Genomic DNA, 144,179 nt, shown 5'->3' on the forward strand with positions numbered 1-144,179 from the left:
TACAAAAACAAACCATGAAGCTCAAAGGCTATGTGCCCGAAACAAAGTCAACTTCCCACAATGACAGGTGGAAAAAGGGCTACCTAAGTATGGTTCCCAATCAGAGACAACGATAGACAGCTGTCCCTGATTGAGAACCATACCCGGCCAAAACATAGAAATAGAAAATCATAGAAAAACAAAACATAGAATGCCCACCCCAACTCACGCCCTGACCAAACCAAAAATAGAGACATAAAAAGGATCTCTAAGATCAGGGCGTGACAATGAGTCTCCAGCTTCAGTGATTTTTGCAGTTCGTTCCAGTCATTGGCAGCAGAGAACTGGAAGGAAAGGTGGCCAAAGGAAGAATTGGCTTTGGGGGTGACCAGTGAGATATACCTGCTGGAGCGCGTGCTATGGGTGGGTGCTGCTATGGTGACCAGTGAGCTGAGATAAGGCGGGGCTTTACATAGCAGAGCCAGTGGGTTTGGCGACGAGTATGAAGCTAGGGCCAGCCAATTAGAGCGTACAGGTCGCAGTGGTGGGTAGTATATGGGGCTTTGGTGACAAAACGGATGGCACTGTGATAGACTGCATCCAATTTGCTGAGTAGAGTGTTGGAGGCTATTTTGTAAATGACATCGGCGAAGTCAAGGATCGGTAGGATGGTCAGTTTTACGAGGGTATGTTTGGCAGCATGAGTGAAGGATGCTTTGTTGCGAAATAGGAAGCCAATTCTAGATTTCATTTTGGATTGAAGATGCTTAATGCGAGTCTAGAAGGAGAGTTTACAGTCTAACCAGATACCTAGGTATTTGTAGATGTCCACATATTCTAAGTCAGAACCGTCCAGAGTAGTGATGCTGGACGGGCAGGTGCGGGCAGCGATCGGTTGAGGAGCATGCATTTAGTTTTACTTGCATTAAAGAGCAGTTGGAGGCCACGGAAGGAGAGTTGTATGGCATTGAAGCTCGTCTGGAGGTTAGTTAACACAGTGTCCAAAGAAGGGCCAGAGGTATACAGAATGTTGTCGTCTGCGTAGAGGTGGGTCAGAGAATCACCAGCAGCAAGAGCGACATCATTGATGTATACAGAGAAGAGAGTCGGCCCGAGAATTGAACCCTGTGGCACTCCCATAGAGACTGCCAGAGGTCCGTACAACAGGCCCTACGATTTGATACACTGAACTCTATCAGAGAAGAAGTTGGTGAACCAACCGAGGCAATCATTTGAGAAACCAAGGCTGTTGAGTCTGCCGATAAGAATGTGGTGATTGACAGAGTTGAAAGCCTTGGCCAGGTCGATGAATACGGCTGCACAGTAATGTCTCTTATCGATGGCGGTTATGATATCGTTTAGGACCTTAATGCTGGGTGTTGAACATCACTTTATTGATAGGTGATTACAGCATCACACTAAATAATTACACTAAATAGAGCAACTCGCCCACGCTTCCCCCATTTCTCCTTCACCCAAATCCAGACAGCTGATGTTCTGAAAGAGCTGCAAAATCAGCCGGGCTAGACAATCTGGACCCTCTCTTTCTAACATTATCTGCCGAAATTGTTGCAACCCCTATTACTAGCCTGTTCAACCTCTCTTTCGTATCGTCTGAGATTCCCAAAGATTGGAAAGCTGCAGCGGTCATCCCCCTCTTCAAAGGGGGAGACACTCTAGACCCAAACTGCTACAGACCTATATCTATTCTACCCTGCCTTTCTAAGGTCTTTGAAAGCCAAGTTAACAAAACAGATCACAGACTATTTCGAATCCCACCGTACCTTCTCCGCTATGTAATCTGGATTCAGAGCTGGTCATGGGTGCATCCCAGCCACACTTAACTTCTTATGGCTGCAGGGGCAGTATTGAGTAGCTTGGATGAAAGGTGCACAGAGGTGCCCAGAGTAAACGGCCTACTCCTCAGTCATAGTTGCTAATATTTGCATATTATTATTATTAGTATTGGATAGAAAACACTGAAGTTTCTAAAACGGTTTGAATTATGTCTGTGAGTATAACAGAACTCATATGGCAGGAAAAAAACTGAGAAGTTCCACTTCCTGTTTGAATTTTTTCTGAGGGTGGCAGATTTTCAACAAAGCTCTCATTGAAATTACAGCGAGATAGGGATGAGTTTTCCTACGATGAGTTTTCCTACTTCCTACGGCTTCCACTAGATGTCAACAGTCAATAGAACTTTGTCTGATGACTCTAATGTGAAGGGGGGCCGAAGGAGACAGGAATTAGTCACCACTGCCACGAGCTGACCATGCTTTGACCACACGTGAGAGGCAGCTCCGTTCCATCTCTCAACTGAAGTCAATGTAATTCTCCGGTTGGAACGTTATTCAAGACGTATGTTAACAACATTCTAAAGATTGATTCAGTACATCGTTTGACATGTTTCTACTGACTGTTACTGAACTTTTGGACATTTCGTCACGTTATAGTGGACGCGCTTTGTGACTTTGGAATTGTTTACCAAACGCGCTAACCAAAGTAGCTAATTGGACATAAATAACGGACATTATCGAACAAATCAAGCATTTATTGTGGACCTGGGATTCCTAGAACTGCGTTCTGATGAAGTTCATCAAAGGTAAGGAAACATTTATCATGTATTTTCTGGTTTCTGTTGACTCCAAAATGGCGGCTAATTTTATTATATTTCTGAGCGCCGTCTCAGATTATTGCATGGGTTGCTTTTTCCGTAAAGTTTTTTTTAAATCTGACACAGCGGTTGCATTAAGGAGAGGTATATCTATAATTCCATGTGTATAACTTGTATTATCATCTCCATTTATGATGAGTATTTCTGTTGAAACGATGTGGCTATGCAAAATCACTTGATGTTTTTGGAACTAGTGAATGTAACGCGCCAATGTAAACTCAGATTTTTTATATAAATATGAACTTTTAAAAACTATTGGAACTATTTCCCTGTTTGACTGCTAGGTTTTATAGGTATTATGACACCTCCACTGTGGGGCTCTATTAATTTTGAGTTGCATGTAATACATATATCTAACAGCAGAGGGAAACAGAACACTTTCAATATTTGCCCAGACATTGGCCATGTTTGAGAGGATCAAAACCGCAATGTATCATGGGTAAATTGTGACTGACGTACAAATAATAATGAGTCTTTATTTATAATGCAAGGTGATTGGTAGGCAGTCATCTGGAGTTGATTTAATGCTCTCGAACACGGCCATTAAGTTCAAGTTTATTCACACAGACTTTCTCGAGGTGTTCTCTTTTTATCAAGTTGCGGAGACCATAGGGCAGTCTGAGGGTCTTGGAGAGTTCTTTCCCCTGGTCCTTCACACCTGTTAGTTACCACATCACTAGCCAGCTACCACCCAGTTATATATGCTGGTTTAGGCTGTCAATGCCCTGTCTAGTGTCTATCTATTTTTATTTGTTAAAGGTATTTCTTGCTGTCCTTTGGAAGCTTAAAGACAAGGTCCTTATGCTTCCAAAACCGTACCGCAAGCGAGGCGTTTTAATGTTCAGACCTGAGCGTTAACAATATACCCCTACAGAACAATATCCCCTACAGAAGACGCCTTCATCCAATGACCTACGCCTTGAAAACACCTACAGCGTTTTTGCGCAAAATGAAACGCAGCATCATCTGGATATGTGTGCAACAAAAGTTCAACTTTCACCTAACGCCTCGATCACACCGACATAGTTTTTCATTTTGGTACACCAGAAGTACATTCATTTCCAATGGAACGCTGCATTTGCCGTGCAGCATTGGGGTGCAGAGGCAGTTTCAGTGCGTTCTATGTGGTGCATATGCTGGATTTATCGAATTTATGCATCAAATTGTATGCATAGACAGCTTGACATAAATAGTAGCAGAAGGTGAATGTTGAACTGTTGTTGCACACATATGCTGCATACCATTTTTGCTTAATGATGCTGTAGGTGTGATCAAGGCATCTGCTACCATTTCAGTCAAGCCATCTATGCATACAATTTGATAAATCCAATGTATGCACCACGCAGAATGCAGAGCAACTGCCTCTGCAAAACAATGCTGCAAGGCAAATGCAGCGTTCCATCGGAAATGAATGTACTTCTGGTGTGCCAAAACACAACGGCGCTGTCGGTGTATTCGAGGCTTTATGTGTAATGTAATGTAAGACCTTGATCACACCTGTTATTGCGCAAAATAGTAGGCAGCATCATCTGGATATGTGTGCAACAAATGTTCAACATTCACCTTCTGCTAGTATTTCTGTCAAGCCATCTACACATACAGTTTGACGCATACGTTCGATAAATACAACGTATGTACCACAGAACGCCCTGCAACTGCCTCTGGCAATGCAGCAAGGCAAACGCAGCGTTTCATTGGAAAATAATGTAATTCTGGGGTACCAAAATGCCCTCCCTGTCGGTGTGATCGAAGCGTAACGAGAGTCATGATCAAAGGCTAGCTTGCAGGCAGGTCTTGATTTGAAAAAAAAAATGTACATTTTAGAATTGCCCAGAATATAAAATGAATTGTTATGGATAGAATGCAGAGAGTCCTTATCAATTGTGTCTAAAAACGGATTATATTTATATTTTATGTGGTGGGGTCACCCCCATGACATTGAAAATACATTTGATAGAATTGCATTAATTGCATTAGAGTTCAATTAAGGATATTGGTGGTAAATTAAGTTCATTTTGAAATTGGTACTATAATTGGATTGCCGTAACTGATCACATGAGGGTATGGGGAATGTCCACATTTGCACATATCTGTCATAGTTTTTGTTTTTTATCTTTAATAAATGTTAATTGTTGTAGTTTTGATGATATCACGCACATTTCTCAAAAGTCAGCTAGCTCATGGTGAGTCGATTTCTCTGCTCTTGTTCCAGGACTCTCAAACATTCCACACGCAACAGGGGTGGGGAGGGACTCAGCAACAACGAGCAAAGTGCTGGAACAGTGCGGTCTCTGGAACAACTGGTCCCCATAAAGGTTAGAAATATGGGTTTCGTGGCCCTTGAAACGAAAACAAGAGCCAATTTTCCCCGAAACTGGCAGTGGACGAAGACTGGTTTCATTTAATGGTGTAATACGTGAGTTATTTGGAGTTTAACATGTGGGAGATGGTGGGTTTATCGAGATCCTCGTTGTCCAATAGAACAAGATGGCAGCATTGCAGGCAAACCGAGCATGGTGTGGGTACTTGTTAGCATGTTCAGAGAAGCCCTGGATTCTGTCATTTACCATTGTTTATAAAGGTATGTGCGCTACAATAATATCAAGCCCAACTTATATTTTTATGCATTTCGTCGGTAGCTAGATATCTAGCAAATAGTTAGTTTCACGTTAGCTAGCTTGTTAGCAAATATGTCAAGCTCGCTAACGTTAGCCACTAACGATAGCAAAAAGTTTGTTCGTCAGCCTGGGTTGACTTTTTGATTCGTCCTTTAACTACATTTCGTCAATATTTTTTTTGGTGGGGTTTAGCTAATTATTGACATCTCCATTCTCCTACCCATACTGTACATAGTTTAGTTAGCGAGCTAATCTTTAATTCAGATACCAATCTTGGCTGTTTAGCTAACGTTAGCTAGCTAATGTTACAACTTTAACTTACTAGCTACAACTTGAATTTACAAGCTAACGTTACATTCACCAGCCAGATAGCAGCTTATAATAACCATATTTTATAACTCGGTCATATAGCTAGATAAAATATTCGTTGTATAATGTACATACTAGTGGATTTCTGCCTTGATACTACTAGTTTAGTTACTTCCTTGAAGCCACGTAACAGTTAGTCAGGTGTTTTATCAATCACCCATACCCCTCAGTCTACTCTGCACCTCACGCATTTGTTGATGATTTACACGTGGCCTCTTATGGCAGGCAGCCTTCTAATCCAGAAATGGTGAGGAGGAGTGTAATTCAATACTGGGCTAGGGTCTCCTACCATTGCTGGGGTGTGGTGTAGGGACAGCAGCCATTGCAGCTGGCTCTGTTTTGGTACTTAGTGTGGTAGCTACTAAGTGTCTGACAAGCATATGAAAATAATGATAAAGAAAGGGTACCCCGGAGTGTGAACATTTTTTAATGGGGGTTTTGTTTTGCAAGGTTCCTTTCGGTAGGACGACATGCTTTAGTTAAATGTGTTATACAACTTAGCCATGTTTTATATTTTGTTTTCAATATTACTTCAATTAGGAACTGAAGTAATGTAGATAATTTTGATACAGAAGACACCCATTAGCCTGTCTGAACTTGGCATATTTGTACCCTAAGGTGTAACTAGTTAGCCTGGCTGATGTGACTCACAGCGAGGGAGTTGTAAGTGCAGTATTTGCACAGAAGTGTGCTCCTGAATGTGCTCATTTATGTTTGGTTCTCTCAATGTTTTTTTTATTCTTTCCTTGGTGTTGAGACCTCCAGTCATTTGGATTTGAAAATACAGTTATATTTGGCGGCACTCTGGGGCTTTGTGGTTTTCCATGTGGGTGTTTGAGTGGGAAAGACACAGGATAAACAATCAGTAAAAAAACATCCCCTTCATTATTGGTGCATCGTGCCTACTTCAAAATAGCCTTTCCATACATGCCAGGAGGACTTTGAGTTAGGTGTTAGTAACTCTAGTTGTAACTAGTGCCATGTCAGCGTAAAACCTTCCCATACTTTGAAGCAAACACTAACTATAATCAGCAGAACAGCTAAACCTGTCATATTTCCCAACTTTGCTGGTACTCCAACAGAGACCATAGAGGCAAGCTTACATTTTAAACGGTTTATGCTTATCTTTTGACATGCAAGCAGATTGTCTGTCTCTGTTTGCCTGTGGTCTATAGTGTCACGGTTTGCTGGTTGAATAAAGCTGCTCTTATCTACTGTAGTTACCTTTATGCTTTTTCTGCTTTTCCTGCCTGAGTGACAGGCAGCATAGCTCGCCCACAGAGTTATGCGATCCCCCTCATTACGTTTAGTTTAGAGTTTTTTGCTGAATGCCCTAGTATAGCTTGCTATTGAACAAATAGCATGCCTGCCGTTCCCCCAATTTCTATCTGATCTAACTGAAATGTTTAAGTGCATCCTCCCTAACATGCTTTGTTATCCTTCTCAATACAACTTCCACCAATCACCCACATAACAACAACGTGGCTGGCTAAATTGCATTTGAAGTAGTTCAAGTAAACTAATCATTCCCTTTTCTCTCTTACAGGTATGACCTCACACGTTTTGGTCTACCCACCACATGTTTATCAAACCCAAACAAGTGCCTTTTGCAGTGTGAAGAAACCCACAGTTGAGCTCAATCGCTGTGCTTTTCATAGGAGGACCCTGCAGATCTATATAATTGGAGTAAACCTTGGCATTGCAAAGCCTACCAATATCCTCCTTTCAATTAAGACGAAAGTGTCTTGTAGACCCCAGAGTGGGCAGGACTTTGCAGGCAGCTACATCCCTGAAAGAAGTACACAGGGAGTTGCTCCAAAAAACGACCCAGGCCCCCCACCCCCCCTCAAGGCAAGGGTCCAGAGAAGCTGAGGCTGCAGGGGGACAGCAGTGTATGTACAGTCAGCCTGGGTTTCGGGGACTGTGGCCAGAGAAGCAGCAGTGAACAAGGTGAAGGAGAGAGCACAGTGGAGGTTTGAACTAATTGGACAGCTTCCTGCGATGTGGGCTGAACTGTAAGGGTGAGTGGAGAACAGTGGGAAAGCCATGCAGATAGTGGAGGACATTTCCATGATACCTGCCATGTTGCAAACTAATGTAGGGAACAAGAACACCATGGGGGGAGTGCCCCCCAAACAGAATGTTGGTGGGACTGGGGCTCGTAATGCGGCAGGGGATGGGGACTACCAGTTGGTGCAGCATGAGGTCTTGTGCTCCATGAAGAACACTTATGAGGTGCTGGAGTTCCTAGGTCGTGGCACCTTCGGACAGGTGGTGAAGTGTTGGAAGCGAGGCACAGGGGAGGTTGTGGCTATCAAGATCTTAAAGAACCACCCATCGTATGCAAGGCAGGGTCAGATTGAGGTGGGCATCCTTGCCCGTCTGAGTGGGGAGAACGCTGATGAGCACAACCTGGTGCGGGCATTCGAGTGCTTCCAGCACCGCAGCCACACTTGCCTGGTGTTTGAAATGCTGGAGCAAAACCTCTATGACTTTCTCAAGCAGAACAAGTTCAGCCCGCTGCCATTGAAGGTGATCAGACCGGTCTTACAGCAGGTGGCCACTGCGCTGAAGAAGCTCAAGAACTTGGGCCTGATCCACGCTGACCTGAAGCCGGAGAACATTATGCTGGTGGACCCGGTGCGACAGCCTTACCGGGTGAAAGTGATCGACTTTGGCTCGGCCAGCCACGTGTCCAAAGCCGTGTGCTCCACGTACCTGCAGTCACGCTACTACAGGTAGGTCGGGCCTGCCCCTTAACTAATAGGGTCTTGTTCATGCCTTTATCTTCCTAGAAACACATTTTAAAAGTTAACAGAAATCAGGACAACCCCAGTAGGGCTACTAAGTAAGCACTAACCAGTTTGAGATACAGGGGCAGCATTTCACAAGGGTTAGCATCTTTTCCAGAGCTTCAAGGTATTTAGGCTATTATGTTATGTAATGTGAACAAATGGCCCTGTAATAATCTACAGGTTTTTGAGGGAGCTTGACAGCATGCAAACACTTCCACTGCACTGCCTCTGTTAACCATCAGTCACACCCAAATGAGCCTGGATTACGTAACCTGCTGAAGGAACAGAAATTATTACATGCACAAGAATGCCTTATGTCTTGTATGTTTCTGGATGAGACAAATGGAACATTCTCAGGAAGTATAAGCCTTTTGGTCACTACCCTATGTATACACAGGCATAAGCTTCCACTTGAACAATTATGTGAAATGTTTAACCAGTGTTGCATAACATACAGTCGTGAGTGACCCGCTTCCGTGTTATGGTGTCGAGCTTCTCAAAAACTATCCTGGTCTGAGGTGCTTACAAGACCAGTTTCCTCTCAAGCAGGGCTCTACGCTGACCTTTTTTACAAGGAGCACGGGTGTGCCTAAGTTGAAAAGTGTAGGTGCACAAAGAAATTTTCACTTCCTACGGCTTCCACTAGATGTCAACAGTCTGTAGAACTTTGTCTGATGACTCTACTGTTAAGGGGGGCTGGATGAGAGGATAATTAGTCAGGTCTGCCATGAGGTGACCATTCTTTGACCATGCGCGTTCACATGAGGGGGAGCTCCGTTCCATCGCTCATCTGAAGTCAATGTAATTCTCCGGTTGGAACATTATTCAACATTTATGTTAAAAACATTCTAAAGATTGATTCAATACATCGTTTGACATGTTTCTACGGACTGTTATGGAACTTTTGGACATTTCGTCAGGTTTTAGTGAACGCGCTTCCCCGACGTTGGATTTATATACCAAACACGCGACAAAAATAGCTATTTGGACATAAATGATGGACATTACCGAAAAAACCCGAACATTTCTTGTGGGAGTCCTGGGAGTGCATTCCGACGAAGATCAGCAAAGGTAAGTGAAGATTTATAATGATTTTTATGAGTTTTGTTGACTGCACAATTTGGGCGGGTAACTGTATGGCTTGCTTTTGTGGCTGAATGCTTTTTTCAGATTATTGAATATTGTGTTTTGCCGTAAAGCTTTTTGAAGTCTGACAGCGGTTGCATTAAGAACAAGTGTATCTTTAATTCTATGTAAAACATTTATGATGAGTATTTCTGTTATTTGACGTGGCTCTCTGCAATTTCTCTGGATATTTTGGAGGCATTTCTGAAAATGGCGGCAATGTAAACTGAGGTTTTTGGATATAAATATGAACTTAATCGAACAAGACATATATGTATTGTGTAATATGAAGTCCTATGAGTATCATCTGATGAAGATCATCAAAGGTTAGTGATTAATTTTATCTCTATTTGTGCTATTTGTGACTCCTGTCTTTGGCTGGAAAAATGGCAGAATTTTTCTTTGAGTTGGTGGTGACCTAACATAATCGTTTGTGGTGCTTTCGCTGAAAAGCCTATTTGAAATCGGACACTTTTTGGGGATTAACAACAAGATTACCTTTAAAATGGTATACGACACATGTATGTTTGAGGAATTTTAATTGAGATTTCTGTTTGAATTTGGCGCCCTGCACTTTCACTGGCTGTTGTCATATCGATCCCGTTACCGCGATTGCAGCCATAAAAAGTTAATCCCATTGAGAACCTGTGGTCATTCCTCAAGAGACGGATGGACAAACAAAAACCCACAAATTCTGATAAACTCCAAGCATTGATTATGCAAGAATGGGCTGCCATCAGTCAGGATGTGGCCCAGAAGTTAATTGACAGCATGCCAGGGCAGATTGCAGAGGTCTTGAAAAAGCAGGGGCAACACTGCAAATATTGACTCTTTGCATCAACTTCATGTAATTGTCAATTAAAGCCTTTGACACTTATGAAATGCTTGTAATTATACTTCAGTATTCCATAGTAACATCTGACAACAATATCTAAAAACACTGAAACAGCAAACTCTGAAAATTTGTGTCATTCTCAAAACTTTTGGCCACATACTTCTCCTTTTTCATGATGCCATCTATTTTGTGAAGTGCACCAATCCCTCCTGCAGCAAAGCACCCCCACAACATGATGCTGCCACCCCCGTGCTTCACGGATGGGATGGTGTTCTTCGGCTTGCAAGCCTCCCCCTATATCCTCCAAACATAATGATGGTCATTATGGCCAAACAGTTCTATTTTTGTTTCATCAGACCAGAGGACATTTTACAAAAAGTATGACCTTTGTCCCCACGTGCAGTTGCAAACCGTAGTCTGCCTTTTTTATGGGGGTTTTGGAGAAGTGGCTTCTTCCTTGCTGAACGGCCTTTCAGGTTATGTCGATATAGGACTCGTTTTACTGTGGATATAGTTACTTTTGTACCCGTTTCCTCCAGCATCTTCACAAGGTCCTTTGCTGTTCTGGGATTGATTTGCACTTTTCGCACCAAAGTATGTTTATCTCTAGGAGACAGAACACGTCTCCTTCTTGAGCGGTATGACGGCTGCATGGTCCCATGGTGTTTATACTTGCGTACGACTGTCTGTACAGATGAACGTGATATCTTCAGGCGTTTGGAAATTGACTTGTGGAGGTCAACAAAAAATTTTCTGAGGTCTTGGCAGATTTCTTTTGATTTTCCCATGATGTCAAGCAAAGAGGCACTGAGTTTGAAGGTAGGCCTTGAAATAATTCCACAGGTACACCTCCAATTGACTCAAATTATGTCAATTAGCCTATCAGAAGCTTCTAAAGCCATGACATAATTTTCTGGAATTTCCCAAGCTGTTTAAAGGCACAGTCAACTTAGTGTATGTAAACTTCTGACCCACTAGAATTGTGATACAGTGAAATAATCTGTCTGTAAACAATTGTTGGGAAAATTACTTGTCATGCACAAAGTAGATGTCCTGACTGACTTGACAAAACTATAGTTTGTTAAAAAGAAATTTGTGGACTGCTTGAAAAACGAGTTTTAATGACTCCAACCTAAGTGTATGTAAACTTCCGACTTAAACTGTATATCCATGACATTCGTGATTTCCTTAAGGTCTGGGGAGTTTCCTGGCCATGGACCCAAAATATTGATGTTTTGTTCCCCGAGCCACTTAGTTATCACTTTTGCCTTATGACAAGGTGCTCCATCATGCTGGAGAAGGCATTGTTCGTCACCAAACTGTTCCTGAATGGTTGGGGGAAGTTGCTCTCGGAGGATGTGTTGGTACCATTCTTTATTCATGGTTGTGTTCTTAGGCATAATTGAGTGAGCCCACTCCCTTGGCTGAGAAGCAACCCCCACACATGAATGGTCTCAGGATGCTTTACTGTTGGCATGACACAGGACTGATGGTAGCGCTCATCTTGTCTTCTCCGTACAAGCTTTTTTCCGGATGCCCCAAACAATTGGAAAGGGGATTCATCAGAGAAAATGACTTTACCCCAGTCCTCAGCAGTCCAATCCCTGTACTTTTTGCAGAATATCAGTCTGTCCCTGATGTTTTTCCTGGGGAGAAGTGGCTTCTTTGCTGCCCTTCTTGACACCAAGCCATCCTCCAAAAGTCTTCGCCTCACTGTGCGTGCAGATGCACTCACACCTGCCTGCTGCCATTCCTGAGCAAGCTCTGTACTGGTGGTGCCCCGATCCCGCAGCTGAATCAACTTTAGGAGTTGGTCCTGGCGCTTGGTGGACTTTCTTTGGCGCCCTAAAGCCTTCTTTACAACAATTGAACCGCTCTCCTTGAAGTTCTTGATGATCCGATAAATGGTTGATTTAGGTGCAATCTTACTGGCAGCAATATCCTGTGAAGCCCTTTTTGTGCAAAGCAACTATGACGGCACGTGTTTCCTTGCAGGTAACCATGATTGACACAGGAAGAACAATGATTCCAAGCACCACCCTCCTTTTTATAGCTTCCAGTCTGTTATTCAAACTCAATCAGCATGACAGACTGATCTCCAGCCTTGTCCTCGTCAACACTCACACCTGTGTTAACGAGAGAATCACTGACATGATATGATGTCAGCTGATCCTTTTGTGGCAGGGCTGAAATGCAGTGTAAATGTTTTTTGGGGATTCAGTTAATTTGCATGGCAAAGAGGGACTTTGCATTTAATTGCAATTCATCTGATCACTTTTCATAACATTCTGGAGTATATGCAAATTGCATCATACAAACTGAGGCAGCAGACTTTGTGAAAATTAATATTTGTGTTATTCTCAACTTTTGGCCACGACTGTATATATTGAAGCAACATCTCAAGACATCAGTCAGGAAGTTAAAGCTTGGTCGCAAATGGGTCTTCCAAATGGACAATGGTCACAAGCATACTTTCAAGTTGTGGCAAAATGGCTTAAGGATAACAAAGTCAAGGTATTGAAGTGGCCATCACAAAACCCTGACCTCAAGCCTCTGCTCACAAACTTTGTGAGCAGAACTGAAAAAGCACGCGTGAGCAAGGAGGCCTACAAACCTGACTCAGTTACACTAGCTCCGTCAGGAGGAATGGGCCAAAATTCACCCATCTTGTTGTGGGAAGCTTGTGGAAGGCTACCTGAAATGTTTGACCCAAGTTAAACAATTTAAAGGCAATGCTACCAAATACTGATTGAGTGTATGTAAACTTCTGACCCACTGGGAATGTGATGAAATAAATAAAAGCTGAAATAAGTCATTCTCTCTACTATTATTCTGACATTTCACATTCTTAAAATAAAGTGGTGATCCTAACTGACCTAAAACAGGGAATTTTTACTCAGATTAAATGTCAGGAATTGTGAAACTGGGTTTAAATGGATTTGGCTAACACGGAACCCAAACCGGCTGCGCGCGTGCACAAATTTATTTTGTCCCACTACACCAAACCCGATCACGACACGCAGGTTAAAATATCAAAACAAACTGTGAACCAATTATATTAATTTGGACAGGTTGAAAAAGCATTAAACTTTTATTGCAGTTTAGCTAGTTAGCTTGTACTTGCTAGCTAGCTTGCTGTTGCTAGTTAATTTGTCCTGGGATATAAACGTTAGGTTATTGTACCTGAAATGTACAAGGTCCTCTACTCCGACAATTAATCCACACACACATCGGTCAACCGAATCGTTTCTAGTCATCTCTCCTCCTTCCAGGCTTTTTCTTCTTTGAACTTATATGGTGATTGGCATCTAAACTTTCATAGTATTTCTACACCGACCGGCAACACAGTTCGTCATTCAATCACCCACGTGGGTATAACCAATGAGGAGATGGCACGTGCGTACCTGCTTCTATAAACCAATGAAGAGATGGGAGAGGCAGAACTTGCAGTGCGATATACGTCAGAAATAGGAATGACTTCAATTTTAGCTCTTGGCAACGCAGATGCTCGTTGACGCGCAATAATTGAATAACACAGATTCCTAAATGTATTTTTCAACGCTCGCGCACGCGATGCTGAGCGGTGTGGTCAGCCTATAAGGTATATGTAAACTTCTGACTTCAACTGTATTGGAACTAGTGGAGGCTTAAATATCCTGACCTAGTGAGATATACATGGCAGAGGCTCAATCAAGCTTGTCGTCTTGACTACTTTTAAGTCATTCTCGCTGGCACCAAAAGTTGCCGCTGAAAAGCATCCCCACAGCATGTTGCTGCCACCACCATGCTTCACCGTAGGGAAGGTGCCAAACTTCCCCCAGATGTGACGCTTGGCATTCAGGCCAAAGAGTTCAATCTTAATTCATTAGACCAGAGAATCTTGTTTCTCATGGTCAGTCCTTTAGGTTCCTTTTGGCAAACTCCAAGCGGGCTGTCATGCCTTTTTACTGAGGAGTGGCTTCTGTCTGGCCACTACCATAAAGGCCTGATTGGTGGAGTGTTGCAGAGATGGTTGTCCTTCTGGAAGGTTTTCTCCATCTCCACAGAGGAACTCTGGAGCTCTGTCAGAGTAAACACCGGGTTCTTGGTCACCTCCCTGACCAAGGCCTTTCTCCTCTGATTGCTCAGTTTGTCCCGGCGGCCAGCTCTATGAAGAGTCTTGGTAGTTCCGAACTTCTTCCATTTAAGCATGATGGAGGCCACTGTGTTCGTGGGGACTTTCAATGTTGCAGGGGTACTTTCCCCAGATCTGTGTCTCGACACAATCCTGTCTCGGAGCTCTACGGGCAATTCCTTCGACATCATGGCTTGGTTTTTGCTCTGACAAGCACTGTCAACTGTGGGACCTTATGTAGACAGGTGGTTGCCTTTCCAAACCATGTCCAATCAATTGATTTTACCACAGGTGGACCCCAATCAAGTTGTAGAAACATCTCAAGGATGATCAATGGAAACAAGATGCATCTGAGCTCAATTTTCGAGTCTCCCAGCAAAGGGTCTGAATAATTATGTAAATAAGGTATTTCACCACCATATATTATTGAAAAAACCTGAGCAAACTCCATGGAATATGGGGAAAAAAAGCACCAAATAAATTTCTATTTTCAACATAATGCTACCAAAAATAATTTACTGAAACTTGTTACAAATTTTACCTGTGACTGACTATGATTTGTCTCCATCTCCACTAACCGAAGTTAATTGTAAGAATTTTAATTGTACAGAAACTGATGTGAATGCCAAATTACAGATGAAGAACGTCTTGCAATTATAGACTTTATGTCCGGGAAAACTCCCGGGACTGGATGGCATACCAGTTGAGGTATACTGAACTGTTTTTGATGTATTCAGAGGACCGTAATTAGCACGTTGTAACCACTCCTATAAAAATGGTAGATTATCAGATAATCAACAAGGTCGGATTTCATGATTACTGAAACAGGACCCAAGTGGTAAATTTAAAGATCTAGTCCATTAAAAAAAATTGGAGGCCCCTTACACTTCGGTGTTGTGATGCAAGAATTATAGAAAAAAGTATAGAATTAAATGGGTGTATTGTCTGATACTTTTCATCCTAATCAGACAGGTTTTTTTTTACATGGACGATACATTGGAGATAAGACAAGTAGTATAAACAATAGAACACTGTGAAAGGTGTCATTGTACGCTGTTTTCTTTTAAATCCACAAAATGGATCCCTCCACAGCCTCATAGAGGATCTAGAAAAATGTTCTTACCTCTTTGGGTTATAACCAAATTATAATTACAACCCGGGTGGCGCAGTGGTCTAGGGCACTGCATCGCAGTGCTAGCTGCGCCACCAGAGTCTCTGGGTTCGCGCCCAGGCTCTGTCGCAGCCGACCGCAACCGGGAGATCCGTGGGGCGACGCACAATTGGCATAGCGTCGTCCGGGTTAGGGAGGGTTTGGCCGGTAGGGAGGGTTTGGCCGGTAGGGATATCCTTGTCTCAGTATGTAAAAATGTAATAAAATGTATGCACTCTACTGTAAGTCGCTCTGGATAAGAGCGTCTGCTAAATGACTAAAATGTAAAATGTAAATGTAAAATAATAAGTACTATGTTACGTATTGACCTTGCCTACTGGGGCGGCAGGTAGCCTAATGGATTGAATGCCAGAGCTGACGAGGTAAAAATCTGTCATTCTGCCCCTGAGCAAGGCAGTTATCTCACTGTTCCCCGGGCGCGGAAGTCGTGGAAGTCAATTAAGGCAGCCCCCCGCACCTATGATTCGGAGGGGTTGGGTTAAATGCGGAAGACACATTTCAGTTGAAGACCTTCAATTGTACAACTGACTAGGTATCCCCTTTCCTTTTTTACACCTAGCAACTTGTTTTTTAAAATTCTTTGGCCAAAAAATATTCAATTTGATTTGGAATGGCAAGCCAGATCAAATTAAACCGGCCTGTTTATATAATGAATATGAATTGAGGGCAGAAGTGAATGTTGACCTGTTTAAAGGTCTTGCTCACATCAGCTACCGAGAGCAGACATGTTTCAAGCAGACCAACATAGTCCCTGTGCCCAAGGAAGCGAAGGTAACCTGCCTAAATGATTACCGCCCCATGGCACTCATGTCGGTAGAAAGGCTGGTCATGGCTCACATCAACAGCATCCTCCCGGACACCCTAGACCCACTCCAATTTGCATACCCCCCAACAGATCCACAGATGACACAATCTCAGTCGCACTCCACACCGCCCTTTCCTCACCTGGACAAAAGGAACACCTATATGAGAATGCTATTCACTGACTACAGCTCAGCGTTCAACACCATAGTGCCCACGAAGCTCATCACTATGCCAAGAACCCTGGGACCAAACACCTCCCTCTGCAACTGGATTCTGACGTGCCACCCCCAGCTGTTAAGGGTAGGCAACAACGCATCTGCCACGCTGATCCTCAACACTGGGGCCCCTCAGGAGTATGTACTTAGTCCCCTCCTGTATTCCCTGTTCACCCACGACTGTGTGGCCAACCACGACTCCAACACCACCATTTTAAGTTTGCTGACGACACAACAGTGGTAGGCCTGATCACCGACAATGATGAGACAGCCTATAGGGAGCAGGTCAAAGACCTGGCAGTGTGGTGCCAGAACAACAACCTCTCCCTCAATGTGAGCAAGACAAAGGAGCTGATCGTGGACTACAGGAATAGGTGGGCCGAACAGGCCCCAATTCTCATCGATTGGGTTGTAGTGGAGCAGGTTGAGAGCTTCAAGTTCCTTGGCATCCACATCAACAACGAACTATCATGGTCCAAACACACCAAGACGGTCGTGAACAGGGTGCGACAAAACATTTTCCCCCTCAGGAGACTGAAAAGATTTGGCATGGTCCCCCAGATCCTCAAAAGTTTCTACAGCTGCACCATCGAGAGCATCCTGACCGGTTGCATCACCGCCTGGTATGGCAACTGCTCTGTATCTGACCGTAAGACGGTACAGAGGGTACTGCGAACGGCCCAGTACATCACTGGGGCCAAGCTTCCTGCCATCCAGGACCTATATATTAGGCGGTGTCCGAGGAAAGCCCATAATACTCCAGTCACCCAAGCTATTGACTGTTTTCTCTGCTACCACACCGCAAGCGGTACCGGAGTGTCTATGACCAAAAGGCTCCTCAACAGCTTCTACCCCCAAGCCATTAGACTGCTAAAAATGGCCACCGGACAATTTACATTGACCCCCCCCCCTCCTCTTGTACACTTGTACACTGCTGCTTCTCACTGTTTGCTTGTTACCTATGCATAGTCACTTCGCCCCCACCTACATGTACAGATTATCTCAAATAGCCTGTACCCCCGCACACTGACTCGTTACCAGTACCCCCTGTATATAGCCTCGTTATTCTTATTGTGTTACTTTTTATTTTAGCCTACTTGGTAAATATTTTCTTCTTGAACTGCATCGTTGGTTAAGGGCTAAGGGCTTGTAAGTAAGCATTTCGCTGTAAAGTCTACACTTGTTTTATTTGGCGCATGTGGCAAACTTTGATTTGGTTTTAGGTTTAACTTCAAGAAAATTATTAAGAAATGTAGCCAGTTACATTCTTTCTATGACAATCATTACAAATATGATGGCCATGCATAATTTTTGCAATAAAGACGTTGCAATTTTATTGTAAGAAATAGAAAATGCAAGTTTAATGGTTTTAAATGCAGGTTTATATGGTCTGTGTTTTGGAAATGCAGATTTTTTTTCAACTCTAAAGTGACCCTTGTAAGAGGGAGAGGTTGAAACGGATGGTGTTTCTTGAGGGATTTTACCTCTTTCATGGTGCTTCTCATTGGTGACTAAAGCTTAGCTTTTATCTACTAGGCCTAAATGTAGTCAAACTGCTTTGTGAATCCAGTCAAGTGTGCAACCCATGACTATTACTGTTGGATTAGATCAGAAATGTGTTCAAATTATACTGCTGCCTGTGACATGTATTTTAGGCCTTATTGTTTTATAGGAACATGTGAAGTGACTTTTCTGAAGAACCATACTTTGCCTAAAAGCTCTCATTTAGTTTTTTCAAAGTCACTACCCTGACTTTTGTCTCTACTCTCAATTGTTCCTGCTGTGTACAGGCTGCTTCACTTCGACTGCCGTAAAGCTTACCTATATTCCTGGCATGTTTCTAAACCCATGGTAACCCCGGTTCTGACATCAATGATGTTAATCCAAGGACTGCAGGAAAACCCTGGTTTTAAGAGCTTGGCTGGCTGGGCTGATGGGACAGTGGATGAGCAGTGCTCTCTCAGCTGGAACAGAAAACAATATTCAAATTTTTGCGTCAAAGGCTTACCCATGCTGAACGTGTTTTTAGTATGGCTTAGAGCACGTCTCAACCAATCACAATGCTTGTTTTGACCAACCCGTTGTAGAATTTCTCCCTTTTAAATGTGGTCAATACCATAAACACACTGTTATTGATTGCTCTCAGTTTGTTAGATTGACCAAGTTTGAGATCCTAGTGAAGAGCAGCCTTTATTCATAGTCATGCTCGTATGCTGGGTTGTCATGACAAAGCACACTTTGGTAGGGTATTTACACAGTAATGCCCTTACGAAGAGGACCTGTGTTTTCCTTTCTCTAAAATTTTAAAGCTAGATTTATATTGCAAAGTTTGAACGACTGTTCCAGTATCCATCCGACTCACGGTCACACTGCTCCTAACTCTAATTCACATATGAGACGATACCTGTTAGATGTTAACTAGGTCACAGGTTTGCACTCTCCTTTATTTTCCTTTCTTCAACTATGGTTTGAGGTGCATTACAGTTTGGATGAAGGAGTGTGTAAGAGATGAAGCATGGTCCACTGCTGCTAGAAATAGCCCTCTGGTGTTGGACAGTGTTGTCTGACTCCCGTAGATGGTGAGCTGCTGGCAGGGGCATCAGTCAAACATGCCAGAAGTTTATCCCTGTGAGGTCACTGTCTTCTGGCTGATTTCAGATCAGTTTCTAGATTAAAAGATATGTTCTGAATGTTCCAGGCCACCCTTTTTTTGTGTGGGTGTTTTCGTTCTCTTAGAAGTAGAATAATTTGCCTGTCACCTGACCTCTGAGGAATTTAGTCACTGGGTGTGTTTTCACTGCCCTGCTTTTCAGGTTTGGATGTTCTTTGGGCATGTGTGCTCTTGATCAGTTCCCACATGTAGTGAAAGTTCTTATGAGAAAATAAAATGTAACCTTGTTGAGATGGGAGAAAACGGAAACAATTGCATAAAAATATGGATTCCTTTTCTAATTTAGGTCTAATCATGAACACTGGTAACACGTACATATTTTCAAACTATATATTTTGAAATATATGCCACCCTTATGGTTTTACTAATGCAACAACAACAACAAAAGGCCTGATCCTATATAGATACAACACAACTGGGAAGTTTTACTTTCTTTGTTTAAAGACAAGTCACCAGGACGTCAGCTAGAAAATAATTTAATTTAGGAAATCTGTTCCTGTGTTTTCCCTCTAATTGTTCTTGATCGTGTCTCAGTGTAATCAAGGTATAAAATTATTCTATTTGAAAATCTATTTTTGGGCTTAGTTGTGGTCAATTTGCAGTGTACAAATGTATTATAATTATCTTCCAACCATCTACTGTTGTTGCCTACCCTTGCAGTAGGAACATTAGGATATCTGTAAATATGACATTATAAAAGTACTCCAGTAATGCAGGGTTTGCTAGTCAGTTAACCATTCTCTTGTGGGATTTAAGTTTTGTATTGTGTGGTTAGGATTTGGGTTAGGTGTAGTGTTTTTAGCGTACATCTCCTTTTGGATGTAGCGGTGGTTTCCTGTGTTCCGCATGAGGTGCTTATTCCTATAATGGAGCACTGTACTCTTTGAATAATTCAGCCAGCAGCTCAGGTGTGTGTGTGTGTTGATTAGGTTTCCTGGACAAGAGGAGAGGTCTGGAGTTACACAGCCCAAAAGTTTCCCTCCTTGCAAGGATCTAAAGCAGCAGGCTATAACAGGCATCGTAGTGTACGTTCTCTGTTAAATTCAGGCCAGTAGGTTTTCTTTGTCTTTTTTCATTTTTTTGGGTAGAGCATGGCACTTGTAACTCCGGGGCAGTGGGTTTGATTGCTGGGACCACCCATAAAATAAGCACGCATGACTAAGGCTGTGTCTACACTTGACAGTTCATGCAGCTTTTGTATTCTGAACACGTCATGCATCTACAGTATTCAGACCCCCCTCTTCAGACCCCACTTTTTCCACATTTTGTTACTTTACAGCCTTGTTCTACAACTGATTAAGTGTCCCCCCCCTATCTAAATACAATACCTCATAATGACAAAGCAAAATCAGGTTTCATAGAAATTGTTTTTAATTTATATATATATATATAAATTAAAACCATTTATATGAAACCTGATATATATAAAATATCACATTTACATAAGTATTCAAACCCTTTACTCGGTACTTTGTTGAAGCACCTTTGGCTGTGATTACAGCCTTGAGTCTTCTTGGGTTTGACGCTACAAGCTTGGCACACCTGTATTTTGGGAGTTTCTCCCATTCTTCTCTGCAGATCCTCTCAAGCTCTGTCAGGTTGGATGGGGAGCGTCGCTGCACAGCATTTTTCAGCTCTCCAGAGATGTTCAAGTCCGGGCTCTGGCTGGGCCACTCAAAGACTTGTCCTGAAGCCACTTCTGCGTTGTCTTGGCTGTGTGCTTAGGGTCGTTGTCATGTTGGAAGGTGAACCTTCGCTCCAGTCTGAGGTCCTGAGCGCAGGTTTTCATCAAGGATCTCTCTACTTTGCTCTGTTCATCTTTCCCTCGATCCTGATTAGTCTCCCAGTCACTGCTGCTGAAAAAACATCCCCACAGCATGATGCTGCCACCACTATGCTTCACCGTAGGGATGGTGCTAGGATTCCTCCAGACGTGACTTTTGGCATTCATGCCAAAGAATTCAATCATGGTTTCATCAGGACAGAGAATTGTGTTTCTCATATTCTGAGTCATTTGGGCTATTAGGTGCCTTTTGGCAAACTCCAAGCTGGCTGTCATGTGCCTCTTACTGAGGAGAGATTTGTATCTGGCCACTCTACCATAAAGGCCTGATTGGTGGAGTACTGCAGAGATGGGAGAACCTTCCAGAAGGACAACCATCTCCACAGCAGAACTCTGGAGCTCTGTCAGTGACCATTGGGTTCTTCGATTGCTCAGTTTGGCCGGGCGACCAAGGCCCTTCTCCCCCGATTTCTCAGTTTGGCCAGCTCGAGGAAGAGTCTTGGTGGTTCCAAACTTCTTCCATTAAAGAATGATGGAGGCCACTGTGTTCTTGGGGAGCTTCAATGCTGCATAAATGTTTTGGTATCCTTCCCCAGATCTGTGCCTCGACACTATCCTGTCTCTGAGCTCTACGGACAATTTCTTCTACCTCATGGCTTGGTTTTTGCTTTGACATGCACTGTCAACTGTGGTAACTTTTATATAGAATGGTATATGCCTTTTCAAATCATGTCCAATCAATTGAATTTACCGCAGGTGGACTCCGATAAAGTTGTAGAAACTTCTCAAGGATGATCAATGGAAAAAATATGCATCCTAGCTCAATTTCAAGTCTCATAGCAAAGGTTCTGAATACTTAGGTAAATAAGGTATTTCTGTATTTTTTTTTATACATTTGCCAAAATGTCAAAATCTGTTCGCTTTGTCATTATTTTAGAATAAGGCTAACAAAATGTGGAAAAGTCAAGGGGTCTGAATACTTTTGGAATGCATTGTACATTCAAATGTTTACCGTGTCCTGTTTCCCTTTTCTTGTGCTATATTCAAATGCCTGTATGCATTTTGCAAATGGTGGAACAGGCTAAATCTGATGTCAGTAGCCAACTACTGTAGCTAACTAGCCAGCTAATCTCTGTATCTATCCAGCAAGCTAGCTAGCAAAGCTAAATGGATTGCAAACTGGCTAGCATTTATGAAGCCAGCAAACATGTTCCTAACCTGCTAGCATTCATTATTATACTATTTTTGAGCGCAAGGTTATTTTTTGGATGGTAGATTTGTGGTCCAGCCCACAGGGCTGTCAAATGCACGGTTTGCTGTGTCCATGATGTTATTTTACACCTGTTGTCGTTAGCAGTGCACTAAGCCCTGGCCCACTGAGGTTAGTGAGCAGGATATGAGCTGTGTACTTTTGGAGTGTTACGTCATGGTAATGAATAAGACATGCCCATTTAAGTAAGGCTGGCACAATTACCGTATAATCATGTAATGTGATTATGGATGAAGGACAGTCATGAAAATAAAATAACCGTTCTTATTTAATAATTCCTGTTTTTTTGTGTATGGAACGAACCGCTGACTGAAGACGGGGCGGCTGGGCATTTGTGTGGTTAACTTATGGCTGAAGGGGCAGTATTGAGTAGCTTGGATGAATAAGTTGCCCAAAGTAAACGGCCTGCTCCTCAGTCATAGTTGCTAAAATTTGCATATTATTATTATTAGTAGTATTGGATAGAAAACACTAAAGTTTCTAAAACTGTTTGAATTATGTCTGTGAGATTAACAGAACTCATATTGGCAGGCAAAATCCTGAGTTGAAATCCAAACAGGAAGTCAGAAATCTGAGCTTGTATGTATTCACCAGAGTCCCCAATGATGTTGCACTGCCTAGGGGTTCCACTAGATGTCAACCATCAATAGAAATTATGAGACTTCTATGATGTTGTGGGAGAGAATGATAGCAGAATCAGTCAGGTGTCCAAGCAGCCATTTTCTGATCATGCTTTTTCCTCATGGAAGTCACTTACGTTCCATTGCTCACGAAGACAAGAAAGAATACTCCGGATGGAACTTTATTGAAGCTATATGTTAAAAACATCCTAATGATTGATTCTGTACTTAGTTTGAAATGTTTCTTCCACCGGTAATATCCCTTTTTGAAGTTTTTGTCTGATATAACGCTGACCAGAATTAGCATTTGGATATGTAAACCAGACGCGCTAACAAAAGAAGGTATTTGGACATAAATAACAGATTTTTTCGAACAAAACAAACATTTATTGTGGACCTGGGATTCCTGGTGTGCTTTCTGATGTAGATCATCAAAGGTAAGGGAATATTTATCATATATTTTCTTGTTTATGTTGACGCCATCTTTGCGGCTGTGGTGTTTTACTTTTGAGCGCCGTCTCAGATTATAGCGTGGGTTTCTTTTTCTGTAAATTTTTTTTTGTAATCTGACACAGCGGTTGCATTAAGGAGAGTTATATCTATAATTCCATGTGTATAATTTGTATTATCTATATTTATGAGTATTTCTGTTGAAACGATGTGGCTATGCAAAGTCACTTGATGTTTTTGCCACTAGTGAATCTAGTCGCCTCAATGTAAACTCAATTTTTTTGACATAAATATGAATTTAATCAAACAAAACATGCATGTATTGTGTAACATGAAGTCCTATGAGTGTCATCTGATGAAGATCATCAAAGGTTAGTGATTAATTTTATCTCTATTCTGGTTTTTGTGAAGCTATCTTTAGCTGGAAAAAATGGCTGTGATTATTGTGGTTTTGTGGTGACCTAACATAATCGTTTGTAGTGCTTTCGCTGAAAAGCCTATTTGAAATCAGACACTTTGGTGGGATTAACAACAAGATTACCTTTAAAATTATATAAAACACATGAATGTCTGAGGAATTTTAATTATGATATTTCTGTTTTTTGAATTTGGCGCCCTGCACTTCGACTGGCTGTTGTCATATCGATCCCGTTAACGGGACTTCAGCCATAAGAAGTTTTAAGACCGTTTCCGTGGTTACATGGCCTCTTTACAACATGATGAAACTTTGTTGCTCCTTTTTGAAACAACAAGGTGTCGTAGCAAACTAGTCATGTTGCCTAGGCAACACCCCCCTCCCTGCAGCAGCACAAAGGAGTGGAGAAGAGAAAATATGGGTTTACCTTTTTTTCTCTTCATGTATGTTATAATGCAGCCATTTGTCTGAACAAAAACGGTCATCCATAATTCCATTACGGCACAGCCCTGCCATTAAGCTAATGCTGTGTATCATGTACTTATGCACTCATTCCTGATGGTGAACCACTTTTAATCTGCCGCTCCACTGCTAAGGCCTCCTGGAGGACTACCACAAGGGGCATCACTGCTCAATCTCTCTTTTTTGTAGTTTGATATGACAAAAATATCTTTGTCATCTTAGTGAAAAGGTAAACTGATGAATTTTGGCCAACGTCTACGATTGGCTTTGTATCGGCTCCTAGATCATATCTTGATAATGCTGTATCTGAAATAAAATGCACCTCACACCATATTGTGAAATACAATTTATTCCTTTTATTTCCATGACTTTGGAGTTGTGTAACAGTTAGGCTAGCACCACTGACAGCAAATTACAGACTATTAGAACAAAGCTGAAACGCCAAGAAAAATGATATTTACAGGGGAGTGCATAACGAGCCACTCACATTTGCAAGTGCAGAGAGATGAAGCCCAGGTCTCTTATACCTGAATGGATCGTGTGTGCTTTCCACATAACCAGCTTCTTGTGCCTGCTCAGAAAACCTTGCTGTTGCCTCTGGAGGATTCCTCCCAAATGATGGAATACTTCTGTCCTGTCTAGCTGTTTGTGGATATCTAGTTTAGACCTTGGAGAATCGTATGTGCCTTTTTCATTGATAAGACACAGATTTCTTACATCATGCTTGTTGGTCTAGTGCTGATAGCTGTGAGAGAGGCCTATTGGTGAAGTTTTTCTAATCTAGGCCTAATGCTATTCTTGAACTGGAAAGCTAGGCTAAATTCTATTGGCTATGAAACTAGTCAACAATGTTTTCTTGCTTTGAGCCAGATGGTAAAATGTTGATAGTGCAGTCCTCAATTCTGCATTGTTAACCAGGAGGCACTGGTGTCTTATTGCCAAGTATCCTATAGGGTACTAGGGATATGGGTTCTGTACCATTTTGTAGTATTTTTAAAGCCATAAGCTTTCTAGAAAAACACATTCGGGGCATTCTTCTTTGGGTACATAGATGCCTTGTGAAATGCTTGCATGCAGGCCTAGACATAATCAGTGTGGGTGCAATGCAAGCTGCTAGACAAAATGATAGGCCTGACATTCACCAGTGATATTTGCCTTTGCCACAGTAAAACTGAAATCCCTCACCATTATGCAACAGCACTGTTTTTCTTTCTCCTCCTCCCTCTGGTTCACAAAGCTCATTTTAATTTCTGCAGCTCATGTTCTCTCATGGCAGACTTGATTGGCCTTAACTTCTTATGGCTGCATCCCGCTAACGGGATCGATATGACAACAGCCAGTGAAAGTGCAGGGCGCCAAATTCAAACAACAGTAATCTCATAATTAAAATTCCTCAAACATGCATGTCTTATAGCATTTTAAAGGTAATCTTGTTGTTAATCCCACCAAAGTGTCCGATTTCAAATAGGCTTTTCAGCGAAAGCACTACAAACAATTATGTTAGGTCACCACCAAACCACAATAAGCACAGTCATTTTCCCAGCGAAATATAGCAGTCACATAAAGCAGAAATAGAGAAAATTAATCACTAACCTTTGATGATCTTCATCAGATGACACTCATAGGACTTCATATTACACAATACATGCATGTTTTGTTTGATAAAGTTCATATTTATATAAAAAAAATCTGAGTTTACATTGGCGCGTTACATTCACTAGTTCCAAAAACATCAAGTGATTTTGCATAGCCACATCGTTTCAACAGAAATACTCATCATAAATGGAGATGATAATACAAGTTATACACATGGAATTATAGATATACCTCTCCTTAATGCAACCGCTGTGTCAGATTTCAAAAAAAGTTACGGAATAAGCAAACCATACAATAATCTGAGACGGCGCTCAGAATAATAGCCAAATTAGCTGCCATGTTGGAGTCAACAGAAACCAGAAAATACATGATAAATGTCTCCTTTGATGAACTTCATCAGAATGCAGTCCTAGGAATCCCAGGTCCACAATAAATGCTTGATTTGTTCGATAATGTCCGTTATTTATGTCCAATTAGCTACTTTGGTTAGCGCGTTTGGTAAACAATTCCAAAGTCACAAAGCACGTCCACTATAACGTGACGAAATGTCCAAAAGTTCCGTAACAGTCAGTAGAAACATGTCAAACGATGTACTGAATCAATCTTTAGAATGTTGTTAACATACGTCTTGAATAACGTTCCAACCGGAGAATTACATTGACTTCAGTTGAGAGATGGAACGGAGCTGCCTCTCACGTGAACGCGCGTGTTCAATGCGTTGTCACCTCATGGCAGTGATTACTCATTCCTGTCTCCTTCGGCCCCCCTTCACATTAGAGTCATCAGACAAAGTTCTATTGGCGGTTGACATCTAGTGGAACTCCGTAGGAAGTGAAAACTCATCCATATCTCGCTGTAATTTCATTGGGAGCTTGGTTGAAAATCTAGCAGCCTCAGAAAAAATCCAAACAGGAAGTGGAACTTCTCATGTTTTTGCCTGCCATATGAGTTCTGTTATACGCACAGGCATAATTCAAACAGTTTTAGAAACTTCAGAGTGTTTTCTTTCCAATACTACTAATAATATGCATATATTAGCAACTATGACTGAGGAGCAGGCCGTTTACTCTGGGCACCTCTGTGCACCTTTCATCCAAGCTACTCAATACTGCCCCTGCAGCCATAAGAAGTTAACATTTGTTTTAGGTTGGACCTCATTCCATAGATCCAGGAATTTGAATGCTGCATCCTTAAAATCTGTACATTCTGTACTTGTACTTTGTTTGCAGTTTGATGGCCATTTTGTTTTACTTCAGCTCCAGTAAATTTTGAAATGTTCAGGGTATATTCTTTTCCCCACTTTCCCATGTGCCTACTAAACAGGTCATTTGATTTCTATGCAAACTGCACTTTTCATCACCAAGGTTTTGGTTCGTATCTAATCCACGGCCTGCATACATATTTCATCTGATCTAATGTCAACAGATCTCAGAATTGTGGAATAACTAGCTGCTTCCGATGACCTAATCATGGGTTCAGCCTCCTTTGACCAGAGGCCAGTCTGTCTAGCCAAGGCCTGGTAAATTACTTGAGTCTTGGTGTAATGAAATGCCTAGAGGGAATGAGAGCAGTTGATTTTTGCATGGCGTTGATGATCAAACCGTGAAGACCAAACAGAAGATTTACACCAAAGGGTGTAGTAGAAACCATCCATGTAGCCACCAATTAGTTACCCTAGTAGTGTATCTCATCTTGGTGTAGAGCTCTCTATGCGTTTGTTCTACTTTGCATTTAGCTGTTCATGTGATTTTGGCCCAGTAAGCATGTTGGCTGTCATGGTACTGTTGCTGGTATTATTTATTGCTTTACCTGTCAATATCAGGGTCTGTGGTGTTTGTTCTCATGCTCAAGATTGCACATGTTTCTGTGATAAACCGTGCGTATTGCCTACATTCATATCCCTTGGATTCATTCCTTTTCGGTACCTATGCCGCTTAGAAAAGCTGCTGTCCTCTGATGACCCAGGCTATGTTTTGAAAACCAAGCTGATCTTTTTTTGTGCTGGTAGCCTTTTATGTCTGCTACAGATCCTAGTCGATGTTGCTTTGTGGCTTCCTGTAATGCTGGAAACATGATATGCTATTGCCTGCATTAAAGGGATACTTTGGGATTTTAGCATGCTAGCAGATACCCATAGACTTCAAGTCATTGCGCTAACGCTAGTTATCCATGGCTCGCGAAACTACCTCTAACTTCCTTCATACTGGACACAGAGACCTAGCAATGATAACCACATGTTCATCTAACACTGGGAAGTAGATAAAGGGCCTCATTGCCAAAATCCTGAAGTTTCCTTTTTAAACCCTGGAAATTGTTAGTACTCTACCCTCCTGTTTGATGTTTGAGCTGGGGTTTAGTTTTACAGGTGTGAAGTGGGTTTGCATGCTTAGTTGTTCAGGGTCAATCAGACCAGTGGCACACTCACCACCTGATTTTATATTTACTCTACCACATTGTTTTAATGCATTGCCTAACTCCCTTTTAGATCAAGATTGAAGTTTCTATGGCTGTCTGATCCCACAGTAGAGAGAAGGCTGTGTGGTCAGATCAACCAGGGCTGCTGTTTGATCAGCGAAACATGCCCTTGGCGGTATACATCATTAAAGTAGAAATGGTCAGGAACACGATGGTCTGTGGCTGCTTGATTAGGACTGTTTTTTTAATTGGCACATTAAATCAGGTCTTGTGATCATGGTTGGGCTGATGCCCTAATGAAGTCTGAATGTCCTGTGTTGACAGACAGCAGATGGGGTCAATGGAGTGCTATTCTACAGTCTGAATGCTGCCTTAGGGCTGATCCTCAGGCTGGAATGCGTCTTCCATGCCTTACCGCTCACGCTCGCAACGAGATGTCACGTGACTTGAGTTTTAGGCCGCAGCCCTATAAAAGCTCCGACACACCAGTAGGATTGTCAAACGTTTGCCTGCCAACAGTAGATAGCACCTCTGAACAGTGTTGGCAGTCAATCTCTTGTGTTCATCCTTGTTTGTTTGGCATATCTGTGCGCTTTGCTTATGGTCTAGATTCCAAGTTATCTGTGCTAATGTTGCTATTTTAGAAAGCCCTTGTTGATACTAGCCAAGAAACAATTTAATTCACACTTCATAATCCCATACTGCCAGCCTATAGCCAAATGTTTAGCTAGCTAATGTTAGCATATTCGCTATCTACCACAATATAGAATCGCTAAGGACACTGCATTAACTCAGCAGATAACACTCCTGTTTCAGGGAAACTAGAGAATTCATTGTGATTTTTAAATATGCCAATACTAGCTACAGTGATTTGCTAGCTTGGAGGAACTATTTAGTGTTGTGTGCATTGTCTGTACACTTGGCTAGCTACCCATCCCACAGGCTACATTGCATATGTAGTGTGACTGGCTCATCTGTGGATGTATGTAGAAAATGTCCTCTTTTTTCCCCCCTCCTTTATTTTGGCTCCCTCACGTGAGGGTTCGTGCTTTCTGTTTGGCAAAAAGTAAAGTTGTTGGCCACTGACGAGCATTACAATGCTACAAGTAGAATCGTTAGGTTTGTCGCTACTGGGTTGGCACTCAGCAGGTACCATTTTTTGTTCTAGCAAGAGAAGGAATGGCCTCCCGCTATAAGTATCTAACGGCAGTTAGGTTCTCGGTGTGTTTCATGCTCAAGACCGATTTATGTTAGGATGTGACGGGGAGCCAGTGTCACGTGCAATGACAGTTCCTTTCTCATCCCCTCCAGCTTGACGACCAAGGCTGTGTATTTATCTTCAACCTGCAGACCAATACAAGTCAGACACAGGAAAAAATAAATCAAGGCATTTCCTCGTTGCGTGATTAGAAATAGAAACCCATTTCCTTCTGTTCTGTTGATTTTAGCCCTGACTTTCTAATGGAACCGCGTTGCTCTTAGGTTATGTTTGTGGGTCTGCCCTTCATTTGAATGGGTGGTCACAGCCCGACTCCCAGGCCCCAGACCAGCAGTTCATTATAATTAGGGCTGGGAATTGCCAGGGACCTCGTGATACGATACGTTGGTGCCGTTGCAAGATGTTTTGCGATTCTCACGATTCTATATGTATTGCGATTAGGGCTGGGTCGTATACCGGTATTGATGCACGGATTGGTTTGGATTTTTACTTTACCTTCTAAAATGGTATTTGATTGTTTAGTTTGTTAAATGTGATATGCCGTGTGTAACTATACAAATGGACGTTTTCTCTCACGTGTGTGTGTGTGTGTGATGCTTTCCACATAGACCTAGTCCCACCCCCTGTCACTCAAGGAGCGCATTTGTTGCTTGACCACAAGACACTTTCATTAAGTGTGCATGGTCAATGCAGCACATGCAACAATCGTTTCCACTTTGATCTTAATATAAATCCACTAGCGTTCTATAATTACAGTATTAGTTTGTGTTTCTTACATCTGCAAACAGCTAGTTTGTATTTTCTTAGCAAGTTAAGATAAATCGCTTGTTAGCTGGCCAGCTAATAAAAGTACTGAGTCAGAGCAAACGTAGGTAGCTAATACAGCCTGATACCAGTGCTGATGGAGGCTTAAATCAGCATGTTGTTTGTGCAACAGTATCTTCTAAATCAAAGAGGAAGAGGGGAAGCATGAATATATTGGCTACGTGAATAAAGATTTAATGTAGCCAAAGATTATAGGGTCCACTAGGAAACACTGAACATCACTTTGGTTCCTACCCTGTCACAATAACTCATCCATGGCATTTTCATTCGTTGTCATATCAAACACTATATTCAAAGTGTCCACTGTTATTTATATTCTAACTATAGAATTATAAACAACATTCTATTTCCATGATTCCAAAAGTTCACCCAAGTGTTTTGATCTAAATCTCAATTGCAACATTTGGTTAAAATGAAGGCCTACTATTTTTGCCCATATCATGGCAGTGTGGAAATTATCTCAAATTGAGTGCAAGAAATGCAGCAATTGATGGAAATGCAGGAAATTATTTTTGGTTGGAAACTCATTGAAATAATTTAGAATGTATGTGTTGCCACCTTAGGATCACTCACTACTCATAAAGCAAATGTAGGACTTTTATTATTCAAAAACATAAAATATTTTGGCCATATCGCCCAGCCCTATATGCGATTTCTATTTTATTTATTTTTATATGTGCCAAACATTGCTTGCTATATATGTCTGCTGCAGAGTGACATGAGCGAGCATGAGAAAACAAGTTTTGGTCAGTCTGGGAAATAAAAGTGCTGAAAACATGTTTGCTCGCTATTTAAACAGATGGAGAACAAGCTCCAGGAAGAAAAATACTAATGTTCTGGCGCCGGTAGAGCCGATTTAGCTCTAGCTTACACTATAGTAGCAAAAAAAATCAATACTGAGTCAAATATTGATATAATATCATACAAAAGTAATATTGCAAAATGTAACTTGCATATTTCCCCATCACTAGCGTCTTTATCCTGTAGCTTCTCCAGTAGGAGAGTGGTTATCTGCTGGTGCACAGGCACTTCTCAGTGTTTCTTTAATGACCCAATCAGGCATGGAGGATATTTAATGACTGTTGAGTGAAAGTAAATGATGCCCCCTTCTGTGGCTTGAAAAGCTTCTAGCTAGCCATCTTCCCTCCCTGTTTATTCTAATTTTAAATTCCGATTGGCTGCTATTCCAAGCTCTCCGTTGACATCGTGTTATGTTAGCTATGTCAGGTTGGTCTGTTTTTACCTAGTTAATGCAGCTCTCATGTGAATGGTCCAGTGTATTTTAATTCTGGAAATGGTTGCCCCCCTCGAGGCTTCACAAAGTGCTGTGCTCCATCAAATATAGTGTGTGTTGTACAGGCAGCTTCTGGAAAGGCAGGCCATGGTTGCAGCCTTTATCACACTGCCAGAGTTGAGTTATGGGTGGTAGGCTGTCCCCACTGGGAGTGAGCCACACGCACATACATACACACACACGTACGTATACGCACACACAGGTTCATCCACACACACATACACACTCCAGCCCCAACCCATGAAGAATGCACTAGCTTAGAGGAGATATGATCATGCCATTTTTCAAAATACCCAACTTTTTTAATTTAAAAAAATTGGGAGCAATGAACTAGTCTGTTTCTGGGTACTGGTGCGTTTGTATGGGGGAATTTCGGTTACTGGTGCGTTTTGTATGGGGGAATTTTGGTCTTTCTGTGAATTTGGAGGGCAGTGAATATAGTCCCCTGTTCTGCTGCAAGAGTTAAGATATGCAATCGGGTGATATTTGCTTCAAAGAGCGCTTCTGTTCTTTGTTTTGTTGCTTAGTTAATGGGCTAACCCGGGTTATAATCCATTACCCCTGTTAAGGCATCTCAATGGATGGTTGTTGTAGTACATTTAAGCATTCTCCAGTTCCCAAGGTTTTCCAAAGAACACATGGCAGTGATGATCAGCTGTGGAGATCACTAGCTAGTCAACCCATGAGTATTGTTTGAGAACCATGGCAGGAGAGCAGCATGCTGTGGGGATGGGAGGGCCAATGTCACTCAGATTGTCAGCACAGCTGGGTGCAGGTGAAGACAGAGGTTGAGAGACTCCCTCACAGCTCCCCCCTCATCTCCATTCCCCTGACACGTGTTTATTTCAGTAGATGGTTAGTTAGGACTATGGTTAGATATATTCTGCTCCTGGGCCTGTGGAAGACACTTGTTTCCCCCAGAACAGCTGCATTTTTCAGTGTTCTCCTGGCCCACAGGGAGGCTGACCCTCAGGCCTGGTTGACCTGGTGGTCAGATACATGAGTGTCACAGTAGCAAAGATTTTTAAAATAACTAACCCAAGATGGACCACAGCCTGTCTTTTCCAATGGGAGCACATTTAATGGATGGGCAGAACAAGCAAGGAGGTTGGCAGAGCCAAGCACAAGGTAGCGAGATCCTATTGACACGTTCTAGCATATATTTATGTTAGGGAACGCCTACTCTGTGAAGTGCGCGTGTGCAATAACTCAATTCGCCCTTGCACTCCTAAACAACTGCATTTTTCTTTTTTACTTTGGCAAATGGTAGTCTATTTAGTCCACTCTGATCGTAACAGATTGTAGTTTTGCGAATGGAACTGTATTGAGATCAAATGTTTAATCGATGAGAGAATTTGCCGAATGTCGCCTGAAATCCATCGCGCTCAGTCTTCTCCTACTGCCGGCCACTAGGCTTCATCACATCACCATATTTGGTGGTGAGTGGAAATGCCAACTAGATGCTTCAGATTTATACAGCCGGTGAAACACCTGGCTCAATGGTTCTATCTGTGACAGTACCCTAGGAAGCATGTTCTCTGGAGACTGACTGGGGCTACCCACCATTAGCACATTAACTTCCTGCTCAAACCTGGACGAATCTAATTACTCGCATGATATCTAGGCAATATTAGTTAATGCTGTTGTTATTTAGGTGTTGGCGTAATAGGTTAGGCTATATCTCTAACAGAACATTTTGTAATATGACCTAATAGACTCGTCTGAACTTGGCAGTAAGCACACTATGTACAGGAGTAATTTTCCCTCCACCCTTCCCCTTTTTACAGAACATTAAAAGAATGGAGAAGTCTGTCTCTTCTCTGGATAACACTGACTTAATTTCCACATTAAGACAAACACTGAAATTAAGTTGATATTGAGTTTGTCAGTTTCCTCTCCTTTCCTTTATGTAACTAACTTCCTGCTCTAACAGGAAGTTGTTAATTGTTGCTTCCGGTTTCAGCCCATGGTCGAAAAACATGAACTGTACTTATGTTCCTTTTAGACAGTCCTCTTTAACAGGCGTTGCTGCAAAACCTCAGCTATCGGGAAGTATGTGTTATCTCTTCACACAATGGTGCCTGAGGAGGCTAACTTTGAGCAGCAGTCCCCCTGTGGGTGTACATGATCTCCTCAGCTGTTGCCAGTGTGGTCCATGGCTGGATATAGAGTACACATCTGCCTCTGTGTTGTCTTTTACTCAGGCTGTGAGCTGGGTGTGTTCTCATTTTGCACTTCTCTAGTCATTATTTTGTCATGCCTTCCCTTGCTGAATTTGTTTTCAGCATTTATCCGCAGACAGAGATTTCCTGTCAGCAGGTGGTCATTTGGCTGGGAGGTGAAACGTGTTAAACCGAGTGACGACAGTGTCACTCTATAATGGTTTCATTAGGGTGTTGTGTCTGACCATCGCTAGGCAACGGATGTTTCCTCTCTGTTGTCAAGGCTGCCACGTTGCATAGCCTTTTTTAAAACTGGTAACTGATTGGCCATTCTTTTAAAAGGAAGTGGAACGCAGTAATGCCCGCAAAATTGCTTAATGGCCGTCAAAGTCCACAAGTGTCACTCTTCAGCTTGATGTAACCAGTGTGTTCTCAATCCCAATATTTGAAGAAGTAATTCACATACTGCATTCTGTTTGTGTGACGTCCTACATGAGGCCCCACAATAAATCATGTTAGATAATATCTTGAGTTTCCTGCCCTCTGATTTAAAACAAATCTAATGCCTGGTGTGTGTTCTTGTCTCAGAATGGTTGTTGAAACTGCTCCCCGCTAACCTCTGTCCTGTTTGTCTTCCCTGTATTACAGGGCTCCAGAGATCATCCTGGGCCTGCCGTTCTGTGAGGCCATCGACATGTGGTCCCTGGGCTGTGTCATCGCTGAGCTCTTCCTGGGCTGGCCCCTCTACCCAGGAGCACTGGAGTATGACCAGGTAAATAAAAGTACCTGCTTAACTTTTTAGGGCTGCAATCCAGTTAACGGGATCGATATGACAACAGCCAGTGAACGTGCAGGGCGCCATTTTCAAAACATCAAAAATCTCATAATTAAAATTCCTCAAACATACATGTATCTCATACCATTTAAAAGCTATTCTTGTTGTTAATCCCACCACAGTGTCCGATTTCAAATATGCTTTACAGCAAAAGCACCACAAACGATTATCTTAGGTCACCACATATAGCCACAGAAAAACACAGCCATTTTTTTCCCCCCAGTGAAAGAGAGGAGTTTCAAAAAGCACAAATAGAGATAAAATTAATCACTAGCCTTTGATTTTCATCAGATGACACTAATAGGACTTCATGTTACACAATACATGTATGTTTTGTTTGATAAAGTTCATATTTATCAAAATATGCGTTTACATTGGCGCGTTACATTCACTAGTTCCAAAAACATCCAGTGATTTTCCATAGCCACATCATTCAACAGAAATACTCATCATAAATGTAGATGATAATACAAGTTATACACATGGAATTATAGATATACCTCTCCTTAATGCAAACACTGTGTCTGATTTCAAAAAAACTTTACGGAATAAGCCAGCCATGCAATAATCTGAGACAGCGCTCAGACAAATTAGTCACAATTAGCCGCCATGTTGACGTCAACATAAACAAGAAATTACATGATAAATATTCCCTTACCTTTGATGATCTACATCAGAAAGCACTCCAGGAATCCCAGGTCCACAATAAATGTTTGTTTTGTTCGATAATGTACGTTATTTATGTCCTAATACCTTCTTTTGTTAGCGCGTTTGGTATACATATCCAAACGCTCATTCTGGTCAGCGTTACATCGGACAAAAACTTCAAAAAGGGATATTACCGGTCGAAGAAACATTTCAAACTAAGTACAGAATCAATCATTAGGTTGTTTTTAATATGTAGCTTCAATAAAGTTCCAACCGGAGTATTCCTTCTTGTCTTCATGAGCAATGGAACGCAAGTGGGTACCATGAGGAATAAGCGTGATCAGAAAATGGCTGACTGCCAGACACCTGAAAGATTCTGCTATCATTCTCTCACAACATCATAGAAGTCTCATTGTAATTCTATTGATGGTTGACATCTAGTGGAACCCCTAGGCAGTGCAACATCATTAATATCTCAAGGGGATTTCATTGGGGACTCTGGTGAATACATACAAAGCTCAGATTTCTCACTTCCTGTTTTGATTTCTCCTCAGGATTTTGCTTGCCATATGAGTTCTGTTATACTCACAGACATCATTCAAACAGGTTTAGAAACTTTAGAGTGTTTTCTATCCAATACTAATAATAATATGCATATATTAGCAACTGAGACTGAGGAGCAGGCCGTTTACTTTGGGCAACTTATTCATCCAAGCTACTCAGTACTGCCCCCCAGCCATAAGAAGTTAATGCAACCGCTGTGTCAGATTTCAAAAAAGCTTTATGGAAAAAGCAAACCATGCAATAAGCTGAGGTTGGCACAGAGCCCAATCAAGACACAAATATATCCGCCATATTGTGCGGATATATTCAACAGAAGTCAGAAATAACATTATAAATATTCACTTGCCTTTTGATGATCTTCATCAGAATGCACTCACAGGAATCCCAGTTTCACAATAAATGTTTGATTTGTTCGGTAATGTCCATTTATGTCCAAATAGCTACTTTTGTTAGCGCGTTAGGTAAACAATTCCAAAGTCATGAAGCACGTTCACTTAAAGCAGACAATGTCGAAAAGTTCCGTAAAAGTCAGTAGAAACATGTCAAACGATGTACTGAATCAATCTTTAGGATGTTTTTAACATAAATGTTCAATAATGTTCCAACCGGATAATTCCTTTGTCTTCCGAAGTGCGATGGAACAGAGCTTGCTCTCACATGAACGTGCATGGTCAGCGCATGTTCAGGTCATGGTAGACCTTACTCAATCCCCTCTTTCGGCCCCCCTTCACTGTAGAAGCATCAGACAAGGTTCTAAAGACTGTTGACATCTAGTGGACGCCTTAGGAAGTGCAAAATGACCCATATCCCACTGTGTATTCGATAGGCGATGAGTTGAAAACCTACAAACCTCAGATTTCCCACTTCCTGGTTGGATTTTTTTCTCAGGTTTTTGCCTGCCATATGAGTTCTGTTATACTCACAGACATAATCCAAACAGTTTTAGAAACTTCAGAGTTTTCTATCCAATACTAATAATAATATGCATATATTAGCAACTGGGACTGAGGAGCAGGCAGTTTACTCTGGGCACCTTTTCATCCAAGCTACTCAATACTGCCCCTGCAGCCATAAGAAGTTATAACCTCTAAAAGTTTGGGGAGGAGAGCGGTACTAAGCTAACATAAATCATAAGGAATACGGTTTTGAAGTGCCTGTCCTATATCTAGGAGATATAAGAACACTCAGGAAATATTTGTGTTTTTAAAAACGCATTTAACCCCTTATTTTTGTTACCACACAACTACCTCCATACTTCCATTATTTTGCATGGGTTACCTTACGTGACACTTGTGTGGGGTTATATAGCAAGACGGAGAACAACATAGTGCTCGTGAGAGTCTCCCCTTTCCATAGTGGTCTCAACAGTTTTCAGGCCAAACCGTTCGGACGCTACAGACGTTTTTGTGTGAAGACCGGTTTTCGGGATGTCTCCTGGTCTGAGGAACACAGCTGTATCTCTGTCACCTTTCACCGCAGATGTGGAAGGGCAACATAGATGGATGCGGTGGCTTGAGATACAGCAGCTTATGCAAAAAAACTATCTTAAATTGACTGATTTTGAGGATTTAAAAAAATGTATTATGTTACTTAGATTGATGTACATGTTTGTCAATAGATATAAGGATTATATGCTCAGACACACTGTTAGGATTGACAAATGTTTGCCTGCTGAGAGTACTTAGCATCTCTGAACAGAGTTTCGGCAGTCAATTAGTTTGAGTTTACACAGCACCAACCTTGAAGCTGTCAGCCTTGTTCAAATACTCCAGACCACGTGGCAGTAGCATTGCCACTTTGGGATTTAACCCCTCTACTTCCCTAGAGTCCAGTGAGCTCATGGATATCAGTATGATAGAAGTTGGAGGTAGTTTTGTGAGCCAATGCTAGCTAGCATTTTTGCAATGACTTGTAGTCTCTTGTATCTACTAGCATGCCAGCAGTTACCATATACTTCTAGTCATTGTGCTAACGCTAGTTAGCAACTTCATTAAAACTGCACACAGAGACATAAAAATGGTATCCATAAATTAATCTGACTCCGGGGAAGTCGAAAATCCTGAAGTATCCTTTTAAGCTTAGTTTGGCAATGCATGTCCCTGTGTGTGTTGCTTTGCCAATGCTCGCTAACTAGCTAATAGGGATGTGCATCTTTCCCTTTCAAGAAGATTTGATATCTAGATAGATGGGATACAATACAGGAACGATACGTTTTAGTTTGACACTATCACCCATTTGTCATTTTTGCAGATTAAGTGTTTAGGATAGTTATGTATCATTATTGTTTACAAATGAGCAATGACCTAGCCAATGCATATACAGCACAACTTTGGATTTCACCCCCCATCTCAAAATCGAATGGTTTTTACGGAGTGATCTTCTCTTTTCCACTTGCTTCGGACATGCAGTGCTCCTAACAAAAGTGATTGCTGTCCTCGTTATGAAATTATCAACTTTACCCTGTATATCTAAAATTACCATATAAACTTGTTTAAAGCAAAACTATAAAATCAATTGTATAGCCAGATGAGTCGTCTCCGTTAGCTTACTTTTATTCCGGTAAAACACCATTTTCAACAGCACATAGATGACCATAACCTAGCAAATTACATAGGTTTTATAGTTGAGTGACAACCTAATATCACACAAGCCATTTTAGCGTTTGAATGCTGATGGTGCGCAAGATTATAAATATTCCGCCTATCTCGCATTGGTCAGTGGGTGAAGCTGGGCACAGTGCGCAGTTTGACTAAGCAACTGATATTGCCTGGGGTCGTTCGGCGTGTCAAATTACTTTTAGATCAATGACTGTCAACACCATTACAAAGGAAGCATCAGTTGTCACAACGTTCAAAATCGATTTTCTGACCGCATGTTACATTTGGACCGGTTTGGGGTCATACACACAAAAAGCTTATTTCTCAACAACAACAAAAAACACATTTTGTTTACATCCCTGTTTGTAAGAATTTTTCCAAGATAATCCATCCGCCTGACAGGTGTGGCATGTCATGAAGCAGATTGAACAGCATGGTCATTACACAGGTGCACCTTGTGCTGGGGACAATAAAAGGCCACTCTAAAATGTGCAGTTTTGTCACACAATGCCACAGACGTGTCAAGTTTTGAGGGAGTGTGCAATTGGCATGCTGACTGCAGGAATGTCCAACAGGGCTGTTGCCAGATAATTATGTTTATTTCTTTACCATAGTCTGCCTCCAATGTTGTTTTAGAGAATTTGGCAGTACATCCAACCGGCCTCACAACCGCAGACCACATGTAACCACGTCAGCCCAGGACCTCCACATCCGGCTTCACCTGCGGGATCACCTGAGGAGTATTTCTGCCTGTAATAAAGCCCTTTTTGTGGGGAAAAACAAATTCCGATTGGCTGGGTCTGGCTCCTCAGTGGGTGCGCCTGGCTCCCAAGTGGATGGGCCTATGCCCTCCCAGGCCCATCCAGTCATGTGAAATCCAAAGATTTAGGGCCTAATGAATTCATTTCAATTGAATGATTTCTAAACTGTAACTCAGTAAAATCTTTTAAATTGTTGCATTTATATTTTTGTTCAGTATAGTATACCTTTTATACGATTTATGGACAAACTACAGCAACATGTAGTTTTATTCACATCATTTAGGTTTTTCTAAAGTAAAATGGTTTAAAATGACCAGAGAATTTAATTGGGACGTATTTTGGGTAATGAATATTTGGGGTGAAAGTGTACAAAATTTAGGCAAATGTATTTAAAATAAGACACTGTGCCATCAACTAGGCATCTTAGTCTTCTGAATGATAGTTGATTGTTGCAGATGCCTCATGGTTTTCTAACTCAATTTGTTACTGCCATGGTTAAAACTGGTTTCATGAGAATCACCTGCCAGCCCATAGCCACATTAGCTAAACGGTTATCATCTAATTCACTAGCTAGCACAACATGGCTGGCTAGCTAGCCACAGACACTGCACTAACTCTCAGCAGCTAACACAGGCAGCTGATTCATTGAAACAAATTACGTGTTTTAATTATAATTTCAATACTAGCTACAGTGGCCAGCTGGCTAGCTTGGAAGAAGTGTTGTGTGCAGTTAGCTAGCTACCGTCCCATAGTGTAGCCTATATGACTGTCTCATTTAGTAAGCTGCAAGGGGGTCGACGTCATCGGGAAAAGTATTGTTTTTTTTGTTGTTCTTGTTGGCTGGCCTTTCAGCACCCCACTCGTGCTCTTTAGAGAGATGTCTTTACCGACGGGAAAACTGATTCCACATGTACAAACGCTAGCAAATGTCAGTCAGGTGCTATCGCCGACGGTCCCCAAAACAGACCACTCAGCAAGCGAACGAATGTCAAATGAATGCCAGATGATGGACAGATCAACATTCGGTGCGGTGTGTGTGTGTGTGGTCTATCATCTCCAAAGCTATCAGACTGTCAAGGGAAGAGAACATCACTAGCAGAACTGACAGCTCAGTGAAGACAGACCGATCAGTGGAGTAGGATAACAGTCCCTGATGCCTGTGTGCTGGTGTATTTTGATTCTGAATGCGAGGATGGTTAAGGCATCCACTTTTTGTTTGATTTTAAAGCCTATTAATATTAAAATGTCTAATGTAGACATTATTGGAAAAGGAAATTGTCTGGGCCATGTCCCCCGGCTTAAAGGACAGACCATGGGAATGCTCTGTGTGCTGTGGCGTTTGTCATTTTTGTGTCTAGTGGTCATTTGGACAGCGACCAAGCAATAGTGCTTTGCTGATCAGAAGCCCCCTGACCGCTGCACCATGCCAGCAACCCCCCGCACCACCAGCAGGTTCTCACATCATTGCTCTCACTGCGTTTATGCAGGGTTGTGGTAACCTGATTGAGTCTCTATAATATCCAAATCATCAAGCCATTAACAAAGCCAGTGAAACTCACTGGTCTACTGTCTGTTGTCAAGCGCTGGAACAGCGGCTTTGCACAGTGAGAAAAAGAGCCCTGTCTCATGGCCTAACTCATGCCTAGTCTTGTAGTTGTAGCCGCTCTAAGGCACAGTGCTTTGACTGGGAGAGGGTAGCTATGAAGTACCCTTTGTGAGAAAAAAGCCTTACTGGCTTTACGGTCAGGGACAGATGCTAACATGTAGCTATATATGTCATGCTGTCGGTGTCACTGCTCCCATGGCAGATCAAGTGTCAAAACATAAAAGTCAGGTCTATTGCTGTTAAAAAAATTATTTGAGTAATGATCTCATGGGCAGCAATGAAATTGTTGTTTGAATAAGAAATAATTAAATCACCAAGTTACCAGATAAGCAACATGTTTTTTGTATTAAGGTTGCCATGGCAATTTTGGAGCACAAGTAGGCCTATGTCTAGCCTGTGTATTTTAAGTGGCGCTCAGTCAACATATCAAGGACCTCAGCCACCCGAGCCACAGCCTGTTCACCCCGCTACCATCTAGAATGCGGAGACCGTACAGGTGCATTAAAGCTTGGACCCGAGAGACTGAGAAAAGGCTTCTATCTCCAGGCCATCAGACTGTTAGTCACCACTAGCCGACCTCCGCCCAGTACCCTGCCCTAAACCTTAGTCACTGTTCTAGCTGGCTACCACCCAGTACTCTACCCTGCAACTTAGACTGTTGCCATTGTACATGGTCATTGAACACTGGTCACTTTGTAAACATTATTATACTGTTTCATCCACTTTATATGTACAGTGTATATACTGTATTCTAGTAATGGCTAATGGAAATGACTAAATGTTGCTGATTCCTTTGTAAATGTATAGGAGTAGGTCTGACACGCAAGATAATTATGTTCATGTTGTAATCACAATATTTTCTTCCTCTTTGTCTGCTCCACAGATTCGCTACATATCTCAGACACAAGGGTTGCCGGGAGAGCAACTGCTGAACGTGGGGACCAAGACTTCCCGCTTCTTCTGCAAAGAGTCTGACTCGCCTTATGCTCCCTGGAGACTGAAGGTAACGCGCACTGACACCGTGTGACTACTGAACATTGACATCATATACCATAAGCACACCCAGTTCTGAGTACGCTAGGCAGAATTCTAGAGAATGCATGTCTGAATTTTGAAGACTCCCATTTCCTATTTCTATAGCTGACAGGGGAACATGAAACTGAGACTGGGATGAAATCCAAAGAGGCCAGGAAGTACATCTTTAGCAGTCTAGATGACATGGCACATGTGAGTACAGAACTTTAAACGATTTGACGCATTTAAGCAAAGTACAAAATTGCAAATAAGTAAATTATTCTTAAACTATCATATGACACTGTAGTGTGACCAGTGGATTTTAATAGAGTAGCTGGATGTTGATTTTGTTCTGCCGCCTCAGGTGAATCTGGTGCTGAACATGAAGGGCAGTGACTCGTTGGCGGAGAAGGCCGACCGGAGGGAGTATGTGGGCCTGCTGAAGACCATGTTGCTAATTGATGCTGAGAAGAGGATTGCTCCCTCCGATGCCCTCAACCATCCCTTTGTCACCATGCAGCACCTCCTCGACTTCCCCCACAGCAATCAGTAAGTCTAACCAACAAAAGCTCTTACATCCTCTACAAAAAAGTGGTGAATTACAAATTATGATTACAGATGGTCACAGATCAGAAGTAGGACACAATGTTCCATCTTGAATACCCTCTGCTTGATTCTTCATCTCACACGTTCTCTTTCTTCTCTCCAGTGTTCAATCATGTTTCCACATCATGGATGCCTGTCGATCACGGCCCAACACGTACAACACACTCAACCGCAACAAAGCCCTGTTCCCCAGACCCTCAACCAACTCAGCTGGACTGCCGATGGCCTTCAGTAAGATGGGATCAGTTCGCTCTCAGGTAATCTATTAAGCACAATCACAAGAAGCTTCACATATTGTCTGAATTAATGAACACTGGAAATCTATGATGTTACATTTATGGCTGTGGTACATTGGTCCAGTAAGAAGTCTGTTTCCACCTACAGGAATATTAAGGCCATTGCATAATATTTACATAATGTTAATGGCACTGCTAGCTCTCACTATTCATTGTCTGAAGTAAATGCTGAAAAACAATGGCAACGCTAGCTATTCTCTCTTGTTGTTTGAAAGGCCTAAACTCATCTATTAAACTTTTCAGCTGTCTTGATATTCTAGCAAGAAACCATTTTAATATAGCAATGCTCCAAGAAACACACCTGCTCCAAAAAGAGAATAGAGAACCATTTTCAAACTGGCTGCTTTTTCATCAGCCCCAAACAAAACTAAAGGTGTAATCATAATGATACATTAGAAACGCAATTACCATTATTGAGTAATGGCAAAGACCAAAAAGGCAGAATCACTTTAATTGTATCCATAATGGAAAGAAAAATAGCCTTTATTAATGTGTGTACTCCAAATTTGTATGATCCTAAGTTTTTTGATTCTCTGAACAGCAAATTGTTAGAATTAACTGAATTCCATCTGGGTATTGGGACAAACATGAATACCATTTTGGACATGCGGGACAAATCTAATAAGACCAACTACAATCCACATGCAACCAAGGCTCTCCAGCATATACTCTGATTACAACCTCACTGATGCCTGGTGAGCACATAATCCTGAAGCAAAACAGTACACTTTCTACTCGAACAGGCATAAGTCATTCTCACTAATCGATGTCATACTATCTACACCTATTTTCTTTCATTAAGAAAATGTAAATTAGACATACGAGTCTGACCACCACGCTTACTACTGCCAACTTAAAATTTCAGAATGTCCTAAAATGCCACCAAAGGTTTTACAAAAAAAGAATGCAACTGCATTTGCATCTGGGTTGAATTAATCTTTTTGGACCAGGTAGCTATTACTATTTCCAATTTATTGATAAGACGGAGAGCAGAATTTGCCATCCATCGAGTAAAACTCAACCACTACTTCCATGGTAATCGTCCCAATCATTTACTGGCCAAAAAGCTATGCAGTAGTTATCAATTGACTGATAGAGCAACTATTGATTCTGAAACGGGAATTACTATCAGAACCCAAATTAATCAAAGATTCTCCTGCTTCTATAAAGAAATGTACACCATTCAAAGGTTAATTTGGGAGAGATGTGAACACAGCAATTTCACTTTTTATTACAACATTTTAAGGATGCCACCCAGCGTTCTCATTATCACCCCCTATCTTTGATAAACACAGATATTAAACTGTATTTCAAAATGTTGTCCTCCCGAGACTTACCCAAATTGATCCACACGGAACAAAGTGGGTTTGTTAACTTCTCTAGGGTAGGGGGCAGCATTCGGAATTTTGGATGAAATGCATGCCCAAATTAAACTGCCTGCTTCTCGGGCCCAGAAGATATGATATGCATATAACTGGTAGATTTGGATAGAAATCACTCTAAAGTTTCCAAAACTGTTAAAATAGTGTTTCTGTGAGTATAACAGAACTGATTTGGCAGGCGAAAACCTGAGAAATCCATTCAGGAAGTAGTTTTTCTTTTGGTTTTGTAGTTTTCTATTCAATGCCATTACAGTATCCATTGACTTAGGACTCAAATTGCACTTTCTATGCCTTCCACTAGATGTCAACAGTCTTTAGAAATTGTTTCAGGCTTGTATCCTGAAAAATGAGGAAGTAAGAGCAGTCTGAATGAGTGGACCCTAAACTGTCACAGAGCTTTTTCATGCGCGAGACGGAGAGAGTGCGTTTCTTGTTTACCTTTTAAATTGACAACGTTATTGTCCGGTTGAAATATTATCGATTATTTAGGCTAAAAACAACCTGAGGATTGAATATAAACATAGTTTGACATGTTTCTATGAACTTTACGGATACAATTTGGATTTTTTTTGTCTCCCTGTTTTGACTGCATTTGAGCCTGTGGATTACTGAAGAAAACGCGCAAACAAAACAGAGGTTTTTGGATATAAAGAGACTTTATCGAACAAAAGGAACATTTATTGAGTAAATGAATGTCTGCTGAGTGCAACCATATGAAGATCATCAAAGGTAAGGGATTAATTTTATCTCTTTCTGACTTGTGTAACTGTTCTACTTGTCTGGTTACTGTTTGTAATGATTTGTCTAGTGGACTATGTTCTAACATAATCGTAAGGTATGCTTTCGCCGTAAAGCATTTTTTAAATCTGACACTGTGGTTGGATTCACAAGAAGTTCATCTTTAAACCTATGTAAAATATGTTTTGTTTTCTGAATTTTTATAATGAGTATTTCTGTATTTGAATTTGGCGCCCAGCAGTTTCACTGGCTGTTGAAGAGGTGGGACGCTAACGTCTCACGTACCCAAGAGAGGTTCAAGCCTTTATGCTCGGGTAACCTCTGTCGACTATTCAATATCTTATATGCTTCATGAGAAACAACCGCTCCTTGGGCTGTATTATCTCTCGATGCAGGAAACAGCTTTTGATAGACTAGAGTGGTCATATCTCTGGTCTGTCTTGGAACATATGGAAAGTGGCTCCAATTTCATGAATATTATTTAAAACACTATATGCCAATTCCTCAGTCATAGTTATAACAGGCAATATCTGCTCTGTTCAGAATACCTAGAAAGCAGCAGACAAGGCGATCTAATTTTGCCTCTGCTATTCTTATTATCCATGGAAAATCTGGCACGGGCAATTCGTCGATCGAAGGAAATAATATACATTTCTCTCAAATCTACTGATCACTTCATCTCATACTGCCTCAAGACCCCGATGGAGGACTACTTATGGAATCCCAATCGTTTCCCATTTTAAATAGTTGGGAGTAGATATAGTCACTTCTTTAGATAAAACCATTGCCAAAAACTTTAACAGAACGCTCAAATCAATTAAGCTAACATATGGAATTGTTTTAACATGGTCATCCCAAGGATCATTTAGCTATTTGTTTTTTAATTTTAGGACCCCTTTAGGTATTAAAAAAATATTTTATGGAACATTGACTTTGGCCATACTGCTATTATTTTTTTATTTCACCTTTTATTTAGCCAGGTAGGCTAGTTGAGAACAAGTTCTCATTTGCTACTGCGACCTGGCCAAGATAAAGCATAGCAATTCGACACATACAAAAACAGAGTTCCACATGGAATAAACAAAACATAGTCAATAATAAAAAAAGAAAACAAACGTCTATATACAGTGAGTGCAAATGAGGTAAGATAAGGGAGTTAAGGCAATAAATAGGCCATGGTGGTGAAGTAATTACAATATAGCAATTAAACACTGGAATGGTAGATGTGCAGAAGATTAATTTACAAGTAGAGATACTGGGGTGGAAAGGAGCAAGATAAATAAATATATACAGTATGGAGATGAGGTAGATAGATGGGCTGTTTACAGTAGGGCTATGTACAGGTGCAGTGATCTGTAAGCTGCTCTGACAGCTGGTGCTTATAGCTAGTGAGGGAGATATGAGTTTCCAGCTTCAGTGATTTTTGCAGTTCGTTCCAGGCATTAGCAGCAGAGAACTGGAAGGAAAGGCGACCAAAGGAAGTGTTGGCTTTGGGGGTGACCAGTGAGATATACCTGCTGGAGCGTGTGCTACAAGTGGGTGCTGCTATGGTGACCAGTGAGCTGAGATGAGACGGGGCTTTACCTAGCAGAGACTTGTAGATAACCTGTAGCCAGTGGGTTTGGCGACGAGTATTAGCCCATAGAAACGCATTGTATTGTAACAGATTCATACACAGAGAAACAGATGGTGAAAAAATGAATCAAAAGAGAGTTTGTTTTGACGTGTCTGTCCTATATCTGAGAGCTATAAGAAAGATCAGGAAGTTATAGATTTTTTTGGTGACAAATATTTAACCCCTATTTTTAGGCACTAAACTACTTCCATATACACTGAGTGTATAAAACATTAAGAAAACGTTCCTAATATTGAGTTGCATCCACCCCCCCTTTCCCCTCAGAACAGCCTCAATTCGTCGAAAGCGTTCCACAGGGAGGCTGGCCCATGTTGACTCCGATGCTTCCTACAATTGTCAAGTTGGCTGTATGTCCTTTGGGTGATGGAGCATTGTTTATACACACCGGAAACTGTAAAGTGTGAAAAACCCAGTCACGTTGCAGTTCTTGACAAACTGGTGCGCCTGGCACCTACTACCATACCCCGTTCAAAGGAACTTCAATCTTTTGTCTTGCCATTCACATACACAATCCATGTCAGAGTTGATGTCTTTTAATGCATTTGATTGTTTTTGTACCTGTAACTCCCATCTGAAAAATAAATGACAAAATAAAAAGTTGGTCACCAATGTTTTAAAATAAAGAAAATAATCTCTCCCACCTCTATACAGGCTTTGACGCAATCTGCTCCCTCTGTGATGCATCCTGGGATGCTGCAGACAGGAACCAGTCAGTTTGGGTGTAATGACTCCTTTCAGCCAGCCCTCATCCTCTGCCCCCCAGCCATGCAAGGTGAAGAGCTTTTCAAATTAGCGCATAGTCATTTCATGAAAGATACAACGTCATTGCTGGGTTTACAGTGATCATTCTCCGATCTTATGCTAGTGTGCTTATGTTTTTAAGGTAACCCAAACCAGCCAGGATATACAGTTAGGATGGAAAACACAATACCGATGGTGACCCAAGCCCCTCCCGTACAGCCTTTACCAATGCGACCTGGAGTCATAGCACAGGTGAGACACTGGCTCACATTAGTGACACTTGTATACAATACAGGAGTCAGATGCTTGTCTCCACACTGGTCAAAGAGGTCAAATTCAAGTCAGGCTATTTCAGGGGTTTGGTGTTTCCCTCACTTAGTCTTAAAGGTTTATGGTCCACTAATGATTTCTGTCTTTTGTCCTTTGCAGCAACCGTGGTCAAGTAGAAACCAGCAGATCCTAGTACCAGCCTGGCAGCAAGTGGCTCCCCCTCCCACCACTATGGCTTCTGATACTGCGGATGGCCCACAGAGGCTCAGTGACTGGGGGTGAGTTAGCTCACAAGAGAAGTTACTTTTTAACACGTACTTCACTTGCCCATAAAACTTGTATCATGTTTTGCCTTTTTTAAAGGAAAGTTCAGCAACACAGCAACCATTACAGCAACATGATGCAGCCTCTTCTAACCAACCAAATTGCCATGTCTGGTCCACAACCAATCAACATCGGCATTGCACACGTGGTGTGGCCACAGCCGCACGCCAACAATAGGAACCGGCCCAGTCAGAGCCGGTGAGATGCCCTATGTCTGCCCAATGTTTCTCCTCCACGCTCCAGTCACGTACAGGGTCTATGGCAAATCAATGCTGTTGCATTAACCTGAGTTCTTTGTGCCTGGTTTGATAAATTATAGTTTTTACTCAAATCAAAACCTACTCAGTTTATTTGTCACCTGGAAGTTAAAACTTCTTATGGCTGCAATCCCGTAAATGGGATCGATATGACAACAGCCAGTGAAAGTGCAGGGCGCCAAATTCAAACAACAACAGAAATCTCATAATTAAAATTCCTCAAACATACATGTATCTTATAGCATTTTAAAGGTAATCTTGTTGTTAATCCCAAAAAAGTGTCCGATTTCAAATAGGCTTTACAGCGAAAGCACCACAAACGATTGTTAGGTCACCGCAAAATCACAGAAAAACAGTCATTTTTCCAGCCAAAGACAGGAGTCACAAAAAGCAGAAATAGAGATAAAATGAATCACTAACCTTTGATCTTCATCAGATGACACTCATAGGACTTCATGTTACACAATACATATGTTTTGTTCGATAAAATTCATATTTGTATCCAAAAACCTCAGTTTACATTGGCGCCATCAAACTTTCATTAAATCACACATGTAAGATACCAAATTAAAGCTACACTCGTTGTGAATCCAGCCAACATGTCAGATTTCAAAAAGGCTTTTCGGCGAAAGCATACGATGCTATTATCTGATGATAGCACAATGTCAACAAAGAGAGAGTAGCATATTTCAACCCTGCCGGCGCTACTCAAAACACAGATATAAAATATAAAACATGCATTACCTTTGACGAGATTCTTTTGTTGGCACTCCAATATGTCCCATAAACATCACAAATGGTCCTTTTGTTCGATTAATTCTGTCCATATATATCCAAATTGTCCATTTATTTGGCGCGGTTGATCCAGAAAAAAACAGCTTCCGATTTGCGCAAAGTCACTACAAAATATCTCAAAAATTACCTCTAAACTTTGACAAAACATTTCAAAGTACTTTTGTAATACAACTTAAGGTATTTGTAAACGTTAATAATCGATCAAATTGAAGACGGGTCTATCTGTTTTCAATACAGGAGACAAACTAACGCTACTTTTTTAGTCTTGCGCAACTCTCAAACAGTACACATGACGTTACACTGCTTTCTGATGGCCTTCTTCTTCATTGCACAAATGAATAACCTCAACCTATTTCCTAAGACTGGTGACATCCAGTGGAAGCAGTAGGAACTGAGAACAGAGTGATTAGAAATCTGGCTTCCCAATGAAAACTCATTGAACAGACAGTGACTTAAAAAAAAATGTTTATGGTTAGTCCTCGGGGTTTTGCCTGCTACATAAGTTCTGTTATACTTACAGATATGATTCAAAAAGTTTTAGAAACTTCAGAGTGTTTTCTATCCAAAACTACTAATAATATGCATATCTTATATTCTGGGGATGAGTAGAAGGAAGTTGAAATTGGGCACGCTATTTTTCCAAAAGTGAAAACTCTGCCCTCTATCCTAGAGAAGTTAAGATGTGCGATGGAACAGAGCTCCCTCTCATGTGAACGCGAATGGTCAGAGCATGGTCAGGTCATAGTAGACCTGACTCATTCCTGTCTCGTTCGGCCCCACTTCACAGTAGAGGCATCAGACAAGGTTCTACAGACTGTTGACATCTAGTGGAAGCCGTAGGAAGTGCAAACTGATCCATATCCCACTGTGTATTCAATAGGGGCTGGGTTGAAAATCGACCAACCTCAGATTTCCCACTTCCTGTTTGGATTTCTTCTCAGGTTTTTGCCTGCCATATGAGTTCTGTTCTACTCACTAACATCATCCAAACAGTTTTAGAAACTTCAGAGTGTTTTCTATCCAATACTAATAATACTATGCATATATTAGCAACTGGGACTGAGGAGCAGGCAGTTTACTATGGGCACCTCTGGGCACCTTTCATCCAAGCTACTCAATACTGCCCCTGCAGCCATAAGAAGTTAACCTCTCTGGTACAAGCGTCCCACCTCGACAACAGCCAGTGAAATTGCAGGGCGCCAAATTCAAAACAACAGAAATCTCATAATTAAAATTCCTCAAACATACAAGTATTATACACAATTTTAAAGATGAACTTCTTGTAAATCCAACCACAGTGTCCGATTTCAAAAAGGCTTTACTGCGAAAGCACACCATGCGATTATGTTAGGTCAGCGCCTAGTCACAGAAAACTATACAGCCATTTTCCAGCCAAGGAGAGGGCTCACAAAAGTCAGAAATAGCAATTAAATTAATCACTAACCTTTGATCTTCATCAGATGGCACTCCCAGGACTCCATGTTAGACAATAAATGTGTGTTTTGTTTGATAAAGTTCATCTTTATGTCCAAAAACCTCATTTGAAATTGGCACGTTATGTTCAGAAATGCATTGTCTCAAACATCTGCTGAAAGTGCAGAGAGCCACATCAAATTACAGAAATACTCATCATAAACATTGATCTAAGATACAAGTGTTTAGCATACGATTAAAGATAAACTTCTCCTTAATGCAACCGCTGTGTCAGATTTCAAAAAGGCTTTACGGCAGAAGCACACCATGCGATTATGTTAGGTCAGCGCCTAGCCACAGAAAACCATACAGCCATTTTCCAACCAAGGAGAGGTGTCACAAAAGTCAGAAATAGCATTAAAATTAATCACTTACCTTTGATCTTCATCTGATAGCACTCCCAGGTCTCCATGTTAAACAATAAATGTTCGTTTTGTTCGATAAAGTTAATCTTTATGTCCAAATACCTCTGTTTTGTTGGTGCGTTTAGTTCAGAAATCCAAAGGCACAATGCGCGCTCTCAACATCAAGATGAAAAGTCAAAAAAGTACAATAAAAGTTAGTAGAAACATGTCAAACGATGTTTAAAATCAATCCTCAGGTTGTTTTAGTCATAAATAATCAATAATATTTCAACCGGACAAAAGCTTCGTCAATAGAAAAGGAGAAACAAGAAAGGCGCATTCCCGATCACGCGCAGGACTCATGTCTGGAAATTTCCACTGGCCTCTCATTGAAAGTGCTGTATCTCCCTCATTTTTCAGAGTAAAAGCCTGAAACAATGCCTAAAGACTGCCCACATGTAGAGGAAGCCATAGATATCGTGAACTGGTTCCTAAGTCTTTGTATAGTGGATAGGCTTTCAATGGAAAAACAGCCTTTAAAAATAATAGTACTTCCTGGTTGGATTTTCCTCAGCCATATCAGTTCTGTTATACTCACAGACATTATTTTAACAGTTTTACAAACTTTAGAGTGTTTTCCTGCAAGATTATATAATTATATGCATATCCTATCTTCTGGGTCTGAGTAGCAGGCAGTTTAATTTGGGCACGCTTTTCATCCAAAATTGCGAATGCTGCCCCCTACCCTAGTGAAGTTAAGTGAATGTTCTACCAAATCACAGATCATGTTGTTCTTACATAAACAATAGTGTTAAAATGTACTGACAAACAACTTCACTACTTTTACTTCATATTAGCAGCATGTACTACTCCCACAACAATGGCAACATCCAAATCTCAATGTGCCGCTCTCCAAAGATGGCCGACCGTGTTAGTCACACAGGAGGAGGAGATGGTTCCCGTGGGGAGAGGCCCGAGGTGGAGGTTCAGCAGGAAAGACGACATGAGGAGGAGGTGAGCTGCTGTAAGGCAGTGGAGGATGAGAGGATAGACATGTCCCACCAGCAGCGAGAGTCTGTGGTCATCGACGACCTGCCCAGCCCCACCCTCAGCGTCATCAGCAGTGACACGGACGGAGAGGAGGGTTCCTCTTGCAGGTTCAAAGGCAGCCCTGACTGCGAGGCGTGTAAGAGCTCTCTGAACATGGAGCGGGTGTGTTCCCTCAGCAGCCCAGACAGCACCCTGAGCACCAGCTCCTCTGCCTCGGTGCAGTCCAGCCCGTCCCCCTGCAAGAGGCCCAACAGGTACTGCCAAACTGCATGTTTAAACGTTAACAACTTTTTAAAACTTGCCTGAGGGGCCAGTCTTGATCATCAGTAGCAAACATGGACATTTAGTTCTGTTATTGATTGCTTTTGTCTGTTTTCAGCATGTCTGAGGACGATGGTCATGAGAGTGGCTGCGAGACGGTAGACGGTTCCCCTGCCTCGGACTCCAGCCGGAGCCAGAGCCCCTACCTGGAGAGCCGCTACCTAGGCAACCACAGCCATCAATCTTTGAGCATGAGGACGAGTGGCATGGCCCCCCAGAAGGAGCCCAGCAATCCCCCTGTGAGAACCATGGTGGTGCCACCTATGAAGGTGCTGCGGAACAACAACAGCATGGACCTGCACACAGACAGAACGGGTCAGTTTCTATTCACAGCATTACACGTCAAAATTGGTTGAGTATTAACAGTATGAATAGGCCTATACATTGTAATCTTTTGTTTCAGTTTTGTATAACATACAGGCCTGGTTGGAAGTGGTCTCTGTAGGAAAGAGGGTGCTTTGTGAGCCTGTTGATGTCTGAATGATGTGTGTCAGTCTGAGGAAATTAGGGAGAGTCTGTCACCTGTGCTGATGTCTGCCTTTCAGGTCACATGGGCGTGGCAGGCAGCTACCACTCCTTAGTTGGTCAGAGAGGCTATCACAGGTGAACATGGGTAACTTGCACTGGGCAGCCTGTCTCTCTGGCTGTGCTGATAGCTAGTTGCTGCTGAGTGAACACTTCTGGTTTGATCTGCTGTTCCTATTTTTCCCCCGATTCTCATGGATATCTATTTCTTCCCCAGTTCATCTTGGTGTGTTTTGGATGCTAAAGAAAGTAATTCAGTAGACTCTTGAGTTAGACCAGCTAATTCATGTTTTAAGCATTATCGCAACCATAAAGAACTGTGGCAATGCTACACTCCAGACATGATTAACCTCGAACTGTTCATCTGCACTGTCAATGTTCTTGAATGTTCATTTACAGAGCATCATGTAGGTTTGCTTTTGAGGTGTACAGGCTTTTATATGCACTGCAAGTCAGGCTATGGGATGTGTACTGTAACTTGTGATTTATACTGAAGGTAACCTAGCTATACAAAGAGCAAAGGACTGTCCACTAAATGGGATTGGATCTGATATGGGACATATATTAGTGCCAACTTTTGTAAGTGGAATATTATTCCTGAAATTAAGGGAAGCCTAGTCAGTTGTAAAGCTGAATGCATTCAACTGAAATGTCTTCTACATTTAACCCAACCCCTCTGAATCAGAGAGGTGCGGGGGGGCTGCTTTAATCGACTTTCCACATCATCGGCGCCCGGGGAACAGTTGTTGGGGGTTCACTGCCTTGTTCAAGGGCAGAACGGCAGATTTTTCCACCTTGCCAGCTCAGGATTCAAACCAGCGACCTTATGGTTACTGGCCCAACGCTCTTAAACTTGATCAGGTATTTTTGAATGGGCTCAATATATGGTCTCAATCCACCATATCGGCCTTCCACATCTGCGGTGAAAGGTGACAGAGCTACAGTGGTGTTTGTCAGACCATGAGACATCCCGAAAATCTTCTCACAGAAACGTATGTAGCGTCCGAATGGTTTTGCCTACAGTATGACCCCTCTAGGGAAAGGTGAGAATCTCACCAACATGTACATAATAGCATTAAGGCCAAATTCAGTGTTTCATCAAATAATTGTTTTATATGTATATTTTTATACCTAAAGGGGCCTAAAATTCAAAATCAAGTTGCTAAATGATCCTTGGTATGACTATTTGAAAACAATTCCATATGTTAGCTTAGTACAAAGAGCCTTTCTATCGGCCAAAGTGTGTCTCTTGCTCTCGCTCTCTCTGTTTATTTTTAGCAAGGCATGCTCTTGTTTCCTGTGGGTCCTTATTGGTCTTGTTACCCTGTCATATTGAAAGACACATCTTATCTCAATCTGAGAGCCTTTTCTTGTTTCTCTTGCAGTCTTCGAATCCTCATGCCAGTCCAAAAGGCGCTGTGCCCCTGGACGACTGAACCACCACTCCACCCACCACCACCCCCGGCAGCAACAGAAGATGACCACATTCCAGCAGCAGCCCCTGGGCTTCGGCCAGGTCAGTCCCCCCCTCTCTTCCAGGTTTTGGTTAAGTCATTCAAATCTAATTCTACCTGTAATTTGACTTTGTTTACATTTGAGTATTTTAGCAAATGCTCTTATCTAGAGCGACTTAGTTTGTAGTGGTGTGTAAAGGTTTTTCCCTCCCCTCCGCCAGCCTCAGGTCCAGCAATACAGCTCCTGCCACAAGGAATGGAACGGAAATTATGGGCTGCATCGGCGGCCGCACGCTTACATCCCTCCCACGATACATGGCCACGCTTTCACCCCCACCCACAACTCGGGGCCTCACCCCCAGGCCACCCTGCTCTCCTATCCTCCCTCTGCACCCGTCGCCCACCACCTCCCCCACCTCCTGGCCTCGCCCTGCGCCCAGCGGCCCGTCCTACAACCCGCTTACGGCATCTCCCACCCTGGCAGCATTGTCCACCAGGTGACCATGGGCATCAACCACCGGCTGCTGCCCTCACCCACCATCCACCACCAGGGCCAGTTTGGGCCCCTCTTTCCCCCACATTCCTACATCGCCTCGCCAGCCTATACAGGCTTCCCCCTCAGCCCCACCAAACTCAACCAGTACCCTTACCTCTGAGCACCAGCCACCCAGGGCCATAGGCCAGCAAGGGCAGCCAGAAGTGACAACGTTAACCAAGGCCTTCATCCGTCATCTCTCAAGTTATGACAGAGAAAGAAACCCCCCCCCCCCGGGCTTCAACAAATCATGTTGGTTGATGATGATGATAGGATTTAAACCTTAAGCTGAGAAGAAAGAAAAAATTGAAAAAATAATGAATCAATAATTAAGAAATTCTCACTTTTAATGGGTTTTTGCACTTTTGCTCTACAGTGTCATTTGGAGTGTAAGTCTCACAGTACAGTCTCACGGTACACATTACAGTCTCACAGTACAGTCTTATGATACACATTACAGTCTCACAGTACAGTCTCACGGTAGACATTGTTCTCCCTAATAATCTCAGCCCTGTTTCTCCCCCTTTTTCTATATTGCCTTCTACCTAGCATGTGTGCTAGTCACATCACTCGTTAAGCCATCCCAGTCTCCAGTGCTAGGACAGTAGATGTGTCTCCGTTGGTTTTTTGTGGTGGAAAGGTGTTCCCTAATGACAGGTGTTTTCAGTGTGTACCGTCAGTGGTCTGAAAAGGTTGTTCCACACGCTGCATGCCTTCGCATGGGAAAGATAACTTAGTGGAGTTGTTGACAGTTAGATGTCACTCCTATGTGTACTGTGAGACTTACTACACCATAGCCTGTTCCCACACCTACTAGTGCCTTCAATATCTGAGGTTGTTAATGTTACTTCTGGCGTTTTATAGATATATCTTGTACTGGACTGCAGCACTTGAATATCTGATTATTTTCACTCATATGCTTTTGCCTATCAGATAATCAAATAAGTCATTCTTATTTGGGCTCATTGTATTTTGGGGGTAAAGATTCACTATGCAGAAATCACTCTGCCATTTCCTGGTTGCAAAAATTCTAATGGTTTGCCAAATTTCAGTTTGTGACAAAACAAGCAAGTATAGAGTAGAGAATCATTGTACCATCTAAACCGCTGTGAAATATATTTTCCATAACCAAAAATACTGTATTTTCAGCTGTTTGAAGCTGGTGTACAAAAACTAAACTTAAGACCGGGAAGCATAGAAATACCGTACATAGAACATAGCTACTGATTCTTAGACTTGCTTTCAATGAGAATGACAGATCTAGAAAACACATTTCTATATATGTGAATTTGATCCGGTAGCCCAAAAAGATACATTGCAGCTTTAAGCTTATTTTATGCTTTTGAAGCAAATGTTTATTTGGTTTTGGACTTTTCCCGAATGAACTAATGTACAAACAAAAGGTGAACGATTTAATATTTGATCATCAATTTCTAATTACTAAGTACTTAATTACTAACAGTATTGACACTGTTTATTGGAACTGCAATACAATCTACATATAGCCGCTGGTTTTCTGCGTTATTGTATTTACAGTCTTTTTCTTAGCGTAATACCGATGTGGGGCATGGTATTGACTATAAACAAACATGCAAGTAGTTGGTTGATTCTTTGTATGATCTCATATCTTCAGAAAAACTGTAGTGTTTTGATATACCGTCTGTTAACCTAGTGTATCATTGCTGGACTATGTAGTGCTTGACAAGGTGTATTGGTTAAGTGCAATTTCCGCATTAGACAAAACTTATACTTTATTTTACTGTTCCATTTGTTGAGGTTTGTTAATGTGTCAACTGCTTATTTTATACATTCTGTCAGGGAGGAAATATATTTTGTGTGTTGTTTTTAATTGCTAGTGTGTGAATTAGGTTTTTGTCTTTTCTTACTTACAAATGAAAATGCTTTTTCAGCACCAAAGACTGTAATTCATCCCAAGCAAGGTAGCTACTCTTTCTTTTCCCATTGTCTTCAAGTATACTGTAGTCATGAAGATGGAATATATTGAGAAAAAATATATTTTAAAAAGGTTTGTTTTAAGCATTTTGGGCAAGTTATATCATATATCTTGAATGCATCATAGATGAGCTGCTATGTACTGATTACCACTTCAAAATAGCTGTGAATTTAGGGGATTATCTTAGTTCTTACTATGCATTCTTACTTTTGTATAGTTCTAATTACCATATACTAGAAGTGGGTTTTATTTGAGTATAGTGAATGGCATGAAGACTTGTTAGTGCCTCTGTATATTTGCTTTGATGTTTGAAGTGTGATTGGAACTACTGTATTACAAGTAATGAAATTAAGTGTTTTTTGTTTTGTTTGTAACACATAGCATCAGTATTTTATATTTTTAATCATAGGTTGGGTTCATCATTGCATACAGTAGTTGTGTTGACAATTTTAGTTATTGATCTGTTAACATCCTGAAAAGCCTAAAGATTATTCACATTATTGATTGACAGTTCTATATTACCATGCAGATTTATTTACTGCACCGCCTCTATTTGGTCCTCACATTTACATTGGCTTGTAAAGATGCCTTCACATGTGTAATATTTGTTATGAAACACATCAGTAAGCACTTCAATAAGCTCATCAGGTTTGGGTTGTGGCAAAATCCCACACAGTTTTCATGAAATTGCCGCGGTCAATGAAGTGTTTGACTAATATGATTTTTCTAGCCGTCTATTTTAATTAAGCCTATGAATTATTATTTTTGTATCTAAAGTGAATTGTGATAGATTTTCTACAGATTATTCTTATCTATTCATAATGGATCGATTTGAGGCAGATGGGGGTGAATTATTAAACATTTTTCTGTCATAACTCATTAATCCAAACAAGGGTAACTGTCAAATGATGACAGATTATATTTTCTAATCTTGCTCGCCCTTTTGTAGTCTTTCAATACATTGTGGGACTGTGAAAGATTGAATATGTTTACTCACTAGCCCCCCAACTCCAGACACACAAATAGCATTTTTCTCACTCTGACAAGTGTCTACAACTAGTGCCTTTTCAAATTGTGGTCAAGAGAAGAAATGTTGGTTGATAACTCCATGGCCCCTAGCCAGTACCCTCTCCTGCAGAGGCAAGTGTGGCAGTAGAGTCAAATGTGGATGCTCCTCAACAGAGCCGAGTATTTCCCACCGGAGTGGTAGGATGTTAGGTTTATGCAGCCTCATGTTTTATCAGGACTTCTGCAGCCTGTTCAAATCCTCATGTTTCGCACATTTGCTATGAAGTGAGAAAGCACTCTGCTTTTGGACTCAAGTGTACAGTTTAGTAGAGCTGACAAACACAATGCATTCTTCTTTCTGAGGAGCTCTTCTGGGTGCTGGCTGTTATCTTCAGATCACTCAATCCCAATGCTCAACCCTAACCATATGGTCTGAATCTATATAGCTTTTCTACAGAACATAAAAAGACAATTATTCTTAGTCAGGGAATATTTTATACACTTAACACTCAACACAGTTTTGTCTCTTATTGAACACGCACAAATGCAAAGCTTTACATACACTGTGAATGTATTTGCGTAGTTGACTTTTGGGGTGGTTTGCAGACATGACAATGTTTTTGTTGCATTTTTTGATGGCTACAGATATTTCTATTCTGTATATGATAAACATCCATATAGCAGCATCCGTTTTGATTGATCACTTGTTGGTATTTGCTTTAACAACCCACATACACACAGATTAGGTCCAAAGTTGTCACTTTTTAACAGTCTATACTGCAACTAATGTATTATGTTATGTCATGCTATTATAATTAATTCAGGGTATTTGTATTGTCCAATATGCTACTGCATTAATCTTCAATCCTTTCCACTTGGTTTGATTGCTTTGGATCTTGTTTGCAGTTATTTCACATTACATTTACATTTAAGTCATTTAGCAGACGCTCTTATCCAGAGCGACTTACAAATTGGAAAGTTCATACATATTCATCCTGGTCCCCCCGTGGGGAATGAACCCACAACCCTGGCGTTGCAAGCGCCATGCTCTACCAACTGAGCCACAGGGGACTTACTGCACATGTTAGTATAAGTTGTATTACACTTCAAGTGATTGGGTAATACACGTAGTAAACAACACAGCATATAGACTATTGCTAAATTGGAAGTGTTACCGTTTTATGTGTAGTTTCTGTGGCTTTATTTTAATATGCTTTTTGATTTTATGCTACACTAGTTTGCCATGTAGCAACTGCACTGTGCAATATAATATGAGAACTGGGAAAATGTATTATTTTGGATGTAATGTCTCTTACAGTTTGCGGTCGTATTTCTCTCTAGTTCTCAGTGATTTCAATGTGACCAAGCCTTATTTACTTTGTCACAAAAAGCGGGTTTTCCTAGTGACTGTTGGAGTGTCAAATTTAAGAATTGATGGTGTACTATTGTAAAAATTCACCTTGAATAAAAAAAATATTGCTTCACCCTTCTTGTTTGTGACTTGTATTTTATGTGTAGTACAATAGATTAAATTGTTGATGAAACTGGGGTCCAAGCCAATAGCACCACCCAGTGCAAGCAGAGTAGAAGTGCAGTACCGATATTTTAACTTACTGAAAATGTGCATAGGGCAGGCTACTCACATCACATTGATTTACTTGACAACGTTCCTCAGCTGATGCCTGGAGTGTTCCGAATTGTAGCAGACGTTAATGTAGGCTGCCATTTCGAAACCAGACATTTAAAAAAATTAAATATATGTAGTATGTAGTGTATGTAATGCTGTTCTCAACCCTGATCTCATCACTAATGTATGCGATGCCATTGGCTAACCCTGGCCCCAGCTGGTGAAGCTGTCCTTTGAAGCTCAATATTAATTTACAGATATTTATGCAAATCAAATTGGTAATCGAATTATGCTAAAGTTAAAAATAGGAACTATTTCGAGTCGGTTTAGGTTTGCCGTCTATACCCACAAGGGGTCGTCTGTTACCGTGAGGAGATTGCAGTCAACTCTGGCGTCACGCCGCGACGTGATATTTTTTCTAATGAAATGACGGGTTCGACTTGTAAATATTCCAACGGGGTAGCATAATTTATCACGTCTGCGTTTTGAACGGGAGCCGTTTTCCGTCCGAATCATTAAATGTACTTCTATGGTTATGAGTGCATCTTAGATTGTTCGTAAATAATAGCTTATTACGCGCTAGCAGGTCGACGTGGTGCATGGACTGTTACCTACAGACGCATTACACACAAGTTTCAATGCTGCCGCTTTCTGTCAACCTCGGGGAGAGGCTTTCGGAGAACATCGTCCGCAGTGAAGGATTTATCAAATGTATTTGTCAATATTAAGACTGTTAGATGTATCAAGGATAAACAAATGGCTTCAAAACATGTGCGTAACAGCCTCGATGATTTAATTGTCAGCGGAATAAACAATGCTCCCCCGATTGGCTCGATTGAATGGATAGGTGTGGGAATGGGAGCCACCTTATGTTTCCAGAAAAACGGAAAGACATTGGGACTGGATCGAATGTGGACTAAATGTATTTTATCAGTTGGAATGGTTTTGCTTTTAATGCAGTCTGTCCTAGCTGCTGATGGTAAGACTTATTATTTGGTTGTTGACAACCTGTTCGAGTAGTATTTGTCTTGCTTGGTAGGACTAACTAATTGGTCTTCATCGAGATGTTAGGCTGTATATGACCTGCGGGTGGATCGGGATTGTATTATATAAATATCTCAAATTGGTTGCACTTTTCTGGTGGAACTCTTCGTACCATGTCCCTATATTATGACCATCGGTGCACATACGCGGATAATGACCGTGGAGAAAGTAGCCTATCTTCTGGTTATTTTTGTCAAAATAGGAAATTGTGATTTATTACAACAATCAAGATTCTTAGGAGACCACTGATTTGCGCAATTTGCAATGTAGTATATGTGGAGGGGCATTCTAAAATATTACGCACAATAATCTGATCGCGCCTATTTTTGCTTTAAGTAAACACATGCAGACAATTAGACATGCTAAATCAATATAATTGTTGATTTTGTAATGTGGCCTCCCAGCCTCTTGTGTTTTTCGAAGGAAGAGAATCGCTGGTGTGGCCTTTGTGCCTGGAGTGGCCTGTGTTCAGCAGTCAAGACTGCAACGCGGACAATTATAATTACGCTTCTTGCTTATTTGATCGACAGTGATGGCAACATTTGTGGAGGTCACTTACCTTCTTGAAATAACATAACGTGTCATCATTTATAAATAATCGATTATGCTGTCATACGAAGCAAAATGCCGCTAATGAGAGTTGTGTTTTTCTTTTCTGCCTTGAACCTGGTGTTTATAAGGCTTAAGCCTATAATTTGACCATGGGTAGTAGTTTTCACCTAATTTTAGCTTTCCAAAGTGTATTTTTTTCTACATTCAAGTAGGAAAACATATTGTGAATCAGCCATAGGCCTGCCATAGCCTTTGTATTTTCAAGTCCTCTCAGATTGCTATTATATCCCTCTTTTCCTCCATTCATGAAACCATATTTGAATACCTTGCCATTTGGCTGTGGTCATGGGCCAGATCCACTTGTGGATGTGAGGATGAGGTGTTTTTTCTTTAATGAGCCCACAGAGCTGTTGCATTAAGTCAACATGGAGCCAAATATGCTGTGTTGCCATGGGAACCGATCTGCCTAACATTCATTGTTTTCTGCCGGAAATATATAGCCTACCCTATAGCATATGAATAACCAGTACAAACTCCAATTTTGTCTGCTTTTAGACAATAGTTTAAGATTGAAATGTTGTGTGATTTGAATAGTGCATGCACATGAAATGCTTCTCCTTGTAAATTATGGCAGAAAGGATTTCACACTGCTCAACAGAAAACAACATACATGTTTGAGGTACAGTAAAATGCATGCCAAGGCCTATACCCTTTAATTAGCAAGAAAACACTATTTTGTGCTCCATTTTATGTCCAATATTTTTCTACCAATTACACACAACTACACATTTCTTTAACCAGGTTTTCCAAGTTGTGGTCATGGCATGCTAAATCAACATTGGTGTGGAGAAAAGAGCAGCAAACTGGTCTTGGAATAGGCTGCTACATTCTGGTGTGCTCATAGAGTACACTACTGGTTTAGTGGGTTGTATTCAGATGAAAAGCCAGTGTATTTATTTATCACTAATTATGACCACGGTTGCTGCTGGTCACAAGGCAATGAATGCCCAATAATAATGCATCTGTCTTCATCAATTACTGATCAATTATGCTAACCAGGATTCCCATTCTGTTGATAATGGCTTTTGGTGTTTCTGTATTTTATGCATGCTGCTCCAGTTGGATTTCTCCTTGGTATCCTTTATAAAGAATTTGCTGTTCGACGGATGGTGGGAAAATGTGGGCCCCTCTGTTATGTCCTGCTTGTTAGCCCCTTATACAATCCCATAATAAAATGCCAACAATTAGGATTATACCGCAATCAAATATTAACAGTTGGGTTGCTTGGGAGCTCTTTTAAGAGAGCGGCCAAAACATGACCTGTACAGCACCTTTCCCCATACACTCTGCTGTGCTTCATTAGGGCGATTGCCTGTGCTGTGGAAGTTAATTATGTATAGCTAGATCTTAAATAGATATTTCCCTTTTACATGAAATACATTATGCATGGCAAGCCTCTATAAAGCATGTGGGTAGGATGAGCTTGTTGCCTAATTTGATTTCTAATCCCGATTTAGGTATAGTACTTATTTATTTAGTACTTATTTATTCCTGATCTTTGGGGGATTTTATGTATTGATCTGAACAGGAGAGTGTTTGAAACACAGTGTGTTTATTTTTTGAAAATGATGTGCTAACACCTTGATGCAGAATACTTCATTTTATATGCACAGTACATTATACTGTATGCATATGTAATGCATGTTAGTATATTATACTATGTGTGTGTGTGTGTGTGTGTGTTTTCCAAACTTGGTCCTGGGGCCTTGGTTTTTGACCTAGCACTACACAGCTGATTCAAATAATCAAGCTTGAAAAACCAAAACGTGCACCCATATGAGGCCCCAGGACAGAGTTTGGGAAACCCTGTAGATGCCTACTACTCTGCTGCATAGCAGCTCGAAGTCCAGTTACTGTGTGTTTATGTTCCCTTTTTAACACTGTAATTCTATCATAGGGACACATAAAAGTTTCTCAAAACTGTATGACAAGCTTAATGTCCCCGGAGATTGTCCATCAAAATGCAGGGAATAGCGTTGACCCCAAACCAACACATTAGGTAACAGGGATTTTACAGTAAGTCTTTCATGAAAATGTAATCAATCTTCTTAAGATTAAATTACGAATATCCAGATGGATTTATGTCTCCGTCTCCTTGAGCAGTTCTGAACTCACAATGTATTAGAACACCCTTTCGTCATCGCTCACAGTGACTGCTGTGTGACGGCCTTGATAGTTGCTGCCTGCTGTATAGCAGCAGTTGTTCAATTTGTGTTGGCCTGGGAGACCTCATGACTGACTGAAGAGAAAAACACAAAGAGAAGGGCTGGCTGTCTGGCCTCATTGTCGACCTGAGCAGACCAGGAGATCAAACTGAAAGAAACTGAAACAGGAACAGACAAAAATAATCAATCAATCAATCAAATGTATTTATAAAGCCCTTCTTACATCAGCTGATGTCACAAAGTGCTGTACAGAAACCCAGCCTAAAACCCCAAACAGCAAGCAATGCAGGTGTAGAAGCACGGTGGCTAGGAAAAACTCCCTAGAAAATCCAGAACCTAGGAAGAAACCTAGAGAGGAACCAGGCTATGAGGGAGAAATAACTGCTTTGATTCATTTCAGCACTACCTTACAGTAGCTGTGTGTAGTTATTTATCTGGCACAGCTTAATTAGAGGGCTTTGCAATAGTGCTGGATACCTTGAAGGTAAAGCAAACTAAACCTGTCTGGAACAACCCCATTTACATTTTTGTTTGCAGCTTTAGTGTCTGTTTCGAAGCCACTTGTATCCTCAACCTGCGGAGAGCTGCAAAGATGCTGCTCACTGTATGACTGTCTATTATGTAATGGGAAAGGAGAGCCAAGTGAGTTCTGGCCTGTTTTATGAATACTATATTCCATGGAATCATTGACACTGACCATAAGACCCATTTAACAAAAGTGTGTCCTATGAGAGTCACGGGATCATGGGTGACCTCTATCAGATGAATGCTTCTGATTCCCGAGACAATAATGAAATGGCTTCTGTGCTCACGCCATATGCACCTGCAAATCTCCCACTATGGTAGCTTATGAAACAGAGCTTTGAGCCACAGTGGGTCCTTATTGGACCTGTGAAGTCACATTTGTTTGTGCAGCAGTTTTGGCATTTATTAAATAAAAAATCAATGCATACTTTTATGTTCAAAGTCTATCAATTGAAGTGCTCACGCTTCCCTGGGATAGACTATAGCTAGGGGCTTCATGATTTACCGTTTGGCCGCTTGAGTCAATATGAATTCATCATAAAAAATACCATTTGTAGGGCTTCCCGAGTGGCGCAGAGGTCTAAGGCTTGTATCGCAGTGCTAGAGGCGTCACTATGTTTCAGAGGACGCATGACGCGACCTTCGCCTCCCGAGCTTGTTAGGGAGTTGCAGCGATGAGACAAGATAGAAATGGGGGGGGTAGAATACAAAAAAATACAATTTGTATACATGCCTGCCAGTTTGCTGTATGTGAGTGTGTGCATGCGTTTAACACGTAGCTACACAAGGTCAGGTGACTGACTGTGTCCTAAATTCTTTCTAACCTTAGTGCCAGTTCTGACAGTTGATCGTTGTGACAACTTGAATTCCTCACACGCTATCTGCATTTGAAAGAAGCTATAGAGACGGAGCGAAAAAATATTCTGATAATAACAATTTTGGTTTTAAGGCTATTCTATGCAAGTCAAATGTACACTTGCATTTTCTGTTGAATTATGTACATTTCTTTATGAAAATGTTGACAAAATATATATTTTTTAATGATCAGTAAGGCCCTACACTAATTGTAATTAAGGTCAATCATGTCAGTATCTTGTTTCGTCAAAAGGCCATACGCTGCTTCTAATTCATTGGGTTTTTAGTGTTGGTCTTGTATGTTTGAGTTGCTCACATGGACATGATATTGTCTGTCTCTGGATCAGTAGGCTACAGAGAACAATTCAACAACAACTAATGCAGAGTGAAACAAACTTTCCCAGTGCTTAGGTCTTACTTCTGGTCCCCTGAGGTCCGTTTTGACTCCTCAGATATGAGAAATACATTTTCTCGCTGCTCTTTTGGAGGGTGGTGCTGGAAAAGCAAGACGCTCATCCACTTTAAATATGGTTATGATTACCTGCGGCACCCCTGGGACTTTAAGCTGCTGCTTCGTGGCAAGTGCATCCAAAGGTGTTTCTTAGGATGCACTGAGGTGAAAATCTCACATGCTCTCCCTTGCAGGAGCTTAGAAAGCTCTCAATATTTCAGTCCTTGGTAGCTGTGACGCTAACCAGAAGAGAAGACTACAGAGCCAAACTGAGCCCGACAGAATACAAAATAAACAAGGCCAGTTGAAATATATGCATTGTTGTTATCTAGTCATGCATTGTTGTTATTCATTATCACTGTCACACAAGCCATCAGGTTTGTTGTGGAAAGTGAGCATGGCAGGATCAGTGTTTGTTTGTTTGCCAAAGTGGATTCAGGGTGATGTAATGGTGTTTGCTGTGTCCCCTTTCTGTGGTGCTTTTCATGAGCTACAGTGCTAGACTAGAGCTCCCCCAGCAACATCACATGACTGTCTTTCTTCTTCAAATCAAAGGCATGCAGCAGAAAAACCAAAGAGCCTCCTCAGTGCCCCTTACAGAGAGGATTCTTGGTCACTGCCTGCCTGCCTGCCTCACCACAATATGCCCAGATTGTCAACTGCATAATTCTCCACTCTCTGCGCATGTCCTTATGTGACCAATTTAAAAATTGTTGTGGCTCAGAATGTCACACTCTCGCTTTATTTTTGCTAGACTGCCTGACCTACCCCGAGCCAGAGAAATGGTCACATGACTGTCTTATCTAGTCACATGGGACCCAGTAATGCCTGCACAGATGAGCTGCTAACCTTCTGTATCAGTGACATCACAACCAAGTTTTATTTATCACATTGTGAAAGCATCCTTCACGTGCAATGTGCTAGTTACCTTGTTTAGTCCTCCAAATGTATGCATTAACACCACACATTGTTAGTTTGTGGTTTAAAGCTTCCCAAGTAGGCTTATTATTTTTCTTTTTTGTGTTATGATAATTCAGTTGTACTAATGCATTTATAAAAATCTTCAAAAATATTTTGGGTACTACCAATGTATGTATCATTAAATGACCGTTAGGAAATATTGCAGACTGTGGCTTTAAGTGTGTGACAACTGAAGTGCCAGAGTATGTCCATCCTATTCTCCCAGGACCCAGGAGTGTGACCACTGCAATATAGGTCACACACAGAGCCTGGGCTCCAACAACACAGGAAACAGAATATGGCACTTTGTTTGTTCTGCAGCTGAATCTTTTTTACAGCTCTCTTTACCAGCCTGTATACAACACTGTCACTTCATTGGCTTTTTTCAACATTCTAAAAATGGTTAATACCCTCCTTAATCGTAAGCTGTGCAAAGCTCAGGCTCTGGTTTGACTTTTAGTTTTGCATTTATATGAGTTAGCGTGCAGTAAATGGAAAGGGTTTACTGCGGTAACGTAATACCGTGCTCCTATAAGTCTGTCTTCAGCTCTTCATTTCTGGTAATGTCTTACCTGGGAGACAGTGCCACTATCTTTTAATCACTGTAGCCTATGTGGTTTAATGCTTTTCATTTTATATTCTATTGATTAGTAATATTTCATGACTACTAATTACAGTACTATTTAATAACTGTAAATATAATTCCATTGACTCTATAGATGGAACGACACCTCTTAGAAAGCAGTGTTGTTGCTATGCTGTGTCTACAGATGCATGCTGAGATGCAGTGTGACCTCACTTAGCAGGTGTCTGTGCAGTACCAGTCAGGGTAAATGGAAGCCATATTATTCTGTTGTGTTTGACAAACAAAACAGTGAAATATCAGCTGAACTTTCATATAACTCAGAGCTCAAATCTGCCAGCCATACTGTCACTGCTGTATGCCCTCTGTCCATACTTTATGATTCCATTTCCTTATCTGCCTTATCTTCAAGTAAGAGGACATAGCTGTGATAAAACATTGCCAAACATACTCCTTAGGCTAACTGGTTGAAAAATAAATGTGTCTTAAATTGGTGTTGCTTCGCTAAATGCAAAACAAAATGGTACATATTTTGTCATTTTTCATATTCACGTTTCCTATGTTTTGCTTGTGGAATAAATTGCTCTAATCAGCATTTAAGGTGAATATTTAATTGTTGCCTTTGGGCCCTGTAGTCTTCCTGAAAAACACTGTAAAAGTGTTATTTACTCTGTACTGTAGATCCACTATTTAACCCAGCGAGACAGATGGACACTATGAATAGTTTCAGGAAGTGTGTATCTGTCCATCCTGTTGGAAAGATGTCACTCCATGGAAAGCACACCACATTGTCTCAATGGGTTTAATTTCACTTGGACACTTCCCCAGCGCCCCCTCCTCACCACCTGCGCCTAGGATGGTGATGCTCCATGTTTCCCTCTTTCCTGCCCCAACGGATCAGTGTTCTGAATGGGCAGAGCTTTTTCATGAACCCCAGGATGGCTGGAGCAGTCGTGTTGTCAAATGAACCCAATTGCTGTCCACTGCCATGGCTCATACCTCTCAGTGAACTCTCAGTGCTTCTGATGGAGGGCCCCATATGTTGCACCCTGTCAGAGCAGGTGGCTTTCTGTGGGGGTTAGGAAAGATACGGAAGAGGTCTTCAGTGTGTCCTGTCTTGAAGACACCAAATGCTGTCACACTCACACTTCTGATCTTACAGGGACTTTTAGAATGAATATCTACTGGTAGGTTGGCGATAAAGAACGTGCAAGCTCATTGTCATATATATTCATGGAGTTCTTTTGATTATTGGTTTATCAGCTTTTTATAGGATTAATTGCTGCTAGTTCTTGGTAGATCCATTGTTTGAGATGAACAGTTCAGTGGGTAGATTTAATGGTAGACCGAGGGATTGCATCCTGGGAAATTTAGGCACAGGCCTGGTTGTACAAAGCCCGCCTGATTCGGAAATCCTTCCTTTTAATTAAACAATCCTCCGATGAATAAGTTGAGAATGTGGGGGAAGTTCAGAATGGAAGTACGGTACAAATGCGCTCTGGAGATTTGCCAGTATTCACCGGCTGCCTTCCAGAAGACAATAAACCCTGCTAGCTGCCCAATCCTCATCGTTCACTTGTACTGAGGAAAGGTGCCTTTTGAAAACACCACCACCGTATCAGCACAGAATCCCAAGCGATAGCTTTCTCTCGTAGGCTGAGATATGTTTTTAAATAACAGCAGCTGCTTATGTGTGCCCCAGATATGTACTTAACATCTAAATCAATTCCCTATGCTTATCCTGAACAAAACATAAGTGACCTACTTAAGATTATGTTCCCACTGTCACAGTTTCATAATGATACTCCTGGATGACTAAGAAGTGTTTGTGTCCTTACATGTTGTGCTCCTTGGTGTGAAGTCTGTTTCTCCCTCCCTCATGTTGTTGACAGGAGGGCACGGACAGGCTTCGTTTTGAATAACAATATTTCATATTTTCAAGATGTAGTTATAGATTGAGCCGATGTTGATGAGAAACATGGGAGACAGTCAAGACGTCATCATCAGGCCTCTGGGATTGATGAGTCAAATAGAGAATAAATGTGTTCCTCCCTTGTTAAGTCCCATCTCTCTCTTTGTTTTCCAGATGAAGGGCACTACAACGGGTCATCAGGACATGCAGCTCTGCCTCAGGACCCAGCTGTGCCCTCTAACCTCTCTGCCAGGGCAACGCCAGTGGAGGATTGGCCCCTGGGCGCTCTAGCCGTGCCCACAGACCCATCAGGGGCGACAGCAGAGAGCACCAGAGGGCAGCCAGGGTTCTCCTCTGTACTGACCCTGCTGGCTAGCTCAGACCAAGAGCCACAGGCCCCAGTGCAACCATCAGTACTAGCTAATGCCTCCTCAGCCTCCTCCTCAGCCATCAACAATGACAATCAAACAGCAGGAACAACAGACCCTTTGTTGTTAGCCCCTGTAGGCAACAGCACCTCAAACACCAGCTCAGGTAGGACCCATGTTCAAACAGTCATCCACACCATCTAATAGAATAATAAAAATATCATACGTACAGCCTCATGACTGTGGTTAAAGTCTAAAGACTAGGGATTTTGTTTCCTTGTCCATCACCATCATCATGCTCTGCACATTCATTCCCTCAAAATCCACCATTTAATTTTATTTTGGTCCAGCTCAGTTCCACATCTTCCTGCCCCATCCCCTCCATCGTCTACCTCCCCGGTGCCTGCTGCCTCTCCCGGGTCTGACATCATCCTCACAGTATGAGACATCATCAAAATGGGACATTATTCACCTGATATGAATGACCTGATGTGGCATCATTTAAACGCTGTTTGTTGTCTCATTGCAGAGGAGACGGTCAGCAGTTTGCCTGCGAACCCAGATTTACCAACAGTCCCAGTGTCCTCTCTGGCCACCCTGGGGGAGGGCGACTCCACCCTCCCAGACAATGTGACTAGTCCTTTCTCCACTCACACATGGAACACCACCACACCTGCAAGGGCTGACACCAACACCACTATACCATCCACCACAGCAGCCCACACCAACCCAACACCAGACACTGTGACCAATGACAGTCTACAGCTCACAACTGTGACCACCACGACCGTCACACCCCTGACCGTGACCACCACACCTGTGACACCACAGACCACGACAGCTTTGACCACAGAGGCGGTTACAACCATACCCGGGACCACTACGACCACACAGGAGGTGACCACCTTCCAAGAAACTACATTGATGACAACCACAACTGACCCACCCACCACGGCGACCACAACCACAAGTGCTCCCACTACAAGTACAACTACCACTGCACCGACCACCACTTTGACTGTCCCCACCACCACCACCACAGAAACCACCCCTGGACCAACCACAACTGAACCTCCTCCCATCAGTGCTGAAGAGGAACGTCAACCATGTAACATCACTGAGAAGACCTGGGTCAAAACAGGTATGGGCTCTCAGTTTACAGCTCAGTTTGAACAACCTTTCACTAACATACAATGTGTTGTTTCTTTGAGTTGTTACAGTATCTTTACAACCATAATAAAAGTCCTCTGGTTCCTTCCAAAGGATGTCCCATCCTTCACATCCAGAAGACTGACACACCTCATGTATGTGTTTTCCTCCACAGTGTTGTCTATGCAGTTGAGGAGGAACAGGCTTGATATCATTGTGAGGCAGAATCTGTCTAAAGGACTCACCCATGCTCTACAGAGGGCCTTCAATGACACCAATGTTTATGTCCAGGTCAGTATTGTACTGTACTCTGTGTTAGGATGCTGTTACTGCTGTACTGTAACTGGAGAACAACATGTACACGACCGTTCAACAGTTTGGGGTCACTTAGAAAATTCCTTGTTTTTTAATTATTTTTTAGTTTTTTTTTGTCCTTTAAAATAACATCAAATGTATCAGAAATACAGTGTAGACATTGTTATTGTTGTAAATGAGTATTGTAGCTCAAAACGGCAGATTTTTTATGGAATATCTATGTAGGCGTACAGAGGCCCATTATCAGCAACCATCAGTCCTGTGTTCCAATGGTACGTTGTGTTAGCTAATCCAAGTTTATCATTTTAAAAGACTAATTGATCATTAGAAAACTCTTTTGCAATTATGTTAGCACAGCTGAAAACTGTTTTTCTGATTAAAGAAGCAAGAAAACTGGCCTTCTTTAGACTAGTTGAGTATCTGGAGCATCATCGTTTCTGGGTTCGATCGATTACAGACTCAAAATGGCCAGAAACAAAGAACTTTCTTCTGAAAGTCGTCAGTCTATTCCTGTTCTGAGAAATGAAGGCTATTCCATGTGAGAAATTGCCAAGAAACTGAAGATCTCGTACAACGCTGTGTACTACTCCCTTCACAGAACAGTGCAAACTGGCTCTAGCCAGAATAGAAAGAGGAGTGAGAGTCCCCGGTGCAAAACTGAGCAAGAGGACAAGTACATTAGTGTCTAGTTTGAGAAACAGATGCCTCACAAGTCCTCAACTGGCAGCTTCATCAAATAGTACCCGTAAAACACCAGTCTGAATGTCAACAGTGAAGAGGCGACTCCGGATGCTGGCCTTCAGATACTCAACTAGTCTAAAGAAGGCCAGTTTTATTGCTTCTTTAATCAGAACAATACTTTTCAGTTGTGCTAACATAATTGCAAAAGGGTTTTCTAATGATCAATTAGACTTTTAAAATGATAAACTTGGATTAGCTAACACAACGTGCCATTGGAACACAGGTGATCGTTGCTGAAAATGGGCCTCTGTACACCTATTTAGATATTCCATTAAAAATCAGACATTTCCAGCTACAATAGTCATCGACAACATTAACAATGTCTCCACTGTATTTCTGATCAATTTGATGTTATTTTAATGGACAAAAAATGTGCTTTTCTTTCAAAAACAAGGACCTTTCTAAGTGACCCCAAACTTTTGAACGGTAGTGTACATCAAATACAGTATGTGCCATAGTCCTGTTCAAATATTGCATCATCCATCTTTGCGCTGTTGGAAAAGCATTTGGTATTAGTTATTATTATTATTTTTGCATATCCCACTCCCCCTGAGACACCCTTGGAGAGTGGGGTCACGGCCAGGGATCAGCCATTATTGAAGGCGACCCTGGAGCAATTAGGGTGAGGTGCCTTGCTCAAGGGCACGTCAACATAATTTTTTTCACCTAGTCGGCTCAGGGATTCGAAACCAGCGACCTTTTGGTTACTGGCCCAACACTCTTAACTGCTAGGTTACCTAGCTGTTACGAATATTGAGATGGCCACTTCTAAAGGAACTATAGTGAGTGTGTTGACTTATTCTTCCTCTCCTCTTCGCCCTATTATTCATGGAGTCCAATCTCTCACTGTGATAGCAGAGGAGACTGAAGTGACTAATGATAAAAGGATTTCAATAAGATAATAAATAGTCTCTTGAATTGTGGATAGGCTTTGCATTATAGAGGCTGTTAAGAGTATGTGAAGAGAAAGACTCTTATGGACCCTACCAGCTGAATGACTAAAACTCATTATTACCAGCGTTTCCTCTTCAGAAATGTCCATTATTCAGCTCTCGTTCTCTCTGTCTGTTTCTCTCTGTCTGTTTCTCTCTGTCTGATTCTCTCTGTCTGATTCTCTCTGTCTGATTCTCTCTGTCTGATTCTCTCTGTCTGTTTCTCTCTGTCTGTTTCTCTCTGTCTGTTTATTTCTGTCTGATTCTCTCTGTCTGATTCTCTCTGTCTGATTCTGTGTGTCTCTGTCATATTCTCTCTCTCTCTGTTTCTCTCTCTCTGTTTCTCTCTGTGTGTTTCTCTCTGTGTGTTTCTCTGTGTCTGATTCTCTCTGTTTCTCTCTGTCTGTTTCTCTGTGTGTTTCTCTCTGTGTGTTATTCGCTGTTTCTCTCAGTCTGTTTCTCTCTCTGTGTTTCTCTCTGTGTTACTATCTGTTTCCCTCTGTGTGTTTCTCTCTGTGTTTTATTCTCTGTTTCTCTCTGTGTTTTATTCTCTGTTTCTCTCTGTGTTTCTCTCTGTTTCTCTCTGACTCTCAGTCCTCTGTCTCATCTCCCCCTGTCTTGGTCTCTCTCTCTTTCTCAATTCAATTCAATTCAATTGACTTTATTGACATGGCAAGTTATTATTACTTACATTGTCAAAGTATACATATTGAAAAATTTAAATAAAATATATATGTATATATATACACAAAATATATATATATTTATATATAAATAAATGGTGGGACTAACAGCAATAATAATAGTAGTAGTGGACATGGGATTACCATTAATAACAGCTACAACAACAATATTAATCAGAACAACAATACATTAAAGCAACAGTAGTAGACCAGTGTCAACATGACTGAGAAGACACATGACCTGGTACGAAAGACAAAACAAAACTAAGCTAAATGGGAAATATTATCAACATTACTTTGCATTTTTCACTGGCTGTCCCTCAGGTTGTGGCAGGAGGACACATATTTGGCTGCCAAAACTGCACATTTTGGCTTTTCACCCAATAAATATTTGATTTTTTCTTCATCTTTTATAGTTTCAAATTCTTTGTATTGAATTATAATTTTGGGAAAGAAATATGCTCTTAGGTCTGAGTATTTGTCACAGTGTAGTAGGAAATGCACTTCTGTCTCTACCTCTCCCCTGGAGCAGAGTGAGCACAGCCTGTCCTCTCTGGGCAGCCAGGTTTGTCTGTGACGACCGGTCTCTATAGCCAGACTGTGCTCACTGAGTCTGTACCTAGTCAATGTTTTCCTCAGTTTTCTATCAGTCACAGTGGTCAGATAGTCTGCCACCATGTACTGTCTGTTTAGAGCCAAATAGCATTGAAGTTTACTTTGATTTTTTGTGGTGTCTTTCCAATAGGTTATATATTTTTCTTTTTGTTTTGTGATGATTTGGTTGGGCCAGATTTTCTGAGGGCTGTCCCGAGGCTCTATGGGGTTGGTGAACTGAGCCTCAGAACCAGCTGGCTGAGGGGACTCTTCTCTGGTTTCATCTCTTGACATTGTAGAGCTGTGTGATGGAATGTTTTAGGGTCACTTGTTTTTAGATGGTTGTAAAATTTGATGGCTCTTTTTTCTATTCGAATGAGGAGGGGATATTGGCCCAATTCTGCCCTACATGCGTTATTTGGAGTTTTTCTTTGTACTTGCAATACAGTCTTGCAAAACTCTGCATGCAATACTTCTCTCTCTCTCTCTCTCTGTCTAACTGATGGCTGACTCAAGTTTAAGTCCATTTATTTCCTGCCTGTGCTGTCTGTCTATATGTCAGTCTGTCTGGGGTGTGATTCAGTGGCTGCTACTCTATCCAAGGCCTCCTCTCCTCTCCCCATCAGAACCCATGTATTATTAGTGAGCCTGGAGGTGATCAGTGGGAGACATCACAAACACCAGCTGCATAGTTAGTGTGCCTGTGGATAGCTAGCTAACACATACTGGTAGAGACTGATGAGGAGTGGGTGGTACTACAAAGGACCAGAGACACTAGCCTTGACCATTGCCATTGTATTGTCTGTTAGCGATAGCGATCAAGATATTAACAACATGTTTTCACTTCTCAGATTGAACGGGATCTCTGCAGCCCTCATAATGTCACCCTTGGGTACTATGTAGCCAGTGGGAAAACGGTCTACATAGCATCTGTGGTGGTGGAGACAGTGAAGGCTTATGGTTTTGACAAAGTGCTAGCAGACATCCGGCAGCACAGTCCTCTGGTGATGGCTGTTCTGCTCCCTGTGGCCCCCTGGGCCCCTAGCCTCAGTGTCCATCTGCAGCTCAAAACAGGTATGGCGCATCAGGAACAACACAGTAACACTGCTGGATGATGTGACCGTGATTGTAGACAATGTTGTACTGTGCTGTTGTGTACTGTAACTGAATGTACTGTGCTGGTATATTGATTGTTGCGCTGCTGTTTTTAGTTCTCAGGTTCGTAGGTCCAACGGACAGCGTCAACTCCTGCAGTTTTGTTCAGATGATGGAACAACGGCTGGAGAATGCGTTTGAGGAAGCTCAGGACAAAGTGCTGGAATCTTACAGCGGCCTTTCTGTTGAGGTACATTTATGACTTGGGATCATATTCAATCACACACAATTAGCATAGTTGTTTAGAGCGTTGTATTTACTTCAACATGTCTGGTTTTGTCTGTGTTTGTTCAGATCCAGAGCACCTCCCAAGCGATTGGCTCTCCTGCCGTATCTCTGGTCTATGTGGTCAAGAACCAGGACGCGATCCTGAATGGAACTGTCTCCAGCGGTCTCCTGAATCAGCTGACCGCAGCGCTGGTGGGCTACTTCCTCTTCTTCCCGCCCCTCGTCATTGCTGAGCGTAAGTGCCCCACTGCATCATGGGAAGGGTTTGAGTGGCATGTTTTGCCTGGCTTTTTCTCCTTATTTATTTATTTATTTTCTGATACATGAATATTGATGTCATATCCTTCAGCGATATTGTCCTTCAACGATAGCCAGGGTTGAGGTTAATTCCACAAATTAAATTATAAATCAATTCCCTCTACCTGTAAATTCCATTTAATTCAACTCAAATTCCAGGTCAGTATTTTAATTCAGAGATAATTCAATTAGTCTCATATCTAATGTTAGTTAAATTCCAAGATTTCAATTCCAAGTTCAATATTATCTCCAACAATTCCTCAAATTCCAATCTAATTGAATTCCCTCAGGCTTTTCTGGCTGTCCATGTCGCTGTTCAGACTATCTAGCTATACTGGAAATATAGAAATACAAATTGAAATGATTTAAAACTAATCCTGCGGTCCATTTTTAAACCAAGTGCATTAATTCCATTAACTGGGAAATGTACAAATATTGAATTCCAATTAAATTCCAAATATTTATATATGTTTTTACAATTAAATTATAATTCAAACAGTCCAAACAGTCTTATTCAATTTCAATTCCATAACTTGAAGATTATTGAAATTTGAATTAAATTCAACGTAAATTATCCACTTCATGAGTGTGTGTTCTGAACATGAAAATGTATGCTGTCTTGATTTCATCATACCTGTAGAGTACTGATAATCAGATGTTGAACTCATTTACAAAGGAGAAGTTATGGCTGCTTGCATTTACTGTCATCCAGTATGTTGTTGTGCAGAGAGGAGACTGACTAGTTTACTTCATGCTCAACTTCAATCATTTGCATCACCTTCTGGGTGTTTTACTTCACATAATGGGTCATTTTAGCATGAAGGGAAGATCAGATAACATTCTATTTATATTTACACACTACCTCAGGATTTCACCTCATGCTGTCAAAATGAATCGTTTACCATTTGAATATTCAAGGCTCTTTCGTACATGATTACAGAGTGTCAAACAGAGAGTTATGAGGGATAAGGTGCCACTGCAAAGTCAGAGGCAACATCCCTGCTGGCCTCCAGCCAGCTGCATAATAGAATAGAAAATGTGGAATTTATCAGGCATGCAGCCTGGCACCCTCTATCTCTCTCTCTCTGTGTCTCTGTCTCTCTGTGTGTGTGTGTGTGTGTGTGTGTTTGTTCACTCTGTCTCCATCTCTCTCCCCCCTCTTCCTCCACAGCACTAGAGTACCACAACCTCAATACATCCACTGCCACCAAGCACTACTGGGTGATCACAGGTAATTAAACGTGTCATTGATTTTCACTAACTGCTAGTTAGTTAATGCTTTGCTCTAATGCTGTGTGTTGTGTACAGTTTTTCCCCCAACATATTTGAGCTCCTCTTTCCCCTCTGAATGCTATTGCTGCATTATTTAGAGCTTCCGGACATCTGCTTCTGAAAGATCACATCGGATCAGAGCTCAGTGTGAAGGAGGCTTTCTTTTGTGAGAGATCTCTAAATTAGCTTTAGCCTCCCCCTGTACCTTTCTGCTACTGTCATGATGAGACCACAGTGTACCAAGGTCAGCCTGACAATATAATGGGACTTACAAGTTTTAAATTGAGGGATGAATAACCATACCTCTTTGTCCTCCACTGTCCTTATCCCACCTCTTCATCTCCTCTCTTATCCTCTTATCTCTCTCTCTCTCTCTCTCTCTCTCTCTCTCTCTCTCTCTCTCTCTCTCTCTCTCTCTCTCTCTCTCTCTCTGTCTCTGTCTCTGTCTCTGTCTCTGTCTCTGTCTCTGTCTGTGTCTGTGTGTGTGTGTGTGTGTGTGTGTGTGTGTGTGTGTGTACTCCACTCCACTGCAGTAATTCAGGATGTTGACAGCTCATCTCTGGAGAGGAATTATCAGAGCTTTGCTAGTTTAATGGAGCAGCGGCTGGCTGAGCTGTTTTTGGTGGCTGGGCGTCAGGGGAGCCGCTTTAGAAGGGCTACCACTGTTGGGCTCTACACTGTCCAGGTGAGGCGGGCACGCACACGCGCACACACACGGGTTGCATGCTCACTCACTGATAAACAACCTCTGTTTTATGTTGACTAGCCAGAGTTTCACAATTTTTTGAAGACCCACAGAATTTCTATTCTCTCGTTTATGTTTTGCCACAGATTAATTGTTTTATGTAAAGTCCCAGATGATCAGGTTTTATGAGGGGGAGAGAGCTCATGTAACGGATGTTGATCTCTTCCATTTAACACCCCCCCCTGCTTTATGGCAAGCTTTAATCACAGCCCTTGATTAAACCGTTATGATGTATTATGGACATAAAACATTTGATCTATCATAAAATAAGATTGTTTCCACTGATTCATATGAATCCCATGTGTGGTCCCGGAGTGCTGTTATCTTCCAGTGTTTGCCCCTTCAGATAACATCAGTCTTATTATTGTAGTAGCTCTTTTATGCGGTATGACAGCACTGAATCCACCAATTTGTGTTGTTCTTGTTTAGATGGTTGGTATTCGTCGACTCCCTGGGCCAAAGAATCCTGCCGAAATGACCTACTATGCCCAACTGAACGGTGCCCCTATAACTGGCACCACTGCAGCCAAGACTCTCAGTACCTTGGATTCCCAAACCATGGCTCTAACCCTGGGCTACTTTATCCAGCTCCAAGCCGATCGTAGGTTATCTCCACATCTTTACCAAACAGTCGTAACATTATTATCTTAGATGAAGTGTATAGAACTAACTTTTCAGTCAGCACACAGATGGATGCCCACAAGTAATTGCAGTATATTTTTGTTTTGCTCAAACTGAAGCACATATACAGTGATTGTACAAAACATTAAGAACACCTGCTCTTTCCATGAGTTAGACTGACCAGGTGAATCCAGGTGAAAGCTATGATCCCTTATTGATGTCACTTGTTAAATCCACTTCAATCAGTGTAGATGAAATGGAGGAGACAGGAGACAATTGTCTTGAGACAATTGAGACATGTATGGTGTACAGTATAGTATGTGTGCCATTCAAAGGGTGAATGGGCAAGACAAAATATTTAAGTGCCTTTGAACAGGATATGGTAGTAGGTGCCAGTTACACCGGTTTGTGTCAAGAACTGCAACGCTGCTGGGTTCTTCAGTTTCTCGTTTGTATTAATAATGGTCTACCACCGAAAGGACATCCAGCCAACTTGACACAACTGTGGGAAACATTGGAGTCAACATGGGCCATCATCCCTGTGCAACGCTTTTGACACCTTGTAGAGTCCACGCCCTGACGAATTGAGACTGTTCAGAGGGCAAAGGGGGGGTGCAACTCAATATTAGGAAGGTGTTCTTAATGTTTGGTCTACTCAGTGTATCTGTCTCATAGACTGTTGAATAGCTAAGTGCCTCAATAATTCTGTAATGACTGCAAACAATAACACATATTGATAGATGGTGTGTGTGGGTGGTGTATCTATTTTATCTCCATGATTTCCGACAGCTGTGGTAAAGGTCCCGCCTGCCAATCTGTGGATCATGGCCGTGCTGACGCCTGTTGCCCTGGTGATGGTTGTTGTTGTCATGGTCACCGCCATCCTGTGCAAGAGGAACAGGGTCATCTTCAAAACGGGCGCTTTCAGGAGCTTCAAAACACGCTCTAAGGTGAACTTTCTATATCTCTTAACATCTTAATGTGCAATTCAGAGAAATGTCACATCTGGGCAAGTCTTGGCACTTTATCTTGTGTTCGCTCAATTACTTATAGCCAATGGTGATGGATGCTCAATGAGCATTATGGGGGCGAAATGAGAATCCAGATGGTTAATGTGCTGGAATCGAATCCTCAGCTAAATGTCACTTTAATTGTCTTCTTGTTTAGACGTCCTATCGGAGGGAGGGCAGTTATCACCACCAGGTATTGACTGAGTGTTATTGTCAATAAATGCATGTGGCTTTGCTTGGGAGAGGACATCCCTCCTTTGTTGACAGTGCCTAGGGGAAATCAATGGGATGGAGGGGTCTCACCAGGGCTCACCGTCTATGATCAATGGGCCATTCTATACATCCCTGTTTCTTTCAAATGCATAGTAATGATTCTTATCCACCAGGCTTCCTCTCATCCAGTCTCATCTCATACCAGCTAGTAGCTTCAAGGTGGAATCCACGCCATCAGTAATGTTGTTACTGGATTAAATATGGTGCCATTTTGATTCATAGAGATAATGTGGAGGAGCATAAACAAGCATTTCAGATTCATCATGTACCCCGTCGTTTCACAACATGCACTCATGCAGCAGCAGAGCAAGTTGTCTGATTTCAGTGTTATTTCTCAACGTCATTCCATCATCACTCCCCCCAGAGAGACAGATGTACTAAGGCATATTTTTGGATGGGAAACGAGGAGCACTAGCTCCAGCTTATGTTGTAGGACAAGGTCAGAGATACACATGATTAGTACAAATAGGATAGTAGGATAGGACTTCTCTCCCAGAAACAAGGCCTGTTTCTATTAGCATAGTGTCTGCTTACTATATTTACATTTCAGAGTGCAGTGCTTCAAGGTTTGTAAAACTGTTGGTAAACATTAAATGTCACTGGGTTGTTTTGAATGTGACATAAATGATTTAAAGCGTTGCTAAATTGGGAGATTCACGCATGGCGCTGTAAGGCCAATTGTTCAGTCTTTCCCTTTCTGACCAGAGATGTGGCACGCATGCGCAACTACTGAGATAAATATTCTTAGAATGATTTGGTTTATGAATAGCTTGTGGCGATATGCTAAAGGACGTGGTAAATGCGTTGAGTTGAAATCTTTGGCTCCACTACTCCACTGCACATATTTACAGTTTGTTGCAGTGTAATGTGTTGGTGTCCAAACGTTCTGGGAATGAAGACAGAGCACCAAGCAGAGCATCACCCACTAGGGAGATAGTGGGCTTCATGAACCTCTAGTCCACAACACACAATTATCCATCAAAGTGGGACAACAATGTCAAGCTGCAAATCAATGGCATGGCTTCAGTCTGCATGTGTGCTTTTGCAGGAAATATGTGAATCTATTTCCTCTCCAAATTCACTGCGTGGTGTAGTCCATCATGTGTCTTCATTTTGAAAGTTTGTGCAATGAAAAGAAAATCATATCAATCATAATTTAGTTGTTCAGAGAGGTTCTACCATTAGTTTTATTACACGTGGGTTTTATCAAACCTGTCCCTCTCTGTCCCGTGACTCCATCAGTACACTGAATGAGCCCAAGTCAAAACACAGAATCCGTTTTTGGGCGATTCCACGCCAGTAGGAGCAGAAAATATTTTTGGTAACCCAGATTGTTCTGGCAATTCTCACATAGAAACTTAATTCGGAGGAAGGATTTTTGACATGCTTTTAACATTTGTACCACCATTTCTTTATTTTTTTATCATGATGAAAGTGGACCTATACATGCCTCCTGTTAGACCCTATGATCTGTAAACCGTGCACGATACAGGCAACATCTTGATGTCATTATACTCCTTATTCCTTATTATACTCCTTGTTCTAAAACATGGAGTACGTCTTGATTCTGAAATGTAAAAATTTCACATGAATTTATTCCACATTAAACATATTCATATTAATATCTCAAAACGACCCCTATTAATTTAGCTTATTTTAAGACATATTGTTTGGAACAATATACTCTACAAGTACATCAAATTTCCAGAGTGGGCTCTCTGCTAATTCGGAAGGTATGATCTATTTTATGAACACCACCAATACAGTGAATGGGAAAATTGAGTCAACGGGAACTCCCTCTGCTTGTGACTTGCAGAATGTGCAATCCTACAGGAGTGCTGTGATTGGTTAATGACCTATAATGTCAATTCCTATGTATAAAATTATTAAAAGGACCAGAGAGTCACTCTGGAAATTTGACCTGTTTGAAGAGTATATTGTTACAAACAAAATGTCAAAAATAAGCTAAATCAAGAAGGGTAGTTTTGTGATATTGATATTTGTAATATTGAATAAATGAAGAATCTAGACATACTCCATATTTTAGAGCACACTATAAGGAGTATAATAATATAAATGGCACCAAGATGTTGTCTGTATCATGTACGGTTCACAGATCATAGGGTCTTACAGAAGGCACCACCTTAGGACAGTAGGTCTGAAAAGGGCCTAAAATGGCCACTTTATCATGATTTTCTTTATCATTTTTTCCAATGAAGTTTCTATGTGAGAATTGCCAGAACAATCTGAGATAGCAAAAATATTTTCTGCTCCTTCTGGTGTGGAATTACCCCTTTGTCAAATCCATCACAGAGTAGCCTTGTGCAGAGTCTTGGACCAACTCCATGTCTTTATCAGACTGGGCAGTTGACAGGTGACCATTTAGAAAGTCAACGGAATCAAGTGGACAGAGAGACCTGCCTCTTGCCAGTGAAAATTATCTATGTTGAGCTCAGCCTTTAAGGTTAATCTGTTGAAACATTCCCCTCAAATGTGAATTTACAATATGATGAAGCCATAGTGTCTCTATACATTACTTCTGCCAGACTCACTGTTGTGAAATATCACTAACCTCAGGATGAGGTGAAGATGACCGCCTGGTACAGTGTATCGATTTCGCTCCTATTTAGCTGTGTGCTGCAACCATGTGTGATAATACACTTGATGGCACTGAGACTCTTTAATTATTAAAGCTGTGTGCAGTTATATTTTCCCTTCTTATCCACACATGCACTCAAGTAGAAATACATTGAATATAATGTATTTATGTATTTCGTTTTCCAAAAATAAAGTCTGCACTGTGATGCTCCTTTTTGTTGTTTTACAAACCTGAGAGGCTTCATGAAATTAGAGTAATTTGGTTATACAAAGAAACTGCCTAGACCTTGCCGACATTAACAAAAATATAAATCATGAACCAATTACATTTTCCATGTCTTTCCTCCAATACATCTCAACTTCAAAGGTGCCATTAGATGTTTCGTTTAACATTTAGTAGATTCCCATTCTGTCTTTACTTGCTGACTGAGAGAAAATAGAGCTCACCGAGCCGACAGCTCATTTACCTTGTCTGTAAATGAAATGTCATTCTCTTAAAGCACTCCTTTACTTTACCATATATCATCGTAAACCCTTTCCTAACCTTCTCTACCCCAGCCTGTGCAGGGATTTGACTATGCCAAGAAGCATATGGGCCATCAGCAAGGTGAGGAGACCATCTCTGTTACCAAGGAGACGCTGGTCCTGGGCCTCCCGGTGAGAGATGCCCCGTTGTCATTGGACAGGAAGGTGCACCAGGATGGGACCGCCTCTAAAAGACCTCCTTCTGTTGACATCATCCACAAAGGGTAAGAAGAACGCCGAATGAAATAGAAACCGAATTATAGGATCTCTATAAAGATTGATCCCTGTTTACTATAGATTACCAGACCACATTTGGATTTGTTTGTACCAATACTTTAAGTCAAGGAAAATTCACAATAAGTATTACAGTCTTGGACAGATTGCATAGAATCTGCTTAAATCTGCTCATGTTGACTGGCTTACAGTTTGCCTGGGTGTTGCCAATTGCCGGATTCGTAGCCGTCTATCACTCAGTTAAGGCAATAGAAAGCTAAAATGTTGTTACAAAACATGAGTCATGAATGTGTTATTGCCGTGCCACAAAACGGATAGAGCCTGCTGTCTTTCCTCTAGTCTAGAAGACAAAGCCAAGCTTTTGCTGCTGTTTTGAGCCATCTTTCCTTTGAATTTCCCACGCATCAAAATTCTAATTTTAACACAGAGACATTTACAGACCACCAAAGCCTTGATTTTTTTTATTGACCCAGCCCAAGACATCAGTCATTGTCTTAAAGCTGTCAAATGTAGTAGATCTCCCCTATCTTTGGCTGATTTAGACCCACTTACTGCTGCCAAGCTGGAGGTGTGACACGAGTCTGCTACAATGATCATTGGGTCTTGAAGGCACTGCAGTGTAGACCTGGGTTCAAATAGCATTGGAAATATCTCCAATGCTTTGAGTATTTGCGCTGGCCTGCCTGGAGTACCAGCTTTTTTTTGGGGGGGGGGTTGCAGTTTTTGAACTATTCTATTGGTCCTTTAACCCAGGCAAGCTCAATCAAACACCAATAAAGTATTATTTTAAATATTATGTGAACCCAGGTCTGCTGCAGCGGCTGCTATTCCAGTCACCCTTTGGATGGACCGCAGGGCTCATTCAGACTGGGATTAGCAAGGCTTCAAAAGGCTACAAAACACACAGCTGTGCAGTGTGATGATTAAAGCATAAAACGCCGTTGAAAAGGCGCTGAGAATAATAATTGGTAAAACAAGCAGGCGGTAAACACACATGGTGGTGTAAAGTGAAGAGGCTGAACACTGGGCATGGAGAGAGACATAGTGGTGTAAAGTGAAGAGGCTGAACACTGGGCATGGAGAGAGACATAGTGGTGTAAAGTGAATAGAGGCTGAACACTGGGCATGGAGAGAGACATAGTGGTGTAAAGTGAAGAGGCTGAACACTGGGCATGGAGAGAGACATAGTGGTGTAAAGTGAAGAGGCTGAACACTGGGCATGGAGAGAGACATAGTGGTGTAAAGTGAATAGAGGCTGAACACTGGGCATGGAGAGAGACATAGTGGTGTAAAGTGAAGAGGCTGAACACTGGGCATGGAGAGAGACATAGTGGTGTAAAGTGAAGAGGCTGAACTCTGGGCATGGAGAGAGACATAGTGGTGTAAAGTGAATAGAGGCTGAACACTGGGCATGGAGAGAGACATAGTGGTGTAAAGTGAAGAGGCTGAACACTGGGCATGGAGAGAGACATAGTGGTGTAAAGTGAATAGAGGCTGAACACTGGGCATGGAGAGAGACATAGTGGTGTAAAGTGAAGAGGCTGAACTCTGGGCATGGAGAGAGACATAGTGGTGTAAAGTGAATAGAGGCTGAACTCTGGGCATGGAGAGAGACATAGTGGTGTAAAGTGAATAGAGGCTGAACACTGGGCATGGAGAGAGACATAATGGTGTCAAGTGAATAGAGGCTGAACACTGGGCATGGAGAGAGACATAGTGGTGTAAAGTGAATAGAGGCTGAACACTGGGCATGGAGAGAGACATAGTGGTGTAAAGTGAATAGAGGCTGAACACTGGGCATGGAGAGAGACATAGTGGTGTAAAGTGAATAGAGGCTGAACACTGGGCATGGAGAGAGACATAGTGGTGTAAAGTGAATAGAGGCTGAACACTGGGCATGGAGAGAGACATAATGGTGTAAAGTGAATAGAGACTGGGCATGGAGAGAGACATAATGGTGTAAAGTGAATAGAGGCTGAACACTGGGCATGGAGAGAGACATAGTGGTGTAAAGTGAATAGAGGCTGAACACTGGGCATGGAGAGAGACATAATGGTGTAAAGTGAATAGAGACTGGGCATGGAGAGAGACATAATGGTGTAAAGTGAATAGAGGCTGAACACTGGGCATGGAGAGAGACATAGTGGTGTAAAGTGAATAGAGGCTGAACACTGGGCATGGAGAGAGACATAGTGGTGTAAAGTGAATAGAGGCTGAACACTGGGCATGGAGAGAGACATAGTGGTGTAAAGTGAATAGAGGCTGAACACTCGGCATGGAGAGAGACATAGTGGTGTAAAGTGAAGAGGCCGAACACTGGGCATGGAGAGAGACATAGTGGTGTAAAGTGAATAGAGGCTGAACACTGGGCATGGAGAGAGACATAATGGTGTAAAGTGAATAGAGGCTGAACACTGGGCATGGAGAGAGACATAATGGTGTAAAGTGAATAGAGGCTGAACACTGGGCATGGAGAGAGACATAGTGGTGTAAAGTGAATAGAGGCTGAACACTGGGCATGGAGAGAGACATAATGGTGTAAAGTGAATAGAGGCTGAACACTGGGCATGGAGAGAGACATGGTGGTGTAAAGTGAATAGAGGCTGAACACTCGGCATGGAGAGAGACATAGTGGTGTAAAGTGAAGAGGCTGAACACTGGGCATGGAGAGAGACATAGTGGTGTAAAGTGAAGAGGCTGAACACTGGGCATGGAGAGAGACATAATGGTGTAAAGTGAATAGAGGCTGAACTCTGGGCATGGAGAGAGACAGTGGTGTAAAGTGAAGAGGCTGAACACTGGGCATGGAGAGAGACAGTGGTGTAAAGTGAATAGAGGCTGAACACTGGGCATGGAGAGAGACATAATGGTGTAAAGTGAATAGAGGCTGAACACTGGGCATGGAGAGAGACATAGTGGTGTAAAGTGAAGAGGCTGAACACTGGGCATGGAGAGAGACATAATGGTGTAAAGTGAATAGAGGCTGAACACTGGGCATGGAGAGAGACAGTGGTGTAAAGTGAATAGAGGCTGAACACTGGGCATGGAGAGATACATAGTGGTGTAAAGTGAATAAAGGCTGAACACTGGGCATGGAGAGAGACATGGTGGTGTAAAGTGAATAAAGGCTGAACACTGGGCATGGAGAGATACAGTGGTGTAAAGTGAATAGAGGCTGAACACTGGGCATGGAGAGATACAGTGGTGTAAAGTGAATAGAGGCTGAACACTGGGCATGGAGAGAGTGAGCTACACAGCCTGGAGAGATCCTTCCAGGGCCATGTTTGATTCAGTGTTCCTCTGGGCTCAGGTTGACAGGAATACACACATCCTCAATCTGTTCTCTCTCTCTCCCCCTCCCCCTCCCTCTCTTCCCTCTCTCTGTCTGACCATGTATCACAGGAGTAGAACTGTACCTCATTATAGAAGCCTCATGATTGCGAATGCTGATTCCATTTAGTATTTCTGAATTCATTACACCCTTAGAATAATCTAATCTTGGTTAACCCAGAACAAAAATCACGTATTTGGTCAGATGCTCGATTATGTTTAAGTAGTCTGTCCATGAGGGATTATGAATAATCTGATACAAACATTCTGAAGAGCAATGTCGATATGAGCTGACATAATGGGTGTGTGTTCCTAGCTGTCCTATCTGACATAACATCAGGCTCCTGTGTTAGTCACTGGTGTCAGTCTGTTGGTTACCCCTGAAAAGATACAAGGGGAGATAGTTTGACATTAAGATAGTATCTCCCACTGTTCCAGCCTGTGGTCTTGTTGTGAAGCATATAGCTTTAGATAGAACACAGCCTTTAGAGGTGTCTCTGTCACCAGGGTTGGACAGTGACATGTATATGTAATCTGATTGCAAAAAAAGTAACTGTAATCAGATGCGTTACCATGAAAAAATATTGCAATCAGATTACAGATACTTTTGAAAAACTAGATGATTATGTTTGCGAAAAAAGACATGACACCTTTTCTGTTTTCTCAATGACATTCAGTTCATCATTGAAAAAAGGTGCCAGTTTAATTTTGTTCCACTTGATCGAGTCTGAGATCACTATGATGACGCACCAAATGCGTTTAAAGGATTATTTTTGTTGTCTTCTAATGCTGTAATCTAAAAGTAACATTACTGAGTTTGGGTAATCCAAAAGTTGTTACTGATTACACATTTTGGGCAGGTAACTATGGTAACTTTAACAGATTATGTTTAAAAAGTAACCTACCAACCCTGTCTGTCACATACTGCAGTCAGATTTCACAGGTTAGAACTGGCCAGGGGGCTGTGTGATAGCAGCATTACCCTTGGAGAATACTGTATGCACAAAGCTTACCACTGCCTGCCTCTGTTGCTATGGTTACCTGCGGCAGGTTGCCAAGCGAGGACGGCTCGGTTACAAGCAACGAATCCGGGAAACTCAACACGGGCAAGAGCTCGATGGTACGGAGGCCTGCGGCACAGAACAGCGCCAAGGAGGATCTACTACACAAGAGGAACGGTGAGAGAGAGAGAGAGCCATACTCCGGCTACTGTACTGCTGCTTGTCCCTACTGCTGCTCACCACAATATTGTGTCCTCACACAGGCTTGATACACTATACGGCCATTAGAGGGAACTAATTCATTGTAAATGAAAAATAAGCACTTACTGTATATGCAGGGATGCATGCAGTGCAGCCCCCCCCACACACACACGCAGTATGCGCCATGGAAACACACACACACACACACACACACACACACACACACACACACACACACACACACACACACACACACACACACACACACACACACACACACACACACACACACACACACACACACACACACACACACACACACACACACAAGCATCTTTTTATTTCCCTCCTATCTAACTGCAGTAGCTGTAACACTCAGGCAGTGTGAGTGGGGATGTGAGGAAGGGTCTGATGAATGATAAAAGGATGATGCAGTGGCAGCCACTGAAAGTCCTCATTGTTCTTGAACTTCAGATATTTACCTTACTGGATGCATCAAATGAAAGGTGACAGTCTGGTTTTTACACAATGTTTCCATTGTTGTTTGGAAGTTGTCTATGATGATTGATATGCCTTAATAGCGCAAGGTTAGATTACACACTGCATTACAGTAAGCGTCTCAATTTCAGAAATTATGTTGAGACAATGTCCAGGCAATATTGTTACTGTGGCATCTAGAAAGCTTTCATTTTCAACCGTCTAGCAATGGTTACCCAACATTTATTGGTGCGATGTATTATAATGTCGTACAACTGCAAATTCCTCGGGGTAAGTAGAAAATTAGTGATTGTATTATTTCCCTCTCAAAACCTTAGACGTACATTTAGAATGCCATTTACTTTCCCTTGGGTATAAGGCATCTCCTATATTTTCTAGTTTTCATACATTAATACTTTCCCCATGTCTACATTATATGCAGAGTGATCTGAGCACTGAAGCAGTTAACCTAGAACAACATCTGCTCTGTTTGATTGGTGCTGATGAGAGACGAATACACCATTAACCCCACTGTAGCCAACCGCTATATGACGTCAATCAGTGAAGTGCTCACAGCAGTATTAGTCATAGCTGGGCTAGCTAGTGCTGTGCTAATTAGCAATGTCCTCTCATCCCAGCAGATCCCTATGAGGACCACACTGGCTCACTGCGACTCATCACCATCAAGCCAATGGCGGCCCAGCCCACATACTCCTACCCATCCTCCTCCAGTCACAGCCAGGACTCAGTCGTCCTCAATGGGGAGGTGAGACACTACCCCCAGCCTGCTGGTTACATTGTGTCTGCCAGATGAAGATTCTAAAGATGAATGTTCTGGATGTGTACTGTAAAAGCAGTGTAGAAGTGGAACTATATTTCTGCAGACATCAAAGGGTTTGGGCCAATGGGAAGTAGGAATAGATTTGGAACCGATTGTTTCTTTATAGAGAAGAGGGACCTCAGTAGATACCTCACCACGTTTACTTCAAATACCAAGTAATGTCAAACTAGAATCAATACTAATGTAATACAAATGACTTCGTCTACAGGCAAACGTGGGGCTCAAGCAGAAGTCCGACATCGAACACTACAGGAACAAACAACGGCAGAAAGCCAACAGAAAAGGCTACTGTGATTTCCCTGTTACAGACAATGGCATCCACCCATTCAAACCCAGAGAGAGGCACAGCAGGCATGATAATGCCAAGGAGCCAATGACTGCTGAGGAGAAGAGGGCATCCTATGCAGGATGCCACATCAGGAGGTGGGAGAGCCGACAGAGAAATGCCTCTTCTTGCATCCACAATATGTAATATGCCAAGAGACATACAGTACGCTATACAGGAAGAATTGCTTTCATGTTTGAGTGGGTGTTCCGTGGGTGTTCCGTGGGTGTTCCGTGGGTGTTCCGTGGGTGTTCAGTGGGTGTTCAGTGGGTGTTTAGTGGGTGTTCAGCGTAAAAAGATCCACTGGTTTAAAAGTGACTTTTCAGAATGCCTACATGTACCGGTGACTGCAGCACCGGTTCATCGTTAATGTGACAAAATCTCTTGCAGGGGGATGCCAAGCGTCAAGTTTGTTTACAATCATGTAACAACTTATGTAATGAACACTAGTCACTTTAATAATGTTTACCCACTTTATATGTACACTGTATATACTGTATTCTATTCATGGCTCATCCTATATACAGTTGAAGTCGGAAGTTTACATACACCTTAGCCAAATTACATTTAAACTCAGTTATTCACCATTCCTGACATTTAATCCTAATAAAAATTCCTTGTCTTAGGTCGGTTAGGATCACCACTTTATTTTAAGAATGTGAAATGTCAGGATAATAGTAGAGAAAATGATTTATTTCAGCTTTTATTTCTTTCATCACATTCCCAGTGGGTCAGAAGTTTACATACACTCAATTAGTATTTGGTAGCATTGCCTTTAAATTGTTTAACTTTGGTCAAATGTTTCGGGGAGTCTTCCACAAGCTTCCCACAATAAGTTGGGTGAATTTTGACCCATTCCTCCTAACAGAGCTGGTGTAACTGAGTCAGGTTTGTAGGCCTTCTTGCTCACACACACTTTTTCAGTTCTTTCAGTTCTCAATCCTTTTGAACAAATGTTCAAAAGGATTGAGGTCAGGGCTTTGTGATGGCCACTTCAATACCTTGACTTTGTTGTTCTTAAGCCATTTTGCCACAACTTGGAAGCATGCTTGGGGTCATTGTCCATTTGGAAGACCCATTTGCAACCAAGCTTTAACTTCCTGACCGATGTCTTGAGATGTTGCTTCAATATATCCACATCATTTTTATTTTTCATGATGCAATCTATTTTGTGAAGTGCACCAGTCCCTCCTGCAGCAAAGCACCCCCACAACATGATGCTGCCACCCACATGCTTCACGGTTGGGATGGTGTTCTTCGGCTTGCAAGCCTCCCCCTTTTTCCTCCAAACATAACGATGGTCATTATGGCCAAACAGTTCTATTTTTGTTTCATCAGACCAGAGGACATTTCTCCAAAAAGTACGATCTTTTGCAGTTGTAAACCGTATTCTGGCTTTTTTATGGAGGTTTTGGAGCAGTGGGTTCTTCCTTGCTGAGCGGCCTTTCAGGTTATGTCGATGAAGGACTCGTTTTACTGTGGATATAGATACTTTTTTACCGTTTCCTTCAGCATCTTCACAAGATCCTTTGCTGTTGTTCTGGGATTGATTTGCACTTTTCGCACCATAGTACGTTCATCTCTTGGAGACAGAATGCGTCTCCTTCCTCAGCGGTATGACGGCTGCGTGGTCCCATGGTGTTTATACTTGCGTACTATTGTTTGTACAGATGAACACCAGACCTTTTTTCTGAGGTCTTGGCTGATTTCTTTTGATTTTCCCATGATGCCAAGCAAAAAGGCACTGAGTTTGAAGGTAGGCCTTGAAATACATCCACAGGTACATCTCCAATTGACTCAAATGATGTCAATTAGCCTATCACAGGCTTCTAAAGCCATGACATAATTTTCTGGAATTTTTCAAGATGTTTAAAGGCACAGTCATAGTGTATGTAAACTTCTGACCCAGTGGAATTGTGATACAGTGAATTATAAGTGAAATAATCTGTCTGTAAACAATTGTTGGAAAAATAACTTGTGTCATGCACAAAGTAGACGTCCTAACCAACTTCCAGAAATTTGTGGAGTGGTTGAAAAATGAGTTTTAATGACTCCAACCTAAGTGTATGTAAACTTCCCACTCCAACTGTAACTTTTTTTCGTATTTTTCTGGATGATGTGTATTGTATTGTTGGATATTGCTGCACTGTTGGAAACTTCTGAAAATCTGTGTACGCGACCAATCAACTTTGATTTGATTTGAAATACACATTTGAAATGTCTGAAATATTCCTGTTATGGTGCAAACCTGTGCTGCAGGTCAAGGCCATTTTTACTGATGAGGATGATGAGGATTATGATGGCGATTGTCATGACGATGGCGACTATGATATCCCTATTTCAGGCATCCCCCATCCAGAGAGCCAGCCTACTGGAGCCGTCAGTCCCTGGCTGCCAGCAGCCCTGGCCCCGTGGAGACGGAGATGGACCTGCTGGTCCTCAGGGAGAGGTCTAGAAGAGGGATCCGCAACAGTGGCTATGACGTGAGGCCTCACTGAGTATCACTGCTGAACAGTGTCCATTTTAAGACATCCATGAGATGTAAAACAGGGATGGTTAATTCCAGTCCTCACGGGCCGGAGTGGTGACACACATTTTCCCCATCCCTAGCAAACACAGCTGATTAAACTCATTGTATTCTAAGCTAAAGATCATGATTAATTGATTATTGGAGTCAGTTGTATTTGTAGCTGGGGCTTGGGCAAAAGTGTGACACCAATCAGGCCGCCGAGGACTGGAGTTACGCATCCCTGTCCTGAAATGTACACCATACTACTGGAGTCACTGCATGGGCAAAAGGTGTTGAGCATAGATAAGTTCTGATACTGGGGTGCAATAACCTAAAGAAAACCCTAGAACAAAGCCTGTCCCAAAATGCCTATCTCTCCCAATCCTTATTCTAAGCTCTATGGCTCAAATGAAGAGGATTACCTTCATCCAAACTTTAAAACCTCCATCTAGCACAGCGATGGAGCTCGTTCTTAGAGCTATCATTTTATGCTGCCTGCACAGGCACTACATTGCTGAATGTCAGTGACCGTGAATATGATTATAGCCTGTTCAGTGATTCAGATGCGAAATTCGATACCAGTTAATATACTGAACAAAAATGTATACGCAACATGCAACAATTTCAAAGATTTTACTGAGTTACAGTAATATGAATCAAATGTATTTATAAAGCCCTTCTTACATCAGCTGATATCTCAAAGTGCTGTACAGAAACCCAGCCTAAAACCCCAAACAGCAAGCAATGCCGGTGTAGAAGCAATATAAGGCCATCAGTCAATTGAAATAAATTCATTAGGCCCTAATCTATGGCTTTCACATGATTGGGCAGGGGTGCCCTCCACTGTGGACACTGGGGAGCCAGGCCCAGCCAATCAGAATTAGTTTTTCCCCACAAAAGGGCTTTATTACAGACAGAAATATTTCTCAGCATTTCTTGCAGTCAGCATGCCAATTGCACGCTCCCTCAACACTTGAGACATCTGTGGCATTGTGTTGTATGACAAAACTACACTTTTTAAAGTGGCTTTTATTGTCCCCAGAACAAGGTGCACCTGTGTAATGACTATGCTGTTTAATCAGTTTCTTGATATGCCACACCTGTCAGGTGGATGGATTATCTTTGCAAAGGAGAAAAGCTGACTAACAGGGATGTAAACAAATATGTGTGCAAAATTTGAGAGAAATATGTTTTTTGTGCTTATGGAAAATGTCTGGGACTTTTTATTTCAGCTCATGAAACATGGAATCAACACTTTACATGTTGTGTTTATATTTTTGTTCAGTGTAGCTCTGAATGTGCTGAGCTTTTAAATTGCAAATGGATAACTCTGTGTGTGTGTGTGTGTGTGTGTGTGTGTGTGTGTGTGTGTGTGTGTGTGTGTGTGTGTGTGTGTGTGTGTGTGTGTGTGTGTGTGTGTGTGTGTGTGTGTGTGTGTGTGTGTGTGTGTGTGTGTGTGTGTGTGTGTGTGTGTGTGTGTGTGTGTGTCCGCCTTCCTGTGTGTCAGGTGGAGCCGTTTGAGGAGACCAACGTGGACCGACTGATGAGCTCCCTGGGTTATGGTGGAAGCCATCAGGTCAAAGGTCTCTCGGACTCGTCCACTCTGAGCTCTCAGCCTTCCATCGGCGAGGTCCGTCAGCAGATGCAGCTCCTGCTGGGTAATGCCTTTGGGCTGGCCCCAGACGAGGCCCCGCCCTCCAACCACCACCACCCCCATATTCACCCCCACCTCCACAGTTCCTACAACCCCAGTCACACCAGCCCCTACTCCGAGGGAGTGACCAGTGCCCCTGGCACTATGAACCACCCATGCGGAGGAGGCCGCCAGCATGGGTCTGCCTACGGGCCGGAAGTACACCAGTGTAGCTTACCCAAGCCTGTGAGTGCATTGATTAGATCATGCAAAAAAGCAACAACAAAAAATGTCTGTATGTTTACGGTGGTGTTTTAAACAAAAATCCTGAATGCTATTGTAGAAAATCCACATAATAAGATGCTATCTGAATAGGACATTATGTTTAAACACCCACACACTGATTGAACTGTGTCTGTGTGTTGTGTTTGGTGCTGCAGGGCTTCAGGTTCACTCAGCTTCCTGACATGGGCGTTGGACCTCCGCCCACTCTGATCCCCTCCAGACCTGGACCCCCTCCCGGGACCTCAATGAGGCGGTACGAAGCTCCCTCCTCCCTTCAAGCTGTCAGAAAGACAGTAAACGGATGCAAATAACATTCATTCCAATATATTCACATCCACACAATGCTAAACATGCTCAACCTACTACACTGAACAACAATCGAAACGCAACATGCAACAATTCAAAGATTTTACTGTGTTACAGTTCATATAAGGAAATCAGTCAATTGAAATGAATTCATTAGGCCGTAATCTATGGATTTCACATGACTGGGAATACATATATGCATCTGTTGGTCACAGATATCTGAAAAAAGTAGGGGCATGGATCAGAAAACCAGTCAGTATCTGGTGTGACCACCATTTGCCTCATGAAGTGCGACACATCTCCTTCACATAGAGTTGATCAGTCTGTTGATTGTGGCCTGTGGAATGTTGTCCAAGTCTTCTTCAATGGCTGTGCGAAGTTGCTGGATATTGACGGGAATTGGAACAAGCTGTCGTACACTTCGATCCAGCGTATCCCAAACATGCTCAATGGGTGACATGTCTGGTGAGTATGCACGCCATGGAAGAACTGGGACATTTTCAGCTTCCAGGAATTGTGAACAGATCCTTGCGACATGGGGCTGTGCATTATCATGTTGAAACATGAGGTGATGGCGGCGGATGAATGGCACGACAATTGGCCTCAGGATCTTGTCACGGTATCTCTGTGCATTCAAATTGCCATCGATGAAATGCAATTGTGTTTGTTGTCCGTAGCTTATGCCTGTCCATACCATAACCCCACCGCCTCCATGGGGCACTCTGTTCACAATGTTGACATCAGCAAACCGCTCGCCCACACAATGCCATACACACGTCTGCCATCTGACCGGTACAGTTGAAACCGGGATTCATCAGTGAAGAGCATACTTCTCCAGCATGCCAGTACTATTGAAGGTGAGCATTTGCCCACTGAATTCGATTACGACGCCAAACTGCAGTCAGCTTCCCTGAGATAGAAGTTAGGCACAAACTGTCAGAAACTTTGGTTATGCAAACCCACAGTTTCATCAGCAGTACGGATGACTGGTGTCAGATGATCCCGCAGGTGAAGAAGCCGGGTGTGGAGGTCCTAGGCTGGCGTGGTTAAACATGGTCTGCGGTTGTGAGGCCGGTTGAAAGTACTGCCAAATCCTCTAAAACAACGTTGGAGGCGGCTAATGGTAGAGAAAATGTACATTAAATTCTCTGGCAACAGCTCTGGTGGACATTCCTGCAGTCAGCATGCCAATTGCACGTTCCCTCAAAACTTGAGACATCTGTGGCATTGTTTTGTGTGACAAAACTGAACATTTTAGGGCCTTTTATTGTCCCCAGTGCAGGGTGCAGCTGTGCAATGAATATTGCTGTTTAATCAGCTTCTTGATATGTCACACCTGTCAGGTGGATGGATTATCTTGGAAGGAGAAATGCTTACTAACAGGGATGTAAATACATTTGTGAGACAAATTTGAGAGAAATAAGCTTTTTGTGCGTATGTAAAATTACTGGGATCTTCTATTTCAGCTGCTCATGAAGCATGGGACCAAGACTTTACGTGTTGCGTTTATAATTTTGCTCAGTATACTGTTTTTGAAGGTCTACTTGTAACTAGCGCACTATATCCTTGTAGCGTTTCCTATCCTAACTTTTTTGTACTACTTTAGATGTTATACTGCTCATGTGTTGTGTTGTATTTCTACTCTACGTCATTTAAAACAGGGATGGGCAAACCCTGCTTTTGAAGGCCCTTTGATCAAAATTTTTGTTTTGTTTTACTCATTCGGGTCTCAACTTACTGTTGCAAGTTAGAATAGTAGAATACATAAGGTGCAATTTAGAAATGTGGTTGTGCATCAGCAGTTTTTATCTTGTTATGTCAGTCACTGATAGTCACTCAATTAGCCATGTCAGCTAACAACTTTTAAATTGGTAAGCTATCTAAACTTAGTAATCATGGTCGAATTACCAGCCGGGGGCCCCCATTGATTTTGTTAGTCAGTCTCACTCATATATCATATTTAAAATTGCTTAACATTTCTCTCCACCCTATGTCACAATGTGTAGAATTACAGGAAATTAGTTGTAAAAGCTAATTTTGTTTTTGTCCCCCCTTCTGCAGTTCTACACCCGACATCAGCCTGAAACCTCGCATTCCTGAGGCATCTGAGATACAGAATCAGCACAATGGTGCCACCTACCTGCCTATCAACAGAGCGCCCTTCCCTGCTGTCACTGTTGACCAGTCCATGACCAGCTACTCAGGTCAAAATATTAAATATGATATAATTATTCAGATATGGACTAGTAAATATACAGTGAGCACCATAATTCATTGGACAGTGACCATTTTTTTGTTATTTTTGTTCTGTACTCTAGCACTTTGAGTTTGAAAGGATACAATCACAATGAGGGTGAAGTGCAGACTGTCAGCTTTAATTTCAGGGTATTTTCATACATATCGGATGAACCGTTTAGAAATGATAGAAGCTTTTGTACATGGTCCCCCCCATTTTCGGGGCATCAAAAAACATTGGACAGTTTAACAATGTAGAATAAAGTAATCATTGTTAATATTTGGTTGCATATCCTTTGCATGCAATGACTGCTTGAAGTCTGCGATGTATCGACATCACCAGACGCTGGGTATCTTCCCTGGTGATGCTCTGCCAGGCCTGGACTGCAGCCATCTTCAGTTCCTGCTTGTTTCGGGGACTTATTGCCTTCAGTCTCCTCTTCAGCATGTAAAATGCATGTTCAATTGGATTCAGATCCGGTGATTGACTTGGCCAGTCAAGGATTTTCCACTTTTTGGCCATCATAAACCCCTTCGTTGCTCTACCAGTATGTTTTGGGTCATTGTCTTGTTGCATGATGAAGTGCCGTCCAATGAGTTTGGAGGCATTTGGTTTTATCTGAGCTGATAAAATATTTCTGTAGACTTCAGAATTCATTGTTCTACTTCTGTCTGCAGTCACAACATTGATGAAGACAAGTTCTCTGTTCCACTGGCAGCCATACAGGCCCAAGCCATAACACCCCCTCCACCATGTTCCACTGGCAGCCATACAGGCCCAAGCCATAACACCCCCTCCACCATGTTTCACAGATGAGGTGGTATGCTTTGGATCATGGGCATGTCTTTTTTTTCTCCACACTTTCCTCTTTCCATCACTCTGGTACATGTTAATCTTTGTCTCATCTGTCCACAATACTTTTTTCCAGAACTCTTGGGGCTCTTTTAGGTCCTTTTTTTTAGCAAACTGTAAAGAGCAAACACCTTTCTGTTCTTCAGGCTTATCAGTGGTTTGCATCTTGTAGTGTACCCTCTGTAGTCCTACTGGTGTAGTCTTCTACGTATGGTAGACTGACACATCTACACCTGCATCCAGGAGAGTGTTTTTTGATCTGTTGGGCTGTTGTCAGGGAGGTTTTCTTCACCATAGAGAGTATTCTCCGGTCATCCACTACAGTGGTCTTCCTCAGTCTACCGGGTCTTTTGCCATAATTGAGTTCACTGGATGTTTTTTCTTGTTAATGATGAACCAAATTTTTGCAATGTTCCTGATTGATTGATTTTCATTTCTGAGCCTTATGACGGCCAGCTTCATTTGCATCAACACTGCTGTCTTCCTCGTGTTGTCACACCCAACAACAACCTCCAAAGGCAATAGCAAAGTCTAGAATCAATACTATTCATCAACAGCTCTCCTGCATTCACTAACGACACAAATGAATACACCTGCCTAACGACACACATATGTGAAGCCAATTCAACAAATACTTGTAGTACCTTAAGATGGGAGGACCATGTACAAAAGGTGCTGTCATTTCTAAACGGTTCATTCGATATGTATGAAAATACCCTCAAATTAAAGCTGACAGTCTGCACTTCACCCTCGTTGTCATTGTATCCTTTCAAACTCAGTGCTAGAGTACAAAACCAAAATAACAAAAAAATGGTCACTGTCCAATGAATTATGGTGCTCACTGTAAATACAAATGTAAATACACAAAGTACCAGTCAAAAGTTTGGACACACCTACTCATTCCAGGGTTTTTCTTTATTGCATCAAAACTATGAAATAACACATATGGAATCATGTAGTAACCAAAAAAGTGTTAAACAAATCAAAATATATGTTATATTTGAGATTCTTCAAAGTAACCACCCTTTGCCTTGATGACAGTTTTACACACTCTTGGCATTCTCTCAACCAGCTTCATGATGTCGTCACCTGGAACGCATTTGAATTAACAGGTGTGCCTTTGTAAAAGTTAATTTGTGGAATTTCTTTCCTTCTTAATGCGTTTGAGCCAATCAGTTGTGTTGTGACAAGGTAGCGGAGGTATACAGAAGATAGCCCTATTTGTTAAAAGACCAAGTCCATATTATGGAAAGAACAGCTCAAATAAGCAAAGAGAAACGACAGTCCATTACTTTAAGATATGAAGATCAGTCAACACGGAAAACTTCAAGAACTTTGAAAGTTTCTTCAAGTGTAGTCGCAAAAACCATCAAGTGCTATGATGAAACTGGCTCTCATGAGGACCACCACAGGAATGGACACCACCCAAAGAACACAGCCAAGACAACGCAGGAGTGGCTTCAGGACAAGTCTCTGAATGTCCTTGAGTGGCCCAGCCAGAGCCTGGACTTGATCCCAATCAAACATCTCTGGAGAGACCTGAAAATAGCTGTGCAGCGACTCTCCCCATCTTACCTGACGGAGCATGAGAGGATCTGCAGATAAGAATGGCACACCCAAATACAGGTGTGCCAAGCTTGTAGATTCATAACCAAGAAGACTCAAGGCTGTAATTGCTGCCAAAGGTGCTTCAACAAAGTACTGAGTAAAGGGTCTGAATACTTATGTAATATTTTTGTTATTATTTGTTATACATTTGCAAAAATTTCTAAACTTGTTATTTGCATTGTCATTATGGGGTATTGTGTGTAGATTGATGAGAAGAAAATAACCGATTTAATCCATTTTAGAATAAGGCTGTAACAAAATGTGGGAAAAGTCAAAGGGTCTGAATAGTTTCCGAATGCACTGTGTATACACACTACCGTTCAAAAGTTTGGGGGCACTTAGAAATGTCCTTGTTTTTGAAAGAAAAGCACATTTCCTAGGTCATAGGTCTGTTAGGATCACCACTTTATTTTAAGAATGTGAAATGTCAGAATAATAGTGGAGAGAATGATTTTTTTCAGGTTTTATTTCTTTCATCACATTCCCAGTGGGTCAGAAGTTTACATACACTCAATTATTATTTGGTAGCATTGCCTTTAAATTGTTTAACTTGGGTCAAACATTTTGGGTAGCCTTCCACAAGCTTCCCACAATAAGTTGGGTGAATTTTGACCCATTCCTCCTGACAGAGCTGGTGTAACTGAGTCAGGTTTGTAGGCCTCCTTGCTCGCACATGCTTTTTCAGTTCTGCCCACAAATGTTCAAAAGGATTGAGGTAAGGGCTTTGTGATGGCCACTCCATACCTTGACTTTGTTGTCCTTGAGCCATTTTGCCACAACTTTGGAAGTATGTTGGGGTCATTGTCCATTTGGAAGACCCATTTGCGACCAAGCTTTAACTTCCTGACTGATGTCTTGAGATGTTGCTTCAATATATCCCCATAATTTTCCTACCTCATGATGCCATCTATTTTGTGAAGTGCACCAGTCCCTCCTGCAGCAAAGCACCCCCACAACATGATGCTGCCACCCCTGTGCTTCACGTTTGGGATGGTGTTCTTTGGCTTGTAAGCCTCCTTTTTCCTCCAAACATAACGATGGCCATTATGGCCAAACAGTTCTATTTTTGTTTCATCAGACCAGAGGACATTTCTCCAAAAAGTACAATCTTTGTCCCCAGGTGCAGTTGCAAACCATTGTCTGGCTATTTTTATGGCGGTTCTGGAGCAGTGGCTTCTTCCTTGCTGAGCGGCCTTTCAGGTTATGTCGATGAAGGACTCGTTTCACAAGGTCCTTTGCTGTTGTTCTGCGATTGATTTGCACTTTTCGCACCAAAGTACGTTAATCTCTTGGAGACAGAACGCGTCTCCTCCTGAGTGGTAGGACGGTTGCATGGTCCCATGGTGTTTATACTTGCGTACTATTGTTTGTACAGATGAACATGGTACCTTCAGGTGTTTGGGAATTAATCTCAAGGATGAACCAGACTTGTGGAGGTCAACTTATTTTTTTCTGAGGTCTTGGCTGATTTCTTTTCATTTTCCCATGATGTCAAGCAAAGAGGCACTGAGTTTGAAGGTAGGCCTTGAAATACATCCACTGGTACACCTCCAATTGACTCAAATGATGTAACGAACATCGTCGGGAGAAGGAGAAGAGGACCAAGGTGCAGCGTGGTAAGTGTTCATTTTAATGAAATTAAATAAACTGAACACTGAATGACAAAAACAACAAAGAGAGAGAACGAAACGAAACAGTCCTGTAAGGTATACACACAAAACAGGAAACAACTACCCACAAACACAGTACCCCCCACCCCAAAGGTGCGGACTCCAGCCGCAAAACCTGAACCTATAGGGGAGGGTCTGGGTGGGCATTTCACCGCGGTGGCGGCTCTGGTGCGGGACGTAGACACCACTCCACCTTAGTCTTGGCCCACATATGTGGCGCCTCTGGAGTGGCGACCCTTGCCGCCGACCCCGGACTGGGGACCCTTACAGAGGGCCCCGGACAGAAGGGCGACTCTGGCAGGCAGCTCCGGACAGGAGGGCAACTCTGGCAGGCTGCTCCGGACAGGAGGGCGACTCTGGCAGGCAGCTCCGGACAGGAGGGCGACTCTGGCAGGCAGCTCCGGACAGGAGGGCGACTCTGGCAGGCAGCTCCGGACAGGAGGGAGACTCTGGCAGCTCCGGACAGGAGGGAGGCTCTGGCTGCTCCGGACAGGAGGGAGAACCTGGAGGGAGGAGACGGAGAGACAGCCTGGTCCTTGGAGGAGGCACAGGATAGACCGGGCCGAGGAGGCGTACTGCAGGTCTCGAACTAAGGGCCTGCACAACCCGTCCTGGCTGGATGGTGATTTTAGCCCGGCACGTGCGGGGCGCAGGCACAGGACGCACTGGGCTGTGCAGACACACGGGAGACACAGTGTGCAGACGCAGGATATCCTGGCCCGAGGAGACGCACTGGCGGTCTGGAGAGCAGTGCTGGCACCATCCGTCCTGGCTGGATCCTCACCCTAGCCCGGCAGATGCGGGGAACTGGAATGTAGCGCACCGGGCTCAGAGCACATATTGAAGAGCTGTAGCGCTGAACTGGCACAGGACGTGCAGGGCTAGGGAGGCGCACAGGAGGCCTGGTGCGTGGGGCTGGCACAGTCTTCACCAGACGGCTAGCACGCACCTCAGGACGAGTATGGAGAGCTGACTCAGGTGACATCAAATCGCGGACACGCTCCGTCAAGCGGATGTCGTGCCTCATGCACCAACACAGCAGCTCTCTCATTGCTCTCTCCTCCAATCTCCCCATCAACTCCTTCACAGTCTCGGCTTCGCCTCCTTTGCTCACCTCCAATTTCACCCCATAGCCCGGGGCCTGACCAGTCCCATGATCGCCACGGTAAGCACGGGGAGTTGGCTCAGGTCTCCTACCTGAGTCCGCCAATCACCCCGTGTGCCCCCCCACAAATATTCTGGGGCTGCCTCTCGTGCTTCCTTGCCAGCTGTGTTCCCTCATACCGCTGGTTCCTTTCTCCTGCTGCCTCCACTCTCCTGGCTGCCTCCACCTGTTCCCATGGGAGGCGATCCCTTCCAGCCAGGATCTCCTCCCATGTAGGATCCCTTGCCGTCCAGAATGTCCTCTCATGTCCAGTCCTCTCCACCACGCTGCTTGGTCCTTTGGTGGTGGGTAGTTCTGTAACGAACGTCGTCGGGAGAAGGAGAAGAGGACCAAGGTGCAGCGTGGTAAGTGTTCATTTGAATGAAATTAAATAAACTGAACACTGAATGACAAAAACAACAAAGAGAGAGAACGAAACGAAACAGTCCTGTAAGGTATACACACAAAACAGGAAACAACTACCCACAAACACAGGTGGGAACAGGCTACCTAAGTATGGTTCTCAATCAGAGACAACGATAGACAGCTGCCTCTGATTGGGAACCATACCAGGCCAAACACAGAAATACAAAACATAGAATGCCCACCCCAACTCACACCCTGACCAAACCAAAATAGAGACATAAAAAAGGAACTAAGGTCAGGACGTGACAAATAATGTCAATTAGCCTATCAGAGGCTTCTAAAGCCATGACATAATTTTATGGAATTTTCCAAGATGTTTAAAGACACAGTAAACTTAGTGTATGTAAACTTCTGACCCACTGGAATTGTGATACAGTGAATTATAAGTTAAATAATGTGTCTGTAAACAATTGTTGGAAAAATGACTTGTGTCATGCACAAAGTAGATGTCCTAACCGACTTGCCAAAACAAGAAATTTGTGGAGTGGTTGAAAAAAGGAGTTTTAATGACTCCGACCTAAGTGTATGTAAACTTTCAACTTCAAGTTCACTCAGTTAAGCCTCTGATTGGCTAAACACACTGCTTATCTCTACAGGAAACCCAATGACAGCAGTCTACGCCATATCAGCCAACCACCCTGGTTACTCTGACTACTTTGTCATGTCTCCACCATCGTCGTACGGAAGCCCATCCTGGATGTCCTACCCACCGGAACCTGAGGACATCCCACACCAATGGAATGATACTGTAAATACTGTTAGTATCGGAACCAGAACAATGTCCTCGTATATTTAGCTTGTATAACGCAGATTGTTTGATCTGGATTCCTCACTATTAGTCCCTGTTTAAACCAGTCTCTTCTCTTTTCAGAACCCGTGTCATTTAGAAACCATTTGTTGAGATTACCTGATCTCTGGCACTGAGTGGAAACAGCATATATCTTGGTGGGCACACACACTTAACACAAGACAGCATTCAATGACTTGGGTTTTTGTGGCTCATTTCATTTCGTTACATTTCTTTCTCTTTGTCTTCCAGGTGTCCTATCGGTTGGGCAGTAGGGCCTCCCTCCCTCACAGTGAGTACCCCACTAGAGTACCCCACTAGAGCACCCTGCCCTCGCTGTCACCCCTGGCCCCTGCTGGCCTCTGGCCTGCCTCCTCAGCCCATCCAGGCCCTCTATGGTCTCTGAGCCCCAGGTCACACAGGCCTCACAGCCTCCATGTCAACTGCCACCAGCCAGCGGAGGATGGCCTAGAGTAGAGCAGCAGCATCCCCAATGGTAATGCCACATACAGCCTCTGCCCTGGTCCACACCATCCAATGACAGAGCTGGCAAAGCTGGACTAACTGTGCTTTTTGATGATCCAAATTCTTTAATGGAAAGAAGAGTTTTACCTACTACTGATGGTTTATGTGTATTTTTTTAAATTACAAAAAAATAGTATCTAACTCGTCTTGAGCTGTTTCAGTTTTTGGATATTTGTGTGCTTTGTCATTTACTTTTGTGCATTACTTCTTATTTTGAATGAGTAAAACATTTAATGAGTGTATCTTGTGCGCTCACCTTAATTTAAGGGAAACCATTTGTGCAAGAAAAGCTTTGGTGTGATTGGCATTGTCCATGACCTTCAACCCATCAGATTACAGTAAAAAACACCTGTTCTGTCATTCATATGTTAATGGTGTGTGTCTACTAACCATGATTATGAAAAGCTGAATCGAGTCATATATTGCAGCACACAAATGATCTTACAATGGTTCTTTACTTGCAAGTGTTATTATGTATTTGTATTTGGAGATTCTGACTTATATTGGGTCATATTCATTCACTGGACAGAGTGGTAATAATCAGATGTGTTGGATGGGCCACAGGAGTATTTATTCAATTTGTTATGTAACATGACAGCATTAATTCTTGAAGAGACTTTTACAAGCAGTGAGAGAGAGAGATATTTTCTGTGTATATTTTGACACCATTTTCTTGACATGTTGACTTGCTTTAATGCATTTCAAATTTGAAGGATGGTCAGATTGTTTTGAATCCTATTTTCAAATATGTCAAGTGTACCAACACTTAGATGTCTAACTACCAGGATCATCTAGTGTAAAACATGACCACATTTCTAATGTGGTCTGCATATGCTGGTATATGCATATACAAAAATGCTCACTGGGTCATAACATAAGCAAAATTATGGATAATGCTATGTTTTACTAGTATTTACTGAATTGCCTGGATTTCAAAACAAGGATAATGTGATGGCTAGGGCTCTTTACCATGTATATGCTACTAGTTGAGTTAATCAGTGCAGTTTAGTGTAGATCAACAACCACCAAAACATGTAACCAGACTTGATTTGTATTACTGTGATATTGCTGATATTGAATATGTAATAATGACATAGCATTGGAAAGGTTTTTACATTTAAAAATGGTGACAGAATCAGGTTTAATGTGATGATATAAAATACAGTTGGATCTATCACAATGTAGGGAAGTTATTAGTTTAGTCTGATATTAGATGAACAGAGCACTTTCTCAAATATCCTGAGTTCCTGACCCCACAAAACTGCAGTATCAATGCAAATACTTTGTTAAGCATGCAATATTAATATTTAAAATATTAGAATAACTTCTTTTTAACAGATTATGAGTCATACTCAAAACGATAAAAAGATGCAGATGCATAGTCAGTATCTAGTCCATTAGTTTGACTGGGTAGGTGTCTTCAAATAGATACCAACTGTTTCTACCTAGTTTGAAAAAAATGATTTAACTATTTTTCTACAAAAATATGAAACCATTATTTTTACGTTTAAGCGTAATATTCCAAAGGAAGTATAATAAACCATGTAAAAAGCCCAAATGCAAAGATATTTAGAGAATCTCTGTGATTTGCTCTGTAATACTACATAAAATGTCAACTTTTTCTGCTCTACACATACATTGGTAAAACATTCTTCCTCTACTAGATTTAGTCACAGTAAAGTTTCACTAAACAACGTTGATGAGACTTGAAAAGGAATTCAAATGTAGCCTATGAGTTGAACATCTTTGCCTTTATCAAGCACAAACAATCTGGTTGATGCTTGGAATCGTCGTCATTGTAACTTGTATCGCTAAGAGACAAAAGGCACTCCCATTTGTTGAAAATAATATCATTGGTGTGTTCAGTTACACATATTTGAAGCTAATGAAGGGGAAAATGTGATTGATTTGAACAGTCAAAAGGAACATAATGAAAGAGTTGACATAAGTTGATGTACTCCTGATGCTTCTTTTACCAGATGCATTTCTCTGAGATTAAATGTGCTGATTAGCCCCAGAGGTTTCTGAAGACTCAGCAGTTTGAATCATGTTATGAAGAATGCAATTGAATGTAGTTATGCAGAATTTTGGTGAAATAAAACCCAATAAATTACAACTTGGAATTTGTTTCTTGAGTGGAACATTAGTTTACAACCCTGAATGAAGAATAGCTACTTTCAGTAGGAACCTGCATGTGAGGGAGATGGGAGTCCGTGTGTGACATTTTCTACTAGTTCAGTGAATAAATGTCAGGGTCTCACAGGCATCTCACAGTGCATTGTTCCCATTGTCTAAGGAGCTGCACGTCCCTAGAGGGAAACTCATTTGACCAGTGACATTGAAGGATTTACAAAGACCACAGACCTCAGCTCCAGCATCTAAAAGGACTTTTCTTGACTTTCTACAAGCAATGAATCCTGAATACAAAGCTTTTACACTGAACAATTTATTGTCCTCAGAAAGCTTTAAAATTGGTATTCTTTCCCCACACATTATGATTAATTGCCGTATCAGTCCTCCAAGGAGATGGTAACCACGTCAGGACCTTGACTCTTCAGTACAGTCTGAGACTACTGAGCTACATTAAGATAAACTTGTTTTAGGAACATCAAACCATATACACAGAGATCTAAAGTACTATTGGATCAGTTCCTCTTATAGACGCAGATTGTCAGTAAAACATCAGGTCACACATTGCTAATATGGTAAATGTGTGATCAACTGGCAGTTCATCTTTATCCCCACAAGGGGGAGGCAGAATTCCTGTAACTCATTAGGGTTTTCACAAATCTCACCCCATCTCTCCATTTTACAAAACCCCTCTGTCTCTGGCATTAATGGAGGTCTAGATGATTTTATCTCCCATAATGCCCCTGGATTTTTTCTTAAACATGTTGTAGTGTTATTCAGACACGGCTCTCATCTAATGGGCCTTCCCAGCTGGCAACACTGTTTGGAATGATGTCATGGCCTGCTCGCGGTGAGACAACCCTGTTTAACTAAAAACACGTTACCCAGGTACCCCCTCCTCTGCGGCTCTGGAGCCAGGCTGATGTTCCTACCTGCTGAGGTGTCTGTTGCACATCATCCCGCTAACCATGGAACAACCCCCAGGCCCTGATGCAGTGACAAAAACAATCCCCTCTCTTCGCCACAGGAAATAGACCCTGTTCAAATTGTTCTCATCTGTTTCTTCCTCCTCTCCTACTGAGGTAGTCAACACACAGAGCACAGCCTCCAGGACCACTGGTTCTGCATAAGAAAAAGGTTTATATCCAAGGTAAACAGTTCTACTTGGTGGCAGGTAGCCTAGTGGTTAGGAGTGTTGGGCCAGTAACTGAAATGTTGCTGGTTCAAATCCCTGAGCTGACTAGATGAAAAAACTGTTGCTGTGTCCTTGAGCAATGCACTTAACCCTAATTACTCTTATACATTTCTCTGGATAAGAATGTATAGTGATAATGTTAGCCAACCATGAGATTTGTCAAGCTGAAAAGTTCTGTTCCACTGGGCACAAACAAACTGGTTGAATCAATTTGTCAATGTATTGTGACATGGAATCTACACTGAACAAAAATGCAACATGCAAAGTGTTGGTCCCATGTTTCATGAGCTGAAATAAAAGATCCTAGAAATGTTCCATATGCACGAAAAGCTTATTTCTGTCATATTTGATGCACAAATGTGTTTATATCCCTGTTAGTGAGCATTTATCCTTTACCAAGATAATCCAGCCAGTGGCATATCAAGAAACTGATTAAACAGCATCTTCATTACACAGGTGCACCTTGTGTTGGGAACAAAGAAAGGCCACTCTAAAATGTGCAGTTTTGTCACACAAACAAAGCCACAGATGCCTCAAGTTGAGGTAGTGTGCAATTGGCATGCTGACTGTAGAAATGTCCACCAGAGCTGTTGGCAGAGAATTGAATGTTCATTTCTCTAACATAAGCTGCCTCCAATGTCGTTTTAGAGAATTTGGCAGTACGTCCAACCGGCCTCACAACCGCAGACCGCGTGTAACCATGCCAACCCAGGACCTCCACATCCGGCTTCTTCACCTGCAGGATCGTCTGACACCAGCCAGCCAGATAGCTGATGAAGCTAAATATCTAAAAAACAAAAAAGCATTGTTTTTGGAACAAATCACTCCCTCAATGCTAAACCTTGTTTAGATCTATTATTGAATTATGCAGCTCTTGAGCAAGTTGAGGAGACTAAACTGCTGGCTGTAACCCTAGATAGCAAGCTGTCATGGTCAAAACGTGTAGACTCAATGGTTGCTAAAATGGGAAGAGGTCTGTCCATGATAGGGCATTCCTCTGCATTCTTGACATCTCAGTCAATCAGACAAGTCCTACAGGCCCTAGTTTTGTTGCACCTGGACTACTGCCCAGCTGTGTGGTCATGTGCGGAAAAGAAAGTGAAAGTGCCAGTAACATGCATGTCAGTCTCTCCTGGTTCAAAGTTGAAGAGAAATTGACTGCATCACTATTGGTCTTTCTGCGAGGTATTGATATGTTGAAGATACTGAACTGTCTGTTCAAGCAGTTGGCACACAGTTCGGACACTCATCGGTACAACACAAGACATGCAACCAGAGGTCTCTTCACAGTCCCCATGTCCTGAACAGAGGTTGAGAAACATACAGTTTTAAATAGAGCCATGACGACATGGAACTCTCGACATGGAACCTTCGATGGCCACTGTCACGCTCTTCACTGATGAATCCCGGTTTCAACTGTACTGGGCAGATGGCAGAGCGGAGAGATGGCAGAGCGGAGAGATGGCAGAGCGGAGAGCGCGGTGTGCTGATGACAATGTTGTGAACAGAATGCTCCATGAGCTACGGACAATGAACACAACTGCATTTTATCAATGGCAATTTGAATGCACAGGTGCATACTCACCAGACATGTCACCCATTGAGCATGTTTGGCATGCTCTGGATCAACGTGTACGACAGCGTGTTCCAGTTCCTGCCAATATCCAGCAACTTCGCACAGCCATTGAAGAGGACTTGGACAACTTTCCACAGGCCACAATCAACAATCACAACAATCACAATCAACATACTGACTGGTTTTCTGATCCATGCCCCTACTTTTTTTTAAGGTAACTTGGACCAACAGATGCATATTCCAGTCATGTGAAATCCATAGATTAGAGCTTAATTTATTTATTTCAATTGACTGATTTCCTTAAATGAACTGAAACTCAGTAAAATCTTTGAAATGGTTGCATATTGCGTTTATGTTTTTGTTCTGTGTTGTCTAGTGGGTTTGCTGGCATGCATAAAATAAAATAAAAATGTGGCGATTTTAGCAGGCATATTTATTTAGTATTTTTATGCATGCCAGCAACACAACACTAAACAATACATTAATTGCACTATAACGGTGACAGACAGTGCCCACGTAAAGCTGTCTCAACAGCAGAGTCCCAACAGCAGTTTCAATACCTTACCACTGGCTATCAGAATACCTGTTAGAGAAGGTATCAGGAGCTTGCAGGGATTTGTAGTCTTGTATGATGTCTACTTTGATACTAATTAACATTTTCGAATCTGAGAGTAAATAGAGCTGAATATATTGATAAAAGTCACCTTGTCTGACATGGTTATCAAAACATCACGCCAGGGTAAGCCTACACAGGAACATAGCCCTTATTTTAAGTGTTCCTAAAATCCCATGTGGGAAAAATTAATGGTGGAAATATTATTGGAACCATTTTGCGCTATATATGGCAACCAGAGTATGGGCAAGTGGATGTGTTGAAAGGAGCGAGTGTATGAAAAGCGAATCAGCTACAGTCAATATTTGGACATTGACCAAGTTATCATTTGGCTCTGTACGCCACCACAATGGATTTGAAAGGAAACAATCAAGATGAGCTGAAAGTTTGAGGGTAATTACATCCAACTCGGGTGAAAGGTGTAGGATTTACAGCACTTTTTATATGTGGTCCCCACAATTTTAGGATCTCAAAATTAATTGGACAAACTAACAATCGTAAATGAAATTGTGAGTTTTAATACTTGGTTGTAAATCCTTTGAGGTCAATGACTGCCTGAAGTCTGGAACCCATAGACATCACCAGATGCTGTGTTTCAAATCAAATCAAATTTGATTTGTCACATACACATGGTTAGCAGATGTTAATGCGAGTGTAGCGAAATGCTTGTGCTTCTAATTCCGACAATGCAGTAATAACCAACGAGTAATCTAACCTAACAATTTCACAACAGCTACCTTATACACACAAGTGTAAAGGGATGAAGAATATGTACATAAAGATATATGAATGAGTGATGGTACAGAACGGCAACGGCATATGAGTACAGTATATACATATCAGATGAGTAATGTAGGGTATGTAAACATATAAAAGTGGCATTGTTTAAAGTGGCTAGTGATACATTACATCAAGATGGCAAGATGCAGTAGATGGTATAGAGTACAGTATATACATATGAGATGAGTAATGTAGGGTATGTAAACATTATATTAAGTGGCATTGTTTAAAATGGCTAGTGATACATTTTTTACATGTATGGCAGCAGCCACTCAATGTTAGTGGTGGCTGTTTAACAGTCTGATGGCCTTGAGATAGAAGCTGTTTTTCAGTCTCTCGGTCCCTGCTTTGATGCACCTGTACTGACCTCGCCTTCTGGATGATAGCGGGGTGAACAGGCAGTGGCTCGGGTGGTTGTTGTACTTGATGATCTTTAGGCCTTCCTGTGACATCGGGTGCTGTAGGTGTCCTGGAGGGAAGGTAGTTTGCCCCCGGTGATGCGTTGTGCAGACCTCACTACCCTCTGGAGAGCCTTACGGTTGTGGGCGGAGCAGTTGCCGTACCAGGCGGTGATACAGCCCGACAGGATGCTCTCGATTGTGCATCTGTAGAAGTTTGTGAGTGCTTATGGTGACATGGCGAATTTCTTCAACCTCCTGAGGCGCTGCTGCGCCTTCTTCACCATGCTGTCTGTGTGGGTGGACCAATTCAGTTTGTCCGTGATGTGTACGCCGAGGAACTTAAAACTTTCTACCCTCTCCTCTACTGTCCCGTCGATGTGGATAGGGGTGTGCTCTCTCTGCTGTTTCCTGAAGTCCACGATCATCTCCTTTGTTTTGTTGACGTTGAGTGTGAGGTTATTTTCCAGACACCACACTCCGAGGGCCCTCACCTCCTCCCCGTAGGCCATCTCGTTGTTGTTGGTAATCAAGTCTACCACTGTAGTGTCATCTGCAAACTTCATGATTGAGTTGGAGACGTGCATGGCCACGCAGTCATGGGTGAACAGGGAGTACAGGAGAGGGCTGAGAACGCACCCTTGTGGGGCCCCTGTGTTGAGGATCAGCGGGGTGGAGGTGCTGTTTCCTATGTTTAGATGAAGCACGGTGATATCAAATTAATCTGTTATATAAATAACCAAAATATCTGACATTGTATTCCCATCTGAAGGTCTGTGCTTTTAAATGGTTGAAAGCACATTGATAGACATTTATGTGACATCTAAATAACAAATCTGACAGTGATGGATCCGCTGATCTGGATCCAGCTACTCACACAGAAGGTGAAAGCATGAATTAATTATCCAACATACTGGCAACATTGACCTCTGGAAACCTTTCTCTTTCATGTTGACACTATGTTATTGATAATTAGCTTATCAGAATAATTAATGATTCATTGTTCTGTCTTCCAAAGGGTCCAAGGACATGTAACTTTGAATGGAAAAATCCCAAAGCTCTCTTTTTTGATTTGAGAATTTTCAGTTTTGTCCTTGGATGGCTTGCCTCGTCTCCTAATCCTTTCACCGCCTGCTGGAGTTGATTTTGTGCTCAGCTTGGACTGTGTACTTGTCCATCAGATTTGCACAGAACAGCATATTTAGCCAAGCAGCTTGTGTATGTGTGTGTGTGTGTGTGTGTGCGTGCGTGCGTGCGTGCGTGCGTGCGTGCGTGCGTGCGTGCGTGCGTGTGTGTGTGTGTGTGTGTGTGTGTGTGTGTGTGGACGTGTCGGTTGGTTCTTCTATATAATGTTCCTTGTTTTACTATCCTTGTAAAACAAGGCCATTTCAGACATTTTGCCGGTCCCCACAAGGAAAAAGGCTATTTTAGGGTTATGGTTAGAATTAAGTTATGGGTTAGGTTTATGGTTAGGGTTAGAGTTAGTTTTAGGATTAAGGATTTGGAGGTTTCAGACAGTGCTAGTTCAGGTCTTCTGCCTGGGGAGGCTTCAGACAGTACTGGCTCAGGTCAGGCCCACTGCCTGGGCCCTCTGCCTGGGCCCTCTGCCTGGGCCCTCTGCCTGGGCCCTCTGCCTGGGCCCTCTGCCTGGGCCTCTGCCTGGGCCCTCTGCCTGGGCCCTCTGCCTGGGCCCTCTGCCTGGGCCCTCTGCCTGGGCCCTCTGCCTGGGCCCTCTGCCTGGGCCCTCTGCCTGGGCCCTCTGCCTGGGCCCTCTGCCTGGGCCCTCTGCCTGGGCCCTCTGCCTGGGCCCTCTGCCTGGGCCCTCTGCCTGGGTGGCCCAGTGTAATGAGAGATGTCTAATCACTTCTCTCAGTAATTAATGAGCAATCACTGAAAGGCAAACAAATGGGAATTACAAGATTGTGGCACTCAGCGAAAGATCAGAGCACAGGGCTCAAACTGTTCAGAGGATTTACATGAGGGATAATCAACGAGGGGCGTTGTGTTCTATGGAAAATAATGAACGACGTGGAAAGTGTGTTCCACAACGCGCTAGCGGAGTGGAACTGACATTGCACAGAGTTCCATTATATTCCAGAGAACGCATAGAGCCCCGAGTTGATTATCCCTTTTATACCATGGCTATAATTTAACACATTAGCCGCTAGAAATGTGTTCATTTGCCGGTAGAAATGTGTTCAACATCCACTGACGTAGCTAGCAAGTTTACTAGATAGCTAGCTACATTAGTTGCCGTGGTAAACAGACTTGCTAGTTTAGCTAACCAAACCATCAGTCCTAGCTTGCCATTATGACAATCGAATTCAACAATGCTATGTTTTCAATTCTACATTTTTTTTCAAAAGCAGCTCAAAAACAGAACATGTAAAAATAAACTATAGCCATTGAATTCCACTGTGCAAATATACTGTGCCTTATTTATTTATTATACACCGGTTACCAACGTAATTAGAGCAGTAACAATAAATAATTTGTCATACCCGTGGTTTACTGGCTTTCAGCCAATGAGCATTCAGGGCTCAAACCACCCAGTTTATAAATAGAAATAATCACCGCCCTAGAATGCCCTTCAAGCCAATAAGAAACAAGTATTCAACAATACCATGGTGTACATTTTGTGGTGTGTTCGTAAATTCAATCTGAAGTGCCAGAGTGTGCTCTGGGCGTTCATAAATTCAGAGCTTTGTCAGATTGTCAATTCGTAAATTCAGAGCGGTTTGCTCTCTGAGCGTTCTGACCTCACGAAGGCAGTCAAGCACCCAAAATAACTGGCTAACTTTGGCCAGCTTGCTAGCTACTTCCAGACACAAATGAGAGAACAGCTCACTCTGACCATTTTACTCATCCTAGCAGAGCTGGTTATGCTGTTTTCATGTTATCCAGAGTGTTGGTGACTGTAACTGTGCTGCTGGCAACAATTTAATTACGCTTTTTTGCCAACGTTTACTGACACCGACCATATTCAAGGGGTGTTGAGCGTTGGTAAATTCATCAGTTATTCTGCGCTCTGGCACACTCAGACGAGTTTACGAACGCACCCTTAATAGAGAATTGGAAACATGGGTGGAAATTGTTGCTCTAACTGTACAGTGTATTAAGATACATCACAAGCAAAATATAAGGAACGATGGAGTGGAGGGAATCTTGGCTGAGTACACTGTAAAAAAAAAAAAAAAAAGTGTATAATTTTACAGAATATTCAAAGTAGGTTAAATTTGCTTGCTTTTTGCAGTTTAAAAAATAAAAGGTAAAACAGAGTAAAATGACAGAGATTCCTTATAAAAATGTAAGAAAAATGCAGAAAAACTCACTCTTTATGTTTCTAGAACCACATCGCAGTTGAGAATCAATTCATGTTTAGATGGAGTAATGATCTCATGTACTGATTTTTTTGTTGTTGTTGCCCAACGCCCAATTATGAAAACTTGAGAGTCTGTCCCTGAGATAATATAGCCATATCCTGCAGGCTCATTTTTATGGTAGCGGTGGACAACAGCAGCTTTCTGCACTGAATATATTCCTCGGTTTAAAGAAGGCAGTGACCTGGCTGGAAATAAACGTTCATCAAATCTGTATGATGGCACAGAATATTAAGCTGTTCCTGAAATCAACATTCCATGTCAAAGAGTTTTCTGGGACACACAGTAAGGATGGCTCAGTATTTGTGTCAATGTACCAATGTATCGACAAAAGTTTGGGGGTACGCCTATATCATGATTCCTTTTCATTGCAAGGTGTATTTAGATGCTATGTCCTTATAACAGTTGGTGTGTTTGACGATGGCCATATTTCAAGATGTTCATTATAATCAGAAAGACCCATTTTCAAACAGGAATAACTAGTGTCTTTCTCTGTTTTGTCATGTTGTTGTTGTGAGAATAATGAATGTTTCCACCTCTTCTCCAACCCTCATTTGGCTGGGAGTCAGTACTCCTGCAGTCACTAGGTGTTTTCTATAAAAGCCATTGTGGATCCTCAATGATACTCAGTGTCTCCTTGTAATTGGCAGACCAAATGAAGAGATGGTTGAAAGTAGTCACTGCCTCATTGCGAATGTCCTTCATTATGAGATGAGAGAGACTTCGATGTCCTTTTTAGAATCAAAGCCACAGGGGGAGACACTGGTTTCTGGCACTGATGACACTGCATGTGGCAGTTGAGCCAGGATGATAACAGGGTGCCATCCTCTCTAGATCAACCAGGTCAGAGAGGAGGCTTTAGTAGGTGCAGAGAAAGGGAGAAGCTGTTTTGAGTGGGTGTCTTCTAAACTACAGGAGACAGGCCAGAGAAAACCATTACTCCGAAACAAGGCTGAAGGTCTTATGATTCATCTGTACCAGCGGAGAGGACGGTTGAAGACACCGGTTGGTCAGGACAACTTCACAGTTTGATGCAGAGTTGACTGTAAAATGTAATACTACAAAATGTTCCTACACCCAGAATGTGCATATTGAGGCTTAGGTTTGTTTTGGTATTTTACCTCCTTTTATTATCATCCATTATTCAATGTTTAAAAAAGATGTAAGAATGTGCCAACCTATGCAAAGGACTGACTGACAACATTACAACAGTGTAAAATGATAACCCAAATTGTACCTTTTGTTGGCTAGGTCAACTAGTCACATTTTTTTTCTTCGTAAAGGGCTGCTGCTATTCTCTTATCAGTGCTGGGCCGCTGATCTCAACAGCTGTCTGTAGCCATGAGAGGCAGCCAGACACATTGTTTGGGCAGAATTCATTAGGTTTGGTTTCCTTCCCAGGGCCCAGTATCAAAGTCCTATCTGCTAATAAGACACTTAGACTGTAATTACAGTTCAATATACGTGGCAGAGGAAAGGCTCTGATTAAACAGTAATGAGAAGACCTGTAAAGTAAAGGGGGGTGCAGAAATGGATAGACAAAGCGTAAGCCCTTGGCACTTCCAACTTTACAGATCATACAAACCTTTATTCAGCGTGTGTGTGTTTGTTTTGTCAGATGTATGCTCGTTTTTTTTTCATGTTAGGAAATCTCAACGGTCATTGGAGCAGTGGCGGATTTAGGTATAGGCGAAGTGGGCAGCCAGAATGGTGACATTTACGCGATCGGTTTTCTATCGCTCATTTGCAAGTCACATCAATAATATCATGTCACCGTGTGGGACTGTGGGTCAATTCATCTAGTCGGAGTGAGCCCCCTGATTCTAGTTTGTGAGCTAGGCAGGCTACTGCCTGGGAAGGTCTCCCACTCAGAAGTACGAGATGGGGAGGGGAGCGGGGGTAGGTTGACCTCAGGTCTCCCCACTGGAAGTCCGAGGCAGGGGGAGCCGGAGAATCTATCAAATAGCGCACCTCTAACTTTGTACAGTACTAATACAATTAGTCAAATCAGTCACACTACGAAATGCTACCAAATAAACCACAATTCATTCATAATCCTGTGAATATATAGTTTCACAGACATATTTTTGCATTTTTTTCTGGTTTGTGAGAAATCGTTAAGAATAATATAAAACCAGTCTGCACACCACCAAGGTGAATTGGTTTAGTCTTGCTGAAGGGGGGGTTCGCCCAGGGAGCCATACAAGCTAGAACCGCCACTGCATTGGAGTTAGCACTTATCCGCAATGTATTGCTAGTCTCCTTCAGCACGACATCTCCCTCTCTCCAGAATATGTCACTTATCTCAGGAAACAATAGAAATACACCGTGGGTAATTGAAATCACTGATGGAGAGGCAATGTAAGAGGCAATGTAAGAGGCAATGTAAGGCCATTTTAACACAGAGGCCTAATTCATGAGTTTTGGGTACGAATGGTTTTGCTTTATTAAATGCAAATGAGTGCCGTTGTGGTGGCTAAGCTGTGGTCCGTTTTATCAGGCAGTAGGAAAGGATTATCAGCACTGTGACAGACAGCCACACACACTGTTATCTCCTCTTCACACGAACAACTCCTCGCCGCACCGCCACAATTACAGGTAGCACTCAGGAGGCGATGCTTACACTGCACTAATGGGAGAAAGCAAGAGCCCATCATACTTTTCTGTGAAAGGATGCCATTTTGCCATCAAAATCTCCTGAATATCATCTCTTTGTCTGTTCTTGTGTATCGATTAGGGCTCTCTTCTAGTTTAGCTGGGTTTAGCTGGCTTTGAGAGTCTGTCCCTGAGATAATATAGCCATATCCTGCAGGCTCATTTTTATGGTAGCGGTGGACAGCAGCAGCTTTCTGCACTGAATATATTCCTCGGTTTTAAAGAAGGCAATGACCTGGCTGGAAATAAACGTTCATCAAATCTGTATGATGGCACAGAATATTAAGCTGTTCCTGAAATCAACGTTCCATGTCAAAGAGTTTTCTGGGACACACAGTAAGGATGGCTCAGTATTTGTGTCAATGTACCAATGTATCGACAAAAGTTTGAGGGTACGCCTACATCATGATTCCTTTTCATTGCAAGGTGTATTTAGATGCTATGTCCTTATAACAGTTGGTGTGTTTGACGATGGCACATCTGTTTTTTTACTCTTGAAGGAGAGATTGCAGTGACATCGAAATGTAAGCAGACAGCTTATTTCCAGTAGGTGGAGCTGTTTGTCATACAGTATGAAGTCTTCTGATGAAGACGTCTTGCTTAGCCTAAGTTCCCGTAGAAGACGGCTTCATCCCCAGACCTAAACTGAGACAGAAAGGGATAAAAATCATCACTCTCACTGACCTGTCAGGGCTATGCACTACTGTTCCTAGTGGGAATCACTGACCTGTCAGGGCTATGCACTACTGTTCCTAGTGGGAATCACTGACCTGTCAGGGCTATGCACTACTGTTCCTAGTGGGAATCACTGACCTGTCAGGGCTATGCACTACTGTTCCTAGTGGGAATCACTGACCTGTCAGGGCTATGCACTACTGTTCCTAGTGGGAATCACTGACTTGTCAGGGCTATGCACTACTGTTCCTAGTGGGAATCACTGACCCGTCAGGGCTAAGCACTACTGTTCCTAGTGGGAATCACTGACCTGTCAGGGCTATGCACTACTGTTCCTAGTGGGAATCACTGACCTGTCAGGGCTATGCACTACTGTTCCTAGTGGGAATCACTGACCTGTCAGGGCTATGCACTACTGATCCTAGTGGGAATCACTGACCTGTCAGAGCTATGCACTACTGTTCCTAGTGGGAATCACTGACCTGTCAGGGCTATGCACTACTGTTCCTAGTGGGAATCACTGACCTGTCAGGGCTATGCACTACTGTTCCTAGTGGGAATCACTGACCTGTCAGGGCTATGCACTACTGTTCCTAGTGGGAATCACTGACCTGTCAGGGCTATGCACTACTGTTCCTAGTGGGAATCACTGACCTGTCAGGGCTATGCACTACTGTCCCTAGTGGGAATCACTGACCTGTCAGGGCTATGCACTACTGTTCCTAGTGGGAATCACTGACTTGTCAGGGCTATGCACTACTGTTCCTAGTGGGAATCACTGACCTGTCAGGGCTATGCACTACTGTTCCTAGTGGGAATCACTGACCTGTCAGGGCTAAGCACTACTGTTCCTAGTGGGAATCACTGACCTGTCAGGGCTATGCACTACTGTTCCTAGTGGGAATCACTGACCTGTCAGGGCTATGCAATACTGTTTCTAGTGGGAATCACTGACCTGTCAGGGCTATGCACTACTGTTCCTAGTGGGAATCACTGACCTGTCAGGGCTATGCACTACTGTTCCTAGTGGGAATCACTGACCTGTCAGGGCTATGCACTACTGTTCCTAGTGGGAATCACTGACCTGTCAGGGCTATGCACTACTGTTCCTAGTGGGAATCACTGACCTGTCAGGGCTATGCACTACTGTTCCTAGTGGGAATCACTGACCTGTCAGGGCTATGCACTACTGTCCCTAGTGGGAATCACTGACCTGTCAGGGCTATGCACTACTGTCCCTAGTGGGAATCACTGACCTGTCAGGGCTATGTACTACTGTCCCTAGTGGGAATCACTGACCTGTCAGGGCTATGCACTACTGTCCCTAGTGGGAATCACTGACCTGTCAGGGCTATGCACTACTGTTCCTAGTGGAAATCACTGACCTGTCAGGGCTATGCACTACTGTTCCTAGTGGGAATCACTGACTTGTCAGGGCTATGCACTACTGTTCCTAGTGGGAATCACAGACCTGTCAGGGCTATACACTACTGTCCCTAGTGGGAATCATTGACCTGTCAGGGCTATGCACTACTGTTCCTAGTGGGAATCACTGACCTGTCAGGGCTATGCACTACAGTCCCTAGTGGGAATCACTGACCTGTCAGGGATATGCACTACTGTTCCTAGTGGGAATCACTGACCTGTCAGGGCTATGCACTACTGTTCCTAGTGGGAATCACTGACCTGTCAGGGCTATGCACTACTGTTCCTAGTGGGAATCACTGACCTGTCAGGGCTATGCACTACTGTTCCTAGTGGGAATCACTGACCTGTCAGGGCTATGCACTACTGTTCCTAGTGGGAATCACTGACCTGTCAGGGCTATGCACTACTGTTCCTAGTTGGAATCATTGACCTGTCAGGGCTATGCACTACTGTTCCTAGTGGGAATCACTGACCTGTCAGGGCTATGCACTACTGTTCCTAGTGGGAATCACTGACCTGTCAGGGCTATGCACTACTGTTCCTAGTGGGAATCACTGACTTGTCAGGGCTATGCACTACTGTCCCTAGTGGGAATCACGGACCTGTCAGGGCTATACACTACTGTCCCTAGTGGGAATCATTGACCTGTCAGGGCTATGCACTACTGTTCCTAGTGGGAATCACTGACCTGTCAGGGCTATGCACTACAGTCCCTAGTGGGAATCACTGACCTGTCAGGGATATGCACTACTGTTCCTAGTGGGAATCACTGACCTGTCAGGGCTATGCACTACTGTTCCTAGTGGGAATCACTGACCTGTCAGGGCTATGCACTACTGTTCCTAGTGGGAATCACTGACCTGTCAGGGCTATGCACTACTGTTCCTAGTGGGAATCACTGACCTGTCAGGGCTATGCACTACTGTTCCTAGTGGGAATCACTGACCTGTCAGGGCTATGCACTACTGTTCCTAGTTGGAATCATTGACCTGTCAGGGCTATGCACTACTGTTCCTAGTGGGAATCACTGACCTGTCAGGGCTATGCACTACTGTTCCTAGTCGGAATCACTGACTTGTCAGGGCTATGCACTACTGTTCCTAGTGGGAATCACTGACTTGTCAGGGCTATGCACTACTGTCCCTAGTGGGAATCACTGACCTGTCAGGGCTATGCACTACTGTCCCTAGTGGGAATCACTGACTTGTCAGGGCTATGCACTACTGTTCCTAGTGGGAATCACTGACTTGTCAGGGCTATGCACTACTGTCCCTAGTGGGAATCACTGACCTGTCAGGGCTATGCACTACTGTACCTAGTGGGAATCACTGACCTGTCAGGGCTATGCACTACTGTTCCTAGTGGGAATCACTGACCTGTCAGGGATATGCACTACTGTTCCTAATGGGAATCACTGACTTGTCAGGGCTATGCACTACTGTTCCTAGTGGGAATCACTGACCTGTCAGGGCTATGCACTACTGTTCCTAGTGGGAATCACTGACTTGTCAGGGCTATGCACTACTGTCCCTAGTGGGAATCACAGACCTGTCAGGGCTATGCACTACTGTCCCTAGTGGGAATCACTGACCTGTCAGGGCTATGCACTACTGTTCCTAGTGGGAATCACTGACCTGTCAGGGCTATGCACTACAGTCCCTAGTGGGAATCACTGACCTGTCAGGGCTATGCACTACTGTTCCTAGTGGGAATCACTGACCTGTCAGGGCTATGCACTACAGTCCCTAGTGGGAATCACTGACCTGTCAGGGATATGCACTACTGTTCCTAGTGGGAATCACTGACCTGTCAGGGCTATGCACTACTGTTCCTAGTGGGAATCACTGACCTGTCAGGGCTATGCACTACTGTTCCTAGTGGGAATCACTGACCTGTCAGGGCTATGCACTACTGTTCCTAGTGGGAATCACTGACCTGTCAGGGCTATGCACTACTGTTCCTAGTGGGAATCACTGACCTGTCAGGGCTATGCACTACTGTTCCTAGTTGGAATCATTGACCTGTCAGGGCTATGCACTACTGTTCCTAGTGGGAATCACTGACCTGTCAGGGCTATGCACTACTGTTCCTAGTGGGAATCACTGACCTGTCAGGGCTATGCACTACTGTTCCTAGTGGGAATCACTGACTTGTCAGGGCTATGCACTACTGTCCCTAGTGGGAATCACAGACCTGTCAGGGCTATACACTACTGTCCCTAGTGGGAATCATTGACCTGTCAGGGCTATGCACTACTGTTCCTAGTGGGAATCACTGACCTGTCAGGGCTATGCACTACAGTCCCTAGTGGGAATCACTGACCTGTCAGGGATATGCACTACTGTTCCTAGTGGGAATCACTGACCTGTCAGGGCTATGCACTACTGTTCCTAGTGGGAATCACTGACCTGTCAGGGCTATGCACTACTGTTCCTAGTGGGAATCGCTGACCTGTCAGGGCTATGCACTACTGTTCCTAGTGGGAATCACTGACCTGTCAGGGCTATGCACTACTGTTCCTAGTGGGAATCACTGACCTGTCAGGGCTATGCACTACTGTTCCTAGTTGGAATCATTGACCTGTCAGGGCTATGCACTACTGTTCCTAGTGGGAATCACTGACCTGTCAGGGCTATGCACTACTGTTCCTAGTCGGAATCACTGACTTGTCAGGGCTATGCACTACTGTTCCTAGTGGGAATCACTGACTTGTCAGGGCTATGCACTACTGTCCCTAGTGGGAATCACTGACCTGTCAGGGCTATGCACTACTGTCCCTAGTGGGAATCACTGACTTGTCAGGGCTATGCACTACTGTTCCTAGTGGGAATCACTGACTTGTCAGGGCTATGCACTACTGTCCCTAGTGGGAATCACTGACCTGTCAGGGCTATGCACTACTGTACCTAGTGGGAATCACTGACCTGTCAGGGCTATGCACTACTGTTCCTAGTGGGAATCACTGACCTGTCAGGGATATGCACTACTGTTCCTAATGGGAATCACTGACTTGTCAGGGCTATGCACTACTGTTCCTAGTGGGAATCACTGACCTGTCAGGGCTATGCACTACTGTTCCTAGTGGGAATCACTGACTTGTCAGGGCTATGCACTACTGTCCCTAGTGGGAATCACAGACCTGTCAGGGCTATGCACTACTGTCCCTAGTGGGAATCACTGACCTGTCAGGGCTATGCACTACTGTTCCTAGTGGGAATCACTGACCTGTCAGGGCTATGCACTACAGTCCCTAGTGGGAATCACTGACCTGTCAGGGATATGCACTACTGTTCCTAGTGGGAATCACTGACCTGTCAGGGCTATGCACTACTGTTCCTAGTGGGAATCACTGACTTGTCAGGGCTATGCACTACTGTCCCCAGTGGGAATCACTGACCTGTCAGGGCTATGCACAACTGTTCCTAGTGGGAATCACTGACCTGTCAGGGCTATGCACTACTGTTCCTAGTGGAAATCACTGACCTGTCAGGGCTATGCACTACTGTTCCTAGTGGGAATCACTGACCTGTCAGGGCTATGCACTACTGTTCCTAGTGGGAATCACTGACCTGTCAGGGCTATGCACTACTGTTCCTAGTGGGAATCACTGACCTGTCAGGGCTATGCACTACTGTTCCTAGTGGGAATCACTGACTTGTCAGGGCTATGCACTACTGTTCCTAGTGGGAATCACTGACGACTTGTCAGGGCTATGCACTACTGTCCCTAGTGGGAATCACTGACCTGTCAGGGCTATGCACTACTGTCCCTAGTGGGAATCACTGACTTGTCAGGGCTATGCACTACTGTTCCTAGTGGGAATCACTGACTTGTCAGGGCTATGCACTACTGTCCCTAGTGGGAATCACTGACCTGTCAGGGCTATGCACTACTGTTCCCAGTGGGAATCACTGACCTGTCAGGGCTATGCACTACTGTTCCTAGTGGGAATCACTGACCTGTCAGGGATATGCACTACTGTTCCTAGTGGGAATCACTGACTTGTCAGGTCTATGCACTACTGTTCCTAGTGGGAATCACTGACCTGTCAGGGCTATGCACTACTGTTCCTAGTGGGAATCACTGACTTGTCAGGGCTATGCACTACTGTCCCTAGTGGGAATCACTGACCTGTCAGGGCTAAGCACTACTGTCCCTAGTGGGAATCACTGACCTGTCAGGGCTATGCACTACTGTTCCTAGTGGGAATCACTGACCTGTCAGGGCTATGCACTACAGTCCCTAGTGGGAATCACTGACCTGTCAGGGATATGCACTACTGTTCCTAGTGGGAATCACTGACCTGTCAGGGCTATGCACTACTGTTCCTAGTGGGAATCACTGACTTGTCAGGGCTATGCACTACTGTCCCCAGTGGGAATCACTGACCTGTCAGGGCTATGCACTACTGTTCCTAGTGGGAATCACTGACCTGTCAGGGCTATGCACTACTGTTCCTAGTGGGAATCACTGACCTGTCAGGGCTATGCACTACTGTTCCTAGTGGGAATCACTGACTTGTCAGGGCTATGCACTACTGTTCCTAGTGGGAATCACTGACTTGTCAGGGCTATGCACTACTGTTCCTAGTGGGAATCACTCGACAGCCTAACCGGAACCCTAGCTTCATGTCCACACTCCGGTTCAACCCTAAACCTTAACCCTAGTATCGTGTCCATATCTCAGTTCAACCCTAACCATAACTCTAAACATAACCCTTGTTTGGGTAGGTTTTTACCGCATCACATGGATGCACCATCCAAGTTGATTGACTAGGCTCCTCTTGGACCGGTTGGTGCTGTATAACATAATCTTTCTCTTTGTCCATATTTAGCACAGTAACAGTAAACAAGGCCATGGCAGCTCTCTCTATTGCTGCCACTGTCCAGTCTAGGATACTGTATGCTCAAGGTGTCCTGGCCCCTGCAGCCGCCTCTCCTCTCCCACACCCATTATCTCTTCATCTGTCACTCCATTTTTATACCTCTCCATCTATCTCTCCCTCTATCTATTGATTGGCACCCTGGCCGCGGGGGCTTTGTGTGATTGTGCCTGTGTGTCACGTCCTTCCCTCTCTCACCTCCATACGGACAGCTGAGCCCCCTCAAATACACACACAAACACACACTCCATCAGTACCATCTTCTCTAATCCCAGAGTCCGCCCGTGGCTATTTCTGTCCCTGTGTGTCTCTCACACGTCCATTCCACATCCCTCGCTACAAAGCTGTCACAGAGACAGAGGCCAGGCCGCTCTCTCTCTCTCTATCTCAGAGGTACACTAACCGCAGGAGAGGAGATATTTAAATAGCTCTGCTGAACTGGTAGTTGTGCATAATGATCCATGTTGCCAGTTTGGCTGTTCTTATCTATAAATTCCCCTTTACATGTTCCCCTCAGTGTTCTGTAATCTTCTGTTGCACTGCAATGTTTTCACACCCGTCACAATCTTTGACATTGAGTCACTGCACTTGTTTGTTTGCACTAGAGAACTAAATAGATTCAGACTTTCCATTGTGTACAGTAAAATCAGATTGACTTGTTCTGAGTTTTACACACCGATTACCCAAGCTGTTTGGCTTCATGTTTACTCCTCTTTCGTATTTTTTCTTCCTCTCTCTCCCTCTCACCGCCTCTCCACCTTTCCCCCCTTTCTCCGCCGTCTCACACGGGGCCAGGGGAATCCTGGGTTGTAATCACAGTCACAGGGTCAGGACTGCTTGGGTTTGGGGCCGAGCTGATCCAGCCTTTGCTCCAGCCACACCATCCCTCTGGTGCCATTCAGGCAGCTCAGAGCTGTTTCAAATTAAAAGTGTGGCCATCCCTCCCAGCTTTGAACCCCCACTGCCTCTCTCCCCAATGCTCAGTGGTGGGGACCAGAGTGATGAATTTTCACAGCACTAAGCTAATAACATTGAGCGAGAGAAAACAAGTTGAACCACAAGAATATGAGGGGGAAAAAACACTTCTGTTGGTAATGAGGGATTTATGATCGTGGAGACTGGCTTTATAGCCACAAGAAAATAAAAAAACAAACATTCAAATGGGTTTACAGAGGAAACTAGGTCCCATAATTTCAGGAAAGAGGGAAACCGAGGAACTTAAGTGCATTACACAAGAGGAATACGTTTATCACATGAAAGGGCCACACTGCCCCAGTCTCTCTCTCTCTCTCTCTTTATTAAATTAAGTTAATAAAGAAAATCATACCTCTAAACTGTCATACAGCACTATATGTCACTGGCTGAAAGGTCTAAATATGTATAAAAACAGTCACACAACCTCAAACTTGTCCAGTCCTGAAGGGTATGACAACACTGTGTCCCATCTGGAGGACAGAATTGAGTGTGACACCCCAGTGGCTGCAGAGAGAGACATTACTGTGCATCCTATAACTTGTATTTATTTTATTTTGTCATTTACTAGACGTTCTTATGTAGAGTGACTTACAGTAGTGAGCGCATACATTGTTCATACTTTTTCGTATAGTCAGAGATGACACGTTTTGAATGTTAATGGGAAACACTATAAAGGGTACAGGATGCTAAATACATAGAATGTAAGTGGTAACAAATGATTAATCACAATAGGATGCAAAGTAGCTGCAACATCAGAAATAAACTATATCTCCAAAGTCGATACGATTCTTGAGTGGGATTTAAGCTCTTAAAATGAAAAAAAGACTAACAAACACAGTAGTTGATTTGCGTTGAGCTAGACATGGCCCAGTGCAAGATCTGCTTCATACATTCTGACTCCATCACACCCCATGTCAAATCAAATCCAATCATATTTTATTTGTCACATGCGCCGAATACAACAGGTGTGGACCTTACCGTGAAATGCTTACTTACAAGCCCTTAACCAACAATGCAGTTCAAGAAATAGAGTTAATAAAATATTTACTAAATAAACTGAAGTTAATTTTTTTTTATCAATCACAAGGTAATACAAGAAATGTACAAAACAATAACGAGGCAATATACAGAGTCAATGTGCGGGGGTACAGGTTAATCGAGGTAATTTGTAGAGTGACTATGCATAGATAACTAACAGCAAGTAGCAGCGTGGAGGGGGGGGGTCAATGTAAATAGTCCGGTTGGCTATTTCATTAGTTTAGTTGTTTAGCAGTCTTACGGCTTGGTGGTAGAAGCTGTTAAGGAGCTTTTTGGTCCTAGACTTTGCACTCTGCTACCACTTGCCATGCGATAGCAGAGAGAACAGTCTTTGACAATTTTTTGGGCCTTCCTCTGACACCACCTAGTATATAGGTCCTGGATGTCAGGAAGCTTGGCCCCAGTGATGTACTGGGCCATACGCACTACCCTCTGTAGCTCCTTTCGGTCAGATGCTGAGCAGTTGCCATACCAGGCGGTGATGCAACCGGTCAGGATGCTCTCTATGGTGCAGCTGTAGAACTTTTTGAGGATCTGGGGACCATGCCAAATCTTTTCAGTCTCCTGAATGGAAAAGGTGTTGTCGTGTCCTCTTCACAACTATCTTGGTGTCTTTGGTGATGTGGACACCAAGGAACTTGTAACTCTCGACCTGCTCCACTTCAGTCCCGTCTATTTTAATGGTGGACTGTTCGGCCCTCCTTTTCCTGTAGTCCACGATCAGCTCCTTTGTCTTGCTCATATTGAGAGAGAGGTTGTTGTCCTGGCACCACACTGCCAGGTCTCTGACCTCCTCCCTATAGGCTGTCTCATCATTGTGGGTGATCAAGCTTACCACTGTTGTGTCGTCAGCAAACTTAATGATGGTGTTGGAGTCGTGCTTGGCCACGCAGTCGTGGGTGAACAGGGAGTACAGGAGGGGACTAAGCACACACCCCTGAGGCGTCCCAGTGTTGAGGATCAGTGTGGCAGATGTGTTGTTGTCTACCCTTACCACCTGGGGGCGGCACATCAGGAAGTCCAGGATCCAGTTGCAGAGGGAGGTGTTTAGTCCCAGGGTCCTTAGGTTAGTGATGAGCTTTGTGGGCACTATGGTGTTGAATGCTGAGTTGTAGTCAATGAACAGCATTCTCACATAGGTGTTCGTTTTGTCTATGTGGGAAAGGGCCGTGTGTAGTAAGATTGAGATTGCGTCATCTGTGGATCTGTTAGGGCGGTATGCGAATTGGAGTGGGTCTAGGGTTTCTGGTATGATGGTGTTGATGTGAGCCATGACCAGCCTTTCAAAGCACTTCATGGCTACTGACGTTTGTGCTACAGGGCGGTAATCATTTAGGCAGGCTACCTTCGCTATCTTGGGCACAGGGACTATGGTAGTCTGTTTGAAACATGTAGCTATTACAGACTCGGCCAGAGAGAGTTTGAAAATGTCAGTAAAGACACTTGCCAGGAGGTCCGCGCATGCTTTGAGTACACGTCCTGGTAAACTGTCTGGTCCCGCGGCTTTGTGAATGTCGACCTGTTTAAAGGTCTTGATCACATCGGCTACGGAGAGTGTGATCACACAGTCGTCCGGAACAGCTGGTGCTATCATGCATGTTTCAGTGATTCTTGCCTCAAAGTGAGCATAAAAGGCATTTAGCTCGTGGCTGGGTGTCCCTTTGTAGTCCGTAACAGTTTCCAAGCCCTTTCTCATCCGACGAGCATCAGAGCCGGTGTAGTAGGATTCAATCTTAGTCCTGTATTGATGCTTTGCCTGTTTGATGGTTCGTCTGAGGACATACCGGGATTTCTTATAAGCGTCCGGATTTGTGTCCCGCTCCTTGAAAGCGGAAGCTCTAGCCTTTAGCTCGGTGCGGATGTTGCCTGCAATCCATGGTTTCTGGTTGGAAAATGTACGTACGGTCACTGTGGGGACGACGTCGTCGATGCACTTACTGATGAATCCGGTGACTGAGCTGGTATCCTCCTCAATGCCATTGGATGAATCCCAAAACATATTCCAGTCTGTGCTAGCAAAACAGTCCTGTAGCGTAGCATTCACGTCATCTGAGCACCTCTGAAATGACCGAGTCACTGGTACTTCCTGCTTTAGTTTTTGCTTGTAAGCAGTAATCAGGAGGATATAATTACGGTCAGATTTGCCAAATGGAGGGCGAGGGAGAGCTTAGTATGAATCTCTGTGTGTGGAGTAAAGGTTGTCTAGACTTTTTTCCCTCTGGTTGCCCATGTGACTTGCTGGTAGAAATGAGGTAAAACAGATTTAAGTTTGCCTGCATTAAAGTCCCCGGCCCCATTGGAGCGCCGCTTCTGGATGAGCATTTTCTTGTTTGCTTATGGCCTTATATAGCTCGTCGAGTGCGGTCTTAGTGCCTGCATCGGTTTGCAGTGGTAAATAGGCGGCTATGAATTGTATAGATGTGAGCTCTCTTCGTAGACAGTGTTGTCTACAACGTATCATGAGGTATTCTACCTCAGGCAAGCAATACCTCGAGGCTTCTTCAATATTAGACATCGTGCACTAGCAGTTATTGACAAATAGACACACAACCCCGCCCCTCGTCTTACCAGACGTAGCTGCTCTGTCCTGCCGAAAAACGGAGAAGCCAGCCAGCTCTATATAATCCGTATCGTCGTTCAGCCAAGTCTCAGTTTTTATTGTCCCATTGGTAGGATAATCTTAATCATAGATCGTCCAGTTTGTTTTCCAATGATTGCAAGTTGGCCAATGTCACATCAGGCAAAATGTGCTGAGCTCAACAGACATCTGTATTGTCACACTTGCTCTTGCTGTGCATAACTTACTGTATTTACAGACTGTTAGAAGAGGAGCATCTGCTAAATGACTGACATGCCATTATTATCATTCTAGCACAGTACAGCATTTTGGTTGGCTCTCACCATGTTGCCAGGTACTGTAGTGTAGCTTGTATTGTTCAGAAGAAAAAACTGCTGACACCCAATTACGTTCTTAACCTGCTTCCCAGAAAGAAACATTTAGCAGGGAACATCTCTAAAAGCTCGAAATGGTAAATTGCAAATACTATTTCCCTTGTGACAAGGCACAACATGGTTGTTGGAGCTGTGTTATTGCTCCAGTATGTTGTAACCCAGTTACTGTGAGGGGGATGTATTGTCTCTATGAAGCAGCTGCTGAGTTTATGGATCCAAGTACAGTTTACATCCTGGTAGGACAGGCATAATAACACACACAGAAGGAAAACAACTTGAATGCACTGTGTGTGTGTGTGTGTGTGGGGGGGGGGATAGTAAAACAAGAGAAAAGGGTTAGGGTTAGGGTTAGGTTTACAATTAGGGCTAGGGGTTAGAGTTATGGTTTTGGTGTTAAGGGTATGGTTAGGGTTAAGGTTAGGGTTAGGTTAAGGATTAGGGTTAAGGGTTAGGGAAAATAGGATTTTGAATGGGAATAAATTGTTTGGTCCCCACAAGGATGGTAAAACAAACGTGTGTGTGTGTTTGTATGTGTGTGCATATCTCTGTATCAGTGGAGGGATGTAGATGGGACTGTTCCTATTTCCTATAACTGGGGAGCAGACAGGAAAACAGGATGTTATAAAGACTGATGTTTATTCAAACACAAGGGTGGTGATTATAGATGATGCCAAAAAGGGCTCACAGTTCTCTGCACATGTTTTTTTTCGTAGTATTGGGTGCTCAGTCCAGGGGCCTATATGACTATGTGTAGCCTAAGCTAGCTCTCTCTCTCTCTCTCTCTCTCTCTCTCTCTCTCTCTCTCTCTCTCTCTCTCTCTCTCTCTCTCTCTCTCTCTCTCTCTCTCTCTTTATTTCTCCCTCGCTCTCTGTCTCTCGCTCTCTGTATCTCACTCTCTGTCTCTCGCTCTCTGTCTCTCGCTCGCTCTGTATCTCGCTCTCTTTCTCTCTCCCTCCCTCGCTCGCTCTTTCTCTTTCTCTCTCGCTCATTCTCTTTCTCTCTTTCTCTCTGTCTGTCTCTCTCTCTCTCTCTCTCTCTCTTTCTCTCTCACTCTCTCGCTCTCATTTTTATTCCATCAGTCCTTTCCCACCTGTAGTACAGCGTGGCCGGTGTATTACACAGAGACACCCCACCATGCTCTAATAAGCTAATTAGCTAACGCAGGAACATTATGTTCTTATAGAAGAAAATTGCTGTTATTCTCTGGGAATCTATTTGTCTCGCTGTAATTTGAGCAGAAAAAAACACAAGGTTGGTCACAGACAATTGTTGTTCCTGTGGAGGAAATGTACATTAATGCACCGCGTCATCTGTTTGAAAACCTCAGACTTGAATCCAAAAAGCTGCCTCTTCTATGGTATCAGAGAGACAGGCAGGCAGGGTAGCACTTTAGGGTCAACTCTCCGTCCATCTCAGTCATTTTCATTTTCATTTTCAGAAAAGGGTTTGGGTGCACTGCACATTGTAAAGCTGCCGCTGCCACTGCACTGTGGATTCTACCTACCGTTATGGTTAGTGCTGAGTACCCTTTAGTGGAACTAGTGGAAAATATTAGTCAATGGTTAGGAACATCTGAAGTCATTACATGGAATTACGGTGTGCAACTTTGTGTGTGACCTTGGGAGGGTATTCTGCTCTGTCCATGCTGTTAGCACAGTGTCCACCTCACAACAGACTAGGTGTGTGACCTTGGGAGGGTATTCTGCTCTGTCCATGCTGTTAGCACAGTGTCCACCTCACAACAGACTAGGTGTGTGACCTTGGGAGGGTATTCTGCTCTGTCCATGCTGTTAGCACAGTGTCCACCTCACAACAGACTAGGTGTGTGACCTTGGGAGGGTATTCTGCTCTGTCCATGCTGTTAGCACAGTGTCCACCTCACAACAGACTAGGTGTGTGACCTTGGGAGGGTATTCTGCTCTGTCCATGCTGTTAGCACAGTGTCCACCTCACAACAGACTAGGTGTGTGACCTTGGGAGGGTATTCTGCTCTGTCCATGCTGTTAGCACAGTGTCCACCTCACAACAGACTAGGTGTGTGACCTTGGGAGGGTATTCTGCTCTGTCCATGCTGTTAGCACAGTGTCCACCTCACAACAGACTAGGTGTGTGACCTTGGGAGGGTATTCTGCTCTGTCCATGCTGTTAGCACAGTGTCCACCTCACAACAGACTAGGTGTGTGACCTTGGGAGGGTATTCTGCTCTGTCCATGCTGTTAGCACAGTGTCCACCTCACAACAGACTAGGTGTGTGACCTTGGGAGGGTATTCTGCTCTGTCCATGCTGTTAGCACAGTGTCCACCTCACAACAGACTAGGTGTGTCGGTCTTCTGCTGTCATTTCTCTGCAGTGCAAATGAACCTCTTTAACATCGAAACCATTTATTGTAAGCTGTTCAGGGTCACATTTGATTTGGATAGTCCATATAGATGCTCTACAGATGGTCATACTATCAACAAACTATCTGTTGATCAACAACTGATCATCTGTTGATAAGCAACCTCCTGCTAAGGTTTGGCCTACAAACACAATTTGATATCTGAAAATTCTTCCGATCGCAACCATGTGAAAAATATGATGTAATTAACAGCTAATGTTCACTTTTTATTGAGGGCTGTGGCAGTCAATTGAAAAACATTCAGAATTTCTGATTGTCTTCTCAACTCACCATCACATACTTTTAACATGGGTTTATGACAGTCAATTTTAAATTAGTCTGACAAAATGTATCTTATCTCACCACCTCTAATGAGATGTGTGTGCTTAAAGCATTTCACATCGGAGGTTCTCAAAGTCAGGGGGCGTGGTCGACAGTGCGCACCTCATCTCTGCTGTCACATCCAACCTGGGTCGATACCTGGGTCGTTTTAATACCGATGAGAGCACTGAATCCAGCTTCACACAGATATGAGCTGGTGAAGGGTACCATGAGTTTTAGAAGAATACGAGGTCAAATCATGACGTCAGTGATCTTCAGGTCGGAAAGTTGGAGCTCTAGAAAGAGGCCCAAGTTCCCGAGTTGTAATTCTGATTTGGATGACCATTCCCCCCCAAAATTTCAGAGTTCCCAGTTCCCAGTTCCTAGTTCCCAGTTGCTTTGAACGCGGCATTAATGCTCAGAGGGAGACGGCAGTGTATTCCCTTTGAGTCACTAACCAAAACTCGTCCGTAGCGACCCGTAAGTGCATTCGGTTACATGACAGCTCAATCAGTTGTTCGATTTCACTTACCGGCATGTCAATTGAGCCAGGATCACAGTCACGGATTGGGAGTAAGTCCCAAAGTACTATTCCAAGCAATGGAGGTGAGCAGTCATCACTTATGTAGGACACTTAGAGTGCAGATGCCTGCCCGCTGGCCCGCTATAGATGGAGCCCCATCTGTGCAAAAGCCCACCATACGATCCTATGGAATGAGTTTTTCGTCAATATTGTCATGTTTTGTCATTGATCATCATGTCTTGTCCCTGTGCTTCCCTCTGCTGGTCTTATTAGGTTCTTTCCCTCTTTCTATCCCTCTCTCTCCCCCTCCCTCTTTCCCTCTCTCGCTCTCTCTCTCTATCGTTCCGTTCCTGCTCCCAGCTGTTTCTCATTCTCCTAACGACCTCATTTACTCTTTCACACCTGTCCCCTATTTTGCCCTCTGATTAGAGTCCCTATTTCTCCCTCTGTTTTCCGCTTCTGTCCTTGTCGGATTCTTGTTTGATGTTTGCTGTTCTGTGTCCTTGTTCCGCCCTGTCGTGTTTTTGCCTTCTTCAGATGCTGCGTGTGAGCAGGTGTCTATGTCAGCTACGGCCTGTGCCTTCCTGAAGCGACCTGCAGTCTGTGGTCGCGTCTCCAGTCGTTCCTCTCTACTGACGAGAGGATTTCAGTTTCCTGTTTTGGATTTACCTTTAATAATATCCAGGAGAATTATTGTTTGTTTAAGACTGGAATAAAGACTCTGTTTCTATTACGTCGCTTTTGGGTCCTCATTCACCAGCATAACAAATATAGCCACGCAGCACACTGAACATCCCCTGTGCCTTAATGCTCGGGAATTATGAGACAGAACAATATGTCCTCGTGAATAGCATCCCCGGACATGCATAGCAAACAGAAGTCAACGCATGGCATACCGGCCCTCACAGCTAACGTCCATTTGGAGAGCATAAGGTGGGGAGTTTGAGTCGTTCAGTCAGTTTCCTCTTCATTGCTGGCAGTAGCATAAATTCTTCGTTTAACAGTGTTATCTGACAAAGGTATTGATGTGAGTTTCTGTGCCTCTGCCTCCCCACACATTGTTTTCACCATATCAATTGCAGCCAGTAATATCAAAGTCACTGCAATAGTGTGTGGTTTCATAGTGTAGTTGGCCTAGCCATTCACCTTGGGATAGATTCAAGCGCAACGGTCAAGTGAGGCCCTTTCCCATGGTCTAAGGGCACTCTCTGGTTGAAATTTATGTTTAAATTTGACATTTTTTAATCTAGATTTTGAAGGTTAACCACATGACATTGATTTTGAGATACAAATACGATATTATAATATATATATTTTTTATATATTTTTTTTCAGGATTTTGTCAATTCTCCCGCAACCCCATTTTCATATCAGGCAACCCCATATGGTGTCGCAACCCCTAGTTTGGGAACCACTAGGTTAGGGTAAGGTTTAGAATAACGGTTAGGGTAAGTGTTAAGGTTAGAGTTAGGTCTAGGGTTAGGGGTAGGGTAAGGGTATGGATTAAGTTTAGGGTTAGGATAAGGGTTAGGGATAGGGTTAGGGTTAGTAGATACAATAGTTCATTAAAATGTTACTGATCTGAGTCTGTAAATAGTCTGTAGAGCATCTACAGATGGGCTCTCCAAATAAAGTGTTATCCTGTTCAGAACTGCTGCTAGATGAAGTCAGCCTCACTGTGTGATTTTACGGCTTCTGTCTTCATCTCCGTCTCTGTCTCCATCCTGCTGTCTGGGTGTCAGGAGTACAAACGCCAAGTAGAGAGAAATGTATTGAGTGCCTGTTGTTGAACGTTTACATCACTTGACACTGTTGCAGTGCGTGTCTGTTGATTGCTATTTCCTTTGCCCCCGATGGATCTCTTCTTACACCTCTATTCTCATCTTTCTTACCTCAGAACTCACACAGACACACTCTGACTCAGAATCACAGAGAAGAGACTCTAGACCATTCATCTTGTGTCCATTGCCTCATTGACATCCCTATTTAGACGCACAGTTTAGATATACAGTAGCACCAATACGGCACTCTTGTCTCTGCCAAGTCTTGTGATCCAGAAGCACTTCAGAGTGGGACCTTACCTCTGACAAGAGTGGGACCTTACCTCTGACAAGAGTAGTACCTTACCTCTGACAAGGGTAGTACCTTACCTCTGACAAGAGTGGGACCTTACCTCTGACAAGAGTGGGACCTTACCTCTGACAAGAGTAGTACCTTACCTCTGACAAGAGTAGTACCTTACCTCTGACAAGAGTAGGACCTTACCTCTGACAAGAGTAGGACCTTACCTCTGACAAGAGTAGTACCTTACCTCTGACAAGAGTAGTACCTTACCTCTGACAAGAGTAGTACCTTACCTCTGACAAGAGTAGTACCTTACCTCTGACAAGAGTAGTACCTTACCTCTGACAAGAGTAGTACCTTACCTCTGACAAGAGTAGTACCTTACCTCTGACAAGAGTAGGACCTTACCTCTGACAAGAGTAGTACCTTACCTCTGACAAGAGTAGTACCTTACCTCTGACAATAATCTGAATGAAAAGTTCAGTATGTGAAAAGAAAATGGATCTCAGGCTTTCTTGAGGATATATATTTTTATATATCTAATGATAAACACATTTCTAGCATATTTCTAGCACTTCATTCAAAATTCAAAACATAATATAGGAATATAGTCTTAGTGCTATCTGTTCCAATAGACCAATAGGACAAAACCAGACGGGGATCCGTCCATTGTGAAGCATTGTGATTGATTACTAGACAGGGATGAAAGCCTGTAATTTCCTCTCCAGAGATCTTGAAAACAATGTTTGTTTATTGAACAGTAGTTCATTTTGTGGATTTTGTGGATTTTTACAGTTGAGAATCACTGCAGATCAGGGCCCTTGACCTATTTGGAGAAGGTCTGTCATCTAAAACATGCCAGCTGCTGCCATTTAGCCTTTCATAAAGCCATGTCTTTCTGCTTCACCCTACATGTCATGTAGGCATAGCAGATTGAAGTTGACAATGTGCTTATTTAATAGTCACACTGTGTAATGTCACAAATGAGCATAACTGATCTTGTGGTCACAACCACGTACCATAGAACCCTATGAGGAACACTAACATCAATATTGGGCTGTCCTGATATATTTTTGATGGAAGTCAACTTCCTCCCTAAGCCTCACTAGCCTCATGGAGACTCTCAGTCGCAGAACCAGGCTTAGGGATGCCAAGCATGTGGCAGGTTAGAGATGTCAAGCAGGCAGAGTGGCCTCCTGTGTGGAGTGTTCTGCTCTCAAGACCAGCCAGGCCCAGAGGGGAGACAGGACTGCCTCTCAAAACCCTGAATGCACGCACACACAAACAACTGCATGCAAATGGGCATACACACACACACACACACACACACACACACACACACACACACACACACACACACACACACACACACACACACACACACACACACACACACACACACACACACACACACACACACACACACACACACACACACACACACACACACACACACACACACACACACACACACACACACACACACACACACACACACACACACACACACACACACACACTTACCTACTGTAAGACATGGTGGTGGATCTTTGATGTTGTGGGTCTATTTTGCTTCCACTGGTCCTGGTGCTCTTCGTTAAGGTTAACGGCATCATGAACTTAACCCAGTACCAGTACCAACCTAGTTGTCTCTGCCAGGTGGCTCAAACTTGGCCTGAAGTTGACGTTCCAGCAAGACAATAACCCCAAAAACACTTCAAAATCCACAAAGAAATGGTTAATTGACCACAACATTTTAAATGTTCAATGGCCATCTATGTCTCCGGACTTGAACCCCATTGAAAACCTGTGGTTTGAATTGAAGAGGGCAGTCCATAAGCGCAGACAAAGGATATCAAGGACCTGAAAATATTTTGTATGGAGGAATGGTCTAAGATCCCTCCCTGTGAGTTCCCCAAACTCATAAAACATTTGATAAAAAGGCTCAGTGCCATTATCCTTGCAAGGTGAATCATTGAAAGGTATTGAAAACATGGGTGCCAATAATTCTGACCCCAATCTTTTAGAGAATTTTTTGTTTTTACTTGTTGAAGAAATTGTCTTTCTCTGAGCAATTGTATTAGTATAAAAGAATACATATGAAAAAAAATGTTGAGCACACAATATAGCTCATTAATGTATTATCAGTGTTCCAAGATGGCGTAGCAGTAAGACGTGTTTGTTTTTGACCCGTGTAAATATTCCGTTTTTTCCGTTTTTTTTTGTATACATTTCAATATATTTCAATCTCTTCATTCCATTTTCGACTTAAATATACCTTCCTGCAACCCGCCTCACCCAATGTAGTACAATCTGCTATTTCTTTTAGACCTTATAACTGGAACCTCCATCAGCAGCTAGCCATCAGAAGCTAGCCAGCTAATTAGCTACTATCTATTTAGTCATTGTTAGCCACTGCTAGCGGTCTTTACCTTTAGCTCAGACACCAGCCGCTTTAGCCCGGATAGGGTATTGTAGTTGGTGTCCCTCACTGTTGCCGCTTGTTATAGACCCCCCTCAGCTCCCAGCTGTACCCTGTACACCATATGTGAATTGATTGCCCCCCATCTATTGTCAGAGGTCGTACTGTTAGGTGACCTAAACTGGGATATGCCATCCTACAATCTTAGCTAGATGCCCTCAATCTCACACAAATTATCAAGGAACCTACCAGGTACAACCCCAAATCCGTAAACATGGGCACCCTCATCCTGACCAACTTTCCCTCTAAATACATCTCTGCTGTCTTCAACCAGGATCTCAGCGATCATTGCCTCAATGCCAGAAACACTTCTGCAAGCAGGCCTTTCTAATCGACTAGGCCTGGGTATCCTGGAAGGATATTGACCTCATCCCATCAGTAGAGGATGCCTGGTTGTTCTTTAAAAGTGCTTTCCTCACCATCTTAAATAAGCATGCCCCTTTAAAAAAAAAGTCAACTAAGCACATGGTTCACTCCAGACTTGACTGCCCTTGACCAGCACAAAAACATCCTGTGGCGTACAGCCCTAGCTTCGAATAGTCCCCGCGATATGCAACTTTTCAGGGAAGTCAGGAACCAATATACACAGTCAGTTAGGAAAGCCAAGGCTAGCTTTTTCAAATAGAAATTTTCATCCTGCAGCACTAATTCCAAAACGTTTTGGGACACTGTAAAGTCCATGAAGAATAAGAGCACCTCCTCCCAGCTGCCCATTGCACTGAGGCTAGGAAACACCGTTACCCCCGATATATCCACGATAAACGAGAATTTCAATAAGCATCTCTACGGCTGGCCATGCTTTCCACCTGGCTACCCCAACCCCGGCCAACAGCTCTGCACCTCCCGCAGCAACTGGCCCAAGCCCCTCCCCCGCTTCTCCTTCACCCAAATCCAGAAAGCTGATGTTCTGATAGAGCTGCAAAATCTAGATCCCTATAAATCAGCTGGGATAGACAATTTGGTCCCTCTCTTCCTAAAATGATCCACTGCCATTGTTGCAGCCCCTATTACTAGTCTGTTCAAACTCTCTTTCGTATCGTCTGAGATTCCGAACGATTGGAAAGTGGCCGCGGTCATCCCCCTCTTCAAAGGGGGGAAACACTCTAGACCCAAACTGTTACAAACCTATATCCATCCTGCCCTGCCTTTCTAAAGTATTTGAAAGCCAAGTGAACAAACAGATCACCGACCATTTCGAATCCCACCGTACCTTCTCCGCTATGCAATACTGTTTCCAAGCTGGTCACGGGTGCACCTCAGGACACACTCAAGATCATAAACGATATCATAAACGCCATTGATAAAAGACAGTACTGTGCAGCCGTCTTCATCGACCTGACCAAGGCTTTTGACTCTGTCAATCACCGTATTCTTATCGACAGACTCAACAGCCTTGGATTCCCTAATGACTGCCTCGCCTGGTTCACTAACTACTTCTCAGAGAGTTCAGTGTGTCAAATCGGAGGGCCTATTGTCCGGACGTCTGGCAGTCTCTATGGGGGTGCCACGGGGTTCAATTCTCGGGCCGACTCTTTCTCTGTATACTGTACATCAACGATGTGGCTCTTGCTGCTGGTGAGTCTCTGATCCACCTCTACGCAGACGACACCATTCTGGCCCTTCTTTGGACACTGTGTTAACAAACCTCCAGACGAGCTTCAATGCCATATAACACTCCTTCTGTGGCCTCCAACTGCTCTTAAATGCAAGTAAAACTAAATGCATGCTCTTCAACCGATCGCTGCCCGCACCCGCCCGCCCGTCCAGCATCACTACTCTGGACGGTTCTGACTTAGAATACGTAGACAACTATAAATACCTAGGTGTCTGGTTAGACTGTAAACTCTCCTTCCAGACTCACATTAAGCATCTCCAATCCAAAATTAAATCTAGAATCGGCTTCCTATTTTACAACAAAGCCTCCTTCACTCATGCTGCAAACATACCCTGGTAAAACGGACTATTCTACCGATCCTTGACTTCGGCGATGTCTTTTACAAAATAGCCTCCAACACTCTACTCAGCAAATTGGATGCAGTCTGTCACAGTGCCATTCGTTTTGTCACCAAAGCCCCGTATACTACCCACCACTGCGACCTGTATGCTCTTGTTGGCTGGTCCTCGCTATATATTCATCACAAAACCAACTGGCTACAGGTCATTTATAAGTCTTTGCTAGGTAAAGCTCCGCCTTATCTCAGCTCACTGGTCACCATAGCAACACTCACCCATAGCACGCACTCCAGCAGGTATATTTCACTGGTCATCCCCAAAGCCATCACCTCTTTGGTCGCCTTTCCTTCCAGTTCTCTGCTGCCAATGACTGGAATGAATATCAAAAATCACTGAAGTTGGAGACTTATATCTCCCCTCTCTAACTTTAAGCATCAGCTGTCAGAGCAGCTTACCGATCGCTGCAGCTGTACACAGCCCATCTGTAAATAGTCCATCCAACCAACTACCTACCTCATCCCCATATTTGTTTTTGTTTGTCTGCTCTTTTGCACACCAGTATTTCTACTTGCACATCCTCATCTGCACATCTATCACTCCAGTGTTAATTGTTAAATTGTAATTACTTTGCCACTATGGCCTATTTATTGCCTTACCCCTTACTTCATTTGCACACACTGTATACAGATTTTTCTATTGTGTTATTGACTGTACGTTGGTTTATCCCATGTGTAACTCTGTGTTGTTGGTTTTTTTTGTAACTCTGTGTTGTCGTTTTTGTCGCACTGCTTTTCTTTATCTTGGCCAGGTCGCAGTTGTAAATGAGAACTTGTTCTCAACTGGCCTACCTGGTTAAATAAAGGTTAAATAAAAAATAAAATATGTATATTTTTTTATTTCATACAGTCTTTTTTGCTCATCATTTTGGACCAGACTGTATACATACAGTTGAAGTCGGAAGTTTACATACACTTAGGTTGGAGTCATTAAAACTCGTTTTTCAACCACTCCACATATTTCTTGTTAATAAATTATAGTTTTGGCAAGTCGGTAAGGACATCTACTTTGTACATGACACAAGTAATTTTACCAACAATTGTTAACAGACAGATTATTTCACTTATAATTCACTCTATCAAATTCCGGTGGGTCAGAAGTTTACATACACTAAGTTGATTGTGCCTTTAAACAGCTTGAAAAATTCCACAAAATGATGTCATAGCTTTAGAAGCTTCTGATAGGTTAATTGACATAATTTGAGTGAATTGGAGGTGTACCTGTGGATGTATTTCAAGGCCTACCTTCAAACTCAGTGCTTCCTTGCTTGACATCATGGGAAAATCAAAAGAAATCAGCCAAGACCTCAGAAAAAAATTGTAGACCTCCACAAGTCTGGTTCATCCTTGGGAGCAATTTCAAAATGTCTGAAGGTACCACGTTCATCTGTACAAACAATAGTACGCAAGTATAAACACCATGGGATCACGCAGCCGTCATACCGCTCAGGAAGGAGATGTGTTCTGTCTCCTAGAGATGAACGTACTTTGGTGCGAAAAGTGCAAATCAATCCCAGAACAACAGCAAAGGACCTTGTGAAGATGCTGGAGGAAAGAGGTACAAAAGTATCTATATCCACAGTAAAACAAGTCCTAAATATCGACATAACCTGAAAGGCCGCTCAGCAAGGAAGAAGCCACTGCTCCAAAACCGCCATTAAAAAACAGACTACGGTTTGCAACTGCACATGGGGACAAAGATCGTACTTTTTTGAGAAATGTCCTCTGGTCTGATGAAACAAAAATAGAACTGTTTGGCCATAATGGCCATCATTATGTTTGGAGGAAAAAGGGGGAGGCTTGCAAGCCAAAGAACACCATCCCAACTGTGAAGCACGGGGGTGGCAGCATCATGTTGTGGGGGTGCTTTGCTGCAGGAGGGACTGGTGCACTTCACAAAATACATGGCGTCATGGGGAAGGAAAATTACGTGGATATATTGAAGCAACATCTCAAAACATCAGTCAGGAAGTTAAAGCTTGGTCGCAAATGGGTCTTCCAAATGGACAATGACACCAAGCATACTTCCAAAGTTGTGGCAAAATGGCTCAAGGACAACAAAGTCAAGGTATTGGAGTGGCCATCACAAAACCCTGACCTCAATCCTATAGAAAATTTGTGGGCAGAACTGAAAAAGCGTGTGCGAGCAAGCCCTACAAACCTGACTCAGTTACACCAGCTCTGTCAGGAGGAATGGGCCAGAATTCACCCAACTTATTCGGGGGAAGCTTGTGGAAGACTACCCGAAAAGTTAAACAATTTTAAGTCAATGCTACCAAATACTAATTGAGTGTATGTAAACTTCTGACCCACTGGGAATGTGATGAAAGAAATAAAAGCTGAAATAAATCATAAAATAAAGTGGTGATCCTAACTGACCTAAGACAGGGAATTTTTACTAGGATTAAATGTCAGGAATTGTGAAAAACTGAGTTTAAATGTATTTGGCTAAGGTGTATGTAAACTTCCGACTTCAACTGTATATATATATATGTACGGTATGTGTGTGGTGTGACAGGGTGTACTCTCTCAGTACTGATGAGGGCTCCAGCAATGGTAGTGCAGGCCTCACATTGTAACTAACAATGACCTTCCAGCCACATGCACAGTCAAAGGCAGGAGCGATCTGTCAGCTTCCAAGCATGCACGGACACACTGACAGGCACACACGCACGCACGCACGCACGCACGCACGCACGCACGCACGCACGCACACACACACACACACACACACACACACACACACACACACACACACACACACACACACACACACACACACACACACACACACACACACACACACACACACACACACACACACACACACACACACACACACACACACACACACACACACACACACACACACACAGAGGAATCTAAGTCATTCTGCAGTCCTAAATTCTGGCTTCAGTCAGCAGTCTCAGCATTCTCTCCTTCCAGTGTATGTCAGGGTCAGTGGTAGAAAAAGTACCAAATTGTCGTACTTGAGTAAAAGTATAGAGACCTTAATAGAAAGTTACTCAAGTAAAAGTCAACCCGTAAAATACTACTTGAGTAAAAGTCTAAAAGCATTTGGTTCTAAATATACTTAAGTATCAAAAGGATATGTAATCGCTAAAATATACTTAATTATCTAAAGTAAAAGTATAAATCATTTCAAATTACTTCTTTTAAGCAAAGCAGACGGCACCATTTTCTTGTTTTTAAAATGTATGGATAGCCAGGGGCACACAACACACATCCTTTACAAAAGATGCATTTGTGTTTAGTGAGTCCGCCAGATCAGAGGCAGAAGGGATGACCACGTGTTCTCTTGATAAGTGCGTGAATTGGTAAATTTTACTGTCCTGCTAAGCATTCAAAATGTAACGAGTACTTTTAGGTGTCAGGTAAAATGTATGGAATAAAAAGTACATTATTTTCTTTGGGAATGTAGTGAAGTAAAAGGAAAAGTAGTCAAAAATATACATAGTAAAGTAAAGTGCAGATACCCCAGCCCTGGTCAGGGCTCATCTGAATAAAGCCGACTCAGATCGATACAACCCACTGTGTAATGAAGCCTGGCTCTATCAGGAGGGCTGTAGGTAACACATACCACATCAAACTTGTCGTTATGAAAAAGTCTAAACACAAAAACGACAGGCTGCATTACAACAGCAGCCTGGTGGTCCAAAATATCATAACTGGTGTATTTTAACACCAATAAACCCACCCGTTTAAAAATGAATTCAGTATATGTCCATCTAGCAAACCAGGCAACTAAAAACAACTTTCTAAACAATGTTTTGGTTCGTTTCTGGCTTGTTAGCTAGCTAATTTAAGTTAGCTGGCTTGCCAGTTTAAATAATGACCATATCATATAGCTGACAACATCAAAGCTTTAGCTAATTTGTATTCATTATTACAGGAAAAGAAACTCACAACAAGATCTTTATTTATAAGTTAATGGCGAGCTAATTACAGAAAATAGCTTACGGTTGTGAGTGTGACTAAATAGAAACAGGGCATTCTACCGTAGAATTGTAGAACTTGGACACTGTCTCATTGGCTTAACGTTATATCCTAATTCGACTTTGGTGAAGGTCATGTTTTTCTTTTGTCTCTGGAAAACACACACTATATCTAATAAAATAAAAGTTTATTTGTCACATGCACAGGATACAGAAGGTGTAAACAGTTCAGTGAAATGGTTACTTGCATAGTGGAGTCTTTTCGACATATTTGCAATTAAACACCATAATTTTCTCCATCTCCTTAGCTATCATACTCTGCTTCCACCGCACATTCCACTGATTTCAAAACTAAGTCCTCCAGAAAGTGGAGAGCATTAGCAACACTTTTGTAGTTCTTTGTGATAGCATTTTGATAAACAATAAATGTTTATGTTCAAATGCCAAGAGTGTGCAAAGCTGTCATCAAGGCAAAGGGTGGCTACTTTGAAGAATCTCAAATGTAAAATAAATGTTGATTTGTTTAACACTTTTTTGGTTACTACATGATTCCATATGTGTTATTTCATGGTATTGATGTCTTCACTATTATTATTTAATGTAGAAAATAGTAAAAATAAAGAAAAACCCTTGAATGAGTAGGTGTGTCCAAACTTTTGACTGGTACTGTATGTCGGCTAGTCCTTTTAAAATACCATTTGGAATACGACTTGACATCTCCGCACAATGATTGCTGTCGCCACCGAAGAACTATATTCAATATGTGTCAGGGGGAAGAAAAGTTAAAACGCCTTGTCAAAATGAGCTAACAAATTCAAAAAGTTCCAGCCAGTGGATACATGACTGATTTGGTAATTTGGTTGCAATGCATCGCATCAAATGACACAAGACGCATCGCCCATTCATTAATCTGACAGCTATACCTTTCCTCCTTTTATCCCTCTCTTCTCGTTCATCTGGGAGGTCTAGCTACCACAGAGAGGCCTGCTGCTGTCACAGCTATTCTGGAGATGTAGTGGAGGAAGGAAATAGATACAGTGTCTGCTGGCAGAGAAAAACTATCTAGATGGGCCTCTTTGACCAGTCAAAATGTTGTTATAACCATGACAAGAGAGGAAACTATGTCAGATGACTTCTTGGGAAATGTGCAACACAATGTCTATTTTCTATTTTAATGTCAATTGGGCAATTCTAATGATTAGATGAATTGTCAGTTGTGGCATAGTTGGCTGAAAGGTTATGCGCTACAACAATAAAACACAGGTTTGTCTAGCGGTTGTGAAAGAATGATGCAAAATATAGAAGATGCATGCATTTGAGTTGACATACAGATCTATGGTGGAACATTTGCCACACTGAAGAGTGACGTATTGCTTTGTTGCTCCTTTGACATTTAGAGCTGTCTAAATGGAATCCGTCCTCCAAAGAGAAGTCCAAGGACTGCGCAGTAAAGAGTTTTACTGTGCTTCAGGGCTGTTGGTGATGTGTTTACCCATTACTTTTCTTTTGGAGTTGAGAAACCTCAGAAATCAGGAGAGAAGGCTACTGTGCTCTAAGCATCTCAGTGGTGCGATTCGACAAAGATTAATTTTGTGTTTTCATTTTGTCTTTGGCCAAAGGTTATGTTGTGGATCAGCCTGCCACCTACTCTCCAGATAACAAGATCATACAATTTATATGTTCTTAAAGGAATAGTGGTTTAAAGCAATACTGGTAGGAGAAAGGCATAGCAAAGCTAGGATGTTGATGGTCTATTAGGCTGCTAGCAAGTCTTGCCAGTATTGTGTAATGTTTGAATCGTCTATAATGCAAGCACACAACAACTAAACAAAGTGACATAGCCAACACAATGACCAATTGTGGGATTATAATCGTTAGTCATTATCAAGAATGAGAAATTGCCAAAAGTGAAAGACTAGCATTTAACAAATGCTTTGCTCTGCAATTAATGGGGAGACATGGAAAGCCTGTGTAACTGAATAGACCTCGACCTGTGATCATTTATAACCATGGACCTGAAGGTGACATGCATCTTCCATGTGTAATAGAGTGTGGAGAAACCCCCCCCGGGGCAAAGTTGACCAATGAGCTTTAATGCACCTGACAGGCTACACAAGGAGGTCGGGCTGCAGGGATAAGAGATAATATGATTCACCGCTCCTTAATTTCACATCGAACGTTGTGTGTACAAAGCAATTTCTGCTGGTGCTGTCCGACACCGGGCTGGTGTCCATCATAGGCTAATTGGGAGATGACTGGGCTTCCATTCCTAGGTTTGTTTCCAGTTCTCCAGTTCTGGAGACTTTAGAGTTGTACTTTAGGCCTAGCTACTTTTACAGCTGCAGTTGCACTTTATTTTGATAGTCTCCCATTGATATATATACTGTTCCTCTTATCTAATATGCACTATAAGATGTAATTTCACATTTGCACATTGAGAGATTTTTCACCTAGACAGCTCAGGGATTTGAACTAGCAACCTTTCGGTGAGTGGCCCAACACTCCTAACCGCTAGGCTACCTGCCACCCAGGACTTAGCTTCTGGTAGTTGTGCTTGTCCTGTCTGCCAAGACTCATTTTGGAGCTAGACAGTTTGATTTCACCTGTCTGCCAAGACTAATGCTGGAGCTAGCCAGTTTGATTTGTCCTGTCTGCCAAGACTAATGCTGGAGCTAGCCAGTTTGATTTGTCCTGTCTGCCAAGACTAATGCTGGAGCTAGCCAGTTTGATTTGTCCTGTCTGCCAAGACTAATGCTGGAGCTAGACAGTTTGAGTTTGAACTGTCTGCCAAGACTAATGCTGGAGCTAGCCAGTTTGATTTCACCTGTCTGCCAAGACTAATGCTGGAGCTAGCCAGTTTGATTTGTCCTGTCTGCCAAGACTAATGCTGGAGCTAGCCAGTTTGATTTGTCCTGTCTGCCAAGACTAATGCTGGAGCTAGACAGTTTGAGTTTGAACTGTCTGCCAAGACTAATGCTGGAGCTAGCCAGTTTGATTTGTCCTGTCTGCCAAGACTAATGCTGGAGCTAGCCAGTTTGATTTGTCCTGTCTGCCAAGACTAATGCTGGAGCTAGACAGTTTGAGTTTGAACTGTCTGCCAAGACTAATGCTGGAGCTAGCCAGTTTGATTTCACCTGTCTGCCAAGACTAATGCTGGAGCTAGCCAGTTTGATTTTCCCTGTCTGCCAAGACTAATGCTGGAGCTAGCCAGTTTGATTTGTCCTGTCTGCCAAGACTAATGCTGGAGCTAGCCAGTTTGATTTGTCCTGTCTGCCAAGACTAATGCTGGAGCTAGCCAGTTAGATTTGTCCTGTCTGCCAAGACTAATGCTGGAGCTAGCCAGTTTGATTTTCCCTGTCTGCCAAGACTAATGCTGGAGCTAGCCAGTTTGATTTGTCCTGTCTGCCAAGACTAATGCTGGAGCTAGCCAGTTTGATTTGTCCTGTCTGCCAAGACTAATGCTGGAGCTAGCCAGTTTGATTTGTCCTGTCTGCCAAGACTAATGCTGGAGCTAGCCAGTTTGA

The 144,179-nt window shown here is 42.7% G+C and overlaps 2 protein-coding genes across 5 annotated transcripts; both read left to right on the forward strand.

Moving 5' to 3' along the window:
- The first annotated feature begins 7,508 nt into the window (after positions 1–7,508).
- On the forward strand, positions 7,509–59,099 carry LOC139584420 (homeodomain-interacting protein kinase 3-like). 2 transcript variants are annotated; one of them, XM_071416223.1, is made up of 14 exons: positions 7,509–8,378; positions 34,530–34,653; positions 41,776–41,895; positions 42,033–42,119; positions 42,271–42,455; positions 42,616–42,769; positions 47,216–47,336; positions 47,448–47,557; positions 47,735–47,853; positions 47,939–48,097; positions 51,626–52,072; positions 52,198–52,454; positions 54,050–54,180; positions 54,340–59,099. In XM_071416223.1, the coding sequence occupies exons 1-14, from the start codon at positions 7,687–7,689 to the stop codon at positions 54,772–54,774; spliced, it is 3,141 nt and encodes a 1,046-aa protein (XP_071272324.1). In that variant the 5' UTR covers positions 7,509–7,686; the 3' UTR covers positions 54,775–59,099. The 2 variants fall into 2 exon arrangements, with proteins under 2 accessions (XP_071272324.1, XP_071272325.1); XM_071416224.1 differs by having other exon boundaries at positions 51,629–52,072.
- A 559-nt stretch (positions 59,100–59,658) lies between these two features.
- Positions 59,659–104,361, forward strand: kiaa1549la (KIAA1549-like a). 3 transcript variants are annotated; one of them, XM_071416225.1, is made up of 23 exons: positions 59,659–60,221; positions 68,524–68,883; positions 69,247–69,858; positions 70,042–70,157; positions 73,983–74,205; positions 74,343–74,476; positions 74,581–74,749; positions 75,983–76,042; positions 76,617–76,768; positions 77,258–77,429; positions 78,239–78,399; positions 78,617–78,652; positions 81,889–82,079; positions 86,470–86,597; positions 87,737–87,864; positions 88,148–88,362; positions 90,609–90,747; positions 92,281–92,652; positions 92,847–92,944; positions 95,059–95,201; positions 101,530–101,690; positions 101,805–101,878; positions 101,973–104,361. In XM_071416225.1, exons 1-22 carry the CDS (start codon positions 59,999–60,001, stop codon positions 101,832–101,834), a joined length of 4,023 nt encoding a protein of 1,340 aa, XP_071272326.1. In that variant the 5' UTR covers positions 59,659–59,998; the 3' UTR covers positions 101,835–101,878; positions 101,973–104,361. The 3 variants fall into 3 exon arrangements, with proteins under 3 accessions (XP_071272326.1, XP_071272328.1, XP_071272327.1); XM_071416226.1 differs by having other exon boundaries at positions 59,660–60,221; positions 87,740–87,864; XM_071416227.1 differs by lacking the exon at positions 78,617–78,652.
- Positions 104,362–144,179: the final 39,818 nt, after the last annotated feature.

This window comes from Salvelinus alpinus, chromosome 9 (assembly GCF_045679555.1).
Source record: "Salvelinus alpinus chromosome 9, SLU_Salpinus.1, whole genome shotgun sequence".
NCBI lineage: Eukaryota > Metazoa > Chordata > Actinopteri > Salmoniformes > Salmonidae > Salvelinus > Salvelinus alpinus.

Bases quoted from the DNA above. Each gene is read 5' to 3' on its own strand.
- kiaa1549la (XM_071416225.1), top strand. From the start codon at position 59,999: ATGGCTTCAAAACATGTGCGTAACAGCCTCGATGATTTAATTGTCAGC. The intron at 70,158-73,982 runs GTCAGTATTGTA...TTCACTTCTCAG, and splicing joins ACACCAATGTTTATGTCCAG to ATTGAACGGGATCTCTGCAG. The intron at 76,043-76,616 runs GTAATTAAACGT...ACTCCACTGCAG, and splicing joins GCACTACTGGGTGATCACAG to TAATTCAGGATGTTGACAGC.
- LOC139584420 (XM_071416223.1), top strand. From the start codon at position 7,687: ATGCAGATAGTGGAGGACATTTCCATGATACCTGCCATGTTGCAAACT. The intron at 8,379-34,529 runs GTAGGTCGGGCC...CCTGTATTACAG, and splicing joins CTGCAGTCACGCTACTACAG to GGCTCCAGAGATCATCCTGG. The intron at 52,455-54,049 runs GTCAGTTTCTAT...TTTCTCTTGCAG, and splicing joins CCTGCACACAGACAGAACGG to TCTTCGAATCCTCATGCCAG.